At 33.2% G+C, this 144,179-nt stretch overlaps 1 protein-coding gene across 4 annotated transcripts; it reads left to right on the top strand.

The window, feature by feature from the left end:
• Window positions 1-13,662: 13,662 nt before the first annotated feature.
• Window positions 13,663-17,966, top strand: LOC112282959 (IRK-interacting protein). Of its 4 annotated transcripts, none has more exons than XM_024521201.3 (4): window positions 14,512-14,902; window positions 15,087-15,179; window positions 15,663-16,257; window positions 16,416-17,966. In XM_024521201.3, the coding sequence occupies exons 1-4, from the start codon at window positions 14,663-14,665 to the stop codon at window positions 17,573-17,575; spliced, it is 2,088 nt and encodes a 695-aa protein (XP_024376969.1). In that variant the 5' UTR covers window positions 14,512-14,662; the 3' UTR covers window positions 17,576-17,966. The 4 variants fall into 4 exon arrangements, with proteins under 4 accessions (XP_024376970.1, XP_024376971.1, XP_024376969.1 ...); XM_024521204.3 differs by having other exon boundaries at window positions 14,826-14,902; window positions 15,087-15,501; XM_024521202.3 differs by lacking the exon at window positions 15,087-15,179 and having other exon boundaries at window positions 13,663-14,902; window positions 15,660-16,257.
• Window positions 17,967-144,179: the final 126,213 nt, after the last annotated feature.

Below are 144,179 nucleotides of genomic sequence, written 5' to 3'. Positions count from 1 at the left end.
AAAAAAATTAAATTTTAATTTTAAAGCATAATTGAAATCTCACATGTACCAAATATGGAAATTTTAAATATAATATCATATCTTTTAAACTCAAAAATGTATTAATTATTTTTTAACATCTAATAAATGATTTTTTAAAAAAAAATAGATAATTTTGTTATTTTTTATTTTGATAACATTTCAATATAGTCTAAAAATATAAAAGAGTATGAAATTCATGTTTGTTGTATGTTATAAAAACTTTAAAATGCAAGACTATATGTTAAGATAGAAGAGTGTATATCGAATACAATTCAAGTTGATCTATTAAGATACATCATTTGAAATAATAACTTAATGATAAATCTTGAAAAAATTCAAACTATCATAGATTGAAAGATTCTAAAAATAATAAGATATATTCAATGATTTTTTAAATATTCAAAGTACTATTAAATTTTTATTAAGAATTTTTTTTCTAATTGCAACTTTTTTCATATATTTAATATATAAAAATAAAATTTAGTGGAATAAAAAAGGTGAAAGAGTATTTGAAACTTTATAGATAATATTATTTATGCTCTAATTTTATATTTTATTGGTTTTTTGAAGCATTTTTTATGAAAAAAATTCATAAATTTTTTCTTAATGTGTAGTTTATGTCATAAATGGGAGCACATGACAAAATTTGTCTAATAGCTTTTCATTCAATAATAATTATCAATAGTAAAGATCAATTATAAAATCTACAATAAAGAATTTTTTGCAATTTTCAATTCATTTTAAGAATAGCATCATTACTTGGAAGGTACTTCTAGTTTAATGATTTTATATAAAAATCACAAGAACCTTAGATATTTCATATAAAGATGTATTTTAAATTTTCACCAAGTCCATTAAAACATGTCTTTATGAAGATTTTATTTTAAGATTATATATTAATCATGATAAAAACTAAGTTTAACAAATGCCTTTTTAGATGTTCTTATCTTGTACCAAAAGAAGACAATGTAGCTTTTGATCAACAACAAATAATTTATATTTTGTCAAAATAATTGCATCTTCAAGCAATGAAGTCAACATTGAGAATAGATTTAACCTTTCTTAATCAAACTCAATCAAGGATGTTCTCCAATCCTTTTATTTATGATATTAAGAATAATTTATTTGAATCTTATGATATTTCTAACTTTAAATTTTAATAAAATCTATTTTATTTTAAAAAATTCTCTTATATTCTAAAAAATAAAATTCAATTACATGCTCTTCAATCTTGTCACAACTTTCTAGTTGCATAATAATTTAGATACTATAAGTCATTGAAATTAAACTCAAAAGATTTTTTGTGGTCTCAAATGTGGAAGTCACTTAAAAACTTTGTACAATGATGTAATATTTGTTTAAGATCAAAAATCTTTAATGTCAATCTTACAAATTTCTCTAACTATTATCCATAGCAAAATAATCATGGTCTTCTATTTCTATGGATTTTATTATGAATCTTTCAATCTAAAATTCTTGTGACTCTATATTTGTAATAGTAAATTACGTCACTAAGATGATAGATTTTTTACTATGTATAAAATCTCCCATATATAAAAAAAACAACTAATTTTTTTTAATAATATTTATTATTATTATAGATTATTTAAAAATTATATTAGATAAAAGGATAAAATTTGTATTATGGTTTTAAAAAATCCTTTTCAAAATATTGAAGGTCATCAAAAAATTATCTTTGAATTTTTATCCTCAAATTTATAAACAAATAAAAAATGTAAATAAAATTTTGGAATAGTACTTAAAATGTACCAATAACTACCATCAAGATGATAGGATAATTATTTTTCATTGAAAAGATATTTTCATAATTATATAATATATTTTTTTATTCATTTTTTTTTATTATTATTAATTATGGTTATCATCTATAACTTGATATTTTTAAATTTTCAAAAGTTGATAGTTGTAAAATAGAAGATTTGACAAATTGTTTATCAAAGCTACATATAACAATGAAGACATAATTAAAAGAAGCTCAAGAATGACAAAAAAATCAACTCAAATATCTAGTGCAAAGAACAACAATTTTACAGTAGCAACAAGATATAATTACTTCATTGTAATATTAAGACTAATTGCTCTTGTGATAAGTTGGATTTTGATGGATTTAAAGTATCTTCTATTAGTCAATAAATCAATTTAATTGCTTATTGATATTACCTATTAGAGTCTATCAAGATCCATCATATATTATAGTAACATGCATATCATAGTTTTTATCTTTTTTTAAACATCAATTCAAAAAAAATAAATTTAATAAGTGAGATGTTTTTTTAAAAAATATTAAAAAAATAAAATAAATAATTTTATATTTTATAAAATATTAATAGAATGGATTTTTCTAAAAGATAAGAAAATAAGAAATCCTTGAATCTTTCCTAGAAATTTTAAAAAAGAATTAATAAAAGTGGAAAAGGCCTCACTTATGCCTCTATTTATTATTAAATTAGGAGTTATATGTCAATACTTTATAGAATTTCCAACATGTGTCTAATTTATAAGACATATTTCTAATTTATAAATTAAGCTTTCTATATATGCACTATCCATTCAACTTGTACTATAAGTAGGCAACATATATAATATGTGGCTTACTTATTGACATAATTTTTTTCCTATCAATCACCTTTAAATATGCATAAAGATTAATTTTCATCTATAAAGCTTATAAAAAGCTTGCAAGAAGCTATTTTATAAGATGTTTTTAAATTTATTCAATTTTATTTACTTCTATTTACTCATATTATTTAGGTAATTATTAGAATAAATATATATGTTCAAGATATTGATACTAATATAGCCTACTAAAAAATCTATTCATATATTTTTATGTACTTTTAGTCAAATAGAAAGAACCCATTTATTTCTTCTTCACTTCTACCACTCGACCAAGTCACTGAATGATTTGATTACCTGTAAGCAAGTACATTAACTCAAGTTGCCTTTTTGCTTTGTGAAGATTCAATAAGTAGCTATAATTGCATAAAATTGGTACAATAAATCATGAGATCTTTATATTAAGCTAACACATTTTTTTAAAAAATTGAACAATCTTATTTTTGTTGTCCATCTCCAAATCATTGATTGTTGCATCCTTCTACTTAAATAATTTTGGCTCAAATTATACTACATTTATTTTTAACAATTTCAAAGATAATGCTACAACACAAGTATCTACATAAAATATCTTTTTATTTTTTATGCTTATTTATACTCCACGCATTTTTCAAATGATCTTTATAATTCTATACTACAAAACATGGACTTTTAAGACATTTCTTCAATCACCAATTGTGTTTGGTGACCATCTCCTACATTGTTCTAAACACCAACTAGAGTTATTTTCTTATAAGACAACTTCATATTCCAACTGTAAGCCTTCAATGATATAATTTAGAAGCCTTGTCAATCACATTATAATCCTTTCAATTTAATCATAGTTTTTTTTAATATATAAATATTTATTTTTAATAGAAATTTATTACTAATAATATTTAAATTTATTTGTGATAATTTAAATTCTATCATCTTATATCATATGATCTACTTCTAATGACTTAACCAAGTGAATAACTAAATGGAATCAACAAAGTATCAAATTTTTTCTAATTTTTTTATAACTAAAATATATGCAAAGTATTTAAATAAAAAATACTATAAACAATAGTGATAAAGTATATTATTTTTTGCTAAAGGAAATTACTTGCAAAGAAAATATATGGCAAAAAAAATGGTAATCTCACTTAGAAGAAATTCCATTTTAGATTAAGTTTTTCTAAAACAAATATTCATAATTATATTTTGCCTTCAATTTACTTATTCAAGATGGAGGACAAGAATTGGAATATAATAAAAGGATTAGAATATGGAATAATGGACTAAAGAGGGAGTTTTGAATGGAAGACAAATGATAGTGTTGTGTTGTGAAACATCTAAATGGTGAAAAAAAAATATGGATTCTATTATAAAAGAACTTAATTAAAAGATATAATAAAAAATATGAATAAATGTCAAGGACAAGAACTCGATGAAAGCTAAAGAGTAAGTGAGACTTTTCTCAAAAAGAAATAGGACAAAATAGAAATATGTATATTAAGAAAGAAACTGGAATGGCTATTGCCAAAATACAAGAAAACTAGAGACCCTTGAAACTAGACTAGAAGCAAGAAAGGAGTTGACAAGAGTGAAGAGGGCTTCACTCTTGCCTCTATATATACTATCTAACTAGAAGCCACGTGGCGATGTTCTATAAGACCTCCAATATATGTTGACTTTCTAGGCCACATGCCTTTGCTTGCAAGGCAAGTTTTCTATGGATGGACCACGTAGTTAGCTTGTTCTTTAAGCTTCCAACATGCGTGGCACATGGCTAACTTGTTGACCAAGTTTCTAACCTAAAAGTCAACTATAGACTCCTATAAAGTCAAAGCAGCGTCTATGAAGCTTCTAAGAAGCTTCTCTAGAAGATATTACACAATTAACCTACTTTTACATACTTTTATCTATTCATATAGGTAATTATATGTATGTCCGTGACATTACCCCCCCCTTCTAGGAACGAGTTCCACGAGGAGCGGTGATTATATATTGAGAAAATCTAATATGCGGCGAATTGTATTTGCTACATACTCTGATCTTTGTTCTCTTCGAAGATAGTTGATGGGTCCTCTTAGCCATCGATAGTGTCCCATTCCAGGGCGAGAAGACCACCCTGTTATTTGATCACTGTTGAGGCCTTCATAACTTCCTTCAAATAATACATTTGAAACACCATCAGGAGTCGTTCCTATCTCCAATAATATCACCAAACATCGAGAATCTCTTCCAAGGTCGTGATACCAAACGCGTTGTATCTCACCATCTATTCGAGGAAGAACATGTCGTTCTTGAGGGTCTTCATCTCGGTTGCGTCGTCTTGAAGGTTGTGACAATCGCAATGTCTCATCCGGTAAGTCAGCAAACGAAGGTTCTTGAGTTGAATCCGCTGGTTGTTGGCTCTCCATCTAATTAGCGTCACAAAATGCAAAGAAGTTACAAACAAGGATAGGAAATTGAATGTTATCTTGCCTCAATCTTGTCTCTTTTATAAGAGAGATTTTCATCTTGGTTTTGATGGATGTCGTTGATGAAAAACTTTGACTTTAACTGATGCATTTGCTAGATTCCTGGATGGCTCCCATGTGCGCTCACTAATATCATATCCGCACCAATGAACAAGATATTCCAGCTTATTTCGGCGCCGCCTTGAGTCTAATATCTCTTCCGCCTCAAATTCTTCATTATTATCTACTTCTATAGGAGGCGGTGGCATTTGTCTTCTTCCTTGTATATCCACTGTCTTATATGGTTCAAGAAGAGACACGTGGAATACAGGATGGATCTTCATTGACTCCGGTAGATGTAACCGATATGCAACTGGGTTGATCTGTTCAGAAACAGAAAAGGGGCCAAGCCTACGATAGTCCAATTTGTCACAAGGTCGAGTGGTCTTGATATTGCGACGAAGTAGCCATACCTTATCACCCACGTTGAGTTGTGGTTGCTCTTTACGATATACATCTGCATTTATCTTTTGTCGTTCTTGAGCTTTCTTCAACTGCGCCTTCATTATTGCATGTAACTCTGACAACCGATTTGCCATATCTTCTGCTGCAGGATTATCAACTTTTGAAAAATCAAAAGTATCAAGTCGTGGATGATAGCCATAATTGGCAAAGAAAGGTGTTTGTTGCGTGGAGGAATGTACCGTATTATTATAAGCAAACTCTGCCAATGGCAGAAGGTTTGTCCAATCATCTTGTTGGTAGTTGATGGTACACCTTAAATACTGTTCCAAGACTTGGTTTACGCGCTCTGTTTGTCCATCAGTTTGAGGATGGAAAGCTGAAGATAGCTTTATGTCCACTTTTAAAATCTTGAAAAGAGTCCTCCAAAATCTCGACACAAATTGAGTTCCCCTATCCGATATGATATCTTAAGGCAATCCATGATAGCGATAGATATTATCAATGAAAAGCTTAGCTGTTTCTTCACCTGTGATAGATTTTGTACATGGCATAAAATGTGCCATCTTGGTGAAACGATCTACTATCACAAATATAGAATCATAAGATCTTGAGTTTGGAAGATCTGTGATGAAATCCATAGAAACAGAAGACCATGGTTGTTCTGGTATAGGTAATGGCTGAAGAAGTCCGTAAGGTCGATGTCGAGGAATTTTTGATCTTGAACAAATATCACATGATTGTACAAAGTCTTTGACTGACTTCCACATTTGTGGCCACCAAAAATCTCTTGATATGAGTTCCAGAGTCTTATTATATCCAAAGTGCCCTACTGCTGGAAAGTCATGACGTGCTTGAAGAACACGCAAACGTGCTTTTCCTTCTGGAACATATAGGCGTCCTTCAAAATATAATAGATTATTCTTGAACTCGAACTTAGAAGAATCGTGAGACTTGGAAGAATTATTCTCGATATCATGAACAAGAGGGTCTGAGGACATACTGGACTGGATTTGCTTGAGAAAAGTTGAATCAACAGTCAATGTTGATTTCACTGCTCGGAGATGAAATTGCTCCGGTTTCAAGAGGACCGTTCTTTGTTGCTCAAAAGCTACATCTCCTTCTTTTGGTGCAAAATAAGAATGTCTAGACAGGGCATCGGACAAACCTTGTTGTTTTCCTGGCCGATAAGTGATAATGAAGTCGAATCTTTACAAAGACATACTCCAACGAGCTTGACGACGATTCAACACGCGTGCTGACATGAAATACTCGAGGTTCTTGTGATCTGTATACACAATGACTGGACTAGAAGCACCTTCTAGATAATGACGCCATTCTTGAAAAGAATCCACGATTGCAAGAAGTTCTTTATCGTGGATCTCATAATTGATCTCGGCTGCTGAGAATTTTCTTGAATGAAAAGCTATCGGATGAAGTTTGTCATCTGTTCCCATTTGTGATAAAACTGCACCCAAGGCAAAATCCGATGCGTCTGTTTCCATAAAAAATGCCTTGAAAAAGTCAACACGATATAAGACTGGTGCAGAGACAAACGATGTCTTCAAGGCTTCAAATGCTGCTTCCGCTTCTTGATTCCATTGGAATTTATCTTTACTAGTCAAGCGTGTAAGTGGAGCTGCAACTCGTGAGAAGTCTTTGATGAAGATCCGATAGTAATTGGCAAATCCCAAGAAACATTGGACATCTCTTACAGTCTTTGGAATCTTCCAATCCATGATTGTTTGGACTTTCTTAGAATCCATCATAAGACCATCATTTGAAATGATGTATCTTAAAAAGTCAACTTGAGTAGTGTGAAATACACACTTTTCCATCTTGGCGTACAATCCTGCATCTCTGAGTTTTTGTAATACTTGACGAACATGTATTTCATGTTCTTCAACATTCTTAGAATAAATCAGGATATCGTCTAGGTAGCAGACGACAAAATTGTCTAAGAATTCACGAAATACATCATTCATGAGATGTTGAAAAGCAGCTGGTGCATTCGTGAGTCCAAAAGGCATGACATTATATTCAAAATGCCCGTACTTGGTTCGAAACGCAGTCTTCCATTCATCTCCTTCTTTGATCCGTACTAGATTATATGCTCCTCTTAGATCTATTTTTGTATAGATCTTAGCTTGGTTTAAGTGGTCAAGGAGTCCTGATATCAAAGGTAATGGATACCTGTTCTTGATTGTGATCTTGTTGAGTCCTCGATAGTCAACACACATTCGTAAAGATCCATCTTTTTTCTTTACGAATAGAATTGGAGCTCCTGCTGGAGATTTTGAATGGCGTATGAAATTCTTCGCTAAATTCTCGTCAATATATGTCTTGAGTTCAGCCAACTCATCTTGCGATAAACTGTAAATTGGTCCAAATGGTGGTTGAGTTCCTTCCTTGAGATCGATTGAACAATCGTATGGGCGATGCTCAGGAAGAATATCTGCATTCTTTTTCTCAAAAACGTCTTGATAATCCTGATATTGACTTGGAATTCCACTTGAAGTCTTTACACTTTCAGAAATAGGTGCAGCATAAATAACAAAAGTTGATCCTTCTTTTGCTGCGTGTATAAATGCTTTTGCACCTATAGGTGCGAGTTTTACTATACTAGAGTCATGGTTTTTTTACTTGGTTAATAGAACTGTTACTAATGCTCTGAGGAAAATCAAGTTTACGAGAAATCCAATCTATTCGAGGATTATACTTTTCTAACCATGATAAGCCTAAAATTACTGGATTAGAGGGAGATCTAATTATATTAAAAATTACGCAACTACTATGACCATTTATTACTACATCTACAGGAAGTGTTTCGTGAGTTACATCTCCAGAAGACAACGGACGACCATCTATGACTTCTACGTGTACAGGTTTAGTTTTTTGTATTAATGATATTCTATGACATCTAGCAAATTCTTCATCTAAAAAACAAGATGAGGCTCCTGAATCTACCAAGGCAGAGGCTTTGTAATTATTAGGTCCTAAACGCACATCTATTATAAAACAAGGAGATGGTTCTGAGGAGAGGATAGGACCTTTATTAGAAGTTGTACAAGATTCCAGCCGCACGGTCCCTATTGTAGCTGGACGTACTCGTTTTCCGACATACTGTCTTCTTTGACGGCCGTACTCCTCATTTTGTAGTTACGTCGCTTCACATCAATTTGCATATCCTCTACTTCTGAAGGTATGTGTTGAGGAGACGTCAGTGTTGCCATTGAATTGTAGTAACGTTGAGGCCCACTTGTGCGACTCTCGGATCGAAATTCAAAAAGTCGATTGTCGCACTTCACAGCAAAGTCAATTGCTTGACTCAATGTTTGAGGATCAGGTAAATTGAGCATCAATTTCTTTACCTCATATTATAATCGGTAGAGAAATTGACTCACAAGTGCGGCATCATCCCACTTGATATCAGTTGCAAGTTGTCGAAATTGCGAAGCATATAATGTTACTGATCGATTGCCTTGTCGCAAAATACGGATCTTGTTGGTTGCAACACGAATTGCATCATGTTCTCCAAACATGGATCGAAACTCCGCCAAAAAAGCCTCCAGATTATCCAATATTGGATCTCGTCGTTCAAGAAAAGATGAAAACCATGACAATGCTGAACCTGAAAGAAGTGTACCAATGAATCTTACTTGTGACCCTGGAGTTGGATAGCTCTGGGGTTGAAGTTCAATCACTAGTTGGACCTGATTGATGAATCCTCGAAACTTGGATCTGGTACCATCAAACTTCTCGGGCAAGGCAACTCTCGGTTCTCTAACACTCGAAGGGTGTTCCATTCTGGGAGAAGGGACATGATTTGGTGCAGATGTTGAAGCAGCCCCAATCATCTCTATATCTTCACTTCCTACCATTCTTGTTGCTCCTTGTGGTGGTAAATTGAGTTGATGCATCGTAAGCATTAACTCCCTCAATTGTTCTTGCATCTGTGCCATTGCACTCTTCATTTCAACAAGCTCTGCCATAGTAGCACTTAGAAAAGAGAAGATGTCTAATAACGCTCAAAACAAATAGAAGAGAGGAATTGACAACAAAGAAAATACTAAGAACAATATCAGTTTAAAAGAGGGTAATCCGCAACTTCTAATGCGCTTATGTCTTATCAAGAAAAAGGGATAATCCACTCTTAATCAAGAAAAGACAAAGCTCTGATATTGTAAGTGTACTCTTGTCAATCTGTCAAGGACAAGAACTCGATGAAAGCTAAAGAGTAAGTGAGACTTTTCTCAAAAAGAAATAGGACAAAATAGAAATATGTATATTAAGAAAGAAACTGGAATGGCTATTGCCAAAATACAAGAAAACTAGAGACCCTTGAAACTAGACTAGAAGCAAGAAAGGAGTTGACAAGAGTGAAGAGGGCTTCACTCTTGCCTCTATATATACTATCTAACTAGAAGCCACGTGGCGATGTTCTATAAGACCTCCAATATATGTTGACTTTCTAGGCCACATGCCTTTGCTTGCAAGGCAAGTTTTCTATGGATGGACCACGTAGTTAGCTTGTTCTTTAAGCTTCCAACATGCGTGGCACATGGCTAACTTGTTGACCAAGTTTCTAACCTAAAAGTCAACTATAGACTCCTATAAAGTCAAAGCAGCGTCTATGAAGCTTCTAAGAAGCTTCTCTAGAAGATATTACACAATTAACCTACTTTTACATACTTTTATCTATTCATATAGGTAATTATATGTATGTCCGTGACAATAAAAGATTTAGAATTAGTAAAATAATTAAAAATAATGTTATTTTTTATATAAAATGATTTTTTATTTTATATTATCATGTATAAGATAAAAAATAGATATAAAATTAAATAAAATAAAATTTTTTAATAGAGATTTAAGAGTAGTTTGTAACAAAAATTAACTTAAGAAACTAAGAATTGATATCTAGAGAAGATCGGTTGTAATATAAAACTATGCAAATACAACATTTTGAAATCAAACCTTGAAATACAAAACTATGCACATACAACATTTTTGAGATTCTTTTGTTGATTAAAGAGTAAAATTAGGGTGAAAACTTTAAGAAAGTTTTTTTTAACATTAACTTCAAATTATTTGAATAGATAATGAATTTTTAAGAGATTTTAAAAAAATATTTTTTTAGTAATTTTAGATTTAAAAAAAAAAAAAAAAACTTATACATTTGAGGAATTTGTAAATATTATAGCAGGTGTATAAATCAAATCTTGTGGTTTTTTTAATGTACTTGTTTTAAATATGTTTTAAATTTTTGAGGTCAATCAAATAGATAGATTGAAGAATATACAAATTTGATTGAATTAAAATCTTAAAATTTTGAATTTTAGAATTAGTCAGATTTTTTTGTGATCTTGAACTAAAATTAGTTTGATTGAAGCAAACATATGTAAGAGTATAGTAGGCTTACATATCTATACTTTAATCAATTAAAAAAACTATTGCATAGTTAATCAAGGAATAATTGTTGCTAGAAGATTAATATTTAGATTAGAGAAAGAAGATGGCTAACACTAAAGAATATTAGGAGTTTTTTTTCTTTATTGGTAATTTTGATTTTTTTTTCAAAATTTTTATGCTTGTTATTTTCTTAAAGATTGAATTGTGAAAAATAATAATAAATAAATAAATAAAATCAAAAATTCATTTAATAATTATTTTGGTTTTAAAATAATTATAAAAATTTGGTATAAATCTACTTAAAATTTTATTAGAATTTACTTAGGATATATATAGAATTTATTTAGGATATATATAGAATTTAATTAATATTTTTTATGGATTATTTAGGGATTTAGTAAGATTCATTTAAGGTTTTATTAGGACTTCTTTTATATATTTTTTAAAATAAATTAATATTTAATTAGGATTTATTTAAGATTTTATTAAGATTTCATGAGGATTTTATTAAGATTTTACTCAAAACTTGTTTAGGATTTCATTAAGAGTTTTTTAAGATTTGTTTAGAATTTGCTTAGGATTTTCTTAGAACTACATTAGTATTTGGTTAGGATTTACTTAGGATTTCATTAGGATTTTTTTAGGATTATTTTATGGCTTTCTTTGAAATTTTTTAGGATTTTATTATAGTTTAGTTAGAATTTTTTTAGAACTTATTTAGAATATGTTTAGGACTTAATTAGAATTTTATCAGAATTTACTTAGAATTGAATTATGATTTCTATTTTTAGTAATTTAAAAATATTTTTTATTATTTCTTTAATTTTTTATTTTTAATATTTTTAAAAATATTTATTTATAATCTCTTTTTGCTTTTTTAAAACTTTCTTTAAGATTCTTAAAGAATTTGATTATAATTTAATTAGGATTTTTAAGTTTAATTAGAATTTATTTAAGACTCTATTAGAGATAATAACATCTTTGTTATTGCAATTTCTAATTTACCCTCTATAAGCAAGTATCAATTCATTCTCAAATAAGACAACATGTTATACAACAAGAGGAGATGGAGAAAATGGGCAATGAGAATGGAAGATGGGAGATAGGAAATGAATAATGGAAACATAGACCAAAGGTTAGAATAGGAACTAGGAACGAGGTTGGAGAAGATGAGACAAGAGACAAGCATTAAGAATGGAGGATATGGAGATGTAATGATGGTTTTGATAGGTGAGTTAATTTGGTAAAATTTAATTTAGTATATGATATTTCGATATTTTGGTTTTTTTTATTTTTTTATTTAAATGCTTATATTTTATAAAATTTTAATATAATTTCTATACAATTTTACTTTAAAAGAAAAAAATTATTGATAAAAAACTATAATTCGAAACTAAAGAAATATATATATATATATATATATATTTTTGTTAAATTTTAGTTTATTTAATTGAGATAATATGAATTGTTAGTCACAATGTATTATATTTTAAAGAAACTCCAAAATACAAATATGTGTATTTTGTAATAAAAAAAATTGACTCTTTTGTTACCAACATTTTCAGGCATAATACTAGCATCACAAGCATAGCTTAAGATTAGTGGTAGTAGACACTCACAGACACATAAATTTGGATGTTTTTAGATTTTTAAAATTCAAATTATTGAATTACATAGAAACATCTTTTTTACAATAATAAGAATATTTATTACAATAACATGGATCACAATGTTTTTTTTACTTTAAAAATATATTTATATTAAATTAAACTTCTAAACTTTCTACATATTATAAATAAAAAAATTATTTATTATCTTGGTTGTGTTGTATTTATTATTATTATTATTATTATGCAATAAATGGTATTTGAATCCTTTTCATTATTATTGTCACTGTTTGAATGAAACAATGCAGGTTATATTTTTTTAATATGGAATTGGAAAGTAAACACGTTTAAAGTGCAAGAAACTCAGGTATATGTGATCAAGCTTCTTTGCATTGAATGTACAATTATTGGTTTCTAAAAGTATCCCTCTTAAAAAAACATTTTTTGATAGAAGAAAATGGCATAGAATAAGAAATTATGAAAATATACAATTAAGATGCAACAAATATAAATTTTATTGGTGGCTTTAAGTATTCATTATAAATTGATGTGATATAATGAACACTAAAGAACTCCGCAATCATATCAAGACTTTTGCATAGAAATTTATCAGAAAATGAAATGTCCTCATCATACAAAGAGAGTGCATCACCTCCTCCGTTTTCAGGATACAACCCACTCAGACTGTGGGAACTGGGTAACTCATTTTGTTTACCTCTATGCTATAAATTTGATAACAAAAAATGTGAAAAAAGAAGGAGATGAAACTGGCATTTTAGCCTGCAAGCAACTAACCACAACCCCAGTGCAAGTGTTTTCAAAGCCTCTAAATCTATTTCACCACCTTCAAATTTTCTGGTATGGGTAAGCTGTCATGAGTATACCAACATATCATTGGTCCACATTATTCTGCCAGCAAAACCATCCTGCAGTACATGAACATCCTTTGATGCAGCCCCGCATTAAATAGATGTGACTAGTTCTATTAAAGGCTAAAGATAAAAGGAGTGAGTGGGACCAAAGAGGTAACACTGCCTCCTCACTACCACCTCACTATGTTCCTTTATTGTGTTGCGTGCAGGGCACAAGGGCAGCGTCGCACAAAGTGGCGATGAGGGAGGCGGGGATAGACAAAGTAGCAGCCCCAACAGGGGCATCGAACCCCAGGGAGTTGACTTGCACAACGCCGAGCTAGCGATACCCATGTCTGACATTGTGCAGTAATGCCTCTCATGGGGTTCATGATCGGAAGATCCATGCATTAAATTCTCTCCGACAGTCTTGCATCTTCAAACGCGCTGCTGCTGCTCAACGTGAAAATTCCCTCAACACTTCTTCTTTTGATGTCGCCATGTCCCACCAGAGCGATGGCGTAAATTCCCAGTGCAGTGCCGTATGATTAGTTTTTTTTCAAGGTTTATTTTGTCGGGCTACCGGATCGGTGTCTGGATGTCCGGTGTCAAGCAGGGTTAAGTTTCTCAACAGACAGCCCCACAAATTGGTCGTGGCAGGATCAGAGATATCTTGCAAGCCAGCAGCTCCACGACTGAGTTTCACCCGCATTTGTTGCTCCTGGGAACGATACGGGGTGCTTTTGTGTGCCTAGCTCTCATGGCGTAGGCCATGATCATGATTCCTACGATTATTGTTCTCCTACGAGAGTCCTTTTTTGGACGACAACGTGCAGGGCTCCCACATCCGGAGCTTTTTTTAGCAATATAGGTGGAGGATGATAATTGCCCGCTGAGTCTTGAATGAAGCATTAGCTGGGAGGTAGGCTTAGGCAATGAATAACGTAGCTGAATTTGGAGCGGGAGGAACAGAGGACGGGGCAGCAGTGTGTTTCTCAAGGTAGGATGCCGATGATGGTGGACTGGCAAACTCTTGAGGGTATCATGCTTGCAGGATGTTGCAGGTAGGAGAATGCGCTGCAAGGGGGAACAGAAGTGGTGGAAGTGGGTTTGTTGGAGAATCGAGGTTTTGGGCGTTGTTTTGGCGAGAGGAAGATGGGCTAGGATCCTGGGTTGAGAGGTTTGAGAATGAGTCGAGGATTCTAGGTTTGATTACCGATTTTGGGGGTAAGATGTGGAGGGGTCTATGTCGCAAGACGCTGGTGTGATGGGTGAAGTGATGAGGGACAATATGGACGCTGGGGGGGTTGTGGACTGGGCTAACGAACCACCCGCAAAGCCCACATGGGAGCAAATCGTTGCAATGCAGAAGGAGAGCGCGGCGTTGCGGGCGCAAGCTGCAGCTGTGCTGCCCTCACTGACTGTGGGCGCCACTCCTCGAGCTCGCCGGGCGCCTTCTCGGACCGAGTACCCGCTTTTTGTTCCGGTGAGATCCTGAATCATGCCTCGTTCGCGCTCTTGAGATAGGAGCAACAAAAGTAGGATATGGTAAATAATTTTTTTGTAAGAAGCCTGCACCCTGACCTTTCCCGATAGTTGTCTCCCGTCCAGCTTTGTGCATTAGAGTCCTTCATAAACGCTCAATTCTTGTCGTACTGCCGATGCACCAGGTTTATGATCGGTCGTGGCGCGTGCTTCCTGTTCTTGGGTATTTTTTTTGGTCGAGCGGTGTGTCAACGACCCCCGCTGACGTGCGCTGCAAGGTTTTAATTCTGTTTGTAGACTTCTTCCAAGGACGAACTTTGCTACTTAGCTACTTACGCAATTCTCCAGACTTGTACCTCCTCCCCTGATGAACGTCAGATACAGCCTAATCTGTATTCTTAAAGTGATATTTTACAGCACACATCCCCGCGTAGCTTGAGTTGCAGTCACCGGTAGTTTGTTGGGGCCCACTGTTTTGGGTTTGAGTGGTCGTATACACGATCATATATTCAGTGGTCTGCGGAAGTGTGGCGCATTATTGCTCATGGTTCATACAACCTTGATCGAATATTTTCATGGCAATTCCTCCTTCAGGATAATGTAATTCACTTCGACAGAATAGCGTTCTCTAGTGTACACTTCTACTTACGTCTTTTCTTAATTTCAACTTGTTTTGGAACTTCTGACAACTGCTAGAACCAAGCTTTTATTGATTCTTACAATGCTGATTATTTGTTTATCGCATGGACATTTGATAGCAGAGTTATATGGACGCGCCACTGCATTCTGGAAACCTTCAGGATCAGATTCAGGATCACCCGACCGAAGTAGACACTTTTAGAAGAAGGACTTTAGAGCATCGTCGTTATGGAAGCGGCTCTGAACAAGAGATTGCGCCTGTTGCGGAATCTGGTTATTCAGCGAATCAGCCACAATCTTCCGCAGCCGCTCAACGTCACGCTTACCACAGCAACAGAAGAAGCCACAGTCTCAGCTTTGGATTAAGTCCAGAAATTTCTCAATTGACTGGAGTCACCCCAAAGTCTGCCATGTCGGGGAAGAGTGATGGCACCAACCTGCCAGTCACCCCTGGTGCACTACCTAGAGGTGTATTCATGCAGGATAACCATTTACCGAAGAAGAAGACCTCCAATATTGCAGACTCAAGTAGCAAACTGGAGCTCCGTGCCACTGCGCAGGCGCGAGACATTGGGAATGGAGGAAGAGCGCACCTTGTAGATATAGCAAGAGGAAATCACATGGATACTACAGCTCCTTTACAAGGCTCCTCTTGGAAAGGATGCTCCGAAACGTTATCTACGATAGCTCCATTTGCCGATAACGTGTCTGCCGCAGGTGTTTTCTCCAGTTCAATTACAAAACGCTTGTGCTGGATCTTGGCTTCGATTGATCCTTGGTTGTGGTACCAGTAATTTACTATGAAAAGGGTTTGGGTAATACTGTACTATTCATTGTACATCGTAATTCTGAATGATTTTTTGGTTGTATTGTAGGCTCCGGCTTGGATGCGCAGTCACCCCAGGTGTGTAGCATGCCGGATGTAGAACAATCCGCGGAGAAACCAAGAGTACAACAGTCAGGGCTGTTTGGCTTTCTATTCTGGGGCAGAAAAGCGTCCAACGCGTGGTCTGATAGGAAGAAGACTGTTTGGGAGAAAGACTCCAACAAAGACTTGGAGAGGTTGATAAAGAGTCTTCAGAGTCAACTGGAGCAGAGTGAGAAGCTAAGAGTATGTGAAGTCAGACAACTAGAAGCGGCGTTGAAAATTACGAAAGAAAAGTTTGAGCACTTACAAGTGCACTGTAGAGATTTGGAGCTACAGTTGAGGGAGCAGGCTAAAAACGCGCGACCAAGTGGGTATGATTTTGATATTGGCGAAGATGATAGTAGCAGCTTGGGGAGTGGCTATGGCAGGCCGTCTAGACAATGGACTGCTCCTCACCCTAGTCTCACACCTGAACTCTTTGATAGAATTTACGACGATGCTGTCGGGAGCATGCGAAAACTAAGCAGATCTATCTGTCATTACATACGCGAATTGGGTGAATCAGCGTCACAAGTGATTACAGCAGTTCTGGAGAATCATTCAATAGCCAAAGGTCGCTTGCGGAAAACTCAGAAGATTCTTTATTTTGAATCTTTCTTGAACCAAATCATGTTCGAAAATTTTGAGAATGTGAACTTCGAGTCCAGTGGAGGTGCTCCTGTTCTGGATCCTAAAGCTCTTCAGCACTTGAGCTTTCGGGCTTTCCAAGAGCTTCAAACGGTAACTTGGGTAGACATAGAGCAGACGTTGGATGAACAAGGGGTTGTTGTAAACCACAGCTTCCACCAGTTTTTTGTGGTGAGGATGGAGGTTGTGCTGCATCAACTAGGAGATTTCGGTGAGTCAAATGTGCCCGGGTTTGTCATATCTGCTTTCTTTGATGCAATTAAAGCTGTATGGCTTTTGCATCACCTGGCCTTTTCCTTTCGGCCCGCTGCAACTATTCTTCGCGTCTGCCAGGGGGCAAAATTTGAGCCAGAGTACATGGAGCAGGTTCATGACTCTGACAGGGAAACAAGGGCGAAGTCCGTGTTTCTAATGATCAACCCGGGCTTTATTATTGATGATTGGGTGGTGAAGTGCAGAGTTTACTGTAGTAGTAAATGATGTACTTGGATTATCAGTGTGCAATAAGCTTCACACAATTGAGTGGTGAGTAGATTGGTGAGTAGATTCATGTGCCACTTATTGATTATTTAAAGTGTAAATTGAAGGCCATTTTAGAGTGCCTTTCCATTTGTAACATGATCAGGAGGGTTTAGTCTGCACATCGTGTTCCGTGTAAATACGTACACATACGGGCCCGTTCTCGAGGGTTATCTGCCTGCTAGTACCACAATTGTTTCACTTTTGTGGTGGCTAGTGGAATTAGTAGACTTGCCGTCCAGGTTTGAACACGTTGATTATAGGCGCTGTGTATTTTGGACTGTTTATTCCTCCTATAATAATGCAGAAACAGATGACAGGTGTTACTTAGGAGGCATTTCTTATGAACTTACTCTTCTGATGAATTAATTTACAGCTGTGTTTTTTGATATCTACATACAGTGTTCAAAGCTATTTTCATAAAAAAAAAAATAGCAATGATTTTACACGATGCTTTATACATAGCTTAGCTATATGATGAAGTGCCAATTTTGAGACTTGATTCGTGGAAGGGGTGGATGCCGTGGGTTTATGGTGCAATAGCCAAGGAGGCCCCAAGGCAGTCTCTAGCCATTAGGTGGGGTGGCTGGCAAAAGCCACGCCTAATGCCACTTGCCCACCCCCCATACTAGCTCCTCAAGGACCCCACCCCCCCCCACCCCCCCCCTTCCACGAAGCCACCTTCTCTTTTCTTCTTTCCATGGTTGGATAGAATAGTTTCCACAATAAGTTGCCAAAGAAATACTCTATTTTTTCAAGGCCAAGAAATAGGTGGGGGTAGAACTCGTTTTGAGGCTGAGACAGCCTGGCCAATTGTAGGCACTACCATAGGTGACAACAATGGCAATGTCCTAAGTAAGCTTCTACCAGTTTAAATAAGATAAACTGGTCATGAAAAAAGAAAGTGCATGCGAAATAGTAAAACACTCTAACTTGCAATCCACTTCTTTATATCATTGTTCTGTCCATTGTTACAAAGCTACAACAAAACCAAAGGACTAGATAGAAGAGCTTGTACACAAGAGATAGCTTGATTCTTTGGAGCTTTAATCATTGATGTTATGTCCAATTTGTGCTGAATGTAACTTTCACCACCTTTTTTAAGGTCATTAATTTTAGCATTTGTTTTTTTTTACTTCTAATCAAATGTTATACAAATCATTTTTTTTTTTTTTTTTTTTTTTTTAAATACTTATTAACATGCACTTTATACTTAAAATTCCACATCAAAAAATTGTCTTTCAAAACTTTTATTGAGCTTTCTTGATTGGTGAAGAAAAGTGTTATTTTTTTAAAACCTTGTCCTTTGGATATAGTATAAAGTGAAAAGAAGACATGAAATGAATCACTTTTATTTTATTTTTATTTTTTTCTTTTAAATTATTATAAGTCTAAGTATGTTACATCCTATCTAAATTCAAACAAATATAAGAAGTATTAAAAAAATATAATTTTATTTTAGATATATTTTAAGTATTTTTTTTTAAATATATTTTTATTTTTTTTAAAAACCACCTCTCGTAGATGGATCCAAAAGAAATTTCAAAAGACAATATTATTTATGTAATGTAGAAAAATAATGCATTCTATATCATTTTTTCTCTTTAGGCCTTTGGACTTATTTTCAAAGTATGAAGCTAATTCAAGGAAGTATTTGCCACAAACATACATATTTTTTTAGATTAAAAGAATTAAATAGAAGTAAGTAGAATTAAATAGATTTAATAATTTCTTATAAAAAAGCTTCTTAGAAGCTAGATAGAAGTGGATTTGATTTTATACATGTTTATAGGTGATTGATAGGTTGAAAATTTGACTAACAAGTTAGCCACATATCGCACATATTTGTGACTTATGGTATAAATTAGCCATGTGCACATGTAGATAACTTATTTTGCAAGTTAGATATGTATCTTACAAGTTGGACATGTACTAGAGGTTCTATAGAATGTTGCAAAATAGCTTCTAATTAGATAGTACATATAGAAGTAGGAAGAAAGCCTTTTTACTCTTGTCAACGCCTTTCTTATTGTTAATTTTATTTCAAGAGTCTTTAGTTTTCTTGTCTTTGGAAATAGCCATTCTAATTTAATATTATACCATATTTTAGTGATTATCTACTCATTTCTAGTGACAAAATTTTGTATTGATCATTTGGTTCTTTATGATCTATATACTTTATTATTTGATAAGACTGCTAATTCATCATTTCTTGTTTTATTTCAAAAGTACCTAGATTACTTCACTTCTTTTGTTGTGCTTTAAAGATTACAAATTGCCCACTTCTAAATTAATGATTTATGTTTTTTATGATTGATTGTTTTATTAAAAAGAATAGATCATCATTCTTTTTGGAAATTTTTATTTAATATTAGAAGTTTCAAATGATCTTCTTGTAATTTGACTTGTAGGTTCTTGAAGTTGTTTGTTCTAGAGATGGAAGAAAAAAACATGGATGCTATAATTGATGTAAGTAAGAATAAATTTGTAAATTTTATAGATCTTCACAAGCTTATTTATATTTTTAGAATAAAATTCTCACTTATTACTAATAATTATCATTGAAGTTCTATTCCTATGTCTTTCAAAAAAATCAATAATAAAGATAAATGTCTATATGAAGAAGTTGTCTAGTTGATAGAAGCAAGTATAGCAAGCTCAAAAATTGAATTTCAAAAGTCTTGAAACTATAAGTATGAAAAATATAAGGATTTGTTTGCTAAAGAAATTTGATGGAATAAGATCAAATTTCAAGAATTCTACAATAGGTCAAGCTCTATTTAAGATTGCATCTTTTCCAATATCTTGATGGATTTATTAAAGTTAGATTTATACATACACTTCTATTTAAAAATATTCTCTTTTGGTATAGAATTTTGATAAAAAATAATGTTCAATTATTATATGATCTAAATTTATTCTTATAATTATTTACAACTACATTTAAAAAAAATGATTAAGAAAAGATAATAGAGACCAAATCCTATTTTTATGATAAAGACCACATTTAGCTATCATATATATGACTGAATTCTAAAACCTTATTTGGAATATGACTTAGAAAGGCAAAGCCTTTATCAATTAATTTTGGCATAGATTACAAAATAAAGTCAAAGATTTATTATTAACAATATTAAAAGCAAATTCATTAAAATAAATTGTTGCTTAAGTTTAAATAGGCAACATTAATATTTTAAAAGATACTAATAATAAATTTTGATTGAAGTAGAATAAATCAAGTCATGGCAATAGTTCCTAATTTTTCTCAAACTTATTCATTAAGGCCAAAATCTCCCTAAATTGATTCAATATATTTCAAATCCCTCACTAAACAAAAAAAGACTTAATATTATTTTGTTTTAATATGACTATTATATATATATATATATATATATATAAAATTATAAATAAGTTTAATAGAAAAAATAATAAGAATTACTTCAAAAAAATATGAATAAGAAATAAGGTCATAACAACATTTAGTATTATGGTTGCTTTTTAGCAAAATGGACTTTTATTTATTTTTTAGGACCTTAAATATAGTATAAAAAAATATAATAGCAAAATTAATATCATAGATATCTTAAGATAGAAGTAAAAAAAAGTTTTTAGTAAGAATTATTTAAAAAATTAGATGTTGATACATGGAGATGATCACTTATGAACTTAATTCAAATTTAAACCTTGAGGCACAAAACTACGTCTTTTAGGTAAATCTAAGGTTCTTTTATTGATTAAAAAAAGTGATGTAAGAAAAAATAAGAAAAAAGTACTTTAGGCATTGATTTTGAGTAATTTGAGTTTGTAATATCAAAGTTATTTTGAGGTGGCTCTAATTTTTGAGAAATAAAAAAGATTTATATTTTAAAGCATTTTTTGAGATTTGTAGTGACTTTAGAAGTGAAAAATTTTGAATTTATTATCTTAATTATGTTAAATGTGTATTATAACTTTGAACTTAATTTTAAGGTTTTTAAAACATAAGTAATTTGGGGTTTTAAAAATTGGAGTTTAGAAATTCAATGAGAGTTTCTAAAATATGAAAAAATTTGTTAGTTTAATTCAAATAAAATTCAGCTCATTAATAGAAAATATTATTTTAACAATTGTGTAAAATTTGAATGTGTTTGAATAGTTTAATTGGAAGATTAGCATCAAGGTTGGAGAAAGAGGTCAGCCAACATTTAAGTAGATTGTAGAATTTATCTCTTATTTGATAAATTCAATCTTCTTTAAGTTTATTGTACTTGTTTTTAACTAAAAGATTAAAAATTAAAAAATTTAAATCAAAATCAAAAACTAAATTATTAATTATGAAGATTTAATTTATTATAGGATTTGATGAAGGTTTGATTAAGATTCATTAGGATTTGATTAAAACATTTTTAGGATTTAATTAAAATTTGATTAGAATTTATAATTTAGAATTTTATTAAAATATAATTAGAATTTAATTAGAATTTTATAAATATTTTTATTAATATTTGAGATTTAAAATTTAATTAATATTTGATTAAAATTTAGAAATTAAGATTTAATTAAGATTTGATTAGGATTTAGAATTTATTATTTGATTAGTATTTGATTAAGATTTGATTAGGATTTAGAATTTATTATTTAATTAGAATTTGATAAGATTTAATTAAGTTAATCAAAATTTATTAAATATTATTTATGATTTATTTGAAATGGATGAAAGTATGATAAGATATATTTAGGATTTTTTAGGTTGATAGGATGTACTTAGTATAATTAGAAGCTTATTTGGATTGTTCAAGGTTTCCAAAAGATGTTTGTTAAACATTTTATGCATTATTTTGAGTTGTAAATTAAACTTCAAGATAAATTTAAATCCTTCTATAGCTAGTTGTTATGGACATATATATTTATTTAGATAAGAAGTACTAGGTATAATATAAATATAAATAGTTTTGATATTATCTTGTAGCAAAGATTCTTATAAGCTTTATAGATGCATATTTGACTTTATACATGTTTATACTTGATTAGTAGGTTAAAAATTTGGCCAGCAAGTTAGCCATGTATTGCATATATAGATAGCTTGTGATACAAGCTAATAATGTGGCGCACATATAAAAAACTTGCCTTGCAAGTTAAGACACATGTCTTACAAATTGGACTTATATCAAAGATTCTATAAGATGCCATTATATATCTCCTAGTTAAATAGTATATATGGAGGTAAGATTGAAGCCTTCTTTATTCTTGTTAATACCTTTTTGGCCTTAGTCTTATTTTAAAGCTTTTTAATCTTCTTGTCTTTGACAATAGCCATTTTAATTTAATATTATGCCATCTTTGAATGAATTTTTAGTCTTTTTGAGTAATATAAGAGTACACTAAACTTTTAGTACTTTAAAACTCATGTCTTTGAAAATTTGATAAAAGTGCTAACTTATTATTCTTGTTTTGATTTAGAAGTGAGTAGATCACCTCATTTCTATTATCATATATTGAAGGTTGGAAATTATCTACTTTTAAACTAACATTCTAATTTCTAATAGTAATTTTTACTTTAAAGAGAGTAGATTATCTCTCTTTGTAGAAATTTTCATTTGATATTAGAGATTGAAGATTGCTATCTTTTAATTTGATTTTTAAATTTATTTAAAATATCTATAAAAGACAAAAATTATAGATGCTATTCTTAGCAGATCAAAAATATATTTGTAATTATTGCCAATCTTCACAAACTTGTCAATAGTATTATTGTAGAAATATCTCATATTTCCAACATGATTTATTGAAGTACTATTCTTACATGAATGAAAGAATTCAATATTAAAGTTTAAATTCTATGCCAAAAAATTGTGCAATTGAAAAAAATAAGTAGTTTGAATTCACAATTGAATCCAAAAAGCCTTACTATTATAAGTGTGAAGAATGCAAGAATAAATATGTCAAAGAATTTTGATGGAACAAGATCAAAATTTTGAAGTTTTCTACAACAAGTAAAGTTCTATTAAAGATTGCATAATTTTCAATTCCTAGATAGATTTATTCAAGTCAGAATCATAATTATACTTCTATCTAAAAAAATTCTTTTTTAGTTTGTACTTTTGATAGAAAAAGATTCAAAATTACTTAGTATTTGTATTCATTCTACAAAGTATTTATGGCTTTATTTAGAAAAAGTAATCAAGGAAGAGTAGAAGAGATCAAACTTGTATCTTTATGACAAGGATCACGTTTAGCCACCATATATATTGCTGAATTCTAAAACCTTGCTTGCAATGTGGATTAGAATGATAAAGCCTTCATTAATCAATTTTGATATGAATTGAAAGATAATTTCAAAGATTTGTTGTTGACAAAATCGAGAGTAAATTTATTAAAGTAGTTTATTGCTTAAGCTATTACAAAAGTGAGTGTAAAATTCAATCCTCAATCCAAATTATAAGATGGCCTCAATCAAGAGTTTCTTGTAATTGGTGGTATTAAGTGGAAGTAGCAAAAATAAGAAAAATAGAAGTACAATACAAAAACAAGTGAAACAAGTGCAATCAAGCAACTATATTCTATAAAACTAGTCAGAGTCTATTCACTGATTTTTCATCCAATAAAGAGTAAAAAGTAAAAATTAAAAATATATTTAAAGATAGAAAATCTTTTTATCTTTTCAATGGTATAAGATTCATATAAATACGAATTACTATGAGTAAGTTATGAAGGTTTAAAAATAATAAGTAAATAAATAAAAAATTAAATAAATATTTTTTACATAAAGAATAACTTACTTAAGAGATCAAGAGTTTGAGCCTCAATAGTTCACAAGTAGTGTCTATAGATGTCTAAGAGAGGCCATAAGGCCTTAGTCTTATCCTCTTAAGTATCTTCAAGGTGCTACAATCCATATGGGACTTATGCACCTCCTTTATTATAAGAATTATACTAACTATTGGTCCTCCTATTTTCTACTAGTAAAACCAATATTTTTACATTTTTGACTTTTTCATGGTGTTTAAAAACACCGAATTAGTCTAGGTGCCTAGTATGGCCTTCAAATCTTACTCTATTTCTTCATAATGGCTCCCCAAGTCGTAAAATTCATTTTTACTAGTCTTAGAAATTATTCTAAAAAATCCTAAAAAAATCTAAATAAATTCTAAAAATTCCTATAATTATTTTATAATAATAATATCAATTTAAAGCTATATTTTCTATCTTAATTATTTTTTAGTAATAAAATTAATTTAAATTTATTATAAATCTTATTTTTTATATAAATAACTAAAAAGACATGAGATACTTTTTCATACTTTTTTTTAGCTACTAACTAAAATTTATGATTTTTTATAAGTAATAAATATAGATAGAAGGCCAATATAAATATTGACCTTAATAAATAACCCTTAATGCTCAATAATAAGTAAAATATACTAAATCAACTAAGATAATTTCTTCTAAGTCTTATTAAGACTCTATTTCTACAATTAACATTCTAATTTTTTATTTTTCTAAAGGTTTTTATATTAGTCACCATATATTGTAATCTTAAGTACTCTAAATACATCTTTTTATCCTAAAATAACTAGTGAATTAATTTGATGACTCACACATACAACAATTGATTCTTTAAAAGGTGCCAAGCATAAAGATTTGGTTGGAGAAGTACAAGTCAAGGCATAGCAACATCTTATGAGCTTTCAAAAGCATATTTATATAGGCTAAAGCTTGTATAAATTAATATGATATGTTTCAAATATCTTATTAAGCAAACAAAGGCTTGACATTATTAAGAAGGTTTATGCTTATATTATAGAGAATCCAAGTGTATTGCTTAATATTTTCCAAAAGAAATGTAATTATAAAATAACTAGTATAGTTGGCTAAGATGACAATATATTGGAAAATAAGTTTTTCCAACTACAATCGAAATTATGCAGCTAAAATCCTATTGTCGTATTGTAATATAGCTATATGATGAAAATATAATCAAAAATAAAATTTTAATTATTATCTAATTATCTTGATTGAATAATAATTCAAGATGTTTAAACAGGGCTTTTATAAAAGCCTCTTAATTTTTATTTTCTTGTCTTATTAGTTAATAGGTTAAAGGTTGGTTAATAATTTTACCTTCTAGGCTATAGTGACTCTTTTATTGCCTTAGAAAGACCATAAATTAGTAAAATCAGATTAAAAGAGGTAAATAATTAGCATGATTGATACTAAGATTAAGTTGAAGGTAGGATTGGACTAAAAAATTCCTAAGATAGGTTAGATTGATACTCGGAGGTCGACCATTTGTGAAATAGGGTCGAAATCAGACCTCTAGCCACTAAAATGACGACCTAGGGTAAAATAGAGACAAATTTAAAGATCAACGATTAGGATTGGAAAGCTAGGTTAGAGCTTGTTCTAAAGACTTAAGACTTGTTTTCATGGATTTTGAAAAAGCTTTGCAATTATTATTCAAAGACAGGGTTTATATTAGTGATTTGAAGTTTATACAATACAAATAGGGCTAGTGCTCTTGGCTAGTTTGTGCAATTGGTTTCACATCTATAATTCAAAATTTGGTAGTATTTGATTCATTAAGTGTCCTAATTTTGTATAAAATTTTGTGTTAATCTAATAATGTAATTAAGAGATATTTGGATTTTGGTACAAGAAGGTATTAAAAAGTTATAATTTGGGATTGAATAGGATTTCTATGATATCTAAAGATCTACTAATTGAATCAAAGCAAAATTTAGCATAGTATAAAAAGACTTAAAGATCAAGCTCTCCACCAATTTTGAGTTCAAGTTAATAATTGAAAAAGAAAAAACCACTATTGGAACACTTACATCAACTTTCAATGTGGTTTTTGGGCGTTTTTTCACGATTTGTAAGTTGGATTGGGATGAATTATTTTTGAACACATAAAAGATCTATAGTGGCATTTGTATGCAAAAATTTGCTTCAAATAGACAATTAAATTTGGAGCTACAACTTATTAGAACTTGTTGATTAGGGTTAAGGCTTGCAAAGAATGGTTACTTTCTTTGCAAGGATGCTCAGTACAATCTTAAATGCTACAAAAGAATGGTCACCTTTTATTATATATACCACATTTATTTATAATGGTGAAAAGACTACAAGCAACATTCTAAATCTATACTAAGATTATCAAGATATTTTTGAGAAGAAGAATACAGATATCTTTTTAGAGCATCATTTCTATGATTGTTTGATCAATCTTTAAGAAAGAACATATGAACTAAAATACACTCTTACTAATTGAAAGTCTAATCTAGTCCACAAAATCTAAGATTATCAACTTTTGAAAAGCCATATATGGTAATTAAAATTGAAAAAAAAGGTATTTTTTGAATAGAAGAATGTACTATATTATCACAAGTAAACCTTGCCAATGACAAAAGAATTGTCTAATTGTCTTATTAGTAATTAATAGTATACTTCAAATATTATTTTAGAACTTGATTCACTTACTTTATTTATCTATCAATTCAAGGATAAAATACCAAAAATAATTATATATCTACCTTTAAAATTTAGAAAATAATTCTCCAAAATCTTGATACAAATTGTGTTTCTTTATCCAATATAATATCCTTTTATAATCTATAATAGCAATAAATATTATGAAGAAAAAGCTTAATTATTTCTTTACTTATAATAGATTTTATACATAATATAAAATATGCCATCAAGGTGAATTGATCTACTATCATGAATAAAGAGTCAATTTGTTTTGAGATTAGATCTATAATAAAGTCTATAGAAACAAAAGACCATGATTCTTCTAAAATATATAATAGATGAAAAAATCCATAAGGTTGATGATAAGGAGTTTTTAATCTTCAACAAATATTTTGTGATTTTATAAAAAATTTAACTACCTTCCACATTTGAAGCCACCAAAATCTTTAGATATTAGCTTCTAAGTTTTTTTGAATCCAAAATATCCAATTGAAAAAAAATAATGAAAAACTTAAAGAATACATAATTATGCTTTGTCTTTTGAAATATATAATTATTTTTTAAAATAAAATAAGTTATTCTTAAACTTGAACTTAGAAGTATCATGAAACTTAAAAGAATTATTTTTAATATCATGAATAAGAAGATTAATGGACATACTTGATTGAACTTACTAAAGAAAGGTTGAATTAATAATAAATATTGATTTTATTACTCAAAGATAAAAATACTCTAACTTCAAGGGAATAATTTTTTATTTATGAAAAGGTATCTTTTCTTCTATTGGTGCTAAATAAGAATATTTAGAAAGGACGTCTAATAAACCTTATTATTTTTTGGGACAATAAGTGATATTGAAATCAAATCTTGATAAAAACATGCTCCAATAGACTTGACAATGATTCAAAATACATACTAACATGAAGTATTGGAGATTCTTGTGATTCATATATATGGTGATTAGATTAAAAGTGCCTTCTAAATGAAGATGCTATTCTTGAAATGAGTTCACAATTACAAGAAGATCTTTTTTATAAATCTTATACTTAATCTTTGCTATTGAAATGTTTTTAGAATAAAAAGATATCAGGTGGAGCTTGTCACTTCCTCTCATTTGTAACAAATTTGCATCCATTGTAAAGTCTAATCCATTTTTTTTCATAAAAAATACCTTAAAAAAATTGATATAATATAAGATTGGTATAAAAATAAATGATGTCTTTGAAGCTTCAAAAGATGCTTTAGTTTTTTTGATATGCTCTTTATAGATCTATTTTGATATAAATCTTTGCTTGATTCGATGGATAAAAAAGTCTTGAAATCAAACAAAGAGGATACCTATTTTTGCTTGTGATCTTGTTGAATCTTTAATAGTCCATACAAAGATGTATCTTTTTTTTCACAAATAAGATAAAAGCCCCTATTAGAAATTTACAATAGTATGTGAAGTTTTTACCAAATTCTTGTCACTGTATTCCTTGAGTGTAGCCAACTCGTTTTGTAATAGGCTATAGATTGGTCCAAATGGTGGTTGAGCTCTTTCTTGAAGATAATGGAACAATCATAAGAATGATATTTTAGAAGAATATTTATATTTTTTTTCTCAAAAACGTCTTAATAATCTTGTTAATGGCTTGGAATGCCACTTGAGATCTTTTTTCTATCAAAACTAAGTGTGACTTATAGAACATAAGTTGATCCTTCTTTTACAACATGCATGAAAGGACTTGCACCTATCAATAAGAATTTAGGAGTATTAAGCTTATAGGTTTTTATTTGACTAAGAAAATTTTAAGCTAAAATTAAAAAAAAATCAAGGTTAAAAAAATTTAATCAATTTAAAGGTTGTATTTTTCTAGCTACAATAATCTTATAATAATTAAATTAAAAAGAAATTTAATTTTATTAAATATTACTATGGTATTATAACCACTAATTGCTATATCTAAAAAAATGTTTCATAGATGAAATCTTTAAAAGACAAAAAAAAACCATCATTTATTTCTACATGCAAAAATTATATTTTTTTAAATTAAAGATATTTCTAATTTTTGACAAAGTCTTTATTTATAAAATATGCTAAGGCTTTTGAATCTAAAAAGGTTAAGACTTTGTTATTTTTTGATTTTAAAAAATTTCTATTATAAAAAAAAGTGAGGGATTTGAAAAGAAGATAGGACCTTCATTAAGTATTGCACAAGATTTTAGCTACAAAATTCCTATTATAGTTGGAAAAACTAATTTTTCAACACATTGTCTTCTTTAGAAACCATGCTTCTCATTTTGTGGTTATGTTGTTTCTATGAGTAATATTAAGTAGTATGCTTAGGTTCTCTATAATATAAGTACAATCCTTCTTGACGACATCAAGTCATTTCTTACTCAGTAAGAAAGTTGAAACATACCATGTTAATTTGTATAGGTTTTGGTTTTGATGAATAAGCTTTTGTGAACTCAAAAATTATTCCCATGACTTAACTTATACCTCTCCAATCAAATCTTTATTCTTGACATCTTTTAAAGGATTTATTATTACATGCAATGGCTTAAACAATAAAATTCTTCAAAGAGTCTACTCTTAGCATTGTCACAAATAGATCTTTGACATTATCTTTTAATCCATATCAAAATTGATTAATAAGAGCCTTGTCATTTTAATTCATATTGCAAGTATGGTTTTAGAATTCAATAGTATTTATGGTGGCTAAATACTATTGTGATACACTTAATTTAAAAGCATCAAAGTTATTTAGAGGATAATTGATTTGACTAATAAAAGAGGAAGAACATAATGCTAATATATTTATAAATTTGAATGAGATTTAGAATAAGAGATTGTTGGCTTAAAAAGATTATTTGAACTTAAGGATATTTTCTTTTAGGATAGATACCCAATTATATAGTGGTTGAAGGCAGGTATTGAGAGAAGGTTAGAACAGGGGTTTTGAAATCAAGTAGTTTTTTTTTTGATTAGTATGTTTAGGTTTTTTATAATATTTTACTTAAAAAAATAAATATTTATAAAATATTTTCTTAAAAATTTATATATGTTTATAAAAACTAATATAATATCTACTTTAGAATATATTATTCAATGCAAGACAAAATTATTTAAAATCTCAAGTATGATATATATGGTAATAAAATTATTGCATGAAAATAGTCAAGCTACATGAAAAAATTTCAAAAAAATATTATCAAAATACGTGATTTGTTCATAATAAATTACTTGTCATATATATATATATATATATATATCTATTTTTTTATCTAATTTAAAATTTTATTTCATAAAAATTATGTCAATAATTAAATTATAAAAATAGTTTAAAAATAATTAAGTAATTTATTTATTTCTTAGTTTGTATTTGTAAGAATTTTTTTTGGTTTTAGTAGTAAGAAAAAATTATTCAAATATTTATTTGATATTTTTATATAGTATATAAAATTAAATAATTATTGTACATGAATTATTTTGGATTAAATTTGGTTGTTTGTTATACAAAATATGGTTATATAATAAATTATATATTTTGATATCTATATTAAGTAGTATGCTTAGGTTCTCTATAATATTTATAGGAGAGGAGTTTCAATGCTAGTTTGGATTTTTCTATGCCATTTTTATATTTTTATTTTTTCATATTAATATTTAGAAAGAAGCTACATCTGATTATGAGTTTTTCAATAAGTCATAGCATGCAAAGAAACAAATTGTGAAGAAAGAGATCCAAGCAAATTTGTAAGAAGAAAATAGCTAGAGTTTTCAAGACAAGAGATTCAATACTAGTTTGGATTTTTTTACGCTAATTCTTATATTTTTATCTTATTATATTGATATTTAAAGAGAAGTTAAATCTGATTGTGAGCTTTCTAATAAGTCATAGCATATATGAAATGGAGTTGTGAAGATGGAGATCCAAGCAAATTTATAGGAAGGGATTGATGGAATTTTTGAAAAGTGAATTTTACGATTGATTTGGAATTTTTTATATGATTTATTAGATTTCTATTTTTTTTTTAATTTTTTTATTATTTCCAATGAATTAAAATTTATCTAAATTAAATTAATAATAATTAAATTATAGATATTTGTGATTTCTTATTTTACTTATTCCAAATTAATCTAATGGGAATAAACTCGTATAAGGGGATTCGAACATGGGGAATGATTAGTTGCTTAAGCGTTCACATTAGGGTCACACAATCAATTACCTCCTAAATGTATCGTCTCTATTTCCAATATCTGAACACACAAGGAAACTATAATTTCCTCCTTCATCTTATCGGTCTCTTCCTTACAGCAATTCAATCATACCAATAATTGCTATTTCCACCAATATATTGACCCTCATAATCTCCAACTATAATACTGCACCCTCACAGCTTTCAGCACACAATTACCCTCATTCCAATCACTAGAATTCTTCACACAAAACTGCCATTCACATTACGGTGTTTCACACAAACATAGACTCATTCTCTCTGCTGAACTACAATCAGATTTCAGCATTCAATCTTTCTTCTTCTCAAATAATACCAATCACATTTCCATTCCATAATTCACTTCACAATATTCAGAAACTCTCAATCTTCTTATTCAAAGAAAATAACAAACAAAAGAAAAGAGGTAGCACCAAGCTTACCCCGGCTCACACTATCACAGCGATGGCCCTCGGCTCACGACTCTCATAGTCTGGCACCTTAATTAACTTCTACAACTCCTATATACTTTTCCTTGATTCTCTAGATTTCAATCGTAATTTTATAATTAACTACTTTTAATAACTAAATCACTCATCCATCTTCCTGAATTTTCTATTATATGGACTATTAATATATTTTACCAATATCTTTCAAAAACAAATTAATATCTATTCTACATAGCCCCACTCCTATCTGTTCAGCGTCCTTACAAACACTCAATTGATACCTATCTAAAAATTATCTAACAAAATTCTACAAAAATTGCGATCCCTTTGGCCTATCTAATTAATCAATTGTCACAGTATCTATTATTGGTTCCACCGATTCTAGTTCCAACTACAAATCTTTGTCCTCCTTTAATCCTTCCATCGGCTCTTGCCTCAACTGATTTGATAGATTTTCATTATATTCACCCAATACACGGACTTGAGCATCCAATTTCAAGATCTGGACATCCTGAAGTTCCAATTGTTGTTGTTGCTGACTCATCTATTCTGGAATATCTTCAATCGATACTTGTGACTGGCTCCTCACTTTTAATTCTTAACTGGAACTACTTCTCTCAAAAATACAAGAAATACAAGAAAATGGCACTCTAATCAACCCAAAACAACACCACAGAATGACTTTAATTGGTGCCCCACTCCTATTTTTTTTACTATCTGATGATAATGACAACAAGTTATCCATACTGTCTATGAAAGGTAATGAGAAGTAATCTTTCTTGGTGGCCGCATTAAGTTTCCGGAAATCCTGACAAATTCAGATTTTTCCATTATTTTTTGGCACCATCACAATTGAAGAAACTCAGTCACTATTTGATACTGGGTAAATAAAATCCACGTCGAGAAGTTTATCCAATTCCTCTTTCACTAAAAGAGAATATTTTGGGTTAAGCCGATGTTGTCTTTGACGAATTGGCATAACACCCTCTTCTAAAATAATCTGGTGCTCATACACGTCAATTAGAATCTCTTTCAAATCCGCATACGACCACGCAAAGGCAGATTTGTGATGGACGAAAAATTATTTTCAAGCATCCAATTCTATACCTATAATAGTGACATATATTTTAATTAGCTGTGGCATTTCGTTGGTACCCAGGTTAAAAGATTGACACACAAGGTCTTCAACAACCTCTGATTTAATTATCTTCTCCTAATCTGAATATCTTGTATTATCTGACATATGGGAACCACCCAAATTTGGTTCCAATGTACTGACTCTATTGACTGTGGAATTATTCATTCATTCGACAATAACATGATCCGAGTTAGTTACATCCTCCTGATACAGTAAATATTTGTCAGGACTTTCACATTGGTAGACTCCTGCCTTTACTGTTGAAGTGTTTTGTCCTACTCCAAATTACGGTGAACCTATAGCATCTGCATCTTCCTCAATCGATTGACTCTTGATTATCTAAGTAAATATATATATTTATGACAATAGAATATATAATTCTTAGTTAAATATTATTTATGGAAGTAAGAGTGAAGCCTTCTTCACTCTTGTCAATTTTTTTCTAATTTTTAGATTTTTTGAAGACTTTTTATATTTTTTTAATAATAGATATTTTATTTTAATATTATATTATTTTTGAGTTAATTATTAATCTTTTTGAGTGACATAAGAATATATTCCTCTTTTAATTTTCTAAGATTCATGTCCTTGACATTAGATGCCTAAAGCATTCTTAATCTAGTTTTTATAATATGATAATGTTATTAAGAATGATTATGCTTATCTTATAAAGAATCTAGGCATACTATTCAACATTATCTAAATAAGTATTATAAAAAAAATAAAGAATATAATTACCAAAAAAGACTATATATCAAAAAAAAATTATCCAACTATAATAAGAATTATATCTAATTAGAATAGGAACTTAAATCTTCTACAACATCTAACAAAAGTTCTATTTGCTTCTTAGATCACTTACCTTGGTTTACAATAGATGTATATTTAATTTTTCACTAAATCTAAGAGCCTAAGCTTATTTGATAAGCAAAAAAAATAAAATAAAAAATACTTATAGTCAAGAAAATTAAGCATATGCTTATAAAAGTCATAAATGTTTTTTTTTTTTTTTTTTTTTTTTTTTTTTTTTTTTTATCTTTTAGAGATATTAATCATAAAACTATTTCTTTAGATATAGTAATTAATAGATATAATAGCTTAAAAATATTTAATATTATTCTTTTAATTTAATTATATTAGGTTCATTATAAATAGAGAAGTATAATCCTCATATAAACTAGATTTTTTATAACCTTGATTTTTTTCATAACATAATTTAGACTTCTATAATCTAAGTAGAAGGTCATAAATTTCAATTCTTATTTGTACATACAAGTACCTTCATGCATGTTGAAAAAAAGAAAAAAATCATCTTTTGTTATTTATGCCACATCTATTTTTGATGGTGGAAGACTTCAAATGATATTTTAAGCTATATAAAGATTATTAAGATATTTTTGAAAAGAAGAATGTAAATATACTTCTAAAGCATCATCCTTAAGATTTTTCAATTAATCTTCAAGAAAGAACTTAACTACCATTTGGAACAATCTATAGTTTTTGAAAAAAAAAAATAGTTATATTTGTGAAATCTCAATTATATTCCAAACTTTAAATTTTTATTATTTCTTTATTTTATAATAATTGAACATGTTAGATTAAGATTTATATAAGTCAAATTTAGTCTTATAGAATTTTTAGGATTGTAATCTTTGATGGTATAAGTTATAGCTTAATTCCTTGAATTAAATTAATTAGGATCAAAGTAATAAGAGTTAGAAAAATTAAAGTAGTAATTTAGTTAATTTTAATAACTTAGAGGTTGTTAATCATTACTATGACGGTTGATTAAGAGCCTATGAGTTTACTTACAATTATCTCATATGATTTAGAGTGAATTAGAATTATAATTTTCTAAAAGATCTAGTAAAAATTTAACAATGAGGGTTTTAAAGATTTTTTTCAAATTCAACAAATCTAAGTCATGAAGTGGTTCTTTTAATTAATAGAAGCCTTTCAAATACAATAGCAACATCAGATTCACCTTGTAGAGTGAAGAAAATAAGATCAACACCCTCTCTTTCAAAATACAAGTGGAGCAATGAAATTCTCATTTTTGAAGAATTTTATAAGAATTGCCAAAATCCTTATAAGTAAAAACCTTCATAAAAATTGCAAATGAATATGGATTGAGGCATGCGAGTAATTGATCTTAGCATAGAACGGTGTTTTGAACATAATGATGAAATTAGATTTATCAAAAAGTGCTTTTTTGACCATTTACAAGAGCCATCAGCCTTGATAACGAAATTAACTCTTAAATGAATGAAGGTAATAGATCTATATTAGGGATCTTAGAGATTAAGGGTGGAGATCTTAGAGATCAAGGGTGGAGATGTGGCTGCCCCCCCCCAAGCAATCAATCAATTGTATAAGAGTGGCTTGGTTTCCTAAGCCCTCTTTCTCTCTCTCTTCTTTCGTGAAGGCCAAAGCTATGCCAAATTTTTTCCTTAAACCTTAATCTTAATCTCATTTTGGATTTTAAACCTCATTGAGGACTTTGTAGGTATATGTGCATGGATTTTGAATGGAAATGATGGTCATTGGGGTTTTAAATATACTTCATTATGGTGGATAGCTCCCTCGGCCTCCCAAATACTCCAAAGATTTCAAGAGTCTCGGATTTCCTTCAATTAGTCATTCGATTTTTTGAATTTCAATGTGAAATTTTTTGTTATAGTATTTTTTGGTGTTAGCTTTTAAAAAAGGTGAAAATCGCTTGATTTGGAGTGAAAAAAAATTTTTGGTGAAAATTTGAGAGCAAGGGAGTTGGCTGCCTTGGTAGTTTAGATCATCCATCTTTAAAAAGGCATTTCTCAGTGCCTCCTAACTTGATTATTTTAAATTTATGTAAAAAGTGAATCTTTAATCTGAGCTTCTAATGGCATAAATTTTACTAAATTTGAAGACAAAATAATTTTTTAGCAAATTTTCAAGTTAGGGAGGTTGCTTGTCATGGCAATCTTGGTCACTCAACTTTGAAGGAGCATTTCTTATGGCTTAGATATTGGATTGAATTGAAATTCATTGAATCAAAAGCACCTTTAAGTTAATTTTTCAAAAAATAAAAACAATTAAATTTATAAATAATTATAATTATTAGAAAATTTTGGAGTAGAAGGAGGTTATTACCTTTAGTTCTTGGCATTATTAAGGTACCTTAGCTTTTATCTCTCTTTAATTCTATTTTTACTTTTATTTTTACAGTAATTCATAACTTTCATATTTCAACTTTGGATTTTTAATTTTTAACTTTTAATCTTTAATATTTTCTTTTTTACTTTTAACTTTTATTTTTAACATAAACTTTAAGATTTTACTTTTATTATAGATCAATGGTAAAAACTTAATTAATTACTTTACTATTAGTTATTTAAGAAGTAATAATTTATAAATTTAATTAATTATTTAATTAATTATTTTAATTAATTGTAATTTTGTAATCACACAAAATTGAATAGAGACCATATGAATGGCCTTAAACACTTTGTGAATGATCAAGTAGAAACCATATGATTGGTTTGAATAATCTAATGGCATTTGAATAGATATCATGTGAATGGTATTGAAAGAAAAATTGTAGTCAAGTAGAGGTCATGAAAATAATATTGAATTATATAAATTGAATCCTAAAATAACCAACTTCCCTCTAATTAATTTTTTTCCATCCTCATTATTTGTCTCTTTTATTTTTTTCTTATTGAAAGGTATTTTGAAGCTCTCATAAGTTTTATTTATCTTTGTCTTCATTTTTTTTAATAATAACTTAAATTATAAGTCTAACAAACAAGAGATTTAAGTATAGATCATGTAAATGGTCTTGAAAGAACCTATGGCATTTATATAAAGATCATGAAAATAGTCTTGAAAGACCATAGTGAATTTCATTAAATCTTTTTATTTAATATTAATAACTATTGCTTGGAAGGCATTAAATTAATTGAATTACAACCACCAAAATTTAAATGAACTTAGGAATTACACAATTAAAAGTTCATCCATTCTACCTATTAAACTTATTGTGTAGTATCAATTTTATTAAGTAGTGAAATTTGGGCTTTCTAGCATTCAAAGAATACATTAACATAGCTTAGAACTTTATATATTATTTGAAATCTCCGATAGGAGTTTTTTTTTTTTTTTTTTTTTTTTTTTTTTTTTTAAATTTGTGAAGAAAAAAAATGAATTAGTGTAGATATGTATGGACTATCAAAGTCTTAATAAAATCACCATTAAAAATATATATTTTCTATTTTTAATATTAATTTTTTGATCAATTAAATGAAGTAAAGATTTATACAAAAATAGATTTTTAAAGAGCATATAACATAATATGGATCAAAGAAGGAAATAAATATAAGACCACATTTCAAACCAACTATAGATATTTCAAATATAATATCATGTCTTTTAATATACAAATATATCAACTACTTTTCAATACCTAATGAATAATTTGTTTTTTTAGAGTTCTTATATAATTTTATTGTCTTTGATCTGAATGGAATTTTAATGTACTCTAAAAATATAAAAAAATATAAATATTTTATTTGTTATGTATAACAAAAATTAGAGATGTGAGACTATGTATTAAGACAAAAAAATATGTATTTTATACAATTCAAGTTAACATCTTAAGATTCATTATTTCAATTAATGGTCTTGTGATGGATCTTAAAAAAATTTAAACCATCATATATTAAAAGATTCCAAAAATAAAAAGAGACATCCAATGTTTTTTAGATATGCTAATTATTTTTGAATTTTTATTAAGAGTTTTTTATAAGTTCAAGCTCCAATTACATATTTTACTTGTAAAAAAAATTTGAGTAGAATAAAGAAGCAAAATCATTATTTAAAGGTTTAAAGATAATTTTTAATTTCATACAAATTTTTTATTTTTTCAACTTCTTTAAGATATTTTTTATGGAAATAAATGCTTTAAATCTTGTTTCAAGTAAAATATTGTCATAAACAGAAATACATGATAAATTTTATTCAATAGTTTTTTATTTAAAAAATAATTTAATAGCCAAAATCAACTACAAGATCTATGACAAATAATTTCTTGCAATTGTAGATTCATTTTTAAAATGGCACTATTATCTAGAATGAACTTCTAGGCTAGTAATGTCTATAAATATTAAAAGAACCTCAAGTATTTTATATTAGCACATGTTCCAAATTCTTACTTAGAGTGTTGGAGCATGTCTTTATTTAAATATAAAATTCTATAAGAATTAAAAAAAATAAGGTTTTTCAAATGACTTTTTTAGGAACTTTTAATTTTTATCAAAAGAAAAAAATGGCTTTTAATCAATAATTAACTATTCTTTTGAAGCTAGAATAATTTCATTTTTGAATAATAAAATCAATATTAATAGTTTATTCAAACTTTTTAAAGTAGGTTCAATTAAATATGTTCTTAGATTCTCTTATTCATGATGTTCAGATTAATTTTTTAAAATCTCTTGATACCTATAAGTTTAAAGTTAAAAAAAATCTATTTTATTTTTAAAAATGCTTATATTTTCTAAAAGGTGAAACACTATTCCATATTTTTTAAGTTTGTCTTAATTTTTGAGCTAAAAGATATTCTGAATAAAATAAGAATTTAAGATTAATATCCAAAATATTTTAGTGGCTTCAAATGTGGAAGGCAATTAAAACATTTGTACAATCATAAGATGTTTGTTCCAAATCAAAAATTCCTTGACATCAAACTTAAAAAATTCTTTAATCATTAATTATATCAAAAAAATCATTTTTATTTTTATTTTTATTTTTTATTTTTTTTTCTATAGATTTTATTAGAAATATTTCAACTTCAAGTTCTTATGACTCTATATTTATAATAGTAGATAATTTCATTAAAATAGAATATTTTATATAATATAAAAAAACTATTATAGGCAAAGAAATAATCAAAATTTTTATTAATAATATTTATTATTATCATAGATTTTAAAGAAATATTATATTAAATATACGAATTAAATTTATATATAAAATTTAAAAAATAGTTTTTAGGATATTGAAGATGGATGTAAAATTATCTTTGGCTTTTTATTTTTAAATTGATGAACAAGCAAAATAGATAAATCAAGTTTTAGAACAACTTTTGAAATGTATTATCAACTGCTATTAAGAGGATTAGACAAATCTTTTGTCATTAGTAGAATTTGTCTATAAGAAGATAATATATTTTTTTATTCAATAAATATTTTTTTACTAATCATGGTTATCATCTATAACTTGATATTTATAACTTTATAAAAATTAATAATCCTACTATAAAAGATTTGATAAATTATTTACTAAAGTTATATGTAATAATGAAGGTATAATTAAAGAAAGCTTACAAATGATAAAAGATCAATACAAATATCCAATAAAAGGAACAATCTCAAATCCACATTTATAACAAAATATAATTACTTTATTGTAATATCAAAACTCTTTGTCTTTGTAACAAGTTAAATAACCATATACTTTGACCATTTTTTATTTATGAAGAAATCAATCTAATTGCTGATTATTTACACCTTTTAATGTCTATAAAGATTCATTTTGTATTCTATGTGTTTTTTTTTTAAGCTATATCAGATAATGGATATATTGAAATAAAGACAAATACTACCTCATCTTTTTGAAGTGGACAATATGTCATGGATATATACATTTATTCCAATATTTACTTATATGATTAGATAGAAGTAGATAAATATAGATTAATTTCATAAAGTCTTTTAGAAAAGCTTCCTAGAAGCTTTATAGATGTGGTTTTGACTTTAGATATATTTGTAGGTTAGAAACTTGGCCAACAAGTTAACCACATATTGGTAGCTTGCGGAACAAACTAACTATGTGGGGCATATATAAGTAACTTACCTTGTAAGTTAAGACATGTGGTTAGCAAAGTCAACACATGTTGGAGGTCCTATAGAATATCGCTATATACCTCTTAGTTAAAGAATATATATAGAGCCAAGAGTGAAGTTTTCTTCACTCTTGTCAGTACCTTTCTAGTCCTAGCCTTGTTTCAAGACTTTCTAGTCTTGTTAGCAATAGTCATTTTAGTTTAATATTACATCACCTTTTGAGTGACTTTCTAGTTCTCATCAGTGGCACATAAGTTTATTGAAGATTTTTTTCTTTTAAGATTCATGTCTTTGATGGTTTGATAAGAATGCTAATATACTATTTTTATCTTATTTTAGAAGTGAGTGATTTAGGCTACTTTTATTACTATGTTTTGAAGGTTGCAAACTATCTATTTTTAAATATATATATATTTTTTTATTTATTTTCTAACATTGATCTTTTTTTTAAAGAAAGTAGATTATTGTCAACGACATATATATGTAAATCAATAATAACCTACATGATTTAGATAATAATAGATAAAAATAGGTTAATTCCATAATATCTTCTATAGAAGCTTTTTATAAGCTTTGTAGATATTTTTTAGACTTTATAGGTATCTTTAATTGACTTTTTAGATTAGAAACGTGGTCAACAAGTTGGCTTTGTGCCACACATGTTGGTAGTTTAAAGAATAAGCTAATTATGTGGTCTACATATAGAAAACTTGCCTTATAAGTTAAGGCATGTATCATGCAAAGTCAACACATATTAGAGGTCCTATAGAATATTATCATGTAGCTTCTAGTTAGATAGTATACAAAGAGGCAAGAATAAAGCCCTCTTCACTCTTGTCAACTCTTTTCTTGCTTCCAATCTAGATTTAAGAGTCCCTTGTTTCCTTGTCTTTTGGCAATAGCCATTCTAGTTTCTTTTTAATATACATACTACTTTATTATTATTTTATCACTTTTCTTTTAATAATTTTTTTTCAAATTTATATATCTTTTTTTAATTCATGTCCTTGATAGATTGAGAAGAATATACTTACAATATTAGAGCTTTGTCTTTTCTTCATTAAGAGTGGATTATCCTTTTTTTTTTTTAATAAGATATAAGCATATTAGAAGTTGTAGATTACCCTCTTCTAAACTAATATTGTTCTTAGTATCTTCTATTTTTTCAGGTCCTTTATTTTGCTTATCTTGAGCAATATTAGATATTTAATTTTTAAGTATTATCATGGCAAAGCTTATTGGAATAAAGAGTGCAATAGCACAAATACAAGAGCAATTGAAGGAGTTAATACTTGCAATGCATCAACTCAATTTTCCACTATAAGAAACAACAAGAATGGTAGGAAGTAATGATATAGATATGATTGAAGCTACTTCAACATCTGCACCTAATCATCTCTCTTCTCCTATAATGGAACATCCTTCCAATATTAAAAAACCAAGAGTTACTTTATTTGAGAAGTTTGATAGTAGAAGATTCTAGTTTTAAGGATTTATCAATTAAGTACAACTTGTGATTGAACTTCAACTCCAAAGCTATCCAACTCTAGGATCAAAAGTTAGATTTATAGATACACTTCTTTCAAGTTCAGTAATATCATGGTTTTTATCTTTTCTTAAACGACAAGATCAAATATTAGATAATTTGGAGATTTTTTTAGCAGAGTTTGGATCCATGTATAGAGAACATGATGCAACTTGTATTTTAATCAACAAGATCCATATTTTACAATAAGGCAATCGATCCATAACATTATATACTTCACAATTTTGACAACTTACAACTAATATCAAGTGAGATGATGCTGCACTTATTAACCAATTTTTCTATAGATTACAATATGAAGTAAAGAAATTAATGCTCAAATTACATAATCCTCAAATATTCAGTCATGCAATTGACTTTGCTGTGAAGTGTTACAATCAACTTTTTAAATTTCAATGTGAGAGTCAGATAAGTAGGCCTTAATATTGTCGTGATATAATATGATTATATAGTGAAATTATAATCAAAATTGAATTTATAATTAATATTTAATTATCTTGTTTCAATAATAATTTAAGGTATCTAAATATGGCTTTTATAAGAGCATCTTAGGTTATTTTCTTATGTTAATAGTTAATAGGTTGAAGGTTAATTAGTAATTTTATCTTCTAGCTATAGAGACTCTTTTATTACTTTAGAAAAATTATAAACTAATAAAATTAAGTTAGAAGAGATAAATAATTAGTATAGTTAACACTAAGATTAAGTTGAGGATAAGGTTTGGCTAAAAAATCCTTAAGATAGGTTAGGTTGATATTTGGGGATCGATCGTTTATGAGACACAGCCAAAATCAGACCTTTGGCTACTAAAATGACTGCCTAGGGCAAAATTAGGAAGACATTCAAATATTGGAAGCTAGAATTGGTAGATTCAGGTTTTTGATTAGGATTTGGTGAAAATTTTGAGTCATTTGTAGTTCTTATGAAGGAAATATAGGTGCTCAAAGTGGAGGTATTGATTGGATACCTGCTGTCACTCTTTTGGATATAATACAAGTGCACAAAAAACGACATAAGATCAGCAATTTGGGTTGGAGAGAACACTTTTTTGGCTAAACTTTATATATATTACTTGATGAATTCTAAGTTAGAACAAAGGATATATTGGAAGTTGAAGTGAGCACTTAGAATCTAAAGAGTAGTAAGTGACTCAAATTGCTAGTGATTGTGTTTTGAGCTATATCTTGTGCAATTTGACAAGATTTTGGCTAAAATTTTCCAAAAATGTGTATTTTCATGTTATTAAGCTTTATACATGAAGTTTGTGGCATTTAAGTTTTGAATTAGCAAGATATTGTGAAATCAGTACATGGATGTCTATAAAGGTGATATATACCAAATTTGCTACTAAACAGACAATATTTAGAGTTTGGTAATAAGTTTATAGTTGACTTCTTTTGTGTGGTAGAAATTAAGAGTATTATCTTGCTTTTTAAAAATTTTGAAAAAAAAGCCGAGTGTTGAAGTTCTATAATTTTGAAAGAAGTATTGTTATTGGATATTAGTTACTATTACTATTATTCATTATTATTATTGGTTATTGGCTACTATTACTACTATTCATTATTGTTATTAGTTATTGGCTACTATTACTACTATTGACTATTGTTATTAATTATTGATAATTGTTACTACTATCAATTACTATTATTGTTACTAATTATTGTTATCTAAGCCAATTACCATCACTAGTTATTGATTATTGTTATCACTATTGGATATTATCAATGGCTATTGACTATTGTTACTACAATTAGTTATTGATATTAGTTATTGATAACTATTATTACTATCGATTACTATTACTGCTATTGGTTATTATTATCAAAGCTAATTACCATCACTCGTTATTAGTTATTGTTACTACTATTAGATATTGTTATGGGTTATTAGTTACTGTTACTACTATTGGGTATTGTTACTACTTATTGGTTACTATTACTACTATTGGCTATTGTTACTAGTTATTGCTTACTGTTATTACTATTGACTATTGTTATTGGTTATTAATAATTATTACTGCTATTGATTATTGTTACTAAAGCCAATTACTATCACTAGTTATTTAAATTGATTATTGTTACTGCTATTGATTATTATTACTACTATTCGATACTATCACTAGTTATTGATTACTGTTACTACTATTGATTACTGCTACTAGTTATTATTGCTAAAGCTAATTATTATTATTGATTATTGATTATTGTTACTGGTGTTGGTTACTGTTATTATTACAGTTATTGTATTTATGAAGTTTTGGTAATTTCTAACTATTGTAGATAAATTGGTTATTGAATAAGAAGCCATTAAATCACAAATAAGTTCTCCACAGCCAGATACATAGTATATTCTCAAATAAAAAAATATGTACTATGACAACGTTACTATAATTCAATGGCAATATCAATACCTCGTCAACACATATACTCAAAAGTAGATGATATGTAAATTAATGCAATACATTTCAAACTTCTTATTTAATAAGAAAAGACTCATCGTCGTTAGAAAGGATTGTGCTTATATTATAGAAAACCTTAATATATTACTCAACATTGTCTTAAGAAGTGATGCAATTATAAAATGAGAAGTATGAATGTCAAAGAAGATAATATATTGGAAAATAAATCTTTCCAGCTAGAATAAAGATCGTGTAGCTAGAGCCTTATACAATACCTAATAAAGGTCCTATTCTCTCCTCAAAATCTTCTCCTTGTTTTATATTAAATATTATTTTATGATCTAAATATTACAAAGCCTTTGTCTTATTAGATTCAAGAGCCTCAGTGTGTTTTTTAGATGAAGAATTTTCTAAAAGACTTAACATATCTTTAATAGGGAAAACTAAACTTGTTCACATAGAAGTCATAGATGGTTGCCCATTATCTTTCAAAGATGTTACTCACAAAATTCTTCCTATAGAAGTAATAATTAATGGTCATAATAGTTTTGTAGTATTTAATATCATTAGATCTCTCTCTAATCTAATTATTTTAGGTTTATCATAATTAGAAAAATATAATCCTTGAATAGATTGGATTTCTAGTACTCTTGAATTTTTTAAAAGTATAACTAAGAGTGTAATTAATTAAGTAGAAAATTACAAGTCTAGTACCATTAAACCTATGTTTGTAGTTGCAAAACTTTTTTTACATGCTGCAAAAGAAGGATCACCTTGTGTCATTTATGCCACATCTATTTCTAATGGTGCAAAGACTTCAAGTGGTATTTCAAGCTAATATTAGGATTTTTAAGATATATTTGAAAAAAAGAATGCATATACACTTTCAAAATAGCATTCCTTTGACTATTCAATTGACCTTCAAGAAGAAGCACAACCGCCATTTGGACCAATCTATAATTTATCACAAAATGAATTGGCCGAACTCAAGAAGTATATTGAAGCAAATCTAGCCAAGAACTTCATATGCCATTCCAAATCTCTAGCAAGAGCCTTAATTTTATTTGTGAAAAAAAAAAAAAAAAATATGAATCATTGCGGATGTGTGTTGATTATTGAAGACTCAATAAGATGACCATCAAAAATAAGTATCCATTGCCTTTAATATCTTGACTTCTTGATCAATTGAATCAAGCTAATATCTATACAAAAATAGATATTTAAGGAGTATATAATCTGGTATGCATCAAAGAAAGAGATGAAAGAAAGATTGCATTTTGAACTTGATATGGAGATTTTGAATATAATGTTATGCCTTTTGGACTTACAATTGCATCAATAGCTTTTCAACATCTTATGAATGATTTTTTTGAGAGTTTTTGGACAATTTTGTTATTTATTATCTAGACAATATCTTCATCTATTTTAAGAATATAAAAGAATATGAACTTTATGTTTGTCGTGTATTACAAAAATTAAGAGATGTGAGATTCTATGCCAAGATAAAAAATAAAAAAAAATATGTATTCCATACTACTCAAGTTGATTTCTTAAGTTATATCATTTTAAATGCTAGACATATGATGGATGCTAAGAAAATTCAAACTACTATAGATTGGAAGATTCCAAAAATAATCTGTAATATCCAATATTTTTTGGGATTTATCAACTACTATTGGATCTTTATCAAAGACTTCTTTCAAATTGTAGCTCCACTTATACGTTTGATTTGTAAAAACAAACTTTAATGGAATCAAGAAGTACAAGCAATATTTACAGCTTTAAAGATAGGCTTTGTTTGTACACCAATCTTATATTGTGTTGAATTTTCTAAGGAATTCCTTATGAAAACAAATATATTGGATTTTACTTTGAATGTTGTTTTATCACAAATAAAAATAGATGATAAACTTCATCTAATAACTTTACATTCTAAGAAATTTTCAACAACCAAGATTAACTATGAGATCCACAAAAAATAGCTTCTTGCAATTATAGATTCTTTTTAAGAATGGCATCATTATCTAAAAGACACTTTTGGTCTACTTATTATATATACAGTTTACAAGAACCTTGAGTATTTCATGTCAGCTCGTGTTTTGAATTGTCGCTAGGCTCATTGAAGCATGTCTTTATTAAGATTTGAGTTTAATATTACTTATTGGATAGAAAAACAACAAGGTTTGTTTGATACTATTTTCAGATATTCTTATCTTGCATCTAAAGAAGGACATGCAACTTTTAATCAAGAAAAGATAATTTTATTGAAACTAGAAGAATTTCATCTTCAAATAGTGAAATCAACATTGACTATTGATTTGATTTTTTTCAAACAAATTCAATCAAGTATGTCTTTTGATCCTCTTGTTCATGATATCAAAATTATTTCTTATAAGTCTAAATTTGAGTTCAAGAATAAACTAATTTATTTCAAATGATGCCTATATGTGCTAAAAAAAAAAGCACATTTATATGTTCTTGAAGCACGTCACAACTTTCTAGTAGCAGGAAATTTTGGATACAACAAGACTTTGGAACTAATATCTAGAGATTTTTGGTGGCTGCAAATTTAAAAAGTTGTAAAAGACTTTGTTCAATCTTGTGATATTTTTTCAAGGTCAAAAACTCTTTAACATTGACCTTAAAAACTTCTTCAACCATTACTTATTCTAGAACAACCATAGTCTTCTATTTCTATGTATTTTATTATGGATCTTTCAGTCTCAAGATCATATGATTTTATATTTTTGATAGTAGATTGTTTTAGTAAAATGACACATTTTATACAATGTACAAAATCTATCTTAGGTGAAGAAATTACCAAGCTTTTCCTTAACAATATCTATCAATATCATGGATTTTTGAAAGATATTATATCAAATAGGAAGACTTAATTTGTATCAAGATTTTAGTGAATTATTTTTAAGATTCTAAAGGTGAACATAAAGCTTTTTTTGGCCTTTCATCTTCAAATTGATGGATAGACAGAGTATGTAAACAAAGTTTTGAAGCAATACTTAAGGTGTACTATCAATTATCAACAAGAAAATTAAAAAATCTTCTTGCTATTGGCAAATTTTGCTTATAATAATATGATGCATTCTTCTATATAATATATATATATATATATATATATATTTTTAATCAATTATGGTTATCATCTATAATTTGATACTTTTGACCTTTCAAAAGTTGATAATCATGTAGCAAAAAGTTTGGCAAATCATTTGTTAGAACTACATATAACAATGAAGGTGTAATTAAAAGAAGTTCAAAAATAACAAAAGATCAACATGTATGCCTATTGAAAAGAACAACTACAATTCAATGTATGTGATAAGGTATGATTTTTTTGTCATAATATCAAGATTACTCGTCTTTGTAATAAATTGGACTACCATAGGCTTGGATCTTTTCTTATTTGTTGATAAATCAATCTAGTTGCTTATCAATTAAATCTATTAGAGGCAATGAAGATCCATCTTATTTTCTACATGTCTCTTCTTAAATCATACAAGACTATGAACATACCAAGAAAAAGACAAGCTCCACCTCTTTCTATAGAAGTGGATAGTAATAAAAATTTTGAAGTAGAAAAAGTTTTAAACTCAAGATAGTACCAAAATAGATTGAAATATCTTATTTATTGGTGCAGATATGATATTAGTGAATATTCATAGAAGCCAATAAAAAGCCTTACAAATGCAACAAAGATAATAGAAGCTTTTCATTGACAACATCTATCTAAATTAATATAAAGAATAGTAAGTCTTTGCTATAAAAGAAACAAGGTCCAAAAAAAATTACATTCTACCTTCTATCTTTGTGAGGCAAAAGAAATAGAAAGTCAACAATTAAAAGATTCAACTCAAGAACTTTCATTTGTGGACTTATTAGATGAGATATTATGATTGTTACAACCTTCAAGATGATGAAATCAAGATGAAGATCTTTAAGAACATGTCCTTCCTCGAATAGATAACAAGATACAATATACTTGGTATTACAACCTTGGAAGAGACTTTGAATGTTTGATGATTTAATTAGAGGTAAGAACAATTTCTGACGGTGTTTCAAATATTTTATTTGAAAGAAGTTATAAAGGCTTCAACAATTATCAAATAACAAGGTGGTCTTCTTGCCCTGGTATGGGACATTATCAACGATTGAGAGGGCCTATCAATTATCTTTGAAGAGAATATAGATTAGAATATGTAGCAAATACAATTTGCCACATCTTGAATTTCTTCAATATATGAAGATTGCTTCTCATAAAACTCATTTTTAGAAGATGAGATAATGTCACAAACATACACATGTAAATCAATAATTACCTATATGATTTAGATAATAGTAGGTAAAAGTAGGATAATTCTATAATATCTTTATAAAGCTTCTTAAAAGCTTCATAGATACTGCTTTGACTTTATAAGTGCCTTTAATTGATATTTTAGGTTAGAAACGTGGTCAACAAGTTGGCCGTATACAACAAATATTGGTAGCATGAAGAATAAGCTAACTATGTAGCCCAGACGTAAAAAAATTATCTTGTAAGATAAGGCATGTATCCTACAAAGTCAACACATATTAGAGGTCCTATAGAACATTGCCATGTACTTTCTAATTAGATAGTATATGTAGAGGCAAGAATAAAACCTTCTTCACTCTTGTCAACTCATTTCTTCTTTTTACTTTAGATTTAAGAGTTTCTAGTTTCTTTTTAATATAGATACTACTTTATTGTTATTTTATTATTTTTCTTTTAATATAAATTTTTTAGATTTATATATCTTCTTCTGATTCATGTCGTTGATAATTATCCTTCTTCATAGAAATTTTTATTAGAGGTTGTAGATTACACTCCTCTAATATAACTTTTGGATTTGTTTGAGTTGTTTGTAGAAGGAAAGATTATAGATGCTATTCCTAGCAGAAGTAAAAATAAATTTGTAAATATTGTGGATCTTCATAAGCTTGTCAATACTCTTAGGATTGAAATTTCATGCATCACCAATAGCATCTATAGGAGCACTATTTCTATACCTATAGAAGAAATCTAAAATCTGCAATAAGAAATTGTATAGTTCAAGGAAACAAGTTGATGAATCTTACAATCAAATTTAAAAGAACTTGCTTCTACAAGCTCAAGAGAGGCAAGAATTAATATGCTTGAGAAGTTTGATGGAACAAGATCAAAATTTTGACAATTTTTACAATAATTGAAGCTCTATTTAAGATTATAGCCTTTTTAATACGCGGATGGATTTACTCAAGTCAGCTTCATAGGCACACTTCTATCTAGAAGTGCTCTTTTTTGGTTTACACCTTTGATAGAAAATGATTCATGACTTTTTTATAATTTAAATTTATTTTTAGAAGTAATTACAAGCATATTTGGAGAAAGTGATCATAAAGGAGAAGTTGAGACCAAACTCTTATCTTTATAGTAAAGATCATGATCAACCACCACATATGCTACTGAATTCCAAAACCTCGCTTGTGATGTAGATTAGAATGATAAAGCACTTATCAATCAATTTTGATATGGGTTGAAGGATAGTATCAAAGATTTATTATTAACAATGCCAAAAGCAAAATCTTTGGAACAATTTATTGCTCAAGCCATTGCATGCAACAATCAATTATTTGAAAGATGTGAAGAACAAAGACTTGATTGGAGAAGAATAACTCAAGTAATAGAAGGAGCTCTCAACTTTTTTGAAACATATTCATCAAGACTGGTGTCATATTACGTGTTGTCTTACTTAGAAATGCACCGAGCACCCAACTGTAGAAGGTGAGGTTATATTTCACAAGTATCCAAAAATCCCTAATAGGTTTCATCCATATGAAAAGAATATAATCCAAATTTTAATTCAAAAGTATTAAAAAATACTCTCTTTAGTAGCCTTAATCATATATAAATCTCAATTATCTTGTTAATTTCATATTTAAGTAATTTAGATTTTCCTTATAACCTCCAATCCTTATCAAAGAGCTTTAACAAGCAGTAACTTCTAATTAGACAGTTCTCTTGATGTAAAATTTTGCATGTAATTGTCAAGGTAAGTCTTCTAAATGCTCAAGAATTTTCAGCCCAATCTAACTTACAGATTGTGAGAAAATCTCCAAAAATTGCACTAATATCACTTAGCTGCCAACTTAAAAAGTGAAGCAAAAATCCCAACAGTGATTTCTCCTTCTCCAACTATTAACTTTGACTCAAAATTGGTATGCAACTTGATCTTCAAGTCCTTCAGCACCATGCCAAATTTCATCTTGATCTAATAGATAGATCTTTAAATATCACAAAAACCCTACCCAAATCTAAACTGCCAACTTTCAAAACCCTCTTGAGCTAAAAACCAAATATCTCTAAACTAAATTGTTAAATTATCACAATTTTTTTTATACACTTAGCATATGTAATAATCCAAAAAATATCAAATTTTGAACTATGGATGTAATACCAATTGCATGAACTAATCAAAATTGCTAGCCCTAATTATATTATATAAAATCCAAATCACCAATATAAATCCTAACTATGAACAATAATTGCCAAATCTTCAAAAATCCTACAAAAACTATCTTTATGCTTTTAGAGAGAGCTTCAAGCTAACTCTCAAAATGTTGTCTTTGATCTTCAAATGAATCCCTATTTTGCCCTAGGCAGTCATTTTAGTGACCAAAGGTCTAATTTCGATCCTACCTCATAAATGGTCAACCCCTAAGTATCAATCTAATCTATGATAAGGATTTTTTAGCCCAATCCTACCTTCAACTTGATCCTAGTATCAACCATATCAACTATTTACATCTTCTATCATGATTTTATCAATTTAAAGCCTTTCTAAGGTAGTAAAAAAAGTTTCAATATCTGAGAAGGTAATAATACTAGCTAATTTTCATCTACTTGCTATTAAGACAAGAAAATAGGCTAAGAAGCTTTCATAAAAGCCTTATTAAAATATTTTGAATTTTTGTTGAACTTATATAATAGAATATTAATTAAAAAATTATTCTTAATCATATTTTTATCATATAATCGTGTCACAATACATTCATCTTCAAATCGAGTCTTATTTCTTAACCTTATCTTTTGTAACCTTTCTAATAATAATTTGACATCTTCTGATCTTTGTTCAAGTTACAGAATTCTAATAGCTAATAATTCCTCCCTTAATAATCCATCTTTCTATAGTAGCATATTCCAAGTTGGTACATGTTTTTCAATTGGTATAATTGGTTTTTGACTTTTCATAAGTTCCACTAGCATATATCTTATTTAAACTATGTATTGTTCAATCAACTTATAATGTATAAAGTAGAAATCAAGGCCATTCTCTGTGTCATATATTTGAATACATCTGATAAGTTACACAAGATTCTACAAACAAAGTTATATCTCGATACATATTCTTCCACCAATATCATTCCTTCAATTGAGCAAAAGTAGCCCAAATTCTTCTATGTCTCGCCTATAGACTTTCATGAAACTCTTTGAGTAGTCTTTCTTGACCTTCTTTGGTACCTACTACTTGTCTTGGCATTCGAATTCCTTTCATTGGTCTCTTCTATAAGAACCCTTCTTAAAGTAAAAATCCATAAGCCTTTTTTCTTATTTGATTAAATTTTTTTGTTGACTAAGTTTCTTGTTTAGTCAAGGTATTCAAATAAAGACCAATTTCTAATAATTCTCTTATATAAAGCTCTTTAAAAAAAATCTTATCTTTTTTATTAAGATTTGATAGTCAATAGAATTTTGTTCCAATATCATCAATATACTACACGAGATAACATATCTACTACTAGATTGTCTTTTCTAACAATATGCCTAAATTTCGGATTTAGTGATTTGATGTAAGCAATCTATCTCAACATCACAATATTTGGTACTGTACAATTGGTAATCATTCCAAGTAAAGGCAAACAATCCGTTTCAATTACTATTATAGTCCTAATCAAATAATCCTTTTCAACTTTCATAGCTGAAACAACTTTCCATAGTTCTCTTTTCACTTGTGAATATGTATGTTAGTGAGTACTTAAAACCTTAGCTCCAAATCATACTACAAATTTGTATCCATTCAAATCATCTTGACCTACAGCCTATTCAATGGCAATCAGACTAGTATCCACTATAAGAATCACTAGTCTATTGTACTTATAATCAACTTTTCTCAACATTGGAGGCGATGTCAATAATTTCTTCAATCTTTGCACTCCTTTAACATACTTTTTTTTTTCATTTAAATCAATAGCCTTTACGTAATAGTTCATACAATGGATCAGCTATATGAGTATAATGAGGAATCCAAATATGATAAAATATACATATACCTAAAAACCTGCGAACCTCTGTTAAAGAACTATAATCTTCTTTCATTCTTCCAATTGCATCAATCTTAGTTGGATCTAGTTTTCTTCCATAAAATCCACATGAATATCCAACAATCACAACCTCTTGTATTCCAAATATAGATTTTACACTCGATAATGTAAGATAAATTTCTCTAAGTCAAGTCAATATTTTTTTATAATCTTATATATGATCAACAAGATACTTGCAACACCCCTTCTTATCTAAAGTTTCATCTTTGTTTTCTTCTTTTTACTCCTTTATAGAAATATCATCTAGAAAAGGCATAGTCTTTTCAAAAATAAAGTCTCTCAATATCTTATTCATCCTGTTGTCGTGTTGCAACATGACTATATGATAAAAATATAAATAGAAAAGATTTATTAATATTTAGTCATCTTAGATGTTAGAAGAAGTGGCCTATTCTAGTGCCAATATTTAACGGCCAATTAATATCACCCCATTACAAGCTGTACCATCGAACGTGATAACAACGTATGCTCCATCGTCATCATCGAACCAAGTACCCTCCGTACCAACGAGACAACCATGATCATTTTCTGACCCTACATGGAACAAACCTAGTAGGTATATATCGGTGGAGACACCCAATATTCTTGATGGAGATATAAGAAGACCACTTTGTTGTTTCCATTGTAGACAGATTAATCATTATGCTAGTAAATGTCCAAATTTCAGAGCTACTGATAATTATGCGCCAGTGTGTGGGAATAGCAAAAAGTTGGGGCATACTTATCCACAATGTAATGCTCCATTCAATTTCAATAATCGGGATCAACAGATCCAAAGTCAAGGAAAAATTGAGGAGATAAATCAAAGTCCTCAAGATTCTCCAGTAAATCGGATTGGATGAGTCCGAGCCATTCTTACCAGGAGTCGGCAAAAAGAAAAAAGATCAATTCAATATTTGAGTGAGTCTGATGTGAAGGGCCAATTTGACCCAATTACGAAGACATCCAATTCAAGTCCTGGTATGGGCCTCTTACTCGTTATGACACTTGACTCGGTTGGGCAATCCAATGAGGTACCAAATATGGAGGCTTCAGTTTCATTTCAAGCTGTTCCATTCTCTATGCCGTTTTGGAGAAACGTCCTTTCCATGGAAAGATTCTCTTAGAGGTGGAAATTCTATAGAAATAGATCTGTAATTCCAATTCGATGTCCAGGGCAAAAAAATAGGAGACTTCACAGAGTTAAAGGAAAGGAGAAAAAAAGGAAGAAGGCATTTAGAGATCGAGATTTTTGGGGTCGAAGAGCTAGCTTCAAGTTCCTTCGAAAGGTATAGAATTGGGTTTTCATAAGATTTGGGGAGGACTTTTGCAATCATTGCTGAAAGTCGGTATTCGTATTGGTGATTTGGATTTTTCTTTGCAATAAAGTTAAGGCTAGTACTCTTGATTGTTTTGTGAAATTGAAGAATTTTTGTGGTTGAAATTTAGAAGTATCTAGAGGGTTGAGTATGCCGAATGCATGCAAAAGTTTGTGTTAATCTAATGAAATAGGTAGAGAATATTTGACCATTAGTGTAAAGAAGTATCAGAAGTTAGGAGATTGGAGTCGTTTAGGGTTTCTATAATATCTGGAGATCTATCAGCTGGAATAAGGTGACTTTTGGCATGGTAAGTCGAGGACTTCTAGGCGGCGATCAAGATACATTAGGGTGGATTTGCGGCATTTTCTTGCAATCTGTAAGTTAGATTGGATTAAAACTTCTTGAGCATTTAAAAGGCTTGCAAAGACACTAGTGGTAGAAGTTTACAACAATTGGATGGTGAAATTGAGAATTACAGCTTGCCAAAGCTCACTATCTAAGGTTAAGGTTTATATATATATATATATATATATAAATCAAAATAAATAATAAATAATAAATAATAGATAAAATAAAATAAAACTAACAAATAATAAAAGACTTTGTACTTATAATATCTTGAAGTTATTAAACATAGTGTTTCTAATCACTTTATATTGGAATTAAGCTTTTACATTGAAATCCAAAATAATTTGTATTTAGATAGTTGAAACCCAATAGCCTTCTTGGATACTTGCAAAACATTGTTTTATCTTCCATAACCAAACGCCCGGTACATTTTCAAGCAAGATAGCACGTCATATGACATAAGTGGTAAACCCGACATAAAAGATTGAAGTGAAAGGTATTAGATTTCGTTTATTTTGATTTTAGTTTATGGAGAATGAGATTAAAAATTTTGAAGGAACTTTGGGAGGAGCTTCAAGTGGAGCTTCTCATAGAGTTTCTTATAAAGGACAGGGTATGTACATGGATCCATCCATTGCTAGTATGTTTCAAGCCTTATCATTATCTATGTACCAAGAACAAAGTAATGATCGCAAAGAAGCTTTAGTAACCAAAGCTTTACAAGCAGTGGTCAATAAAATTGACCAGTTTGATGGAAGGGATATTTCAAAGTATTTAAGATGTTATGTTCAGGAAATGGAATTAAATCGAATTTCTGAAAAGAAGATGGTTGAATTATTTAGACTAGCCTCAATACCAGAGATAAGAGAACATATTACCTCAATTATTGAACATTATGGAAATTCATGGGAGATTTTTTCACATGCATTAGAAGATAAATATTTCTTAGAAGATACTAATCGTATTATTAAGATACTATTTTTAGAATGGATTGAGTAGTCTAATAAGAATTTACAAGCAACAGAGTTACTAAGAGAATTTAAGAGGCAATATTCTCAATTATCAAAGGTAGAAAAATTGACATTAGAGGCGAATAAGGTTGAATTATTTTTTCAAGCTATTGATGGAAAATTACAAGAAAAATTGGAATTGCTTATTGAAGACAAAGAAGAAGATGAAGGATTGATAACAAAGTGGAAAAATATTGAAAATATAGTGGGTTTGCTTGTAAAAAGAGAAAGGAGGAATGATAGGAGTAATATTCTAAAATTAGTATAAGTACCTAAAATTCCTATACATACAATACGATTGACAATACCTACTGTTAAACCTTTGACAACTTTATCAAAGAAAAGAGACATGGAGATAGAAGAAATTATATGTGGAATGCAAGATCTTGAAATCAAATTGACAAGACTTGAAGAAAATACTTCTACAAACAAATTAAAGAATGTTTGAAAATAAGGATATGTACAAAGATGTATTTGGTGTGATGATACTTTGCATACTATGAAGGATTGTAAAAATTTAATTATATGGTATAGCAAGGAATTATTTACTGGAAAGTTAGAAAGATTGCATTAAAAGATATAGAGGATCTTCTTCAAATCAATTTTGGCAAGGGAGGTATGAAAGCATTGCTTCAAGATTGTTTAACAGAATATGGAGTAGCATCACGAGAGAGTACAAGTTATGGTGCTAGAGTAGATGATGACTTTTGTGGAAGTATAGAAACTAGTGAATTTTAGGCTTCTGCCATTTCTACAATGCAAAAGGAGAAAATGCCTCGGAAAGCATTATTGAGGACTGCAGCTATAATACGAGGTGCAACAGGTTAAAGAGATCTTGTTGAGTCTCTTTCAGTTCATGCATATATTGTTAAGAGCCAACATGAAGCTTTGATGGAAGAAAAGAGACGACAAAATTTTTATGAAACAAAAGAAGGAAACTCTTTTAAGAGGCAAACTCGAGGAGACAAGGCTCGCGAGGCGGCTTCACAAGAATTGCCTATAAAGGATACTTCAGCATCATTGAAAGAAAAAACAAAAGAGACAAAAGATTAGGATAAATCAATTGCTTATAAGCTACTTTCTGATATCAAAGTGGCAACAAATTTAAAATAGGTGTTGAAAGAACGTATATTAAATGCTAAGGTAGATTTCACATTGAAAGAAATTTTGGAAATTGCAAAAAAGGAGTTTTATGATGTTATCATTCATAGCATGAAGCAAAAGTGGCAATTAATGGGTGAAGTTGGAATAAGTCATGCTATTGATGTAAGATTATATAAAGATGAAGAAGAGGTTGATAATGGTTACAAGCAATCAATATATGAAAAGAATGGATATAATCAACGAGTACGTTTCAAAGATTATAGTGATAAGAAAATAGAAGCTTCAAGCCATTATACTCGAAAATATTGGACAACGGCAACTACTAAAGTATGGATGAAAGTAGAAGATATAGAAGAACCAATTGTTATTTTAGTTGACCATGGTTCTAAAATAAATTTTAAGTCTAAGGATCTTTAGAAGAAGCAGAAATGGCCAATTGATATGGAACATGGATGGGCAATACGAGCAGCTAATAACATGCGAGAAGAATTATATGGAGCTTGTCTAGATGTCAAAATTTGGATTGGAGATGTTACAATAGAACAACATTTTTTTGTTCAAGATACAGCGTCTTATCCATTGATTTTAGGAAAACCTTATATTACAGCAACATGGATGGAAACAAAAGTACTAGATGATGGTTTTGCTTATGCAATGGTACATAATGGAGATGGAAGGAAAGTTGTATAGTTTCTAACAATATCTCCTAATCATAAGTAGAATCGAGATAGGTTGAGTGAGAAACCATTGCCAAGGATTGTTGAAGGATTTAAGGATTTTGGAGAAGTACTACTATAAAGCGAGATTATGGAGGTACAAAAGAAGAGGTAGTCTCGCAAGATGAAGATGCCTTTGATGTGAATTTTATTGGTATTTTTGAGAATGGAAATATTATGTATAAGAAAGTTGATGATTTTGAAAGAAAAGAAAGAAAAAGATTATATAGTATTGAAAGGGAATTATGTAAGTTATGGACATTAGAAGATGATGAGAAGATTTTAGGTATTTATGAAAAAAATGGATTGGAGGATTCTTTAGAATTAATTACATCTATTGGATTAGAAGATAATGATAAGATTAAGGAAATTCATTCGAGGGAGGTTTATTCTATACTTGAATCTTTTCAAGCACCAGAAGTTATTGTAGAGACAAAATATAAAAAAAGTAGATAAAAAGGTAAAATCTGTTGCCGAACCTTTACTAGAAGATTCTAAGGAACAAATAGAAGAAGCATCAAAAGAAGAGAGTTTAAGAGATCCAAAGAAGATTGGACATCAGTTTAGAAAAGAGACTTTTGAAGAATTAAAGATTAGATGTGATGGTTCTTTATTTTCAACAGAAATTGAATGTTTTAAAAAAAAATGCTTGCGAAACGAGGTAAATTATTTGCCTTTAGGTCTCATGAAATAGGATGTGTAGATCCTAATGTTATTGCTCATATGATTATCTTAACAGTACCTCATGTGCCTTGTAACTTAAGGCCAATTCTCATACCGAGGGCACATTTATCTAAATTAGTGGAATTATTGAAAGAAAAGATGCAAATAAAAATTTTGGAGCCTTCTTTTGCTCTATATTGTAGTCGTTGGTTTATGATGCCTAAGAAAAATGGATCATTATGTTTGATTCAAGATATGCAGCCAATGAATGTAGTAACTATAAGAAATGCAAGTATAGGACCTTTAGTAGACGAGTTTGTAGAAGCGTTTGCGAGAAGGGCAATTTATTCAATGCCTAATTTATATTTGGAATATGATCAATTTCAACTTGCGCATGAGAGTAGAGATCTAATAACAATGAAAATGCTACTTGGATTGCTTAAAATATATACTCTCCAACAAGGTGCTATTAACTCAATTGCACATATGATGAATGGGATGAATAAGGTATTAAGAGACTTCATTCCTGAAAAAACTATGCCTTTTTTAGATGATGTTCTTATCAAAGGATGTAAAGAAGGAGAAAAAGATGAAACTTTAGATGAGAAGGGATGTTACAAATATCTTGTTGATTATATACAAGATTATAAAAAGATTTTAACTTGACTTGAAGAGGTTCATCTTACACTTTCAGGAACAAAATCTATGTTTGGAGTGCATGAAGTTCTTATTGTTGGACATTTGTGTGGATTTTATGGGAGAAAGCCAGATCCAAGCAAAGTTGATGCAATTGAAAGGATGAAGGATTCTTGTGACTCTTTAACAGAAGTACGCAGGTTTTTAGGAGTTTGTGTATTTTATCATATATGGATTCTTCATTATGTTCATGTAGCGGATCTATTGTATGAATTATTACGTAAGGATTATCGATTTAAATGGAAAAAAAAGCATACTGAAGCAATGTTGAAGCTAAAGGTGTTATTGGTGATACCTCCGATTTTAAGAAAAATTGATTATGACTTTAATAGACAAGTAATTTTTATTGTGGATACTAGTCCTATTGCTATTGGATGGGCTGTGGGTCAAGATAATTCAAGTGGAAATAGATTTGTAGTTCGATTTGGAGCTAAAGTCTTAAGTACTCGTTAACGTACATATTTGCAAGTCAAAAGAGAACTTTAAAAAGTTATTTCGTCTATGAAAGTTGAAAGAGATTATTTGATTGGTACAGCAGTAGTAATTGAAACAGATTGCTTGCCATTACTTGGAATGATTACTAATTGTTCAATGTCGGATATTACAATGTTAAGATGGATTATATTAAGTCATTAAATCTGGAATTTAAGCATGTTGCTGAAAAAGACAATTTAGTAGCAAATATGCTATTTAAAGTAAGATATGAAAGAGAAGACAAAATGGTTGAAGACATTGATGATGTTGGATCAAAATTCTATTCAGTATCAAATCTTAACAAAGAAGACAAGCTATTTCTTGAAGAAATTTATGAAGGAGAATTATTGGATATTGGTTATTACTTGAATACCTTGATTAAGCAAAAAAATTGGTCTACAAAAAAATTTAAAAAAATAAAAAAAAAGGCATATGGATTTTTGCTTCAAGAAGGATTCTTATGGAAGAGACCAAAGAAAGGAATTGGAATGCCACAAAGAGTCATAGGCAATAAAGAAGAGAAACAAAAATTATTAAAAGAGTTTCATGATAGTTTATGGACAGGACATAGAGGAATTTGGGCTACTTTTGCTATGTTTAAGGGTCAATATTGGTGGAAAAATATGTATCGAGATGTGCTCTTATTTGTAGGATTATGTGAAATTTGTCAAACATATTTTAATATACGACATCGAGATGGTTTTCATCCTACATATCCTCCAAGTATTTATTTTAAATGGGTTATTGATTTGGTTATTATGCCAATCGGGTTATGGCAAATGAGATATTTAGTCTTAGCTCGTTAAGATTTATCAAATCAAGTAGAAGGAAGAGCATTGAGAACAAAATCTACTGAAGGAATTTGTAGATTTTTGCTTGAAGAGATTATTTACTGCTACGGATGTATAGAAAAAATCACTGCAAATCGTAGAGAATTAAATACACAAGAAGCTCATAAATTCTTTGAAAGATGTGGAATTAAACTATCACTAACTATTACTTATAATCCTGAAGGAAATGCAAAAAGTGAGCGTAGTCACCCACCGATTGTGAAAGCATTAGTTAAAGCTTATAATGGAAAGGTTAGAGAATGGCCACGACTTTTATCATTTTTATTATGGATTGACCAAACAATTGATAGCTCACTAATGGGATATATGCCTATTGAGCTTATGATAGGTCAAAAATTAATTATACCAATTGAAGAAAAAATACCTACTTGGAGTATGCTACTGTGGGAAGATGGATTAACAAGAGAAGAACTTCTAGCTATTAAAATTCAACAATTAGAACAAAGATCGGAAGATATGCAAATAGCATTAAAAAGGTTAAAAAGATCAAGGTTACAAAACAAGTCACGATTTTATAAGCAACATCGATTGAGGCCTAAAACAATTGAAGAAGGTGATTGGATTTTGGTCTATCATAGTAGCTTGGACAATCAACATAGTACTTTAAGGAAGTTTTCTAAGCGGTGGTTTGGACCATATGTGGTAACAACTATTTATGATAATACAAGAAGACCACTTCATTGTTTTCGTTGCAGACAGATTGGTCATTATGTTAGTAAATGTCCCAATCTTAGAGCTAGTGACAATTAAGTACCAATGTGTGGGAATAACAAGCAGACGGGGCATACTTATCCATAATATAATGCTCCATTCAATTTCAATAATCGAGATCAATTGATCCAAAGCCAAGAAAAAATTGAGGAGATATATCAAGATCCTCAAGATTCTCCAATAAATCAGGTGGAATGAGTCCGAGCCATTCTTACCAGGAGTCGACAAAAAGAAAAATGACCAATTCAATATTTGAGTGAGTCTAATGTGAAGGGCCAATTTGACCCAATTACGGAGACATCCAATCTAGGTCCTGGTATGGGCCTCTTACCCAGTATGAGACCTGATTCGGTTGGGCAATCTAATGAGGTACCAAATATGGAGGCTTCAATTTCATTTCAAGCTGTTCCATTCTCTATGCCATTTTGGAGAAACGTTCTTTCCGTTGTCGTGTTGTAACACGAGTATACAGTGAAAATAAAAAAAAGAAGGGGAATTTTATTAATATTCAGTTACCTCGAATATTGGGAGCATCGACCAACTCCAGTACAAATACTGAGTGGTTAGGTTCAGTCACCCCGTTACAATCAGCTGGGGCATACTGAAATGCTCCGTTCGATTCTAATAACAGGAGTTAGTAGGATGTGAAGGACCAATTCACACGACGGGTTTGAAGAGCCAATTGGATCCAATTTCGAGAATCCAATGCGGGTCCTCTTACCTAATATGAGACCTGTATTGGTGGGGCAACCCAATGCAGTCTAGTTACGGGAAAATCCAGGTCTTACTACGGGCCTCAGCCAGTCTGACGCGAAGATCAAATTGACCTAATTACGTGAGCATCCAGGTTACTACGGACATCTCACCCAATATGGGACCTGAATTGGTCGGGCGACTCAATGTGGTCCCGATTACGGGATTTCGATTCTGTTTCGGGCTGTCCTGTTCTCTGTGCCGTTTCAAGGAACGTTGCTTACGGTAAATGGATCTCTTAAAGGTAAAAACGGAGGAGAAGGCCTTGACGACGTGAGCCAATTTTGGATCTAAGCTCTGACGGCAGGAGCCAATTCCGGATCTAAGATGGAAGATTGAAGAAATTCAGAGGATAAGGTTAGGGGAATCGGGGGGGAGCGGGGGTTTTCAAGCTTTTGCAAGGTTACCAGTTCGGTTTTCATTGGAGGGTTTTGAAGATCAAGGGAATTAGAGAGAGGAGCTTCATGCTTCGGGTCGGGGAAGGAAAGACATAGAATTTGGATTTTTCTTCTTCGTAGAGTTTTGGGAAGACTGAGGCAATCGTTGCTGAAGTCAGTGTTGTAATGGTGAATCGGGATTTTTAAATGAAGTGGGTTTGAATACTCTTGACTGTTTTGTGAAATCGAGTTACGTCTGTGATTGAAGGATTAAAAGGGTGTCTATAGGATTGAGTATGCGGAGTGAATGAAATTTATTGGATTAATCTAACAAGACAGTCAGTGGATACAAGATCGTAAGTACAAAGCAATATTGAAGGTTAACAGTTTGGGTTGTACGGGGTTCTCTGTAACGTCTAGAGACCTACCGGCTGGGGCAAAAAGGACTTCCACAAGCAGTCGAAGAGCATCCGTATAGATTTACGGTACATTGTTGCAGTCGTTTATATTTCAGTAGTCAAAAACTGATAGACTGCTTGACTATCGCCGAATCTCCATACTACCTTCTACAGCCAGACGCCCGGCGCGTTCTCGAGTAGGAAAGCACGTAATACGACATAAGTGGTGAACCCGACGTGAAAGCTTGAGGTAGAAGGTATTGGATTTTGGTTGATTTTATCTTTATTTTTATGGAAAACGAAAATAAAAATTTTGAAGGATTTTTGGGAGAAGTTTCTGGTGGGGAGTCTTCTAAAGGACAAGGTATGCACATGGATCCATCTATTGCTAGTATGTTTCAAGCCTTCTCATTGTCAATGCAGCAACAGCAAAGCAATGATCGAAAGGAAGCTTTGGCAACCAAAGCATTGCAAGCAGTGGTCAATAAAATTGATCAATTTGATGGGAGGAATATTTCAAGGTATTTAAGATGTTATGTTCGTGAAATGGAATTAAATCGGGTTTCTGAGAAGAAAAAGGTTGCACTATTTGGACTTTCCACGATACCGGAGATAAGGGACCACATTACATCGATTACGGATCATTGTGGGAATTCATGGGAGGATTTTTCACATGCATTGAAAGACGAATATTTCTTGGAAGATGTTGATCGCGTTACTAAGAAGCTGTTTCTGGGATGGATTGAACGGCCCAATAAGAATTTGCAAGCAACAGAGCTACTAAGGGAATTTGAGAGGCAGTACTCTCAATTATCGAAGGTAGAAAAATTGACATTGGAGCCGAACAAAGTTGATCTATTTCTTCAAGCTGCTGATGGAGAATTGCAAGAGAAATTAGAAGTCCTTCTTGAAGACAAAGAAGAAGATGAAGGATTGACAACGAAGTGGAAGAACGTTGAAGATGCAGTGGGGTTGCTTACTAAAAAAGAAAGGAGGAAGGATAGGAGCAATATTCCGAAAACAATACAAGCACCCAAAGCTCCAATACGTACAACACCACCGACAATGCCTACAGTTCAACCTTCGACATCCTTGTCAAAGAAAGCAGATATGGATATGGAAGAAATTATACGAGGAATGCGAGATCTTTAAATCAAATTAGCAAGACTTGAAGAGAATACTTCTATAAACAATTCGAAGAATGTTTCAAAACAAGGATATGTACAAAGATGCATTTGGTGTGATGATGCTTCACACACTAGAAAAGATTGCAATGAATTTAATAATATGATACGGCAGGGAATTATTTGCTGGAAAGATGGGAAGATAGCATTGAAAGATAGAGAGGATCTTCTTCAAACCAATTTTGGCAAGGGAGGAATGAGAGCATTGGTTCAAGATTACTTAAAAGAGCATGAAACAGTAGTACGAGAAAGTGCAAGTTATGGTGCTAGAGTAGATGATGAAATTGGTGGAAGTACGGAAACTAGTGAGTTTTGGGCTTCTGCCGTTTCTACAATGCAAGAAGGGAAATTACCTCGAGAAGCGTTATTGAGAACTGCAGCTACAATATGAGGAAGAACAGGTTGGGAGGATCCTGTTGAGTCTCTTTCAGTTCATGCATATATTGCTAAGAGCCAACATGAAGCTTTGATGGAAGAAAAAAGACGAGGAAATTTTGATGATACTAGAGAAGGAAATTCTTTTAAGAGGCAAACTCGAGGAGACAAGGCTCGGGAGGCAGCTTCACAAGAATTGCCTGTAAAGGATACCTCAGCATCATTGAGAGAAAAAACAACGGAGACAAAAGATAAGGGCAAATCAATTGCTTATAAGCTACTTTCTGACATTGAAGCGGCAACAAATTTGAAAGGGGTGTTGGAAGAACGTATATTAAACGCTAAGGTGGAATTCACATTGAAAGAAGTCTTGGAAATTGCAAAGAAGGAGTTTCATGATGTTATCATTGACAGCATTAAGCGAAAGAGGCAATTAATGAGTGAAACTGGAATGAGTCATGCTATTGATGCAAGAATATGTAGAGATGAAGAAGAGGTTGATATTGGTTACAAGCAACCAACAAATGAAAAAAATGGGTATAATCAGCGAGTACATTTCGAAGATTCTAGTGACAAGGAAATGGAAACTTTGAGCCATTATACTCGAAAGCATTGGGCAAGGGCAACTACTGAGGTATTGGTGAAAGTAAGAGATATAGAAGAACCAATAGTTGCTTTCGTGGACCATGGTTCTGAAATAAATCTCATATCTAAAGATCTTTATAAGAAGCAAAAATGGCCAATTGATATGGAACATGGATGGGCAATACGAACAGCTACTAACACACGAGGCGAATTATATGGAGCTTGTCCAGATGTCAAAATTCGGATTGGGGATGTTGCGACGGAGCAACATTTCTTCATTCAAGATACAACGTCTTATCCGTTGATTTTAGGACAACCTTATATCACGGCAACACGGATGGAAACAAAGGTACTTGACGATGGTTCTGCTTATGCAAGGGTACGGAGCGAAGATGGGAGGAAAGCTGTACAATTTCTAAGAGTACCTCCTAACCATGAACGGAATCGAGATAGGTTGAGGGAGAAACTATTGCCAAAGATTGTTGAAGGATTTAAGGAATTTGGAGAGGTACCACTTTAAAGCGAGATTATGGAGGTACAAAAGAGGAGGTACTCTTGCGAGATGAAGGTGCCTTTGATGCGAGTTTTATTGATATATTGGACAATGGAAATATTATGTATAAGAAAGTTGATGATTTTAAAAGAAAAGAAAGAAAAAGATTATATGATATTGAAGGACAATTACGCAAGATAGGTACATTGCAAGATGATGAGAAGATTTTAAGTGTTTATGAAGAAAATGGACTGGACGATTCATTGGAATTGATTACATCTATTGGATTAAGGGATAATGATAAGATTGTTGAGATTCAATCAAGAGAGGTTTATACCATACTTGAATCTTTTCAAGCACCAGAAGTCACTATAGAGACGAGATATAAAACGGCAGATAAGAAGGTAAAGCCTGTTGCCGGACCATTACCAAAAGATTCTAAAGAACAAATGGGAGAAGCATCAAAAGAAGCAAGTTTAAGAGATCCAATGAATATTGGACATCAGTTTATTAAAGAGACTTTTGAAGAATTGAAGATTGGTTCTGATGGTTCTTTATTGCCGGAGAAAATTACTTGCTTTAAAAAGATGTTGGCTAAACAAGGTAGATCGTTTGCTTTCGAATCTCATGAAATTGGGTGTGTGGATCCAAATATTATAACACCTATGGTTATCTTCACTGTACCGCATGTACCTTGGAATCTAAGACCGATTCCAATATCGAGGGCACATTTACCTAAATTAGTGGAACTATTAAAAGAAAAGATAAAGATGAAAATATTTGAACCCTCGTTTGTGCCGTATTCTAGTCAATGGTTTACGGTACCTAAGAAGAATGGGTCACTACGGTTTATTCAAGATATGCAGCCGGTGAATGTTGTAACTGTCAGGAATGCAGGAATTGGACCTATTGTGGATGAATTTGCTGAGGCGTTTGCTGGAAGGGCGATCTATTCAATGGGTGATTTGTATTCAGGTTATGATCAATTTTAACTTGCCGAAGGAAGTAGAGATATGACAACGATGAGGACACCGCTTGGATTGGTTAGAATGTGTACTCTTCTTCAAGGCGCGACCAACTCGGTTGCGCATATGATGAATGAGATGAATAAGGTATTGAGAGATTTTATTCCGAAAAAGACTATGCCTTTTCTGGATGATGTTCCTATAAAAGGGTGCAGAGAAGGAGACAAGGATGAAATTTTAGATACGAGGGGATGTTGCAGATATGTTGTTGATCATATACAAGATTGTGAAAAGATTTTAACTCGGCTTGGAGAAGTTCATCTTACATTATCGGGTATGAAGTCCATATTTGGAGTGCGAGAGGTTGTAATTGTTGGACATTTATGCGGATCTTACGAAAGAAAACCAGATCCGACTAAAGTTGATGCAATTGGAAGGATGAAAGAGGATTGTGGTTCTTTAACAGAAGTTCGCAGGTTTTTGGGTGCATGTGTATTTTATCGAATCTAGATCCCTCATTTTGCTCACATAGCGGATCCATTATATGAACTGTTACGCAAGGATTGTCAATTTGAATGGAAAGAAAGGCATATTCAGGCAATGCAAAGATTGAAGAAATTATTGATGTCACCTCCAATATTGAGGAAGGTTGATTATAAGTGCAATAGACCAGTGATTCTTACTGTAGACGCTAGTCCAATTGCCGTTGGATGGGCAGTGGGTCAAGATGATTCGAATGGGAGTAGATTTGCAGTTCGATTTGGGGCTAAAGTTTTAAGTATTCGTCAGCGTGCATATTCGCAAGTCAAAAGAGAACTTTGGGGAGTCGTTTCGGCTATGAAAGCTGAAAAGGACTATTTGATTGGGGCAGTAGTAGTAATTGAAACAGATTTCTTGCCATTGCTTGGAATGATTATTAATTGTTCAACGCCAGATATTGTAATGTTGAGATGGATTGCTTATATTAAGTCACTAAATCTAGAATTTAAGCATATCACTGAAAAGGATAATTTAGTAGCAGACATGCTATCTCGGACAAGATACGAGAGGGAGGACGAAATAGTTGAAGACATTGATGATGTCGGATTGAAATTCTATTCAATATCAAATCTCAACAAAGAATACAAGCTATTTCTTGAAGAATCTTATGAAGGAGAATTATTGGATATTGGTCATTATTTGAATACCTTGTCTAAGCAGGGGAATTGGTCTACAGAAAAATTCAAACAAATAAGAAAAAAAGCATATGGATTTTTACTTTGAGGTGGATTCTTATAGAAGAGACCGAAGAAAGGAATTGGGATGCCACAACGAGTGATAGGCAAAAGGGAAGAAAAACTAAAATTATTATAGGAGTTTCATGATAGTTTATAGGCAGGGCATAGAGGAATCTGGGCTACTTTTGCTAAACTCAAGGAACGATATTGGTGGAAAAATATGTATCGAGATGTGCTCTCATTTGTAGAGTCATGTAAAATCTGTCAATCGTATTCTAATATCCGACATCGAGATGGTCTTCATCCTACGTATCCTTTGGCTATTCATTTTAAATGGGTTGTTGATTTGGTTATTATGCCAATTGAGTTATGGCAAATGAGATATTTGGTTTTAGCTCGTGAAGATTTATCAAATCAAGTAGAAGGAAGAGCATTGAGGACAAAATCTACAGAGGGGATTTGTAGGTTTTTGCTTGAAGATGTCATTTGTCATTACGGGTGCGTAGGAAAAATCACTGCAGATTGTGGAGAATTAAATGCACAAGAAGCTCGTAAGTTCTTTGAAAAATGTGGAGTTAAACTATCACTGACTACTGCTTATAATCCGGAAGGGAATGCAAAAAGCGAACGCGATCACCCGTCGATTGTGAAAGCATTGGTTAAAGCTTGTAATGGGAAAGTTAAACAGTGGCCACGGCTTTTGTCATTTGCATTATGGGCTGATCGAACAACACATAGTTCGGTGACAGGATATATGCCAGTAGAACTTATGATAGGTCAAAAACCAATTATACCGATTGAAGAAAAGGTACTTACTTGGAGTATGCTACCATGGAAGATGGATTGACAAGAGAAGAACTTCTGGCTATTAGGATTCGACAATTGGAGCAAAGAACAGAAGATGTCCAGATAGCATTGGAAAGATTAAAAAGAGCAAGGTTACAAAACAAGGCGCGATTCGATAAGCAACATCGATTGAGACCAAAAGCAATCGAGAAAGGTGACTGGGTACTTGTTTATGACAATAGTCTGGATAATCAACATAGTACTTTGCGGAAATTTTCAAAATATTGGTTTGGACCATATGTTGTAACAACTGTTCATGATAATGCGACTTACTCATTACGGGAGTTAAATGGTACAAAATTAAAAATACCAATTGCAGGGAAGCGAGTAAAAATATTTAAACAAAGACACGCATAGATGAATATGGAAGACCTTAATGAAGGTATAGAGATTCCGCAGCAAGAAGATGAAAGTGATTTGGATAATGAAGGTGACAAAGACGTAGGGGATATATTCTGAATCAAACAGCAATTAGATAAATTGGTGCATACTGGAGGATGCACAGGTTCAGAGGGGGTGGATGTCGTGTTGTAACACGAGTATACAGTGAAAATAAAAAAAAGAAGGGGAATTTTATTAATATTCAGTTACCTCGAATATTGGGAGCATCGACCAACTCTAGCGCAAATACTGAGTGGTCAGGTTCAGTCACCCCGTTACAGTCAGTCGGGGCATACTGAAATGCTCCGTTCGATTCTAATAACGGGAGTTAGCAGGATGAGAAGGACCAATTCACACGACGGGTTTGAAGAGCCAATTGGATCCAATTTCGAGAATCCAATCCGGGTCCTCTTACCCAATATGAGACCTGTATTGGTGGGGCAACCCAATGCAGTCTAGTTACAAAAAAATCCAGGTCTTACTACGGGCCTCAGCCAGTCTGACGCGAAGACCAATTTGACCCAATTACGCGAGCATCCAGGTTACTACGGGCATCTTACTCAATATGAGATCTGTATTGGTGGGGCAACCCAATGCAGTCTAGTTACGAGAAAATCCAGGTCTTACTACAGGTCTCAGCCAGCCTGACGCGAAGACCAAATTGACCCAATTACGCGAGCATCCAGGTTACTACGGGCATCTTACCCAATATGGGACCTGTATTGGTGGGGCAACCCAATGCAGTCTAGTTACGGGAAAATCCAGGTCTTACTACGGGCCTCAGCCAGTCTGACGCGAAGACCAAATTGACCCAATTACGTGAGCATCTAGGTTACTATGGGCATCTTACCCCATATGGGACCTGAATTGGTCGGGCGACTCAATGTGGTCCCGATTACGGGGTTTCGATTCTGTTTCGGGCTGTCCTGTTCTCTGTGTCGTTTCAAGGAACGTTGCTTATGGTAAATGGATCTCTTAAAGATAAAAACGGAGGAGAAGGCCTTGACGACGTGAGCCAATTTTGGATCTAAGCTCTGACGGCGGGAGCCAATTCCGGATCTAAGATGGAAGATTGAAGAAATTCAAAGGATAAGGTTAGGGGAATCGGGGGAGAGCGGGGGTTTTCAAGCTTTTGCAAGGTTACCAGTTCGGTTTTCATTGGAGTGTTTTGAAGATCAAGGGAATTAGAGAGAGGAGCTTCATGCTTCGGGTCGGGGAAGGAAAGACATAGAATTTGGATTTTTCTTCTTCGTAGAGTTTTGGGAAGACTGAGGCAATCGCTGCTGAAGTCAGTGTTGTAATGGTGAATCGGGATTTTTAAATGAAGTGGGTTTGAATACTCTTGACTGTTTTATAAAATTGAGTTACATCTGTGATTGAAGGATTAAAAGGGTGTCTATAGGATTGAGTATGCGGAGTGAATGAAATTTATGAGGTTAATCTAACAGGACAGTCAGTGGATACAAGATCGTAAGTACAAAGGGGTATTGAAGATTAACAGTTTGGGTTGTTCGGGGTTCTCTGTAACGTCTAGAGACCTACCGGCTGGGGCAAAAAAAAAAGACTTCGACAAGCAGTCGAAGAGCATCCGTATAGATTTACGGTACATTGTTGCAGTCGTTTATATTCCAGCACTCAAAAACTGATAGACTGCTTGACTATCGGCGAATCTCCATACTACCTTCTACAGCCAGACGCCCGGCGCGTTCTCGAGCAGGAAAGCACGTAATACGACACCGTGGAAAGATCCTCTTAGAAGCGGGAATTCCATAGAAACGGGGCTGCTATTCTAATTTGGAGTCCAGGGTAAAAAAATAAGGGACCTCACAGAGTTAAAAGAAAGGAGAGAAAAAAGAAGAAGGCATTTAGAGATCGAGATTTTTGGGGTCGAAGAGCTAGCTTCAAGCTCCTTTGAAAGGTATAGAATTGGATTTTCATAGGATTTGGGGAGGACTTTTGCAATCATTGCTGAAAGTTAGTATTTGTATTGGTGATTTGGATTTTTCTTTGTAATAAAGTTAAGGTTGGTAGTCTTGATTGTTTTGTAAAATTGAAGAACTTTTACAGTTGAAATTTAGAGGTGTCTAGAGGGTTGAGTATGCCGAATGTATGCAAAAATTTGTGTTAATCTAATGGAAGAAGTAGAGGATATTTGACCATTAGTATAAAGAAGTATCGGAAGTTAGGAGATTGGAGTTGTTTAGGGTTTCTGTAATATCTAGAGATCTATCAGCTGGAATAAGGTGACTTTTGGCGTGGTAAGTTGAGGACTTCTAGGCGGCGATCAAGATACATCAGTGTGGATTTGTGGCATTTTCTTGCAATCTGTAAGTTAGATTGGATTAAAACTTCTTGAGCATTTAAAAGGCTTGCAAAGACACTAGTGGTAGAAGTTTACAACAATTGGACGGTGAGATTGAGAATTACAGCTTGCCAAAGCTCACTATCTAAGGTTAAGGTTTATATATATATATATATATATATATATATATATAAATCAAAATAAATAATAAATAATAAATAATAGATAAAATAAAATAAAACTAACAAATAATAAAAGACTTTGTACTTATAATAACTTGAAGTTATTAAACATAGTATTTCTAATCACTTTGTATTGGAATTAAGCTTTTATATTGAAATCCGAAATAATTTGTATTTAGATGGTTGAAACCTAATAGCCTTCTTGGATACTTGCAAAACATTGTTTTATCTTCTACAGCCAAATGCCTGGTGTATTCTCAAGGAAGATAGCACATAATATGACATCGTTCATCATATGCACAATTGATTTGGCTGCACCTTGAGGAAGAATGCACATTCTAACAAACCCAAGTATTTTTCTCATCGTTGTCATATCTCTACTTCCTTCTAAAAGTAGAAATTACTCATAGCACGAATACAAATCATCCACTTAATAGATTGTTCTTCCTACAAATGTCTCCGTAAATTCATCTATTATAGGCCTAATTTCTATATTTCTAATAATTACCGTATTTACGGGTTGCATATCTTAAATAAAACATTGTCATATTGTGATACGATTATATAATAAAAATATGATTAAAAATAATTTTTTAATTAATATTCTATTATATAAGTTCAACAAGAATTCAAAATATTTTAATAAGGCTTTTATGAAAGCTTCTTAGCCTATTTTCTTGTCTTGATAGCAAGTAGATGAAAATTAGCTAGTATTATTACCTTCTCAGATATTGAAACTTTTTTTACTACCTTAGAAAGGCTATAAATTGATAAAATCATGATAGAAGATGTAAATAGTTGATATGGTTGATACTAGGATCAAGTTGAAGGTAGGATTGGGCTAAAAAATCCTTATGATAGATTAGATTGATACATGGGGGTTGATCATTTGTGAGGTAGAATCGAAATTAGACCTTTGGTCACTAAAATGACTGCTTAGGATAAATTAGAGATTCATTTGAAGATCAAAGATGACATTTTGAGAGTTAGCTTGAAGCTCTTTTTAAAGGCATAAAGATAGTTTTTGTAGGATTTTTGAAGTTTTGGAAATTATTATTCATAGTTAGGATTTGTATTGGTGATTTGGATTTTATATAATATAATTAGGACTAGCAATTTTAACAAGTTCATGTAATTGGTATTACATCCATAGTTCAAAATTTGATATTTTTTGGATTATTAGATATGCTAAGTGCATATAAAATTTTGTGATAATTTAATAATGTAGTTAAGAGATATCTGGTTTTTAGCACAAGAGGGTTTTGAAAGTTGGTAGTTTGGAGTTGGATAGGGTTTTTGTGATATTTAAAGATCTATCTATTAGATCAAGATGAAATTTGGCATAGTGCTGAAGGACTTGAAGATCAAGTTGCATACCAATTTTGAATCAAAGTTAATAGTTGTAGAAGGAGAAATCACTACTGGGATTTTTGCTTCACTTTTTAAGTTGGCAGTTGAGTGATATCAGTGCAATTTTTGGAGGTTTTCTTACAATCTGTAAGTTAGATTAGGCTGAAAATTCTTGAGCATATAGAAGACTTACCTTGACAATTACATGCAAAATTTTACATCAAGAAGACTGTCTAATTAGAAGTTACCACTTATTAAATCTCTTTGATAAAGATTGGAGCTTATAAGAAAAATCTAAATTACTTAAATATGAAATTAACAAGATAATTGAGGTTTATTTATAATTAAGGCTACTAAAGAGAGTGTTTTTTAGTACTTTTGAATTGAAATTTGGATTATATTCTTCTCATATGGATGAAACCTATTAGGGATTTTTGAATACTTGTGAAATATAACCTCACCTTCTATAGTTGGGTGTTCAGTGCATTTCTAAGTAAGACAACACATAATATGACAATGTATTGATCCATTTTTTTTAGGCACTATAAACCATCGACTAGAATATGGTATAAAAGAGGGCTTAGAAATCTTCATCTTCATCTCCTCTTTTAATAATTCCACCAAGCTTAATAAATATATCCTTGGTATTGAAATTGGCCTTAAATTCCAAAGTATATGTGATATAGTGAAAATAACCATAGGCGTTACAATATTTGGATCCACACACCTAATTTTATAAGATTCAAAGACAAATGATCTACCTTGTTTTGTCAATATCTCTTTAAAGCAAATAATTTCCTCCAATAATAAAGAACCATGAGAACCAATCTTCAATTCATCAAAAGTCTCTTTAGTAAAATTGTGATCAATATTCCTTAGATCTCTCAAGCTCTTTTCTCTCGATGCTTCTCCCATTTGTTCTTTAGAATCTTCTGACAAAGGTCCAATAACCAATTTAACCTTCTTATCTACTGTCTTATATTTTATTTCAACTATAACCTCTGGTGCTTGAAAAGATTCAATCATATCATAAAATTCTCTTGAATGAATTAATATAATTTTATCATTGTTGTCTAATCCAATAGATGCAATCAATTTCAAAAGTTCTTCTAGTCCATTTTTTTCATAAATAGCAATAATCTTTTCATTATCTTCTAATATTTCTAATCTATACAATTCTTTTTTAATAGTACTTAATTCCTTTCTTTCTTTTCTTTTTAAGTCATCAATCTTCTTATATATAATACTCCTATTTTCAAAAATGCTAATAAATTCTCCATTAAAGGTACTTATATCTTACAAGAGTACCTCTCCTTCTATACCTCTATAATGTCACTTTATAGTGGTACTTCCAAAAAATCCTAGAATTCTTCAACAATCCTTGGCAATGGATTTTCTCTCAATTTGTCTTGGTTTTGTTCATGATTTGGAGGCACAGTCAACAACTGTACTGCCCTCCTACCATCTTCACTATAAATTCATACATAAGTTGAACCATCATCAAGTACCTTTGTTTATATCTGAGTTGCAATAATATAAGGTTGCTTCAAAATAAGAGGATAAGATGTTGCATCTTAAATAAAAAAATTCTACTCTATTGTAATATTACCAATTAAAATTTTTAAATTTGAGCAAGCACCATATAACTCACCTTGTATATTAATGGCTGTCTCTATTATCCATCCATACTCCATATCAATTGGCCACCTTTGCTTCATATAAAGATCCTTAGATATAAGATTTATCTCTGAACCATAGTCAACGAAAGCAACAACTAGCTCATCCATACTTCCAACCTTCACTAATGCCTTTGTAGTTGATCTAGTCCAATGCTTCCAAATATAATGACTAAAAACCTTTCTATCTTTATTACCTTGATCATCAAAATGTACTCTTTGATTATGACTCCTTCCTTCACTTATTGATTGTTTGTAAAAATTATCAAATATATCTTCTTTACTTTCATATATGTATGCATCAATGGCATGATTCAATCTAGCTTCTTCCATTAATTGCCTCTTTCGTTTAATACTGTCAATAATGACATCATGGAATTTTTTTTGATAATTCTTGAATTTTTTTTCAATGTAAACTCAACTTTAGCATTGAGCATATATTCTTCAAGCACTTTCTTTAAATATGTTATCACTTCAATATCAAAGAATAATTTATAAGTTTTCAATTTACTTTTATCTTTCATCTACTTTATTTTTTCTTCCAATATTGTTGAAGTATCATTTGTGGGCGATTTTGTTGCACGAGTCTTATTTCCTCAAGTTTGCTTCTTAAAAGAATTTTCTTCTTATATATCATCAAAATTTCTTTTCCTCTATTCTTCTATTAAAGCTTTATGTTGGCTTTTAGCAATATATGCATGTATTGACAAAGCTTCTATAGGATCCTCCCAACCCATAGCACCATAAATTGTTGCAGCAGTTCTCAATAAAGCTTACGATGGCATCTTCTCTTTTTGTATTGTAGAAATGGTAGAAGACCAAAGTCCACTTAGTTGAACATTTCTAACAAAATTCTATCTGCCATCATTATCCATCTTAGTTCCATAACTTATAGCTTCCATTGTTACAATTCTATGTCTTGCCAAATAATCTTTAATCAATACTTTTATGCCTCCTTTACCAAAGTTGATTTGGAAAAGATCACCAGTATCTTTCAATGCAATCTTTCCATCTTTTCAGTAAATAATGCCTTGTTGTACTATCTCATTGAATTCACTATAATCTTTTTAAGAATGAGAATCATCATCACACCAAATACATCTTTGTACATATCTTTATTTAAAAGTAGCCTTTGAATTTATTATAGAAGTCTTTTCTTCAAGCCTTACAAGTTTAATTTGAAGATCTTGCATCCCTTGTATAATTTCATCAAGTTTCATATCTTCTTTCTTTGGTGTAGCCAATGAAGGTTGGACAATAGGCATAATCAATCGTATAATAGGCATTAGAGTCTTTGATACTTGGACCACTCTTCGAGTACTAATCCTATCCTTTCTCCTTTCTCTTTTGGCAAGTAATCCAATAACATCTTAAATAGCTCTGTACTTTGTTGTCAATCCTTCATCTTCTTTTTTGTCATTAAGAAAAACCTCTAACTTCTCTTGTAATTTTCCATCAATAGCTTGAAGAAACAATTCAACCTTATTTGAATCGAATGTTAACTTTTCTATTTTTGATAATCGAAAAAATTGCCTTTCAAATTTTTCTAATAATTTTGTACCTTACAAATTTTTGTTAGGTCATTCAATCCTTTCCAAGAATAATTTCTTTGTAATTCAATCAATATCTTTTAAAAAAATTTCATCCTTCAACGTATGTGAAAATACCTCTCATAAACTTCCAAATTGCTCCATAATAAACTTCATATACTTTCTTATCTCTCATATCGTAGCAAGCTCAAATAATTAAATCATCTCCTTTTCAGAAAAGTAATTCAATTCTATTTTGTGTAAATAACATCTTAAATATTTGGAAATATTCCTTCCATCAAATTAGTCAACTTCGTTAACCACAATGCTTTGGTTGCCAAAGCCTCTTTGCGATCATTGCCTTGTTCCTATTGCATAAATAATGTAAATGCTTGAAATATTTTTGCAGTGTTTAGATCAAAGTACATACCTTAGTCACTAGTAAAAATCCCACTTGAAGCTCCATCCAAAGCTCCATAAAAAAGTCCAAATTCAACCTTCTTTCCTTCTTGTGCCATCAATTTCAAATAATTACAAATATAATCCAATACCTTCCATCTCAAACTTTTACGTCAGGTTCACCACTAATGTTATATTATGTGTTGTCTTGCTTGGGAATGTACTAGTATTGTATTGCATGGATTTCTATCTGGGAATATAATAGGTACCTAATTGTAGAGAGTTTAGTTTTAACTTATTGGCCAAGTTCTAATAAGTTATTTAATCTTAAAAATAAAAGATGAATAAATACTAAAATATCAAAATAATATTATAAAAATAAATCCTTTTATATTTAAGGTTTTTACATAAGGCTTTCTAAAATATCTAAAAAAATTCTAACATTCTTGGTTATATCAAATCATAGCTAATCATTTGCTAGTAGATTAGGTTTTTAATAATTTCAAAAGAAATCTACAATCTCCTCTCAAAAATTCATCTTTATACAAGAATTCGACCTTAACTCCATATATCCATCTTCAACATATATATATATATATATATATAGTCTTACCTCCCAAAATACTCCTTTACTTTGTATAAAATGCTCAAGTTATAATAAAATCCCTTCAAAATATAATATTTCCACAAAGGATTATTTCTTTCCAAACTTTAGAAATTCATATCTTTTGATCCAACTGTTCAAATTTTTCTAAATTCACGGATATTATAGAATTCATCTTTAATTTTTATCTTATAAAAAATTAAACCATTAATTCACTATGAATTGTTTGGCATCTTAAAAATTCTAGCAGGTGCTCTAAAATCCTAATTCACAAGCACCTAAGTACTATTTTCTTCATATCTCACAAATCCAAAATCCAAATATTATAAAAAATTATGTATAAAATTTAGAAACATAAAAATACACATTTTAGAAATTCTTAGCTAAAATCTTATCAAATTGCACAGGATATAGCTTAAAACACAACTATTAGCAATTTGGATTACTTACAATTCTTTAGATTCCAAATTTTGATTTCAACTTCTAATAATTCCTTCATCTTAGCTCAAAATTGATAAAAAAATATACATAAAATATAGCCAAAAAAGTGCTCTCTCCAACCCTAATTTCTAATTTTTTGTTGCTTTTTATACACATACATTATATCCAAAAGAGTGATAATAGATACAAAATCAATACCCTAACTTTGAGCATCTATATTTCTTTCATATAAACTCCAAATGATTCAAAATTTGTACTAAAATCATAGCCAAATACCTAAAATTATTGATCCTAGCCTCCAAAGCTCGAATGCCTCTAAAAACCTAACCCTAATCTCTAATATGGCGTCAGGCAGCCTCCTTGAAGCCAATTGGTTATGATTTTTGATCAATAGGAATGGAGATTTTTATCATCCATCTCCATTCATCTATATGGATGCCACAAAATCTTTTTTTGCTACCAAAATCCTTCTACAACTCTTTTCTTTACAAGATTTATTCAATATATGTCGTAAACACCATATTAAAGAAACAGAATAAGACTTTAAGGCTCACAAATATCTAACAAAGGTGACTCTAAATATTTAAAACTTACTCCTAATAAGATCAACTTCAAAGTCACTATCAAAACAAAATAAAGTTATATAAATTCTAATAGAAACCTTTTTAAACTATCTCTTTTTGAAGTTGTAATCTATCTACATCCTACAACCAACAAAAATCTACTAATATGGCTTTTACTATGTTTTCTAATATATTATATATTAAATGTATAAATACATTATTTTTACATGGTAGCCGAATCATAATACAATACCAGGCACCTAGTTGTGGTAGGTGAGGTTGTGATTTATAAACATCCAAAAAATTCTAATAGGTTTCATCGATATGAGAAGAATATAATTCAAATTCTTTTTCAAAAGTACTAAAAATACTCTTCTTAATAGCCTCAATCACACATAACCTCAATTACTTTGTTACTTTTAGATTTAAGTAAGTATTTTAAATATATTCAAACCTTTATTTTATGCATGCTACAAAAGAAGGATGATCTTTTATTATATATGCTACTCCCATTTCTAATGGTGGACAAACATCAAGTGGTATTTCTAGCCAATATCAAAAATTCCAAGACGTTTTTGAAAAGAAGAATGCAGATATTCTTCTAGAGCATCAACTTTATGATTTTTCTATTGATCTGCAAGAAAGAGCTCAACCATCATTTGGACCAATTTATAGCTTATCGCAAAATGAATTAGCTAAATTAAAGGTATTTATTGATGAGAATTTGACAAAAAACTTCATATGCCTTTCTAAATCTCCAACCGAGGCTCCTATCTTATTTGTGAAGAAGGACAATGGAACTTTGTGAATATGTGTGAATTTTCAAGGACTCAATAAGATCATCATCAAAAATTGGTATCTTTTGCCTTTGATTTCAAGACTTTTTGACCAATTGTCAAGGATATGAATTAAAAGATGATGTATAAACCTATGAAATCCATGTCAAAAAAAGAGTGAAAAAATAGAAATAAAGAAGTACATATATTAAAAAGAAACTGGAATGGCTTATTGCCAAAAGACAAGAAAACTTAAGACTCTTGAAACTAGACTAGAAGCAAGAAAAGAATTGACCAGAGTGAAGAGGACTTCACTCTTATCTCTATATATACTATCTAAAAAAGGACTATGTGGCCATGTTCTATAGGACCTTCAATATGTGTTGACTTTGTAGGACACATGCTTTGACTTATAAGGTAAACTTTTTTATGTGGTAGCAATATAGTTAGCTTGGTCTTTAAGCTAACAACATATGTGGCACATGGCTAACTTGTTGATCACGTTTCTAATCCAAAAAGTTAATTAAAGACATCTATAAAGTCAAAGTAATATCTATAAAGCTTCTAGAAAGCTTCCATTGAAGATATTATAGAATTAACTTACTTTTATCTACTTCTACTTACTTCTATTTATTTATACATATAATTATTAACTTACATATGTATATCCATGACATTACCTTCCCTTCTAAGGATGAGTTCTATGAGGAGCGGTCATCCTATGTTGAAAAAATCTATAATACGATAAATTATATTTGCCACATACTCAAATCTTTGTTCTCTTTGAAGATGTTTGATAGGACCTCTCAACCATTGATAGTATTCCATACTAGGGTGGGAAGACCACCTTGTTATTTGAACATGGTTGAGGCCTTCATAACTTCCTTCAAATAAAATATTTGGAACATCGTCAAGAGTTGTTCCTACCTCTAATAAAATTATCAAACATCAAGAGTCTCTTTTAAGGTTGTGATACCAAGCGCATTGTATCTTATCATCTATTTAAGAAAAAACATGTCATTCTTAAAGTTTCTCATCTCAATTACGTTGTCATAATATGTGAAGTCTTGCTTGAGAATGCTCCGAGCATCTGGCTGTAGAAGATAGAATGGAAATTACAACAACAAAATCCTAATTCTAATAGAATACTAACAATTCTAAATAAGCTTTAATCAAATTCAAAGAAATCTCAAAGAAATTTTAAAGAAACAATAAAAAAACTTAAAAAAATATTAGAATTATTACAAATATATCTCAAATACATCTCAATTCAATCTTAATTTCATCCTAGTTAAAATCCTATTGGACTTCATTCAATCTTTAAGCCAAAACTAACTAAATCTTAAATCTTAACAAACTCTAATAAAATCCTAAATCCTAAACTAAACCCTAAACAAATCCTAAACCAAATTCCAACCAAATCCTAAATCAAATCCTAATCAAACCTTAAATCCTAAATCAAATCCTAAACCTAAACCAAATCCCAACCAAATCCTAAACCAAATCCTAAATCCTAAATCCTAAATCAAACTCTAAACAAATCCTATATCAAATCCTAAACCAAATCCTAAAAACTAAATCAAATCTTAACCAAATCTTAATCCTAAATCAAATCCTAAACCTAAACCAAACTCTAATCAAACCCTAAATCCTAAATCAAATCCTAATCAAACTCTAAACCTTAAACCAAATCTTAACCAAATTCTAAATCCTAAATCAAACCTAATCCAAATCCTAAACCCTAAATCAAATCCTAACTAAATTCTAAATCCTAAACCAAATCCTAATCAAATACTAAACTCTAAACCAAATCCTAACCAAATCTTAGTAATTTCTTCAACAGATTTAAACCTCAATAACTATTAAATATATCATTGATCTTAACTCAAATTTTTCATACTTTTTAAAAACTAAGTTGAAAACAATCACAAAAGTTTTAAAAAGGATCAAAATTACCAAATAGATGATAACCTCAAAAACGTGCTCGAGTATTAGTCAGCCTCCTTCTCCAACCTTGATGTCAATCTTCCAAAGCCAATATCTCTCTTTTTCACCATTCGATTGATCTCAAAATTCTTATACATATAGAAAAACAAGTCTAATATTCTTTCATACAAATTTCACTCCAATCCAACTTGTAGATTGCAAGAAATCTTAAAAATACTCATTGAACCTATAATTCTACTTTTTGAGACTTTAACTCACTTAAACCTCAATAATCCCCAATTCAACTGTTAGATCAAGCTCAAATTAATAATACATATTGAACACAACTATAACAATTAAACCACAAAATTTCACTTATAGATCTATTACAAAACTCTTGAAATCACCCAAAACGTAAACCCTATTTTATTTCACAAAACCCAAGTCATCCAAACAAACCTTGACTTTGCAAAGCTCTTACAAAGTCAATACAGATCCAAATCACCCAAAACCAATGCTTATAGAAACCTTATTCAATCTTCTATCAAACTTCATTCTTCAATCTACCAAAGAGTCCCGAAATCATCATCAAGACTCGGTTTTGTGCCTCACGGTCTGATTTTGACCTTGGTTCATAACCAGCCCTCTCTGGGTATCAATATCTAGTTTTTCTCAGTAAATTTTGCTAGAATTTACTCTTAACTTCTTTCTAAAGATGCCTATATCATTTATTTTTCCAATCTACTTTTTTTGCCTTATTTATGGTCCTACAAAGTAAGTAGAAGTCACTTTTCTAAAAGGCAGCATTGGTACCTTTTAATTTTACTATTCCTTTGACTATTAACTATATTTCTAAGATAATTTTTTCTAATACTTTGAACTAAGATCTCCTAAATTATAATAATTTTCATACTCTTTCACCCATTAGTCGTATTATATCATGACAGCATCATCTTAAAAGTTTTGACAATCATAATATTTCATCTAGCAGGTCAGCAAACGAAGGCTCTTTAGTCAAATGCGCTGGTTGTTGGTTCTCTATCTCATTAGAATCACAACTACAAAGAAGCTACAAACAATTACTGAAAGTAAAATTTTATCTTGTTTAGATCTTGTTTCTTTTCTAAGAAGGGCTTCATCTTGTTTTTGATAGATGTTGTCGATGAAAAGCCTCCACTGCCTTTGCTGCATTTGCAAGATTCTTCATTGGCTACCATATGGATTCATTAATATCATATCTATGCCAATAGATAAGATATTTCAATTATTTTGGTATTGCTTGAATCTAGGACTTCTTCCACTACAAACTCTTCATTATTATCCACTTCTATATGAAAAGATGGAACTTATCTTCTTCTTGGTATATGCACTGTCTTGTATGGTTTAAGAAGAGACACGTGAAATATTGGATGGATTTTCATTGACTCCAGTAGGTATAAACGATATGCAACTAGATTAATTGGTACAGAACTAGGAAATGGTCTAAGCCTACGATAGTCCAATTTATCACAAAGATGAGTAGTCTTAATATTGCGACAAAGTAACCATATCTTGTTACTCATGTAGAATGGTGGTTATTCCTTTTGATAGACATCTACATAGATCTTTTATTGTTCTTAAGCTTCTTTTAATTGTACCTTCATTGTTGTATGTAACTCTAATAAATAATTTGCCACATCTTTTGCCATAGGATCATGAGCTTTTGAAAAGTCAAAAGTATCAAGTCATGGATGATAATTATAATTGACAAAAAAAAGTGTTTGTTTTATAGAAGAATGTACGATGTTATTATAAGCAAACTCTACTAATGGCAAAAGAGTTGTCTAATCATCTTGTTGGTAGTTGATGGTACATCTTAAATACTGCTCCAAAACTTGATTAACACTCTTCGTTTATCCATCAGTTTGAGGATAAAATACCAAAGATAGTTTTATATCTATTTTTAGAATCTTAAAAAGATTTTGATAAAATTTTAATATAAATTGAATTCTCCTATCTAATATAATATCCTTGGATAATCCATGATAGCAATAAATGTTATCAAGAAAGAGCTTAATTGTTTCTTCACCTTTGATAAATTTTGTACATAGTACAAAATATATCATCTTGATAAAATAATCTACTATCACGAATTTTGAGTCATAAGAACCTGAGATTGAAAGATCCATGATAAAATCCATAAAAACAGAAGACCATGGTTGTTCTAGAATAGGTAATGGTTGAAGAAGTCTGTAAGGTCAATGTTGGGGAGTTTTTGATCTTGAACAAACATCACATGACTGAACAAAGTCTTTTACATCCTTTCGCATTTGTGGCCACCAAAAATCTCAGGATATAAGCTTCAAAGTCTTGTTGTATTCAAAATATTGTGCTGCTAGAAAGTCGTGACATGCTTGAAGAACACATAATTGTGCTTCTCTTTTTGAAATATATAATCAACCTTCAAAATAGAATAGGTTATTTTTGAACTCAAACTTAGAAGTATCTTGAGACTTAGAAGAAGGATTTTTGATATTGTAAACAAAAAGATCAAAAGACATACTTGATTGGATTTGTTTCACAAGGGTTTAATCAATAATCAATGTTGATTTTATTACTCGAAGATAAAAATACTTTGGCTTCAAGAAAATTATTCTTTGTTGATCAAAAGATTCATCTTCTTCTTTTGGTATAAGATAAGAACGTCTAGAAAGGGCGTGTGATAAAACTTGTTATTTTTTCGATCGATATGTGATCTTAAAATCAAATCTTCATAAAGAATGCTCTAATGAGCTTAGCAACGATTTAAAATACATGCTGACATATAGTACTCAAGATTCTTATGATCCGTATATAAGATGACTGAATTAAAAGTACCTTCTAGATGATGACACTATTCTTGAAATTAATCCATGATTGCAAAAAGTTCTTTGTTGTGGATTTCGTAGTTTATCTTGTCTGCTGAAAATTTTGTGGAATAAAAAGCTATTGGATGAAGTGTATCATGTGTTTCCATTTGTGATAATATATCACCTAAAGCAAAGTTTGATGTACCTATTTCCATAAAAAATACCTTAGAAAAGTTGATGCAATACAAGATTGGTGTAAAAATAAAGGTTGACTTCAAAGTTTTAAAAGATGCTTCAACTTCTTTGCTCCACTCAAGTTTGTCTTTGCAAGTCAAATATGTAAGTAAAGTTACAACTCGAGAGAAGTCTTTGATGAAGATCCGATAATAATTGGCAAAGCCCAAAAAGCATTAGACATCTCTTACCATTTTTGAAATCTTCCAATTCATAATTGTTTGAATTTTTTATGATCCATCATAAATCCATCATTTAAAATGATATATCCTAAAAAATCGACTTAAGTAGTATGGAATACATATTTTTCTATCTTAGCATAGAATCTCCCATCTCTTAATTTTTGTAATACACAATGAACATGAAGTTCATATTCATTTGTGTTCTTAGAGTAGATTAAGATGTTGTCCAGATAATAGACAAGAAAATCGTCTAAAAATTCTTAAAAAACATCATTCATTAAATATTGAAAAGGTGTCACTGCATTTGTAAGTCCAAAAAGTATGACATTGTATTCAAAATGTCCATACTTAGTTCAAAATGTAGTCTCTCATTCATCTCCTTCTTTAATACGTACTAGATTGTATACTCTCTGTAGATTTATTTTTGTGTAGATCTTAGCTTGATTCAATTGATTGAGAAGTTTGGATGTCAAAGGTAGTGGTAATCTATTCTTAATGGTGATCTTGTTGAGTCCTTGATAATCAATACACATCTATAATGATCTATCTTTTTTCTTCACAAATAAGATTGGAGCTCCTACTGGTGATTTGGAATGGCAAATGAAATTCCAAATTTTCTTCAATATATTCCTTGAATTTAGCCAATTCATTTTGTGATAAACTATAGATTGGTCCAAATGGTGGTTGTACTCCTTCTTGAAGGTCGATTGAGTAGTCATTAGAGAGAAATCTAATTATATTAAAGATTATACAATGACTATAATTATTTATTACTACATCTATATGAAGTATTTTATGAGTAACATCTCTAGAAGATAATAGACGACCATCTATGTTTTCTACATGAACAGGTTTCATTTTTTGTACTAACGGTATTTTATGACTTTTAACAAATTTTACGTCTAAAAAACAAGTTGAGGCTCTTGAATCTATCAAGGCAGAGGCTTTATAATTATTAGGTCCTAAATTCACATCTATTATAAAATAAAGAGAGGGGTTTGAAGAGAGGATAGGACCTTTATTAAAAAATTTACAAGATTCTAATCACACAGTCCCTATTGTAGCTGAATAAATTCGTTTTCTGTCATATTGTCTACTTTGACAAATGTGCTCCTCATTGTGTGATTTTGTCACTTCTTTGGATAATGTTGAGAAGTGTATTTAGGTTCTCCATAATATAAGCACAATCCTTCTGCCAATGGGTTGTCCTTTTTTGTCAATAAAGGTTGTCTAGTTCTTCCATCACTAACAAATATATTTAAAGAAATATTTGATGAAATAAGAAGCTTCAATATACCTCTTCATGGTGATCTTACTAAGTAGTGCAAGTAAGGTGTACTGCTTCTAAACTCAGCATTAACAACTAAGAATGGATCAAGTAAGAGTCATGATGCTCTATGGCAATAATTCACAAAGACGTGTATAAGATCAAAGACGTGTATACTTGATCTTAATTACCAGATTACTGCTACTACTCATTATTTGAATGAGCATAAGTATAAGATCTCTTGAAGTACATATGTTAGTAGCATCAAGATAAATACAAGACACCATAATACAGTCGTGCAATGTTGATCGTCTTAGTATCTTATTTACCTTATGCATCATAAACGCTTATGCAACTATATCTTGTATTGCATATATAGTAGGCATCGAATTCTGAGGTGACAACACGTACTTATCAACAGCAAGAAGTACATCACACTTTGCTTTAGATGGGTATGACGATGCACAAAATATGTTCATCTCATCTCCATCAAAGTCTGCATTGAATGCTGGATACACAAATGGATTGATTCTTATAGTACAAGAATCAGGCATCATCCTTGCTCTAAATGCCATAAGAGACATTCTTTGAACAGACGATTGTCTATTAAGTAATACGTAATCTCCATCTTTCTATACTTTAAGATTACCACAGAAAGACAAATGAATACCTACTTCATCAACACCTATATTAGGATCAGGAGTTATTACAACTCTTGCACAATGCTTGTTTCTCTTACCAAGAATGTATCTTCTAAATGTACCTTGCTTTTCAGATATTCTATTTATTAGAGATCCTTCATTATTTTTGAACGAGTCCTTTCCTATTATTGTACAGTATTCTTTGTATACAACAGGAGCATTACCATTGTTTCTTAGTATTGAACCGTACAGTCTAGCAAGGCTGTCCTCAAGTCCTGAAGAGAGTCACATGCAATTGGGAACAACAGGTATATGATTCATTATGAAATCTTTAGGACTTGATAGGTCATAGCCCATAAATCTTATTTGATCATTTGATAGAGCACTAAACATATTCTTCAGAAGAGAAGCTAGTATAGTATAGCTTGGTTCTTTCTTATCAACAAGACACATCCTCTTCGGATCAAACGTATACACTCTTGCATAATCGTTACAACTAGAACATACTTTCTTTCTCTTAATCTTCCCTATAGAATCAAATGATCTACACCTAGGACATATCATTTCTGCGACTTTTATTATTTCTTTTAAATATAGTGAATTGAATATTGATTCTTTGAGTTGCATAAATCCTATATGTCCTGGACAACGTTTTGGATCAGGACATACAAAACAATACACCAAAGCTCCTGCTCTTAGAGCAAGGGAACCTATATCACCCTTATTACTAATCTATAACAAAGATATTTGACTAACCTCCTTTATAGAATAGAACGAGAAGGATATAGTCTTGAGCTGACTAGCCATTGTGATGTTGGTAAATACTTACTAGCATGCATTGTATAAAAAATCAAAAAAGAAGTTGTATATATATAACTGAAGATAGTTACATGGGATACTCGCGCTTATAGTTATGTTCACACCTGGAACATATAAGAGACAAGAAATGGACCTCTCAAGATTTATAGAAAGCATTGAAATGGATAGCGGCATCGTTAAGCTATATGAAATTATGATGCTTTACACTATAGATCTAATCAAGAATATAACAGTTAATAATAGCAAGATCTTTGACAACGTTGTCGTATTACGTGCTTTCTTGCTCGAGAACGCGTCGGACATTTGGCTGTAGAAGGTAGTATGGAGATTCACCAATAGTCAAGCAGTCTATCAGTTTTTGACTGTTGGAATATAAACGACTGCAAGAATACACCGTAAATCTATACGGATGCCCTTCAATTGCTCACCAAAGACCTTTTTGTCTCAGCCGATAGGTCTGTAGACATTACAGAGAACCCCGAACAATCCAAACTGCTAATCTTCGATACCACTTTATACTCACGATCTTGTATCCACTGACTGTCTCGTTAGATTAACCCAATAAATTTCATTCACTCCGCATACTCAATTCTATAGACACCCCTTTTAATTCTTCATCACAGACGTAACTCGATTTCACAAAACAGTCAAGAGTAATCAAACCCACTTCATTAAAAATCCTGGTTCACCATTACAACACTGACTTCAGCAACGATTGCCTCAATCTTCCCAAAACCCTATGAAGAAAAAAAAAATCCAATTCTCTGTCTTTTTTCTCCGCTCGAAGCATGAAGCTAGCTCTCTCGATCCTTCAAAATCTCTCCAAAAAACTTCTTATTCTCTCCTCTCTCATTTCTTAACCTTCATTCTAAATTTCTTCAATCCTCTGTCTTGGATCCAGAATTGGCTCCCACCATCAGAGCTTGGATCCGAAATTGGCTCTCGCCATCAAGGCTTAGATCTTTAATTGGTTCTCGTTGTCAGAGCTTTCTCCTCCGTTTTTACCTTTAAGAGATCCATTTATCGAAAACAACGTTCCTTGAAACGGCACAGAGAACAGGACAGCCTGAAACAGAATTGAAACCCCGTAATCGGGACCACATTGAGTCGCTCGACCAATTCAGGTCTCATATTGGCTAAGAGTCCAGTAGTAAGACACGGATGTCCCAGTAATTGGATCAAATTGATCCTTCACATCAGATTGGCTGATGCCCGTAGTAAGACCTAGATTTTCCCATAATTAGACTGCATTGGGTTGACCGGCCAATTCAGGTCTCATATTGGGTAAGAGGACCCGGATTGGATTCTTGAAATTAGATCCAATTGGCTCTTCGAACCATGCTCACCCGTCGTGTGAATTGGTCCTTTCCCTTCCTGTTGACTCCCGTTATTGGAATCGAATGGAGCATTTCAGTATGCCCCGGCTGACTGTAATGGGGAGACTAAACCTGACCACTCAGTTTTTGCACTGGAGTTGGTCGTTGCTCCCAATATTCGAGGTAACTAAACATTAATAAAAGTCCCCTTTCTTTATATTTTCACGATATACTCGTGTTACAACACGACATCCACCCCCTCTGAACTTGTGCATTCTCCGGTATGTACCAATTTATCCAATTGCTGTTTGATTTAGAATATATCCTCTACGTCTTTGTCCAGTTCGTCTTTGTCACCTTCATTATCCAAATCACTTTCAATCTCTTACTGCGGAATCTCTATACCTTCATTAAGGTCTTCCATATTCATCTCCGCGTTTCTTCAATTAAATATTTTTACTCGCTTCCCTGCAATTGGTATTTTCAATTTTGTACCATCTAACTCCTGTAATAAGTAAGTCGCATTATCATGAACAGTTGTTACTACATATGGTCCAAACCAACGTTTTGAAAATTTTCGCAAAGTACTATGTTGATTATCCAGACTATTATCATAAACAAGTACCCAGTCACCTTCCTCGATTGCTTTAGGTCTCAATTAATGTTGCTTATCGAATCGCGCCTTGTTTTGTAACCTTGTTCTTTTTAACCTTTCTAGTGCTATCTGCACATCTTCCGATCTTTGTTCCAATTGTCGAATCCTAATAGCCAGAAGTTCTTCTCTTATCAATCAATCTTTCCACGGTAGCATACTCCAAGTAAGTACCTTTTCTTCAATCGGCATAATTGGTTTTTGACCTGTCATAAGTTCTACTGGCATATATCCTGTCACCGAACTATGTGTTGTTCGATCAGCCCATAATGCAAATGACAAAAGCCGTGGCCACTCTTTAACTTTCCCATTACAAGCTTTAACCAATGCTTTCACAATCGGTGGATGACCGCGTTCGCTTTTTGCATTCCCTTCCAGATTATAAGCAATAGTTAGTGATAGTTTAACTCCACATCTTTCAAAGAACTTACGAGCTTCTTGTACATTTAATTCTCCACGATCTGCAGTGATTTTTCCTACGCATTCGTAGCGGCAAATGACATCTTCAAGCAAAAACTTACAAATTCCCTCTGTAGATTTTGTCCTCAATGCTCTTCCTTCTACTTGATTTGATAAATCTTCACAAGCTTAAACCAAATATCTCATCTGCCATGACCCAACTGGCATAATAACCAAATCAACAACCCATTTAAAATGAATAGCCAGAGGATACGTAGGATGAAGACCATCTCGATGTCTGATATTAGAATACGATTGACAGATTTCACATGACTCTACAAATGAGAGCACATCTCAATACATATTTTTCTACCAATATCGTTCCTTGAGTTTAGCAAAAGTAGCCCAGATTCCTCTATGCCCTGCCCATAAACTATCATGAAACTCTTTTAATAATTTTAGTTTTTCTTCCTTTTTGCCTATCACTCGTCGTGGCATCCCAATTCCTTTCTTCGGTCTCTTCCATAAGAATCCATCTCGAAGTAAAAATCAATATGCTTTTTTTCTTATTTATTTGAATTTTTCTGTAGACCAATTTCCCTGCTTAGTCAAGGTATTCAAGTAATGACCAATATCCAATAATTCTCCTTCATAAGATTCTTCAAGAAATAGCTTGTCTTCTTTGTTGAGATTTGATATTGAATACAATTCCAATCCGACGTCATCAATGTCTTCAACCATTTCGTCTTTCCTCTCGTATCTTGCTCGAGATAGCATGTCTGCTAGTAAATTGTCCTTCCCAGTAACATGCTTAAATTCTGGATTAAGTGACTTAATATAAGCAATCCATCTCAACATTGCAATATCTGGCGTTGAACAGTTAATAATCATTCCAAGTAATGACAAGCAATCTGTTTCAATTACTACTACTGCCCCAATCAAATAGTCCTTTTCAGCTTTCATAGCCGAAACGACTCTCCAAAGTTCTCTTTTGACTTACGAATATGCACGCTGACGAATACTTAAAACTTTAGCCCCAAATCGAACTGCAAATCTATTCCCATTTGAATCATCTTGAGCCACAACCCATCCAATGGCAATTGGACTAGCGTCCACAGTAAGAATCACTGGTCTATTGCACTTATAATCAACCTTCCTCAATATTGGAGGTGACATCAATAATTTCTTCAATCTTTGCATTGCTTGAATATGCCTTTCTTCCCATTTAAATCGGTAACCCTTGCGTAACAGTTCATATAATGGATCCGCTATGTGAGCATAATGAGGGATCCAGATTCGATAAAATACACATACACCTGAAAACCTACGAACCTCTGTTAAAGAATCACAATCTTCTTTCATCCTTCTAATTGCATCAACTTTAGTCGGATCTGGTTTTCTTCCGTAAGATCCACATAAATGTCCAACAATCACAACCTCTCGTACTCCAAATACGGACTTCATACCCGATAATGTAAGATGAACTTCTCCAAGCCGAGTTAAAATCTTTTCACAATCTTGTATATGATCAACAACATATCTGCGACACCCCCTCGTATCTAAAGTTTCATCCTTGTCTCCTTCTCTGCACCCTTTTATAGGAACATCATCCAGAAAAGGCATAGTCTTTTTCGGAATAAAATCTCTCAATACCTTATTCATCCCATTCATCATATGCGCAACTGAGTTGGTCGTGCCTTGAGGAAGAGTGCACATTCTAACCAATCCAAGCGGTGTCCTCATCGTTGTCATATCTCTACTTCCTTCGGCAAGTTAAAATTGATCATAACCTGAATACAAATCACCCATTGAATAGATCGCCCTTCCAGCAAACGCCTCAGCAAATTCATCCACAATAGGTCCAATTCCTGCATTCCTGACAGTTACAACATTCACGGGTTGCATATCTTGAATAAATCTTAGTGACCCATTCTTCTTAGGTACCGTAAACCATTGACTAGAATACGGCACAAACGAGGGTTCAAATATTTTCATCTTTATCTTTTCTTTTAATAGTTCCACTAATTTAGGTAAATGTGCCCTCGATACTGGAATCGGTCTTAGATTCCAAGGTACATGCGGTACAGTGAAGATAACCATAGGTGTTATAATATTTGGATCCACACACCCAATTTCATGAGATTCGAAAGCAAACGATCTACCTTGTTTAGCCAACATCTTTTTAAAGCAAGTAATTTTCTCCGGCAATAAAGAACCATCAGAACCAATCTTCAATTCTTCAAAAGTCTCTTTAATAAACTGATGTCCAATATTCATTGGATCTCTTAAACTTGCTTCTTTTGATGCTTCTCCCATTTGTTCTTTAGAATCTTTTGGTAATGGTCCGGCAACAGGCTTTACCTTCTTATCTGCCGTTTTATATCTCGTCTCTATAGTGACTTCTGGTGCTTGAAAAGATTCAAGTATGGTATAAACCTCTCTTGATTGAATCTCAACAATCTTATCATTATCCCTTAATCCAATAGATGTAATCAATTCCAATGAATCGTCCAGTCCATTTTCTTCATAAACACTTAAAATCTTCTCATCATCTTGCAATGTACCTATCTTGCATAATTGTCCTTCAATATCATATAATCTTTTTCTTTCTTTTCTTTTAAAATCATCAACTTTCTTATACATAATATTTCCATTGTCCAATATATCAATAAAACTCGCATCAAAGGCACCTTCATCTCGCAAGAGTACCTCCTCTTTTGTACCTCCATAATCTCGCTTTAAAGTGGTACCTCCTCAATATCCTTAAATCCTTCAATAATCTTTGGCAATGGTTTCTCCCTCAACCTATCTCGATTCCGTTCATGGTTAGGAGGTACTGTTAGAAATTGTACAGCTTTCCTCCCATCCTCGCTACGTATCCTTGCATAAGTAGAACCATCGTCAAGTACTTTTGTTTCCATCCGTGTTGCCATAATATAAGGTTGTCCTAAACTCAATGGATAAGACATTGTATCTTGAACAAAGAAATGTTGCTCCTTCGCAACATCTCCAATTCAAATTTTGACATCTGGATAAGCTCCATATAATTCGCCCCGTGTGTTATTAGCTGCTCGTATTGTCCATCCATGTTCCATATCAATTGACTATTTTTGCTTCTTATAAAGATCTTTAGACATGAGATTTATTTCAGAACCATGGTCGACTAAAGTAACAATTGGTTCTTCTATATCTCCTACTTTCACCAATACCTCAGTAGTTGCCCTTGCCCAATGCTTTTGAGTATAATGGCTCAAAGTTTCCATTTCCTTATCACTATAATCTCCGAAACGTACTCATTGATTATATCCATTCTTTTTATTTGTTAGTTGCTTGTAACCAATATCAACCTCTTCTTCTTCTTTATATATTCTTGCATCAATAGCATGACTCATTCCAGTTTCACCCATTAATTACCTCTTTTGCTTAATGCTGTCAATGTTAACATCATGAAATTCCTTCTTTGCAATTCTCAAGACTTCTTTCAATGTGGATTCCACCTTAGCATTTAATATACGTTCCTCCAACACCCCTTTCAAATTTGTTGCCGCTTCAATGTCAGAAAGTAGCTTATAAGCAATTGATTTGCCCTTATCTTTTGTCTCGTTTGTTTTTTCTCCCAATGATACTGAGGTATCCTTTACAGATAATTCTTGTGAAGCTGCCTCCCAAGCCTTGTCTCCTCGAGTTTGCCTCTTAGAAGAATTTCCTTCTCTCGTATCATCAAAATTTCCTCGTTTCTTTTCTTCCATCAAAGCTTCATGTTGGCTCTTAGCAATATATGCATGAACTGAAAGAGACTCAACAGGATCCTTCCAACCTGTTCTACCTCATATTGTAGCTGCAGTCCTCAATAACGCTTCTCGAGGTAATTTCCCTTCTTGCATTGTAGAAACGGCAGAAGCCCAAAACTCACTAGTTTCCGTACTTCCACCAATTTCATCATCTACTCTAGCACCATAACTTGCACTTTCTCGTGCTACTGTTTCATGCTCTTTTAGGTAATCTTGAACCAATGCTCTCATTCCTCCCTTGCCAAAATTGGTTTGAAGAAGATCCTCCCTATCTTTTAATGCTATCTTTTCATCTTTCCAGCAAATAATTCCCTGCCGTATCATATTATTAAATTCATTGCAATCTTTTCTAGTGTGTGAAGCATCATCACACCAAATGCATCTTTGTACATATCCTTGTTTTGAAACATTCTTCAAATTTTTTGTAGAAGTATTCTCTTCGAGTCTTGCCAATTTGATTTAAAGATCTCGCATTCCTCCTATAATTTCTTCCATCTCCATATCTGCTTTTTTTTATAAGGATGTTGAAGGTTGAACTGTAGGCATTGTTGGTGGTATTGTACGTAATGGAGCTTTGGGTGCTTGTACTGTTTTTGGAATATTACTCCTATCCTTCCTCCTTTCTCTTTATGTAAGCAACCCCACCGTATTTTCATTGTTCTTCCACTTTGTTGTCAATCCTTCATCTTCTTCTTTGTCTTCAAGAAGGACTTCTAATTTTCATTGCAATTCTCCATCAGCAGCTTGAAGAAATAGATCAAATTTGTTTGGCTCCAATGTCAATTTTTCTACCTTCGATAATTGAGAGTACTACCTTTCAAATTCCCATAGTAGCTCTATTGCTTGCAAATTCTTATTAGACTGTTCAATCCATTCCAGAAACAACTTCTTAGTAACGCGATCAGCATCTTCCAAGAAATATTCGTCTTTCAATACATGTGAAAAAACCTCCCATGAATTCCCATAACGATCCGTAATCGATGTAATATGGTCTCTTATCTCCGATATCATGGCAAGTCCAAATAATTCAACCATTTTCTTCTCAAAAATCCGATTTAATTCCATTTCACGAACATAACATCTTAAATACCTTGAAATATTTCTTCCATCAAATTGATCAATTTTATTGACCACTGCTTACAAAGCTTTGGTTGCCAAAGCTTCCTTTAGATCATTGCTTTATTATTGCTGTATTGATAATGAAAAGGCTTGAAACATACTAGCAATAGACAGATCCATGTACATACCTTGTCCTTTAGAAGAACCTCCACCAGAAACTCCTCCCAAAGATCCTTCAAAATTTTTATTTTCGTTTTCCATAAAAAAAAAATAAAACCAAACAAAATCCAATACCTTCCACCTCAAGCTTTCACGTCAGGTTCACCACTTTTATCATATTACGTGCTTTCCTGCTTGAGAACGCGCTGGACATTTGGTTATAGAAGGTAGTATGGAGATTCGCCAATAGTCAAGTAGTCTATCAGTTTTTGATTGCTGGAATATAAACGACTGCAAGAATACACCGTAAATCTATACGGATGCCCTTCGACTGCTCGTCGAAGACCTTTTTGTCCCAGCTGGTAGGTCTCTAGACGTTACAGATAACCCCGAACAACCCAAACTGCTAATCTTCGATACCGCTTTATACTCACGATCTTGTATCCACTGACTGTCTCGTTAGATTAACCCAATAAATTTCATTCACTCCGCATACTCAATCCTATAGACACCCCTTTTAATTCTTCATCACAGACATAACTCGATTTCACAAAACATTCAAGAGTACTCAAATCCACTTCATTAAAAATCCCGATTCACCATTACAACACTGACTTCAGCAACGATTGCCTCAATCTTCCCAAAACCCTATGAAGAAAAAAAAAATCCAATTCTCTGTCTTTTTTCTCCGCTCGAAGCATGAAGCTAGCTCTCTCGATCCTTCAAAATCTCTCCAAAAAACTTCTTATTCTCTCCCCTCTCATTTCTTAACCTTCATTCTGAATTTCTTCAATCCTCCGTCTTGGATCCAGAATTGGCTCCCACCATCAGAGCTTGGATCCAAAATTGGCTCTCGCCATCAAGGCTTAGATCCGAAATTGGTTCTCGTTGTCAGAGCTTTCTCCTCCGTTTTTACCTTTAAGAGATCCATTTACCGAAAACAACGTTCCTTGAAACGGCACAGAGAACAGGACAGCCTGAAACAGAATTGAAACCCCGTAATCGGGACCACATTGAGTCGCTCGACCAATTCAGGTCTCATATTGGCTAAGAGTCCAGTAGTAAGACACGGATGTCCTCGTAATTGGATCAAATTGATCCTTCACATCAGATTGGCTGAGGCCCGTAGTAAGACTTGGATTTTCCCATAATTAGACTGCATTGGGTTGACCGACCAATTCAGGTCTCATATTGGGTAAGAGGACCCGGATTGAATTCTTGAAATTGGATCCAATTGGCTCTTCGAACCAGGCTCACCCGTCGTGTGAATTGGTCCTTTCTCTTCTTGCTGACTCTCGTTATTGGAATCGAATGGAGCATTTCAGTATGCCCCGGCTGACTATAACGGGGTGACTAAACCTAACCACTCAGTATTTGTACTGGAGTTGGTCGTTGCTTCCAATATTCGAGGTAACTGAACATTAATAAAAGTCCCCTTTCTTTATATTTTCACAGTATACTCGTGTTACAACACGACAACGTATATGTCTCTTCCAATTAGAAGAGGTATCAAGAGTGTATCAATACTCTAAGTACGTATGAATGTAGCATCATAGCAGATGAAAAAGTAGTACTTACCATCCCTGTTCCTATTGGTTGTTGCTATAAACATCCAGAGAAAGCATCAGCTATAAGAAGATCGTTTGTTATAGAAGGAAGAAAAAATGTCCTTATGTGTCAAGAAAGAAACTACACCTTCAAGTACCTAGCACAAAAAGAAAAGTGTGAGCTACAGCTATCAAAATGTCATTGCGAAATTTATATGGTCAACGGAGTGCTAAAGGTTTCTCTATCACATAACAACCTTGTGAACATCTTTGTCATGATGAAAGACCTTCGAAAGACCATTGCTAGTGTAAAGTGAGAGATATTATCATGGACTGATCATCCAAAGGAAGTATCAGGAATTCTTTTAAAATCACAATTGGATGCTACTACGCTTGACAGTAGCATCATACATTCAACAGAAAAAATCTTAGCAACTCTTGATGATGACAAGAAGGTAAAGATGTTGTCATTCATGATATGCAGATTTGTAGAGACTATACTGTCACTCAGACAAGAAGACGTTAGTGACTGCTTGAGCTTCAAATATGTGCATATTCCAGCAGACGTTGTACGGAGGTGCACAGGGAAGAGAATTAACAAGCTGAATCAACAAAAGATAAGAAGCAACAGTAAGTAGAAAGCAATGATAGTAAGTGCAGTAAATCGAATATTAAAGGATATCCAAAGTAACTTTAAGACAAGCGTATGGGAAGGCTACACCTAAGATGACAACAAAAAAATTATATCTCAAGTGTTGTCATCAAAGTCAACTCTTGATTCATTGTTTCATGTTAGGAGAGTTGAGATTAGTTCCAAAGAAAGAACAAGTTCTATAATGAGACAAATACATCCAACTTAGCTTAGATACATATATCCGTGTGAAACACCACAGGGTCTTGATATAGGTGCTGTTAAGTACTTGTCATCAACATGTATAATAATACCTTACGTTGATTCAGATGATGTCTTAAACCACCTCGGCGTATTGCCTCAAGGGAACGATGCTTTATTCATCAATGAACTGTTGTTAGGGACATAGTCCTTAGACCTTTCTAGAGACAAGTTTCTAGAACCTTCTAGAAAGAAGTCTCTAGAAACTTCCAGAAGATTCCTTAAATATTCTCTTAGAATATTCTTTAAAGATTCCCTAAAGATTCTTTGAAGATTCTCTAAAGATTCCTTTAGAAGGCTTTAGAAGATTCTTAGAATATTCTAGTAGATTCTAGGAAGTTACTTAAGAAGCTTCCTAGCTCTTGGGTAGTTGCTCGAGAAGCTTCATAGTTCTTGGGAAGCTTCTTGATGCGCTTCCTTAGAACCATAGGCCAGTAGTATATATAGGAGTCGAGGCTGAAGAGTTCTTCAGTCTCGACAACACATCTCTTGAAGCTCTAGCTCAATTCTCTTGGCATTGTTCTTGTACTCATCTTATAATCTAGTTCTTGTCATTTCTTCTTGAACTTCTTGTTTAGATTTCTTGTTTGTATTTTTTGGTCCATGACAGTTTGTCGAGACTACCTTTATCTTAATATTAGAGCTGAATCCTTCTTGTTTGAGAGCGGATTACCCTTCTTCTTGAAGGTATTCTAGTGCTTTAGGGGTTGCGGATTACCTTCCTCTAAACTGATATTTTCTCAATCACAATATCAGAGCTTAGTTCTTTGAGGCAGAGAGTGGACTACCCCTTTTCTTGGAGATACTTGAGCGTTCTAAGGGTTGCGGATCACCCTCTCTTGGACTGATATTAATTCCTTCTTTTTGTTTAGCATAGCTAGTAGAAAAGATTCTTAACATCGATTTCAGAGCTTTGCCTTCTTGATAGAGTGCGGATTATCCCTCTTCTCGAAAGCATTGAGGCATTTTTAGAGGTTGCGGATTACCCTCCTCTAAAACTGAAATCGTTTAGTGTTTTTTTTTCCCTTTTCTCCGAGTAGGTTTTAGTGACAGGTAGTGCTACAATTTTCTCCAAGAGACTTAGCAATTTCTTCTTCTCTCAAAATTTTAATCCATCTATTCTCTAAATATGGAAGTAGACCAGGTCATAGACAATGCATCTCCACAAGTAGACAATAGAGTGGCAACTCTTGCAGATCTTTAAGCTCTTCTGAATAGTGTACGAAAGGAGATTGCATTTCTTCGCAATCCAAGTAAAGAACCTCAAATTGATCTAGTGACCGAAGAAGCTAGACACGAAATTCATAGCCTACAACAAGAGATTATTCGACTGAGAGAAGCAAGACATGTGTCACATACGACCCCTATAGATACTTCAAGGATTAGTACGAAAGAACCAAAAGCGAGTATGCCAGACAAGTTTGACGGAACAAGAGCCAACTTTCGAGGTTTTGTGCAACAAGTACGGCTTTACCTACGCCTATACCCTTCTCGTTATCCGAATGGATTTACCCAGGTTACTTTCATAGGTACTCTTCTATCAGGAAATGCTCGCTCTTGGTTTGCTCCACTATTAGAAAAGGATTCTCCAATATTGTACGACCTAGAGGCTTTCATAGAGAGATTTACTGCTGCGTTTGGAGATAGCGATCGAGAAAGAGTGGCTGAAAGAAAGATACAAAATCTGCGACAAAGATCACGTTCTGCTGCAATCTATGTTGCAGAATTTCAACAGCTTACATGTGATCTTGATTGGAATGATAAGGCATTCATGACACGATTTTGATATGGACTGAGAGATGACGTCAAGAACTTATTGATCACCATGCCTAAGGCGGATACTTTAGAAGAACTTATATCTCAGGCAATTATTTGTGACAACCGCCTCTTTGAATTACGACAAGAAAGACGATCAGGCTGGAGAAATGATGGAGCATTTGCTACATTTTCAAAAGGTCCAGAGAATCACTCCATAGATCCTGAACCCATGCAAATTGATGCGGTACGTTTCAAACCCCTCACAGCTGAGGAAAGGAAGCGACGGTTTGAACAAAACTTGTGTTTATATTGCAGAGAAGCGGGCCATAAAGCTGTAGATTGTCGGAAGAAACAGAAGCCTCAAACAACAAGACTCAGGAGTACAAGCATGCAGGAAAACAAGGACGCCCAGCCACAATAGGGACCGTGCGGCTGAACATCTCAACATCCAAAATTAATCAAGGTCCCTTTCTCTCAGCTCAACCTTCAGATTGTTTTATGGTACCTTTACATCTGGGTATTCAAGAACTACAAGTCGATGCTTTATTAGACTCGGGTGCATCCGCTTGCTTTATAGATGAAGAGTTTGCCAAGCTTCACAATATTTCTCTTGTAAAGAAACTTAAGCCTGTCCATGTAGAAGTCATAGACGGACGACCATTGTCTTCGGGCAATGTTATCCATGAAACTAAACCATTAAAAGTACGTCTTGAAAACCATGAGAGCAATATTGTGTTTAATGTTATCAAGACTCCTTCATGTCCTATCATTTTGGGACTATCTTGGCTTGATAGATATAATCCATTGATAGATTAGAAGTTGCGGAAAGTGACATTTCCAATAAACTCCTTGAAGGTAGAATCTGCCAAGACAATGTCTAGAAACAAATCCTTGTTTATAGGTGCAAGGGCTTTCATGAAGGAAGCCAAGCAAAATACACCTCTTGTCATCTTCGCAACTCCGACTCGAGAAGATGCAACTCCGACTTTGGTTATTCCAAAGCAGTATGAAGAATTCAAAGATGTCTTTGAAAAGAAGAATGCTGATATGCTGCCAGAGCATCGACCCTATGACTATACCATTGAATTGCAAGAAGGAGCACAACCACCTTTTGGACCAATCTACAATTTGTCGCAGACGGAGTCGATTGAGTTGCGGAAGTACATTGACGAGAATCTAGCCAAGAACTTCATCCGTCATTCGAAGTCGCCAGCTGGGGCACCAATCTTATTTGTGAAGAAGAAAGATGGCTCACTATAGATGTGCGTGGACTATCGAGGTCTCAACAAGGTGACAAAAAAGAATCGCTACCCACTGCCTTTGATCTCTGGTCTTCTAGAACAACTTGGGCGTGCAAGGAACTTTACAAAGATTGACCTAAGGAGAGCTTACAACCTTGTGCAAATCAAGGAAGGAGATGAATGGAAGACAGCTTTCCGAACAAGGTATGGCCATTAGGAATACAATGTCATGCCATTTGGTCTTACTAATGCTCCAGCGGTCTTTCAACACATGATGAATGACATCTTTCGAGAGCATCTAGACGATTTTGTTGTCATCTATCTAGATGATATTTTGATATTTTCTAAGAACGAGGAAGAACATGAGAAGCACGTTCGTATGGTACTCAAAAAACTACAGGAGCGAGGACTCTATGCCAAATTGGAGAAGTGCTTATTTCACCAAACTGAGATGGAGTTTTTGGGAGTCATCGCGACTACGGAAGGCTTGAAGATGGATCCAAAGAAGGTGGAAGTAATCATGTCTTGGGAAGTTCCGAAGACGGTTAGGGACGTACAATGTTTTCTTGGATTTGCTAACTACTATCGGATCTTCATCAAGAATTATTCTCAAGTTGCTGCCCCCTTCACTCGGTTAACGTGCAAGGACAAGCTTGAATGGGGACCTATCGCAGAAAAAGCATTTCAAGATTTGAAGATGGTATTTACTACAGCTCCAATCTTGGTACATCCGGACTTTACAAAGGCCTTTTATTTGGAGACAGATGCTTCGGATTTTGCTTTGGGAGCTGTACTTTCACATATGGGCGTAGATGAAAAGCTCCATCCAGTTGCGTTCTATTCTCGAAAATTCTCTGCTGCTGAGATCAACTATGAGATCCACGATAAGGAACTCCTTGCTATAGTAGATTCTTTCCAAGAGTGGCGCCACTTTCTCGAAGGAACTGCACATCCAGTGATCGTATATACGGATCACAAGAATTTGGAGTATTTTATGTCGGCTCGAGTTTTGAATCGGCGTCAAGCTCGGTGGAGTATGTCGCTATCCAGGTTTGACTTTGTTATTACTTATCGGCCTGGGAAGCAACAAGGGTTGTCCGATGCATTATCAAAGAGATCATATCTCGCACCAAAGGCTGGAGATGCAGCATTTGATCAACAGTGCACGACATTGTTGAAGCCAGAGAAATTTCGGCTCAACGCAGTTATTGTACCAATTGATGCTGACTTCCTCGACCAGGTACGGGCCGCAACCATTGAAGATTCTCTAGCCCTTGATATCAAGCAACATGCTAGTGATGATAAATTCAAGATGGAAGGAGATCTAGTATATTTCGAAGAGCGATTGTATATCCCAAAAGGGCCAACACGACTCCAAGTTCTTCAATCTCGTCATGACTTTCCAGCTGCGGGACATTTTGGATTCAATAAGACCTTGGAACTTATTTCTCGCGATTTCTGGTGGCCTCAAATGTGGAAGGATGTGAAAGATTTTGTTGTATCTTGTGACATTTGTTCAAGATCCAAAAACCCTCAACATCGGCCTTATGGACTTCTACAGCCATTGCCTATTCCGCGCCGACCATGGTCTTCGGTTTCCATGGACTTTATTACGGATCTACCATCATCGAATTCATTTGACAGCATTTTTGTTGTCGTAGACCGGCTTACAAAGATGGCGCATTTTGTCCCTTGCAAGAAGACATCGTCAAGCGAAGACACAACAAGACTCTTTCTTGATAATGTGTATCGATATCATGGTCTACCAGATGATATCGTATCGGATCGAGGAACCCAATTTGTGTCGAAGTTTTGGAAATCTCTTTTTGAGATATTCAAGGTGGATATCAAGCTTTCTTCGGCATTTCATCCTCAAACGGACGGCCAAACAGAACGGGTGAATCAAGTTTTAGAGCAATATTTACGTTGTACCATCAATTATCAACAAGATGATTGGGCCGCATATCTACCGCTAGCCGAGTTTGCATATAACAACACCCTTCATGCGTCAACTCAACAAACGCCATTCTTTTCCAATTATGGATACCATCCGAAGCTTGACTTATGGAGTTTGTCAACGATTAACAATCCGACAGCTGAAGGATTGGTGAAAGAGCTTTCGCAGCTTCAAACTACATTGAAGCTTCAATTGCAAACTGCCCAAGAATCTTACAAGGCGTCCGCGGATAAATTTCGGAATCAGGCACCTAAATTCACGATTGGAGACAAAGTTTGGCTGCTTCGACGAAATATTAAGACCAAGCGGCCATGTGACAAATTGGACTATCGGAAATTGGGACCATTTGTTATCTAAAAGCAGATCAATCTTGTAGCGTATCGTCTGGAGTTACCAGCTACTATGAAGGTACATCGTGTCTTTCATGTTTCTTTGTTGGAGCCTTATCGAGAATCGTCTTTTCCTGGAAGAGTACAATGTCCACCACCTAGCATAGAAATAGAGAACCACGAAGAATACGAGGTGGAAAAGGTCCTGGATTCACGGCAAAGATGGGGTAAATTAGAATACTTTGTGCATTGGAGCGATTACGATATTAATGAACGAACATAGGAGCCGGCCAAAAATCTCGCAAATGCGTCGCAAAAGGTACAGGAGTTTCATCGACGATATCCTGAGAAACCCAAGCCGGTTCGACGATAGCTTCTTACTGAAGCTTGCTCATCCAGAAAACAGAAAAGAGAAGAGAGCACCACCAAAATCCATAGTTGATATAGTCATTCTCTCGAAGATAGCGTAGAGCTTTGTTAGTAGCTTAAGTTTGTTCTTATTATTTTAGCCTTTGAATATGGATAGCCAAGATACTACACTTGTCATGTCATCTCAAGCAACTAGCTCACGAAGACGACCGCGAGATGAAGAACCGCCTGCACCACGACGCCGTCGAAGGATTCCGAGCAACAGATCGCTGGTGATTGTATTTGAGGTCGAGCCTGCCTACAATGGTCAGCCAGAAGGAGTGTTTGCAGGACAATTTCACAATGAAGACACGGAGGTTCATGCTTGGTCAGAAGTTGAAGGCGTGGGCCACTACCGTTGGCTTCAAGGACCATTGAATCACTTGCCTCGTGAACAACAATTGGAGTTCATAGCAGAGCTTATGCGACAGATCTTCATTTTCTTGCATTGGTAATGACTGACGATAACATTGCTTCTCGGAGACCTCGAAGCTAAAGGAGGAGGTGATGTTAGGGACATAGTCCTTAGACCTTTCTAGAAACAAGTTTCTAGAACCTTCTAGAAAGAAGTCTCTAGAAACTTCCAAAAGATTCCTTGAATATTCTCTTAGAATATTCTTCAAAGATTCCCTAAAGATTCTTTGAAGATTCCCTAAAGATTCCCTTAGAAGGCTCTAGAAGATTCTTAGAATATTCTAGTAGATTCTAGGAAGTTACTTGAGAAGCTTCCTAGCTCTTCGGTAGTTGCTCGAGAAGCTTCATAGTTCTTGGGAAGCTTCTTGATGCGCTTCCTTAGAACCATAGGCTAGTAGTATATATAGGAGTCGAGACTGAAGAGTTCTTCAGTCTCGACAACACATCTCTTGAAGCTCTAGCTCAATTCTCTTGGCGTTGCTCTTGTACTCATCTGATAATCTAGTTCTTGTCATTTCTTCTTGAACTTCTTGTTTAGATTTCTTGTTTGTATTTTTTGGTCCGTGACAACTGTTTGTTGCAAAGACATCAAAAGACAGTATACTTAGAAGCATAAAGGTATACAAGAGAAAGGGAGAAGCATTCATGTTTGTATCCGTATATTACTCATCAGATAAAGAAATATATATTCAGACAATTAGAGGTAGATACAGTAGACTTCTGTTGATATGTACTAATAAGAGTGCACCAGTCTGTAGCAACACCACAGTTGATGATATGTGCAAAGCTGGCATGTTGGAGATGATAGATGCAACAGAATAGATGCAATGCTTTATTGCTACAATACATGATAGTATCTAAAATTAACATACTGTCACGGACACAAAATACAGACTTGAAATCTAACAAGAAGTTCAAGAAGAAGTGGCAGAACTAGATTAAACAGATGAGTACAAGAACAACACCAGAAAGGTGAGCTAGAACTCCAAGAGATGTGTTGTCGAGACTGAAGAACCCTTCAGCCTCGACTCCTATATATACTACTGAATAGGAAGCTTCTCGAGCTACTTCCGCTAACTAGGACGCTTCTCCAATAACTTCTATTAATTAGGAAACTTCTCGAGCAACTTCCTAGAATCTATCAGAATATTCTAGAACCTTCTAAGAATATTCTAGATCCTTCAAAGAGAATCTTTAGGGAATATTCTAAGAATCTTCTAGAACCTTCTAAAGGAATCTTTAGAGAATCTTTAGAGAATATTCAAAGAATCTTCTAATGTATGTCCATGACATCACCTCCTCTTCTAACTTCGAGGTCTCCGAGAAGCAATGTTGTTATCAGTCAATACCAACGCAAGAAAATGAAAATCTGTCGCATCACATCCGCTATGAATTCCAATTGTTGTTCGCGAGGCAAATGATTCATCGGCCCTTGGAGCCAACGGTAGTGACCAACACCTTCAACCTCTGACCAAGCGTGGACTTCTGTGTCTTCATTGTGAAACTGTCCTCCAAACACACCTTCTGGCTGACCGTCGTAGGCAGGCTCGACCTCAAATACAATTACTAGCGATCTGTTGCTCGGTATCCTCCGACGTCGTCGTGGTACAGGCGGTTCTTCATCTCGCGGTTGTCTTCGTGAGCTAGTTGCTTAAGATGACATAACAAGTGTAGTATCTTGACTATCCATGTCCAAAGGCTAAAATGATGAGAGCAAACTATAGTTGCTAACAAAGTTCTACACTATCGAACTATGGGTTTTGGAAGTGCCCTCCCCCCTTTTTATGCTACTTGATGAGCAAGCTTCAGCAAGAAGCTATCGTTGAATCGGCTTAGGTTTATGAGGATATCGTTGATGAAATTCTTGTACCTTTTTTGGTGCATTGGCAAGATTTTTGGCACGCTCCCACGTTCGCTCATTGATGTCGTATCCACTCCAATGCACTAAATACTCCAATTTTCTCCTATTACGCCGTGAATCTAGTACCTTTTCCACCTCGTATTCCTCATGGTTTTCAATTTCGATACTTGGTGGCGGACTTTGTACTCTTTGGGGAAAAGCTGACTCTCGATAAGGTTCCAACAAAGACACATGAAAGACTGGATGTACCTTCATAGTAGCTGATAACTCCAGACGATATGCCATCGGATTGATCTGCTTCCCGATAACAAATGGCCCTAATCTCCGATAGTCCAATTTGTCACATGGCCGCTTGGTCTTGATATTCCGTCGAAGAAGCCATACTTTACTTCCAACTTTAAAAGTAGGCGCCTCATTTCGATATTTATCTGCAGATGCCTTGTAACTCTCTTGGGCAGATTGCAATTGAAGCTTCAACGTCGCTTGAAGCTCCGATAGTTGCTTCACAAATCCTTCAGCTGCTGGGTTGTTATTTGCTGAAGAACTCAATAAATCGAGCTTGGGGTGGTATCCGTAGTTGGAGAAGAATGGTGTTTGTTGAGTTGACGCATGAAGAGTGTTGTTGTATGCGAACTCAGCAAGCGGTAGATATGCAGTCCAATCATCTTGTTGATAGTTGATGCTGCATCGTAAATATTGCTCCAAAACTTGATTCACCCGCTCCGTTTGACCGTCAGTTTGAGGATGAAAAGCCGAAGAGAGCTTAATATCTACCTTCAATATCTCAAAGAGGGACCTCCAAAACTTGGATACAAACTGAGTACCTCGATCCGACACGATATCATATGGTAGGCCATGATAACGATATATGTTATCAAGAAAGAGTCTTGCGGTGTCTTCACTTGACGATGTTTTCTTGCAAGGCACGAAATGCGCCATCTTTGTAAATCGATCCACCACAACAAAGATGCTGTCAAATGAATTCAATGGCGGTAGGTCCGTAATGAAGTCCATAGAAATTGAAGACCATGGTCGGTGCGGAATAGGCAATGGCTGGAGAAGTCCATACGGACGATGTCGAGGGATCTTGGATCTTGAACAAACATCACAAGAAAGGACAAATTCCTTCACATCCTTCCACATTTGGGGCCACCAAAAATCTCGTGAAATGAGCTCCAAAGTCTTGTTGAATCCAAAATGTCCCGCAGCTGGAAAGTCGTGGCGAGATTGAAGTACTCGGAGTCGAGTTGGTCCTTTCGGGATATACAACCGCTCCTCAAAATACAGAAGATCTCCCTCCACCTTAAACTTGTCATTATCGACACGTTGTTTGATGTCAAGAGCTATAGAATCCTCAATGGTCGCAGTACGTACCTCGCTGAGGAAGCCGTCATCGATAGTTGCAACAGTAGCAAAAATCTTGAATTTTTCTGGTTTCAACAATGTTGTACATTGTTGATCAAACGCTGCTTCTCCAGCCTTTGGCGCAAGATACGATCTCCTCGATAATGCGTCAGATAATCCTTGCTGTTTTCCAGGGCGGTAGGTGATAATAAAGTCAAATCGTGATAGAGACATATTCCATCGAGCTTGACGACGATTCAAAATTCGAGCTGTCATGAAGTACTCCAAATTCTTGTGGTCCGTATAAACAGTCACTAGATGTGCAGCTCCTTCGAGGAAGTGACGCCACTCTTGGAAGGCATCCACTATAGCAAGCAGCTCTTTGTCGTGGATCTCGTAGTTGATCTCAACAGCAGAGAACTTTCGTGAATAGAACGCAACTGGGTGAAGCTTCTTGTCTATGCCCATCTGTGAAAGCACAACTCCCAAAGCAAAATCTGAAGCATCGGTCTCTAAATAGAAAGCCTTTGCAAAGTTAGGGTGTACCAAGATTGGAGCCGTAGTGAATGCCGTCTTGAGATCTTGAAATGCTTTTGCTGCTTGTGATCCCCATTCGAGCTTGTCTTTGCTTGTTAGATGCGTGAGTGGTGCAGCAACTTGAGAATAATTCTTAATGAAGATCCGATAGAAGTTAGCAAATCCAAGAAAACACTGAACATCTCTAACCGTCTTCGGAACTTCCCAAGATATAATTGCTTCTACCTTTTTTGGATCCATCTTCAAGCCCTCTGTAGTCGCAATAAAGCCCAAAAATTCCATCTCATTCTGGTGAAATTGACACTTCTCTAACTTGGCGTAGAGTCCTCGTTCGCATAGTTTTTCAAGAACCAAATAAACGTGCTTCTCATGTTCTTCTTCATTCTTGGAAAATATCAAAATATCATCTAGATAGATGACAACAAAGTCATCGAGGTACTCCCGAAAGATGTCGTTCATCATATGCTGAAAGACCGCTGGAGCATTGGTAAGACCAAAAGGCATGACATTGTACTCAAAATGGCCATACCTTGTACGAAAGGCTGTCTTCCATTCATCTCCTTCTTTGATTCGCACAAGGTTGTAGGCTCCTCTTAAATCAATCTTTGTAAAAATCCTTGCACGTCCAAGTTGATCTAAGAGGCCGGAGATCAAAGGTAAGGGATAGCGATTTTTCTTGGTCACTGTGATTGTCGTTTTACTTACTCTAACTTATCTAATCAGAGTAAACCTGTATAGGGGAATTCGAACACAGGGAAAGAATACCGCATGAGCTTACACGTTAGGGTCACACAATTAACTGTATTCCGCATTACTTAAAACATCCAGGAAACACTACAATGCTTTCCACTTCCTAATAATACTCCACCATCACTGATAACAAACAAGATGTAATCCCGCACTATCTTAAATGACAGGACATAATCATACTATAATCCAAATTCTGGAGTTCTTCACCATTAACTGCCTTCACATTACAGTGTTTCACACAAACACAGACTCATTCTCTCTGCTGAACTACATTCAGATTTCAGCATTCAATCTCTCTTCTTCTCATTCAATAACATATAATTCCATTCACACTTTCATTCCATGATTCACTTCACAATATTCAGAAACTCTCAATACTCTTATTTCAAAGAACATAACAACAAAAGAAAAGAGGTAGCACCAAGCTTATCCCGGCTCACACTATCACAGTAATGGCCCCTACTTCCTCTCTCCCATCCTCCTTATGCTACCACGAGATACCAACTGCTACATCTCTAATGAAAACTGCTTTTTCTAACTATTCATCCATTTTACCTACTGAACTACCTTTTCAACAGTCATCTATCCCTGTTTACACTATGAACTAAGTATCTACAATTCAACAAATAACTACTTATTCTACATAGCCCCACTCCCATCTGTGCAGCGTCCTCGCAAACATAGAACCGATACATAACTAAAGAAAAACTTCTCCAAAATTTCTATTTATTTGATATATCCAATTGATCAATTACTACATTATCCATTATTGGTTCCACCGATTCTGGCTGTAGTGGTACGTCTTCATCCTCTTCCAATATTTCAAGCGACTCCTTTCTCAACTGGGCTGAAAGATCTTCATTGTATTCTCCCAATTCACGGATCTGAGCTTCCAGTTTCAGGATCTGGGCATCGCGAAGTTCCAACTGATGTTGCTGCGAACTCATCCCTTCTGGGACATCTTTAATCGACACTTGAGATTGGCTCCTCACAGTTAACTCTTCCGTCAGTTTTGACACCTCATTTTGTAAAACTTCAATTTCAGACCTCATTTTCCCCGTTTCACATCTCAATTGGTCACACAATAACGCTTTCTCTGTCGCCAATAACTCTGTCTTGTCCACTTTCGCTTGCAACTGGCATTTGAACTTCTCCCGTTCCAAATCCCATGACTTCCTATTCTGAATCAATTCGTCCCGTTGTCCTTCCACAATCCGTGAAATCTGTTCTTTTTCCTTTGTCCAAGCCTCATATTGGAGAACCAATTTCCGCTCCAGGACCAACTTGACTTCTTCAATTTCTTGAATCCTCAGTTCTTGTTCCCTGATTTTTTTATTTTGATCCGATATCCTTTTTTTACTGTCCTCCCAATCCCGTTTACTTCTGTCTTCGACATCCAATGCTCGTACCATACAATGTATTTGCGAAATGTGCTTCAATACGGCATTTTTAAGAGATACTCCTTCAGGGAATCGACCCTCTGGAAACGCCAACTGGTTGATATCTATCAATAATGGGACTTGATTCTCCTCTTCCACCGCAAGACCACTTGGAACCCGTCTCGCTTCGATAACCGGAGCTACCCCTTGAACCACTGTACGACTTGATTCTCCAATTTCGTGTATTACATCCGCTACATTGTGATTCTGTGCCAACAAATTTCGTTCTCTCTGCAAAGGTGCTGACACTGGTATAGGGTTTTCCTCTTCTGACGGTGGTTGACGCAATGTGTGCGCGATGACAGCATACACATAATTTGAACAAAGCAAGGATGTGAACTTCCCCAATTTGAACTTGGCTCCTATCTCCGCATGAATACGAGTAGCTACGTAAGCCGCCCAGTTGAACACCATCCCCTCAAACGCCCCTACTGCTGCATACAATAATCGTTTTGACACATATGTGGGGTGTCGATACAATCCTAACCGCCTCAGCACGAACCGCAACCATTCCACATATTCTGGTGTAATCGCCTCCTGAGTCCGCCATCCTTGGCTCCTTTCAAAGGATGACATTCCTCCCTTGAAATATCTACCTGGGCTGAAATCGCCTGACTCATCAGTCCCAACTGCCATCTCTCCAATGGGAAGAAACAACACCTTTTCCAGGATTGTTTCATCAATCCCAATAATTCGCCCTTGAACGACACTCGATCCATCCTCGGGGTCGTAATTCTAAATGTATTCCTCCACTAATGACATATTGATTGATGGTAAACGCTCTGAATGGTGCAAAAACTGGAACAGCTTCGCAGTCCGAAAATCCCTTATTTTTCTCTGCGTCCAACAGATTTCTAACTTCATCGGCTCCATATTGGTAACGATTATCACAGCCGGTGGTTTTGCTGTGCGTTTAGCTCTCACATTCCGGCCACTTTCATCTCTGTCTACAGCTCTCTTGGTACTTTCAATCGCCATGACTCAAACGCTTACAGGTCCTAACCGTCAATGCCACTCTCCAGTCTGCCCGAAACACTAAAATGAGACACAAATAAGCAACAACATAATATAATACCACAGAATAACCCTTAGTAGGAGCCCCACTCCTATTCTATTACCTAGTGATGAGAGCGACAACATGGTACCCATACTGTCCATTTCTCACTTCCTTCGCATCTGACACAATAGTGATTACTACATATCCTTGCAGCCGCCTCTACGTCTTATACCATAATTAGGTCCCTCCTGAGTCCATTCGAAGTCCCCTCCCCTCAAATGAAATAAAACCCGTCCCGGGTTTTAGGTATTATATAACCGTAAACGATTTCCATTAATGCGGGTACTGAAACGATGGCCCGTGAAATCCTCCAATTGAACAGACCCATTAGAAAATCCTTCAATTACGCGATATGGCCCATGCCAGCGAACTTGAAATTTTCCCGGAAAATGGTTGAATCGGCTGTCATACAGCAATACCAAATCATTGGGCATAAAACACTTCGGCCGCAGTTTACTATCATAGTAACTCTTCCTCCGTTTTTGAGTGGCTTCCATGTGGAATAGAGCGACAGCCCGTATTTCATCCAATTCCTCCAATTTCATCAACCGAGAGTGTAATGACTCAGTGTCACTGAGGCGTTCGTCTAAGGCAATTCGTAAACTGGGAACCTCCAATTCGATAGGTAAAATTGCCTCTTGACCGTAAACTAATTGGAACGGAGTAGAGTGGGTAGTTACCTTATAGGCGGTACGATAAGCCCACAAAGCTGCAAAGAGTTTGGTCTCCCAATCAGTACCGGCCCCTGAAATTGTCTTAGTCAAGACTTTGCACAAAATGCCATTGGTCTTTTCCGTTTACCCATTGGCACGAGGATGGTAGGGAGTGGTCTTACGATGCTTGATCTCATATGTGGTCGTCAAGGCGGCGATGGTAGCATTGATGAAATGGGTGCCTCGATCGCTGACCAATTCCTTGGGACACCCAAAGCGAGTGATAATATTCTCATACAGAAAAGTTGCCACCGTACTGGCATTATCGGTGCGGGTAGCAATCGCCTCTGCCCATTTGGTGACATAATCGGTGGCGACTAAGATATACCGCTTTTGACCAGGTTTTGACGCTGGTGCAATGGGACCAACAAAATCAATACTCCATTTTTCAAACGGAACCTGGGCCAAGATTGGGACTAACGGCATGGCGGAAGTACCCGTAGGTCGACCAATTCGTTGACAAGGATCACAACGGCGAACGAACTAGTGGGCATCAGAAAACATTGTGGGCCACCAATATCCGGCCATTAAAGCCTTGCGGGCAGTGCTGTCTCCCGCGAAATGACCACCACAACTATCCAAATGACAACCTGTAAGTATCGACTGTACTTCACTGGGAAAGATACAGCGCCGTAAAAGACCATCGCGTCCTTGTTTATACAAAGCATCACGAATCATCGTGTATGGGGCACTCTTCAGAATAAGGCGCTTCTTAAGCTTGTCCGTGAAAGTCGGCGGAAAAGTATGGAAGGTCAGAAACTGAATAATTTTGCTATACTCGGGGGATATCACATCCACCACAAATAATGCGGCGTCGGGAAGATCATCGGGAACAGGCTCGTTGCCGAGAATATTAGACAACCGGGATAAATGATCTGCGTTCGCATGTTGCTTCCCAGGTCTGACAACCACTGTAAAATTGAACTCCTGGAGGAGTAAGACCCAGCGAGCAATGCGCCCACTCAATTGAGGCTTATTAATCAGATATTTGAGGGCATCATGATCCACATAAAATACAAACGGATACCCAAGTAAATAGTGCCGAAATTTTTTAACCGAGTATATCATACCCAACGCCTCTCGTTCAGTAGTAGTATAGTTGCGTTCGGCAGCCACCAATTGTCGACTGGCATAATATATTGGATGATCGAATCCCTTATCATCCTTCTGGCTTAACACCGAGCCAATAGCAGCATTGGATGCATCAACATACACATGAAATGGCTTTGTCCAACAAGGAGCCACCAATATTGGTGCAGAGACCAATTTTGACTTTAAGACCTCGAAGGCTATGGTACACTCCTTGGTCCAGAGGGGACTAGTACCATCGGACGGAGGTTTCTTCAGTAAGTTCGTTAAAGGTTGACAAATAACCGCAAACGAACTTATAAATCGTCGATAATAACTGACATGACCAACGAACCCTCGAACACCGGAGACTGTCTCCGGTCTGGGCAAGTTCATGATATGCTGCACTTTGTCAGGATCTGTAGCAATACCACGACTGGAAACAATATGGCCCAATAATTTTCCAGACGGAACACCAAATTGGCACTTCTCCGAATTCAACGATATTCCAAATTTGGCACACTGAGCCAAACATTTGCCTAAACAATGAAGATGATCTTGTTTGGTACTGAATGTACAAAAGTCATCTAAAAAGATCTCCATAAACAGTCGGAGATAATCTTGAAAAGCCTGAGTCATCACGCGTTGGAACGTGGCTGGGGCGTTACATAACCCGAAAGGCATCACGCGATAAGCAAATGTGCCCCAATCCGTAGTAAAGGTTGTCTTGAGCTGGTCTTCTTTTGTAATTTGAACTTGATTATACCCGGAGAAACCATCGAGAAACGAATAGCATTCGTGACCGGCGACGGCGTCCAATATACTATCCGTGAATGGTAACGGAAAGTAATCTTTCTTGGTGGCTGCATTAAGTTTTCGGAAATCTTGACAAATTCGGATTTTTCCGTTCTTTTTCGGCACCATCACAATTGGAGAAACCCACTCACTATTCGGTACCGGGTAAATGAAACCCACCGCAAGAAGCTTGTCCAATTCTTCCTTCACCATAAGGGAATATTTAGGATTAAGGCGATGTTGCCTCTGGCGTACCGGTTTAGCGTTTTCTTCCAATATGATACGATGTTCACAGACATCAGCGGGGATACCTTGTAGATCATTATAAGTCCAAGCAAAAGCGGATTTATGATGTAAGAAAAAGTCTGTCCAACAGGTCAACTCTTGTTCCTTAATACCTTCGTAGACCTTAATTAGCCGAGGTTCGGCCGTGGTCGCTAAGTTAATAGTTTGACATACAGGGTCAGCAACAATACTCTGTTTCAATTCCCGCAGTGATTTAAAGTTACTCGGTATGTCCGACATATGCGAAGTAACGAATCCCGTCTCGAGGGCACTAACATGGTGCACATCGTACCCAGGTTTCCAGTCAATACTTACATAAGCAGAGTTTTCCGAATCCTTCGGGTATATCAAGTACTCCCCCGGACCTCCACATTGGTACACCACCTCAGGGTGCTGTGCTGCCTCCACATTGGCCTCCGTACTCGGTACTTCTGTGTCATCATCGGAGCTAAGCCCTTCGTCCGACGTCAATTCAGATACTTGCAACTGAGACTCCCCGTGATAGCGTACTGGGTACATTTGTAACACCATTTTATCTACGCCCTTACCAATTGTCAAAGTACCTCGACCCCAATCGTTCTTGGCCTTCGCTTGATACAGCCAGGGTCGTCCCAATAAAATAGGGTACGATAAAGTCGAACGTTGTAAGCGAAAGACAATGTAGTCAATTTCATAGGCAATACCTGCAATTATAGTTTGAACACTCCGTAAAATACCCATTGGCTTAACTCGGCTATGATCTGCCATCCGTAATACCAATGTCGTGGGGACTAATTGTTCCAGACCTAAAGCATCCATTGTATCAGCGTTCATTAAATTGACGCTGGAACCTCCATCTACCTGGACGCCAGAGATCCGAACACCATCAATCGAAACATCAATGGTTGGTGCACCTGGATCAGGGTTCAAACTAACTTCACAAACTTCCATATTACGATGCCGATGTCTTGTTAGGGATGAATTCAAGGTGGAACGACACTCTGGTGCGACTGCTAGAAGTTGCTTCATAGAGATTGAAGGCCGAATAGCGTCCAAATCCTTTAAAATGTCATAGGGTTCCATATTTAGGGTAATTCCCAATGCCCTCTTCCGTTTCATGGGTTTGAGCTTAACTCCGTGAGGTAATTTATTCTGCCGCCCTGGACTTGGAATTGGAACAGCAGATTGAGCTTCCTTGGGACTTCCTTTCCCAAGGGGATCTTTCAACGGGTTTGATGCTTCTTGGAACTGCGGTGGGAACAGACCGGTTCGAGACGGAACTGAAGACTCCGTAATTGGGACCTCATTGGGCTTCGCAACCAAATCAGGGCTCAAGACTTTCCCAGTTTCCGGGCCTGAATGGGATTGGTCCGTAATTGGGTGTGATTGGCCCTTCGCTTTAGGATCTTCCAAATGTTTAATTGGGCCTTTCTCTTTTTGCTGGCTCCTAGTAAGAACGGTATGGACACATTCCACCCGATTTACTGGAGAGTCTTGAGGTCCTCGATTTATTCCCTCCATTTTTCCTGGACTCTGGATCTGCTGATCCCGATTATTGAAATTGAATGGAGCATTACATTGCTGATACGTATGCCCTGACTGCTTGCAATTCCCACAAACTGGGGCATAATCGTCACTGGCTCTTGGATTGGGACATTCATTGGCATAATGACCAATCTGTCTACAACGAAAACAACGCAATGGCCTTTTTGCACCCCCATCAGGCATATTGGGTGTCTCCACCGGTATATACCTACTAGGTTTGTTCCATGTAGGTTGAGAAAACGATCCTGGTTGTCCCGGTTGTACTTGGTTCAATGGCATCGATGGAGCATATGGCTGATACCCATGCTGCTCCTTACCATAGTTTCGAGGATTTGATACAAACCCCTCACTATAAGTGGAATTCTGAAAATGATTGACTGCTCGATTTTGTCGGTTAGATCGATTTCCATGCCATCCAAACGTATTTCCTGTTTGAACTTGATTGACATCCCATGGAGTTGGTGGAATCATGGTCGGATTACTGAATTGTTGTTGTCTTTGCAAATTCCAACAATTAGCGGTTAAGTGCTTGCCTCTACAAAATTTACATTTACCCAACACTTGTGAAGGTGACGGGCATTCCGTTACCAAATGACCGTGGCCCTGACAATTACTGCACCATACATTGGTCCTAGTATTGGTTGGCTTTTGCCTCTTCTCCTTATCTTTGGCCATATTAACGGCCATTTCCTCCATTTTCTTCGTCAAGTTCAATAACAAGGCTTCATTGGAATCTTTTGAAGCTGATATTATTTGTTTTTCCGCCAAAGTTGACTCGTGTGTTTGATATGGAAAATATGGGGTATACGCTGTTGTTACTTGCGGTGGTAAAGCTTGCAATGGGGTAACATTAACTGGCCCCTGAGTATTGGCACTTGACTGGGCAACTGTTTCGATCATCTGTGGATAACTACCCACTGATCCGTTCAAAGCCGGATATTGATAATTGCTTTGAACTGGTATCATCATGGCACACGCAGTTAAAAACTGATCATAATGGCATTCCTCCCAAACCTTGGCTCTATCAAGGGATGCAGATATCGTAACTGGTTGAGCTTCTTTTACAAACATTTTTAGCTCTGGTGGGTGCAAACCATTTATTAATATAGATAATATAAATACCTCCGGCATTTGGTGGTTCGGCCACTTACTAAGTATATCAGCCACTCGGCCATAGAACGATTCCACCGCCTCTCCTAGGATCATTTTGCTGTTCATTAACCTTCCTCGAAGACGGTCTTCAAAACCAATTGGTCGAAAACAGGTCAAAAATGCATTCTTCAATGCTTCCCAGTTCGAAAATTGACCAACTGGTTGACGGTTATACCATTCAAACGCCGTATCCTTTAAGGTTGCTGGCAACCATCGTAACCAAATATCCTCGGTTCTCCCATTATTGGCGACACATGCTGTCAAAAACTGCGACAAATGTTGATCTGGATCCGCACCCGGAAAATCCCTAAAGGTAGGTAATGGAGCCACGCTAGTTGTGCGATCACTCACAGTACCCATTTGTACTGCTATGGGAACCGCTGGACCTCCCGTCGTCATTGAATTTGACAATGTGACACTTAATCGTTTGTTAATATAGTCTGCGTCTCTCCTAAATATATTTTCCGAACTTTCTACCCTGCTCAATTTGCTATTATTATCCTTGAACAAGTTTATTGGTTGAATAGGAGGTGAGAATGACGGATTTTGAAACACACTGAATTGGCCCTTATTGACCAATAATTTATGCCACTCTATGGAACCAGTTTTGACGGAATCGGCAGTTTCCGCTATTGGAAACGTACCCAATGGAGTACCCAACTCTTCTGTGATTCCCCCACTCTCAGTTAACGGTCTCAGAAGAAACCCTGGCCTATTGATCAAATTTTCAGCAAGTGCTCTTGGCAATTTCTCTAACGGTATATACTTCTGAAATATTAGATGTCGATTAGCTTCTGGGTATGCTCGAATATGACGACAGGCATGCAACCATGGCTTAATCCAGCTTTGTCTATGATTCCTTTTTAACTTTCTTTGTTGATCGTTTCGCAACAAATTTCTTGCTTGCGATCTCTCTATTCTTTCTCTTGACTGCCGTATTTTCTTTACTGTTAAGTTCTCATTCTTAATAACCATACTCTTTCATTATATTCTTCTGCGACTGCTACCTATTTCCCATCTACTTCAACCGGCAGTTAAAACCTAACACTCCATGCTATTATCAATTTCCCCGGCAGCGGCGCCAAAATGTGATTGTCGTTTTACTTACTCTAACTTATCTAATCAGAGTAAACCTGTATAGGGGAATTCAAACACAGGGAAAGAATACCGCATGAGCTTACACGTTAGGGTCACACAATTAACTGTATTCCGCACTACTTAAAACATCCAGGAAACACTACAATGCTTTCCACTTCCTAATAATACTCCACCATCACTGATAACAAACAACATGTAATCCCGCACTATCCTAAATGACAGGACATAATCATACTATAATCCAAATTCTGGAGTTCTTCACCATTAACTGCCTTCACATTACAGTGTTTCACACAAACACAGACTCATTCTCTCTACTGAACTACATTCAGATTTCAGCATTCAATCTCTCTTCTTCTCATTCAATAACATATAATTCCATTCACACTTTCATTCCATGATTCACTTCACAATATTCAGAAACTCTCAATACTCTTATTTCAAAGAACATAACAACAAAAGAAAAGAGGTAGCACCAAGCTTATCCCGGCTCACACTATCACAGTAATGGCCCCTACTTCCTCTCTCCCATCCTCCTTATGCTACCACGAGATACCAACTGCTACATCTCTAATGAAAACTGCTTTTTCTAACTATTCATCCATTTTACCTACTGAACTACCTTTTCAACAGTCATCTATCCCTGTTTACACTATGAACTAAGTATCTACAATTCAACAAATAACTACTTATTCTACAATCACCTTGTTGAGTCCTCGGTAGTCCACGCACATCCGCAGTGAGCCATCCTTTTTCTTCACGAATAAGATTGGTGCTCCAGCTGGTGACTTTGAATGTCGAATAAAATTCTTGGCTAGATTCTCATCGATGTACTTCCGCAATTCTGCCAACTCCGTCTGCGATAGGTTGTATATTGGACCAAAAGGTGGTTGCGCTCCTTCCTCTAAGTCTATGGCGCAATCATATGGTCGATGTTCCGGCAGTATATCGGCGTTCTTCTTCTGAAACACGTCTTCAAAATCCCTATATTGCTTTGGTATATTCGATGTTGAGATATTCTCGCCGCTAGTTGGAGCTGTATAAACGACAAATGGTGCACCTTCCTTGGACGATCTTAGGAACGCTCTCGCTCCAATAAACATGGATTTCTTCATGTAGGTTCTACCAACAGGTTTATTATTATTTTTTTCAGGAAATGTTATCCTTCGTAGCCTCCAATCAATGGACGGATTATGATCTTCTAACCAAGAAAGACCAAGGATAACAGGGCTTGATGGGGTTCTAATAATATTAAAAATAACGTGACTACTATGGTCCTTAAACACCACTTCTATAGGTTCTGATTCGTGGGTAACGTTGCCTGACAATAAAGGTCGTCCATCTATCACCTCTACGTGAACAGGTTTGGACTTCTGTACTAAACGGATCTTGTGGCGTTTAGCAAACTCTTCATCTAAAAAACAAGTAGATGCCCCCGAATCCAATAAAGCTAAAGTTTTTTGTTTTTGAGGGCCTAAAAACAAAAGAATTGTAAAACAACGGGCAAGTTGGACAGAGAAGGAGGAACCTGATTGTTGTCGTGATATTAGATTTTCCAGCCGCACGGTTCCTACTGTGGCTGGGCATCGTCGTTTTCCGGAATCATCGCACTTCTAGTCTTGACAGGGTGCCAATTTTGCTTCTTTGGGCAATTTCCAACCTTGTGACTTTCTTCTCCACAGTACAAACATAACCCTTCCTCCATACGCCGTTTCTTCTCTGTTGGAGTAAGAGATCGGACACGCGCCGTATCGATTTGCATGTCTGTTGCCTCCGAATGTGAGTTTAAGCTATTTACAGACATAGTCACGTCGTAACGAGTCATTTGGTGTCTTGGACGTTGGTCTTGGCGACGCTGGAATAGGCGGTTGTCACACTTTACAGCTTGGCTAATAGCTTCGTTGAGCGTTTGAGGATCAGGAAGAGATAACAGCAAGTCCTTCACATCATCCTTCAAGCCCCAATAAAACTGACTCACCAACGCCTCTTCACCCCAATTAATGTCACTTGCCAATTGTCTGAAATCCGAGGCATAGACTGATGCAGAGCGTGTTCCTTGTCGTAGCGATCGGATCTTTGTTGTAGCCCATCGAACTTTATCATGCTCGCCAAATGCTTCTGCAAACGCCTCTAAGAACGTTTTAAAGTTGCTCAGGATTAGCGATCGCTTCTCGAACAAGGGAGTAAACCAAGACAGAGCTTGTGCTGTAAGCAAGGTTCCAACAAGCCCAACACGCGCTTCCTCCGTCGGATAACGTTCGGGCTGTAAAATTGTTATCAACCTGATTTGGTTGACAAAACCTCGAAACTTGGAACGAGTTCTATCAAACTTATCCGGAAGACTAACTCGAGGCTCCTTTCGTTGTAGGACTACTCGATCTTGTTGAAATGGAGGTAGAACTGCTTCTTCTGGCGCAGAAGTTTGAGGCTGATATGCTTTAGATGGCGCTATCCCAGATGCTCCATTGTTATGGAGTCCTACCATGACTCCTTCGATCTCTGTTGTCCTATGTGACAACGAGGCAAGAGCATTTATGATGGCGTCTAGTTTGGATTCCAAACTTTCAGCCATTTTAACGTCTTAACCTTCGGCTAACCTTTAGAAAGAAGAAAAAAGAGTTTTGAAAAGAGGACAATATTGGTTCAGAGGAGAGTACTCCGCAACCTCTAAAACGCCTTAAGACTCCAAGATGAGGGGTAATCCACTCTCTCCAAGAAGAATAAGGCTCCAATATTGAGAAAGAAGAGATATCAGTTTAGAGGAGGGTAATCCGCAACCTCTAAAACACTAGCACACCTTCAAGAAGAGGGGTAATCCACTCTCTAACAAGAAGGAACTAGCTCTGATACCAGTGAAAATGTAGTCTCGACAAACTGTCACGGACACAAAATACAGACTTGAAATCTAACAAGAAGTTCAAGAAAAAGTGGCAGAACTAGATTAAACAGATGAGTACAAGAACAACACCAGAAAGGTGAGCTAGAACTCCAAGAGATGTGTTGTCGAGACTGAAGAACCCTTCAGCCTCGACTCCTATATATACTACTGAATAAGAAGCTTCTCGAGCTACTTCCGCTAACTAGGACGCTTCTCCAATAACTTCTACTAATTAGGAAACTTCTCGAGCAACTTCCTAGAATCTATCAGAATATTCTAGAACCTTTTAAGAATATTCTAGAACCTTCTAAGAGAATCTTTAGGGAATATTCTAAGAATCTTCTAGAACCTTCTAAAGGAATCTTTAGAGAATCTTTAGAGAATATTCGAAGAATCTTCCAATGTATGTCCATGACACATACGCATGTTGAGATACATCCATCGTTTATGTTTGAACTATCTACATCTATGACTCTCTATGCTAATTTCGACCAATCATTAAGAATAGTATTCCAATTAGCTATGAGCAAGCAAGCAATGCCTCTTGCTCTCCATATAATGGCAAGCATGGTATCGGACTCAAAGATATTAAAATATGCTCAAAAGCCTATATATACAACAACTATATCAAACATAATAAAGGAATACAATAGAATAAATATTATAATTGCTATATTGTCATACTCTAGATATGATCAAGAGGACTCTTTGTTGTTTAACAAGTCATCAATAGACAGAGAACTATTTTCAAGTATTAAATATGAAATTGTTGAGATTGTGGAAAAGAAGTTTATGAACGAAATCCTCGTATATATTCTAGATGGAGATATCTTACATGACAACAATGGCATTGTATTAGTTGGTCAACAAGTAAAAGATGGTGACACTATTGCTGCTAAACTTGTAATAACAGAAAAAAAACAAAGCATAGAGAAGATAGTACTAAAGAGCTTTGTTTCAGGACGGGTTGATAAAGTAACTAAGCACACAAGTGTCGAAGGAAACAATATAGTTAGAGTAAGAATATTACTATACAGATTTTCTATTGTAGGAGACAAGTTCACATTTTGACATTCACAAAAAGGCGTAATAGGAGCTATCCTATTACAAGAAGATTTATCATTTATCAAAGATGGGATAGCACCTGACCTTATAATCAACCCTCATGTAATACCTAGTAGGATGACTATGGGTCACCTACTAGAAATGGTAATGTATAAGATCTACGTACTAGACTCAAACAATACTAGAGATCCAATGCTTCCTTCAAAGTCGAAGTCTAGAGAGAGTAGCTGTATAGATGCAATAGCATTCAACAAAGCTCATAGAAGCTTTGAAGCTGATATAGCTAAACTCTCTAAAGAGAAGATGTACTCTGGTACTATAAGATTGCCTGTAGAAGCAAAAGTTGTAATTGGTATATATTACTATCATGCTCTTAGACATCAAGCTAGAGACAAAGCCCACTCTATATCAAAAGATGTCATACAAAGTCTTACAAAGCAACCAATTGAAGGACGATCAAGAAAAAGAGGACTACGATTTAGAGAGATGGAGAAGAATTGTCTTATAGCACATGGAGCAGCATAAATACTCCTTGAGAAGTTAAAGAACACTTCTGACTTGTGTGAGATATGGATATGTCATGATTGTAGTACGATATGCTCTAGTAATCTATGTATTAATTATAACGGAAGGAACACAAAAGAATATTATTTATCTTATAGCTTTAAGTTGCTAGCTCAAGAATTATCTATAGCTAACATAAGAGTGGGTCTAAAGTACACTTAACATTCATATCTTGTAACAAAAAAAAAAAATTATAACACTACTAAGTGTTATGAAATATATCAACAATACATGTTCCTACTTTTGATCTACTCCCTATTATTATATTATCAGATATACTTTATACTGGTTTTGCTACTCCCTTGCATGCAGCTCTAGCTAACTCTACTATTGTCCTTTCATTAGACGCTCTAGTGAAGTAGCTGTGACCTCTTTCGACAATTTCAGATATATTAACAAGTACCATCTTACCTTTATTTGTCATGAAGTTTGTAAGCAGATTAATATACTTATCATTAAAGCATACATCACCTTTGAGTACCTTTGATAATTCTCTTACTAATACATTTCTTGCAGCTTCTATCTCTAGACACTTGAGAACGTCTACAGCTGAGTCAGAGATGGTAAGCTTAGAGTCTACGAAGTCAAGTCCTAATGTACTCATTAGATTAGAACCTTTTGTCTTCACTTCATTGTTATTGATGAGTATATGTTCTATACCTTTGACGCCACAAATTTGTATAGGGAATATTATAGACTTAACTAGACCATATACGTACATTTCTACATCACTACTTTTTGCTGCATGTTGTACTGCTTTGTCTATAGTATGTTCGAACTCTGGAGAGATAAGTACACGTATGATATTATTTCCATACATTGGCTCAACGATTCTATCTCTTATCAGCTTCAAGCTTACTTTATAAGCTTTCATCTTCTTACTATCAACAATCATTCTAAATACAACACCTTTGTTGTAACTAGTAGGAGTTGTATAGAAGTCGTGCTTTTCTACTATTGCATACCACCAAGAGTCTAAATCACTTTTTATATAATACGATGACATTATATCAGGTATAGTAAGGTATACAAAATATGAAGGACTTGTATTTCTTGTGGTATGTATAGTCGATATTGATTGCTTGAATGAACAGTTCAAAATAGATTCTAATCTAGGTATTCCCTCAAGTACCTCTATAGCTGTAGTACTAGCACTGTGAAATGAACTGAGAGCTATCTGAGTAGTTGGTTGTCCAATAGATTGTGATGCTATGACACCTACATCCTCTCCAAGATACACTTGAGCTTGAGAGTACCTTGAAATGAATGCTTGTCTTTCATTCTCATTGAGCTTCTGTAACTGACAATGAGATTGTCTTATGTATGCCACTTTAACATAAGACAGTTTAGTCACTTCTTTGGACAATGTTGAGCAGTGTATTTAGGTTCTCCATAATATAAGCACAATTCTTTTAGACGGTGATGAGTCTTTTTTTGTTTGGTAAGAGGTTAAAAACATACCACATCAATTTGCATATCTTCTACTTTTGAATGTATGTATTGAAGAGATCTTCATGTTACCATCAAATTGTAGTAATATTGAGGCCCATTTGTCAGACTTTCAAATCAAAATTTAAAAAGTAAATTGTTGTATTTCACAGCAAAGTCAATTGTTTGACTCAATGTTTGAGAATCAAGTAACTTGAACATCAATTTCTTTACTTCATATTATAATCCATAGAAAAATTGGCTAATAACTGCAGCATCATCCCAATTAATATTAGTTGTAAGTTGTCTAAATTATGAAGCATATAACATTGTCGTGTTGTGGTTTGGCTACTATATGAAAATAATGTAATTATGTACTTAATATATAATTTACTAAATAATATGGTGAGAGCCATATTAATAGATTTTAGTTGGTTTTAGAATATAATTTGATTGTTACCTTGAAAAGAGGTTATTTAAAAATATTACTATAGAATTTGTATAACTTTAATTTCTTTTGATAATGGTTTTTAGGATCGGTTTTGATTGATAGTAACTTCTAAATACTTAGAGTCACCTTTGTTAGACATTGGTGATCTTTGAAAACTTACTATCAAGGATAAGAATTCGATGAAAAAGTAATTCAGATAAGTGAGGCTTTACTCAAAAAAAGGTAACAAAATATAAATAAACAAGTATGTATATTGAAAGAAAAATTGGAATGGCTATTGCCAAAAGACAAGAAAACTAGAGACCCTTGAAATTAGACTGGAAGCAAGAAAGGAATTGACAAGACTGAAGAAGGCTTCACTCTTGTTTCTATATATACTATCTAACTAGGGGCTATGTGGTGACATTCTATAGGACCTCCAATAAGTGTTGACTTTGTACGACACATGCCTTGACTTACAAGGCAAGTTTTTTTACATGTGAGCAATATAGTTAGCTTGATCTTCAAGCTAACAACATGTGTGGCACATGGCCAACTTATTGACCACCTTTCTAATCCAAAAAATCAATTAAAGACACCTATATAATCAAAGCAATGTCTATGAAGCTTCTAAGAAGCTTTCATAGCAAATACTATAGAATTAACTTATTTTTATCTATTTTTACTTACTTCTACCTATTTATATATGTAATTACTGGCTTACATGAGTATGTCCGTGACATTATCCCCCCTTCCAAGGACGAGTTCTACGAGGAGCGGTCATCATATATTGAAAAAATCTATGATGCAATAAATTATATTCACTACATACTTTGATCATTGTTCTCTTTGAAGATGATTGATAGGGCCTCTCAACCATCGATAGTGTCCCATACCAGGGCGAGAAGATCACCCAGTTATTTGATCATTGTTGAGGCCTTCATAACTTCCTTCGAATAGAACATTTGGAATACCATCAGAAGTTGTTCCTACCTCTAGTAAAATCACCAAACATCAGGAGTCCTTTTCCAAGTCGTGATATCAAACGCATTGTATCTCGCCATCTATTTGAGGAAGAACATGTCATTCTTAAAGATCTTCATCTCAATTGCATCATCTTGAAGGTTGTGACAATCGTAATGTCTCATCCGACACGTCAACAAATAAAAGCTCTTGAATCGAACCCATTGGTTGTTGGTTCTCTATCTCTTGAGCGTCACAACTATAAAGAAGCTACAAGTAGAATGTTATCTTACTTAGATGTTGTTTCTTTTAAAAAGAAGGTTTTTATCTTGATTTTGATAGATATTGTCGATGAAAAGCTTCCACCGCCTTTGCTGCATTTGTAAGATTCTTTACTAGCTCCCATGTGCATTCATTAATACCATATCCATGCCAATGGATAAGATATTCTAATTTATTTTGGCATCGCCTTGAATCTAAGACTTCTTCAACTTCAAACTCTTCATTATTATCCATTTCTATAGGAGGAAGTGGAGCTTGTCGTCTTCTTGGTATGTCCACTATCTTGTATGATTCAAGAAGAGATACGTGGAATACAGGATGGATTTTCATTAACTCCGGTAGATGTAAACGATATGTAACTGGATTGATTTGTGTAGAAATAGAAAATGGTCCCAGCCTTTAATAGTCCAACTTGTCACAAGGACGAGTGATCTTGATATTATGACAAAGTAGCCATACCTTATCATCCAAGTAGAATGGTGGTTGTTCCTTTCGATAGACATCCACATTGACCTTTTGTTGTTCTTGAGCTTCTTTTAACTGCACCTTCATCATTACATGTAGCTCTGATAAATGAATTGCCAAATCTTTCGCAACAGGATTATCAGCTTTTAAAAAGTCAAAAGTATCAAGTCATGGATGATAACCATAATTAGTAAAAAAAAGTATTTATTTTATAGAAGAATATACTGTGTTATTGTAAGCAAACTCTGCCAATGGCAAAAAAGTTGTCCAATCATCTCATTGGTAGTTAATGGTACATCTTAAATACTGCTCCAAAACTTGATTAACATGCTCCATTTGTCCATCAGTTTGAAGATGGAATACTGAAGATAGTTTTATATCTATTTTTAGAATCTTAAAAAAAATCTGCCAAAATCTTGATACAAATTGAGTTTCCCTATCTGATATAATATCCTTGGGTAATCCATGATAGCGATAGATATTGTCAAGAAAGAGCTTAGCTGTTTCTTCACCTGTGATAGATTTTGTACATGGTACAAAATGTACCATCTTGGTAAAATGATCTATCACGAATATAGAGTCATAAAAACCTGAGATTCGAAGATCTGAGATGAAGTCCATAGAAATAAAAGACCATGGTTGTTCTGGAATGGATAATGGCTGAAGAAGTCCAAAAGGTCGATGGCGAGGAGTTTTTGATCTTGAGCAAACATCACATGATTGTACAAAATCTTTGACTGCCTTCCACATTTGAGGCCACCAAAAATCCTTAGATATCAGCTCCAAAGTCTTATTGTATCCAAAATGTCCTGCTGCTGGAAAGTCGTGACAAGCTTGAGGAACACGTAAATGTGCTTCTCCTTTTGGAATACATAGGCATCCTTCGAAATAGAGTAGATTGTTCTTGAACTCGAATTTAGAAGGATCATGAGATTTAGAAGAACTATTCTTGATATCATGAACAAGAGGGTTTGAAGACATATTTAATTGGACTTGCTTGAGAAAAGTTAAATCAACAATCAATATTGATTTTATTGCTCGAAGATGAAATTGCTCCGGCTTCAAGAAAATCATTTTTTGTTGCTCAAAAGCTGCATCGTCTTCTTTTGATGCAAGATAAGAACGTCTAAACAAGGCATTAGACAAACCTTGTTGTTTTCTTGGCCGATAAGTTATGATGAACTTGAATCTTGATAAAGACATGCTCCAACGAGCTTGACGATGATTTAATACGCGTGCTGACATAAAATATTCAAGGTTCTTGTGATCTATATATACGGTGATTGGACTAGAAGCGCCTTCTAGATAATGACGCCATTCTTGAAAAGAATCCACAATTGTAAGAAGTTCTTTGTCATGGATCTCATAATTGATTTCTGCTACTCAGAATTTTCTTAAATGAAAGGCTACTGGATGAAGTTTGTCATCTATTTCCATTTGTGACAAAACTGCACCCAGAGCAAAGTCTGATGCATCTATTTCCATAAAGAATGCTTTAGAAAAATCAACACAATACAAGATTAATGCAAAAATAAATGCTGTCTTCAAAGATTCAAAAGCAACTTCCGTTTCTTGATTCCAATGGAGTTTGTTTTGATAAGTCAAACGTGTAAGTGGAACTGCAACTAGAGAAAATTCTTTGATGAAGATTCAATAGTAGTTGACAAATTCCAAAAAGTATTAGACATCTCTTACCATTTTAGGAATCTTTCAATCATAGTTTGAACTTTCTTAGGATCCATCATAAGTCCATCATTTGAAATGATGTAACTTAAGAAATTGACTTGAGTAGTGTAGAATACATACTTTTTTATCTTGGCATAGAGTCTTGCATCTCTTAATTTTTGTAACACACAACGAATATGAAGTTTATGTTTTTCTAGATTCTTAGAATAGATCAAGATGTCGTCTAGATAACAGACCACAAAATCATCCAAAAACTCTCGAAAAACATCATTCATTAGATGTTGAAAAGCTGTTGGTGCATTTGTAAGTCCAAAAGGGATGATGTTGTATTCAAAATATTCATACCTAATTCAAAATGCAGTCTTCCATCCATCTCTTTCTTTGATGCATACTAGATTGTATGCTCTTTGGAGATCTATTTTTATATAGATCTTAGCTTGATTCAACTGATCAAGAAGTCCTGATATTAAAGGTAGTAGATACCTATTTTTGATAGTAATCTTGTTGAGTCCTCGATAATCAACACACATCCGCAATGATCCATTTTTTTTCTTCACAAATAGAATTAGAGCTCTTGCCAAAGATTTAAAATGGCGTATAAAATTCTTAGCTAGATTTTCTTCAATATACTCCTTGAGTTCAATCAACTCATTTTGTAATAAACTGTAGATTGGTCCGAATGGCAGTTGTGCTCCTTCTTGAAGGTCAATTGAGCAATCATAGGGACGATGTTTCGAGAGTATATCCATATTTTTTTTTCAAATACATCTTAAAATTCTTGATATTGGCTTAGAATGCCACTTTAAGTCTTTCCACCAGTAGAAACAGGTGTGGCATAAATAATATATGGTGATTCTTTCATAGCAGCATGCAAGAAAGCTTTTGTACCTATAAACACAAGTTTAATTGAATTGGACTTATGACTCTCTACTTGATTAACTACACTGTTAATTATACTTTTAGAGAAAGTAAGAGTTTCGAAAATCCAATCTATTTAAGGGTTGTATTTTTCTAACCACGATAAACCTAAAATGATAGGATTAGAAGGAGATCTAATAATATTAAATATGACAAAGCTATTATGACCATTGATTATTACTTCTATAGGAAGGATTTTGTGAATAATATCTCCAGAAGACAATGGACAACCATCTATGACTTCTATATGAAGAAGTTTAGTTTTCTTTACTAAAGATATGCTATGTCTTTTAGTAAATTCTTCATCTAAGAAACACGCTGAGGCTCCTGAATCTAACAAGGCAGAGGCTTTGTAATGTTTAGGTGCTAAAATAACATTTAATGTAAAACAAGGAGAGGGCTCTGAGGAGAGAATAGGACCTTTACTAGATGTTGTGTAAGGTTCCAGCCACACGGTCCCTATTGTAGCTAGACAAACTTGTTTTTCGACATATTATCTTCTTTGACAGCCATACTCCTCATTTTGTAGTTGCATCGTTTCTTTGGATTATGTTGAGCAGTGAGTTTTGGTTCTCCATAATATAAACATAATCCTTCTTGACGACGATGAGTCTTTTCTTGCTCAATAAGAAGTTTGAAACGTATTACATCAATTTATATATCTTCTACTTTCAAATGTATGTATTGAAGAAGTATTGGTATTGTCATTGAATTATAGTAACGTTGAAGTTCACTTGTACGGTTCTTAGATCAAAATTCGAAAAGGTAATTGTCGCACCTTACCGCAAAGTCAATTGCTTGACTCAATGTTTGATGATCAGATAAGTTGAGCATTAATTTTTTTATCTCATATTGTAATCTATAGAGAAATTGGCTAATGAGTGCAACATCATCCTACATGATGTTGATATGTAGGTTGATATCAGTTGTAAGTTGTTGAAATTGTGAAGCATACAACATTACTAATCGATTGCCTTGTTGTAAAATACAGATCTTATTGGTTGCAACACAAATTGCATTATGTTCTCCAAACATGGATTGAAACTCCACTAGAAAAGCCTCTAAATTATCCAATATTAGATCTCGTCGTTCAAAAAAAGATGAAAACCACGATAGTGCTGAACCTGAAAGAAGCACACCAATGAATCTAACTTGAGATCCTGGAGTTGGATAGCTTTGGGATTGAAGTTCAATCACAAGTTGCACTTGATTGATAAATCCTCAAAACTTAGATCTGGTGCCATCAAACTTCTTAGATAGGACAATTCTTGATTTTCTAACATTAAAAGGACGTTCTACTATAAAAAAAAATGACATGATTTGGTGCAGATGTTGAAGCAGCTCCAACCATTTCTATATCTTCACTTCCTGCCAATCTTGTTGCTCCTTGTGGTGGTAAATTGAGTTGATGCATTGCAAGGATTAACTCCCTCAGTTGCTCTTGCATTTGTGCTATTACACTCTTCATTTCAGCAAGTTCTGCCATGATAACACTTAGAAAACAAAAGATGTCTAATATTGCTCAAGACAAATAGAACAGAGGACTTGAGAACAAAGAAAATACTAAAGACAATATCAGTTTAGAAGAGGGTAAATGGCAACTTCTAATATGCTTATATCTTATCAAGAAAAAGAGGTAATCCACTCTTAATCAAGATTAGACAAAGCTTTGATATTGTAGGTGTACTCTTGTTAATCTGTCAAGGATAAGAACTCGATGAAAAAGTAATTCAGACAAGTGAGCCTTCACTCAAAGAAAGATAACAAAATAAAAATAAATAAGTATGTATATTTAAAATAAAATTGGAATGGCTATTGCCAAAAGACAAGAAAACTAGAGATCCTTGAAATTAGACTGGAAGCAAGAAAGGAGTTGACAAGAGTGAAGAAGACTTCACTCTTGTCTCTATATACACTATCTAACTAGGGGCTATATGGCAACATTCTATAGGACCTCCAATAAGTATTGACTTTGTACGACACATGCCTTGACTTACAAGGCAAGTTTTTCTATATGTGGGCCACATAGTTAGCTTGGTCTTCAAGCTAACAACATGTGTGGCACATGGCCAACTTGTTGACTACATTTCTAATCCATAAAAATCAATTAAAGATACCTATAAAGCCAAAGTAGCATCTATGAAGCTTCTAAGAAGCTACCATATCAAATACTATAGAATTAACTTACTTTTATCTATTTTTACTTACTTCTACTTATTTCTATATGTAATTACTAGCTTACATGAGTATGTCCGTGACACTTATTTTGGTTGTCTTATTTGATATTTAGAGTGTAAATTATGTAAATCTTTAAAGAAAAGGATTGAAGAAGGGTTTTAGTAGCAAAGAGAGTTTAGGGCATCTATATAGATGAATAGAGATGGATGATGAAAATCTCCATTCTTATTGGTCAAAAATCATGACCAATAGGCTTTGAGGAGGCTGCCCGAGGCCATATTAGAGATTAGGATTAGTTTTCCGGCCCCATTCGAGCTTAGAAGGCTATGGTCTGTAAGTTTAGGGTTTTGGCTATGGTTTTGGTGCAAATTTTGTATGATTTGGAGTTTATATAAAGGAGATATAGGCATTCAAAGTTAAGGTACTGATTTAGTAGCTACTGTCACTCTTTTTGGTATAACGCACACGTAAAGATAGCAATTGAGGATTGGCAACTGCTACTAGAGAGAGCATTTTTGTCACTACACTTTTTACATACTTCTTACTAGATTCTAAGTTGAAGTAAAGGAGTTATTGGATTTCCAAGTCAGTATATGCAATTTAAGGGTAGAAAGTGAACCGATTTACTAGTGGTTGTGTCTTGAGCTATATCTTGAGCAATTTGACAAGGTTTTGGCTCAAAATATCAGAAAATATATAATTTCATGTTAATAAACTTTATACAAAGGTTTGATGACTTTTGAGTATTGGAGTCTTGAGATATTAAGAAAATAGTACTCAGGTGCTTGGAAATTAGGATTTAGAGCATCTACAAGGGTTTTTTAGATGTCAAAAGATTGGAAGTTAATTTGTACTTGGTTTTTTTGTAATTAAAGTTAAGGGTTAATTTTACCTATCCTATAAATTTGAGACAAATTGAATAGCTAGATCAAGAGTTATAAATTGCTAAAGTTTGAGATGAAAGAACCTTTTGCGGAAAAAATATGTTTTGAAGGGATTTTGTTATATTTTGAGTTTTATACAAATTAAAGGAGTTTTGGAAGCTTAGAAAAGATTCATATAAAGGTTTAAGCTAAAATTTCTATAGTTAGATATTCAGTATATTTTCAAATAATAAATCACACTATACGACAAACATAGTGAACCCGACATGAAAATTTCTAGGATAGAGAATTTTGAAGAAATATTTTTAATTTTCTATCATAAAAGGAGGGCAAGGAAGTGGTAGTAGGAATTGCATTGGGATATCTCCATTGCAACTTGATCCTGCTATAACTCAAATGTTTCAAGTATTTATACTTTTTATGCAATAACAACAAGTAGTGGAATGCAAGGAAGCAATGACTACTAAAGCCTTGCAATCTATTGTTGGTTTATTAGATCAATTTGATGGAAGAAATATTTCTAAGTATCTTAAGTATTATTCTCTAAAGATGGAGTTTAATAAAGTGCTGGAAAAAGATATGATCCTAAAATTTGAGCTTATAGTTGTACTAGAGCTTTATAAGCATATAATGGAGATTATTCAAAATCATGAAGAAAAATGGGAGGATTTTAACCTTCAACTAAAAGAAAAGTATTCTTTGGAAGATGAAAAAAGGAGGACAAGAAAATTATTTATAGAATGGATCAATAAATCCAACAAGAAGTTGATTACAACAAAGTTATTTTAAAAATTTGAAAGACAATTTCTTCAATTGTCTCGAGTGGAAAAGCTTATACTTGAAAATGATAAGGTCAAGTTATTTCTTCAATAAACTAGCAATGATTTACAAAGGAAGTTGAAATTACTATTGAAAGATAATACAGAGGATAATGGACTTATTACTAATTAGAAGAAAGTCTCTCAAGCTGTGGACATACTTACTAAAAGAGAGTACCGGAGGAGTAAGGTGGTAGTAAGGTAAGAAACTAGACCTCCACTAACTACAATATCTCATAGGCAACTATCAGAACCTACTATACTAGTAAGTACTATTTTAATTCCTATGTCTGTAGTTGCACTACAAAAAGATGCAATTGATGAGTTGATAAAAAGAATAAAAGTCTTACAAATCAAATTGACAAAGCTAGAGAAGAAAGAAGGATTATCTGAGATCAAACCAGCATCAAAACAAGGATATATACAAAGATGTATTTAGTGTGATAGTATTGAGCATCCTCTCAAGAAATGTGGAGATTTTACTAATATTCTACAACAAGAAATAATTTTATGAAAAGATGAAAAATTTGCATTGCGAGATACACATGAGTTTTCCAAAACCAATTTTGAAAAGGAAGGGATAAAGAAGGTTTTGGAAGAGCATTTATGTCAATAGGCTATGGCATCAAGGGAGGCTACTATTTATGGCATTGAGGCTATAAGAAAGAAAGATGATGTTTTTGACAAGCATGTAGACACATAGGATTTGTGGAGATATGCTATGATTCATATGGATAAATGAAAAAAAATAAGAGAAGAATTGTTCAAGATAGCCATAGTGATTAAGAATGCCACAACATGGGATGACATTGTAGATATTATGTGTATACATGCTTATTTGGCAAAATTCCAATATGAAGCTTTAATTGAAGTAAAAAAGAGAAGAAATGAAATAGAAGAAAATTTTGAAGAGTCAATCAATAAGAAAAGATCTCAAAGGCATGCAGAAGCAACACAAAATAAAGAAGTATCTACACCACAGGCTAATAGATCATCTTAGGCTAGGCCATCGATACGGCACCTTAGAAATATACCATTGCCAAAAGAAAAATGGAAAGAAAAGATGGAAGTTGAAAAAGACAAAAGAAAGAGTAAGCATGTTACTTATAAGCTACAATTAGATATAGAAGCAGCCACAGATTTGAAAAGAGTGTTGGAAGAAAGAGTATTAAATGCCAAAATTGAATTTACTTTATAAGAAATTTTGGACATTGCAAAGAGAGAGTTTCATGATGTCATCATCGACACCATTAAACAAAAGAGGTAGTTGATAAGAGAATCTATTGTATCTAATGCTTTAGATATAATCTTGATTAAAGAAGAGGAACATGAATTGGCAGAATGTTGTACCAATAAAAAGTTATAATTTGATTTGAATGAATACAAGGATGATGAAAAAGGCCCTAGATACTATACTAGGAGACATTGGGCTAGAGCCATCAAAGAAACTTTAGTAAAAATGGAAGACTTGATAGAACTAGTAATTATTCTTATTGACCATAGATTTGAAATTAATATTATGTCAAAAGAAGTCTAAAAATATGGAAGGTGGTCCATTGATATTAACCATGGTTGGGTGATTTGGATAGTAAATAATACACGAGGAGATCTTTATGGTGTTTGCCCAAATGTGAAGGTAATAAATGGAGATGTGATCACAGAACAAAATTTTTTTGTTCAAGATACCACTTCATATCTAGTGATTCTTGGTCAACCATATATTACAATTGTGAGGATGGAGACCAAGGTTTTGAATGATGGATTATCATATGCTTGTATTAGAAGTCAAGATGAAAAAAAGACAGTGCAATTTCTAACAGTACTTACAGACCATGAGCGCAATCGGGATTATTTACGAAGTGATTTATTACCAAGGGTTAGTGAAAAATTTACGGATTTTTGTAGGATACTACTATAGAGTGGGAATGCAATGGTACATCAAAGAAAGTACTTTTGTAAAAAAAAAAATACCTTTTGTATAGAAGTTGTAAAATTATCTAAGAATGGATTTGTTATCTATACACATCTTAATGATCTACCAAAGTGGGAGAAAAAAGTTGTGCAAAGAACAAAGCAAGACCTAAAAAGAGTGGGTGTGTTTGATAGACATGATAAGATAGTAGGTGTATATATACACACTCATTTAGAAGATTTTATGAAAGAACTTTTAAAAGTTGAACAAGGAAATGAAGATGAAGTGGTACAAGTATATTCAAGAGAGTTCTACTCACCTATACAAGCATTTCAAGATTATGAAGTCAAAATTGAAACTAGGTACAAAACCGTGGAAAGAAAAATAAAACTTGTAGCTATACCATTGCCTAGTAATTCCAATTATCAAGTTCAATAAGCTTTAAAAGAAAAGGGCTTTCGGGATCCTAAACAAAATAGCCACAAGATTACCAAGATCACACTTGATGAGTTGAAAGTAGGATCTACAAATTTTCTATTATCTATTGAAGAAATGGAATTTAGAAATATGTTAAGTACATATGGAAAGGCTTTTGCTTTTGAATCTTTAGAAATTGGATGTGTCGATCCAAGTATTGTGGCACCAATATTTACATTTATAATTTTGCATGTTTCTTAGGATTTAAGACCAATTTCAATGCCTAAAGCACATCTACTTAAACTTTTGGGCTTTTGAAAGAAAAGATACAAATGAAGATCTTAGAACCATCATTTGCACCATATTCCAGTCGTTGGTTTATAATACCAAAAAAAAATAGAATACTATGATTCATTAAAGATATTCAACCAGTAAATCAAGTGACTATTAGAAATATTGAAGTTGGACCAATTGTTAGAGAATTTGTTGAGGCATTTGTCAATAGAGCTATGTGCTCTATTGGAGATCTCTATTTTGGATATGATCAAATTCAACTAGCTAAAAGAGGCAAAGATATCACTACTATGAGGACATCTTTAGGGTTGATTAAGATGTGTACATTGCTACAAGGAGCAACAAACTTGGTAGCTCACATGATCAATGGGATAAATAAGGTTCTTAGTGATTTCATTCTAGAAAAAACTATGCCCTTCTTGGATGATATTCCAATAAAAGGGTATATAGAAGAAGTAAAAAATGAAATAATGGATCAAAATGGGTGCCATAAATTTGTATCTAATCATATTTCAGACTGTGATAAAATTTTATCTCGATTTGAGGAGATTCACTTGACACTATCAAGAGCTAAATCTACCTTTGGAGTTTAAAAAGTTGTTATTGTGGGGCATTTGTGCAGATGGTTTAGTTGCCAACCTGATCCAAATGAAGTAGATGCCATACAATGGATGAAGGATATTTGTAGCTCACAAACAGAGGTATGGAGGATTTTAGGAGCTTGTATATTTTATTGTGTATGGATTCTTCATTATGTATATGTAGCTGATTCTCTTTATAGTTTGCTATGAAAAAAAAAGAGATTTAAATGGGAGAAGAAGCACACAGAAACAATTCAAAAGCTAAAGCAGTTATTATCTTTCACACTTGTATTACAAAGGATAAGTTATGAGGATGGCAAATCAATGATACTTACAATTGATACTAGTCCAATAGCTATTGGTTGGACTTTAGGATAAAATGATGAAGAAGGTGACAAGTTTGCTATTAGATTTGGAACTAAAGTATTAAGTGAACAACAAAGAAACTATCCACATGTAAAATGGGAGCTATGGAAAATAGTTACAGCTATGAAAAATAAAAGAGATTATTTAATTGTGGCACCAGTGATAGCGGAAATAGATTTTTTGTCACTATTGGAAATGATTACCAATTATAATACCCCTGATATTGCTATGCTAAGATAGATTGTATATATTAAATCTTTGAATCTTGAATTTAGATATATATCAAGCAAAGATAATCTTATAGTAGATATGCTATCTCAAGCTAGATATAAACAAGAAGAAGATTTGATTGAAGATACTGAAGATATAGGTACTATCTTCTATTCTAGGACACAACAAAGAGAGGATGAATATCCAAGACCATTTATAGAAGAATTATATGAAGAAAAATGGATTGACATTGGACACTATTTAAGCACATTATCAAGACAATCAGGATGGAGTGATATTCATTTCAAAAAAATTAGATAGAAAGCTTATAACTACCTCTTACAAGGTGGTTACCTATAGAAGCAATGCAAATAAAATAGTAAAATACTACAAAGAGTAGTTTACAAGAAAGAAATGCAAGAACAATTAATCCATGAATTCCATGATAGTTTGTGGGCTGAACATAGAAGTATTTATACCACCTTTAACAAGCTCAAAGAAAAGTATTGGTAGCATAATATGTATAGAGATGTAGTGAAGTTTACAGAATCATGCCAGATTTGTCAGATATACTCAAAGATTCAACATAGAGATAGTTTACATCCTACATATCCACTTGTAATACATTATAAATGAGTTGTAGACCTAATTACTATGTCTATAGGGATATGGCAAATGTAATACTTGGCTCTGGCATAAAAAGATTTATCTAACCAAATAGAAAGAAGAGCTCTACAAATAAAATCCACTTAAGGAGTTTGTAGATTTTTACTAGAAGATGTGATTTGTAGATATGGATGTATTGGAAAAATTACTAATGGTCATGGAGAATTGGATGCACATGAGGCTAGATAATTCTTTGAAAGATGTGGAGTCAAGCTGCACTTACTATAGCTTATAATCTACAAGGCAATGCTAAGAGTGAGTGAGGTCATTCTCTTATTGTAAGGGCCATTGTTAAAGCTTTCAAAGGAAGAGCAAGAGAATGGCTAAGGCTATTACCATTTACTCTTTAGGCTGATCGTACTACTCACAATTCAATAACAGGATATATGTCGACAGAGTTAATGGAAGGATAGAAGCCCATTATGCCAATTGAAGATCAAATACCTACTTGGAGTATCTTGCCTTGGCAAGAAAATATATCTAAAGAAGAACTTCTTGTACTTTGAATTTTTTAACTAGAAAGAAGACCTGAAGATGTGAAAAAAGTAATTATAAGGCTGAGGGAGTTATGATTGAAGAATAGAGATAGATTTGATAAGCGATACAGATTGAGGCCAAAAGATATTCAAGAAGGTGATTGAGATTTGGTATATGACAACAGCTTGGATAACCAACATAATACTCTTAAAACGTTTTCTAAGCATTGTCAAGGTAGAGAGAGTTTGTCTTAAGAAAACGCTGGGCTTCTAGCTATCACTAACTATTCAATCAAGCTTGAAAATAGGGGAAGTCTTAAGTTTATATATAATTATTCCCTTTTTGAGTAATTACACCAAATATACAATCCTCAAGTAATCCACAACTTCCAAAATATGATAAAATCTTCTAAAACCTTGTTTATTCTTATGTGGAGATTTTTCTAAACTTCAACACCTCATATCTCTTAATCCGACCGTCCAAAAAAACTCAAATTTTACATGAAATACTGATGTATTCTTATTAACTTTTACAACAATTTTCAACCGCAAATTCACTGCGGATCTTGAGATATCTTGAAAACCCTATCAGTCGTTTCAAACCCTTATCTTTATATACCCGCATACAATTTTCTTCATATCTCACAAAATATTAGCTCAAATGCCACGAAATTTGTATATATAGCTTTTTAACACAAAATTTTACATTCTCCAAAAAGTTTGAGCCAAAAATTCGTCCGAAAACTCAAGTTATGGCTCCAACCATTACTACAAACAAACCCGCTTACTTATTGGTTTTGATTTAGAAGCGTCGCCTTCAACTCCTTACAACTCCTTCATATGAACTCTAAAAGCAATAATTCTTTCATGAAAAATGTAGGCCTTGAAATCGCCGTTTTAGTTGCACCTTTTGATCTTCAAAAGCTACTGTAAGACTCCTCGTACTCTCAAAAGAGTAACAGTATGTCTTAAATAAACACCTTAACTTCAAACGGTTATAACTTTTTTACTCTAATTCCAAATCCTCTAAATTTTGTACACAAATTGTTCTCAAAATCCTAAACTTTACAATCCTAGCTTTTGATCTCCGAATGCCCCCTTTGAAGTTGCCGAAACCCTTCTTAAGGTCGCAGGCAGCCTCCTCAAAGCCCATTGGGCATGGTATTCGACCAATAGGGATGAAGTTCCCCATTCCTTGCCTTCATCCGACTATGCCTTGCTTTCATCCCTTCCAATTAGCTTCCTACTAGTTTAGATTTTCATCCTTAGGTTTCCACCTTTTTCCAAGGTTTTATACTAAACATTTAGGTCCTATATATATATATATATATATATATATATGTATATATATTTTAATGTCAAAATCAAAAGAAATAAAGAAACAAAGTAAAGTTTTTTATATCAATTCCTTTTAATTTAATCTACTAGCCACTCTAAAATACATCTAGATTTATCAACATATAATATGTTTTAACTAATTTTTACATACTGTAAGCATTTACAGTACGACATCCACTCCCTCCAAACTTGCACATTCTCCGGCATGTGCCAATTTGACCATCTTTGTTTGCTTCATTATTCCTATTTCTTTTCCATCTTCCACTTCATCTAAAGCCAATGTTTTAAACTTTGGACGGTCACTTGAAATAAATCTGCCATGTTTTCTCTTAAATGCCTTAATCCACTTTCCAACTATATGTATCTTCAACATTGTATCATCTAACTTTCAAAATATATATGTTTCATTGTGTTGCATTATTGCAACTATATATGAATCAAACTGTCTTTATGCAAATTTCTTCTATATATTATATTGGTATTTTAAAATACCATTAAAAACCTCTATTTATATATCTTTCATATTATTTGAAACTCTCAATATCTATTTTTGGTTGATATCGATAGACCATTTTCTCCTATCAAAAAGTCTCTTAGACATGATTTTTCTCTCAGAGTCATGAATAATCAAAGCTAAAACCATATCTTTAAGCTCTTCAAGCTTTACTTTTGTCCAAAATAAATGAGAATAATCCACCTTTTCTTCTTGACCACACTCAAAGTTGTAGTTAAGAGTATAAATAAGTACCTTTGTATCCTTGTGAACCATCTTTTCATTTGATATTTCTTCAACTATGAATTCTTGAATTTGGATGGTTTGGGGTCCTTTTGCTAAGCCTTGCGCTCCTCCATATTCAAATTCACCTTGATTTTGGATACATATTGTATCCATAACAACTCCCAAATTACTCATATTTATTCTAATAAATATTTATAAAACCTCATTTTTCATTTCTCCATTGAAAAACTCTTCTATTTCTTCAACTTCTTCTTCTTAAGCCTCACTAGAGCCAATTTTTTGCTCTTCTTTGTAGCCATCATTAATCACAGGATCACACATGAGAGTGAATACTTGGCCAATTTCTTCTTCTTTTTCTTCTTCTTCTTTTTTTTCTTCTTCCATTGTGTGAGTATCCAATACTTCTACTATAATAGCTTCATCTTTGGATTTCCATGTATCATCTTTCTCCTTCTCTTTGTCTTTCTCCCACCATTCTTTTGATAATGATATATCTCTAGGATAAGTAGAAGAAAGCACCTTCACTAGCTTTTGCCCTTCATAAGCTTCTTTATTATTTAGAGACCTCTTCTTGCTTCCAAGTTCAACATCCTCCTCATGAATAGCTCTATCTTTTTTTTTCTCAACCATGGCATTATACAGATCATCATCATATTTTTTTCTACATAAATATACTTTAATATTAATAGCAACAACTGGATCATTCTACCTAGTCATTTTTTTGATAGCTTTAGCTCCCTTAATCATGACTTCTATAATTGGTAGGAAAATAGCCTTAAGTACTTTTTATTCAATTGTAACAGAGTAAGACTCAGCTCTTTCTCCTTGTATGGCATTATTTCTTGATATTTGCTCTTCTACCAATTTTTTCATGCCACCCTTCTCAAAATTAGTCTTTAAAGGCTCATTTGATCCTGTGAGTCTTATCTTGCCCTCTTTGAAGTATACAATACCATCCTTGATTGTACCTTTGTAGCTATCACATTCACCATGCTTGTGGTTTGGATTGTCATACCACATACATCTCTCTACAAATCCCTTTGAGCCTTCAATTATCTTTGATGAATTTGCTATTTGGGGATTTCTTCAACTCAGTCATTTCCACCTTCAAATCTTGTATATCCTTGATCAATTCTTTCAGAGTACCATCATGAATAGTCTTGATCATCCTTTGAGGTGGTCCTTGATTCTGAGATATAGGCATTGGTTCCAATCTCGATATTAAACCACGAGTCTTAATCTTCTATTGTTTAGCCAAAATTCCTACAGTCTCTTTTATTAGCTTCCAACTATTTGTAAAACCACTCTCAGATGTCTTATCTGCTAGATAAAAGAGAAGCTTGTCTTCCAAATATTCATCAGCTACTTATAAAAATAATCCAGTTTTTCTTGTTTCCAAGAGTTGCCTCTCTTGCTGAGGTAATTGTCCAAACTTGGTCTCAAATTCCCTGATTAATTCATTTGGAGCCAATTGATTCCCTGGCCTTTCCTCAATCCACTCCAAAAAAGTCTGTCTTGTCATTTTTTCTGAATCTTCTTCAAAAAATTCATCTTTCAAGAGTTCTTCAAATTTCTTCTATGATATAGTCTCAGAATGTAACTCTTGCACTCTTTCTCTGATTTCTGGTACCACTGCCAAATCAAAGGTGGTAATCATCTTCATCTCTGAAACTTGATGCACCTCCATTTTACATGTGTAAATCCTTAAGAACTTGGTGATATTCCTTCTATCAAACCTCCCAACTTTGTCCACTACTACTTGTAAGGCCTTAGTAGTGTTTCTATCCTCTCCATGCACATGTTGCCTTTCTTCCATAAATTGAACAAATGCCTTGAATAAATCATCGGCACCCACTCCTCCTGATAATCCAAACCCTGGATTTTGATCCCCCATTTCAACTTGTTGAAAAATCAGTGCCTTAAGGTTCTCTCAGTGGAAGCATCAATATGTCGAGGTAGAGAGAGTTTGCCTTAAGAAAACGCTAGACTTCTGGCTGTCACTAATTATTCAATCAAGCTTGAAAATAAGGGAAGTCCTAAGTTTATATATATTTTTTTTCTTTTTGAGTAATTGCACCAAATACAAAATCCTCAAGTAACCCACAACTTCCAAAATATGATAAAATCTTCTAAATCCTTGTTTATTCCTATGTAAAGATTTTTCCAAACTTCAACACCTCATATCTCTTAATCCGACCATCCAAACAAACTCAAATTTTACATGAGGTACTGATGTATTCTTATTAATTTCTACAACAATTTTCAAGAGCAAATTCATTGCAAATCTTGAGATATCTTGAAATCCCTATCAGTCGCTTCAAACCCTTATCTTTATATACCCGCATGCAATTTTCTTCATATCTCACAAAATATTAGCTCAAATGCTACGAAATTTGTATGTATAGCTTTTTAACACAGAATTTTACATTCTCTAAAAAGTTTGAGCCAAAAATTCGTCCGAAAACTTAAGTTATGGCTCCAACCATTACTACAAATAAATCCGCTTACTTATTGGTTTTGATTTAGAAGCGTCGCCTTTAACTCCTTACAACTCCTTCATATGAACTCTAAAAGCAATAATTCTCTCATGAAAGATGTAGGCCTTGAAATCGCCGTCTTAGTCGCACCTTCCGATCTTCAAAAGCTATTGTAAAACTCCTCGTACTCTCAAAAGAGTAACAGTATGTCTTAAATAAACACCTTAACTTCAAACGGTTATAACTTTTTTACTCTAAGTCCAAATCCTCTAATTTTTGTACACAAGTTGTACCCCAAATCCTAAAATTTACAATCCTAGCTTGTAATCTCCAAATTCCTTCGAAAGAGGAACCCTAATCCCTAATAAGGCCTCGGGCAGCCTCCTCAAAGCCCATTGGGCATGGTATTCGACCAATAGGGATGAAGTTCTCCATTCCTTGCCTTCATCCGACCATGCCTTGCTTTCATCCCTTCCAATTAGCTTCCTACTAGTTTAGATTTTCATCCTTAGGTTTCCACCTTTTTCCAAGGTTTTATACTAAACATTTAGGTCCTATATATATATATATATATATATATATATATATTAATGTCAAAATCAAAAGAAATAAAGAAAAAAAGTAAAGTTTCTTATACCAACTCCTTTTAATTTAATCTACTAGCCACTCTAACAGACATCTAGATTTATCAACATATAATATATTTTAACTAATTTTTACATACTGTAAGCATTTACAGTACAACAGCGTTGGTTTAGAACTTACGTGGTAGTATATATTTTGGAGAATGTTATATGTGCATTAAGGAAATTAGATGCAACAAGATTTAGAATTTGAATTGCAAGAAAACGTATAAAACTTTTCAAACAATGGCATCAAGAGCTAGTCCTTGAAGATGTTGAAGAAGAGTTTGATCTATCTATGTATGAGGAAGAAGAATTGGATTTTGAAAAAGATATTATTGAAGAAGTAATATGATGCCGACCACAACTTTGATTCTTTTTGATGCATATCAGGAGATGCATAGGTTTAGAAGGGATAGATGTCGTATTGTAATTTGGCTCCTATATGAAATTAATATAATTATGTATTTAATATATAATTTACTAAATAATATGGTGAAAGCCATATTAATAGATTTTAGTTGATTTTAGAATATAATTTTATTATTACCATAAAAAGAGGTTGTTTAAAAATATTACTATAGAATTTGAATAACTTTAATTTCTTTTGATAGTGGTTTTTAAGATCGTTTTTGATTGATAGTAACTTCTAAATATTTAGAGTCGCCTTTATTAGACATTGGTGATCTTTGAAAACTTATTTTGATTCTCTTATTTGATATTTGGAGCATAAATTATGTAAATTCTATAAGAAAAAGGATTGAAGAAGGGTTTTAGTAGCAAAGAGAATTTAGGACATCCATATAGATGAATGGAGATGGATGATGAAAATCTCCATTCTTATTGGTCAAAAATCATGACCAATGGGCTTTGAAGAGGCTGCCCAAGGCAATATTAGAGATTAGGGTTAGTTTTTCGGCCCCATTTGAGCTTAGAAGGCTACAGTCAGTAAGTTTAGGATTTTGGCTATGGTTTTGGTACAAATTTTGTATAATTTGGAGTTTATGTAAAGGAGATATAGGCATTCAAAGTTAAGGTACTGATTTAGGAGCTACTATCACTCTTTTTGGTATAACGCACACGTAAGGATAGCAATTGAGGATCGGTGATTGCGACTAGAGAGAGCACTTTTGCGGCTACACTTTTTATATACTACTTATTGGATTCCAAGTTGAAATAAAGGAGTTATTAGATTTTGAAGTCAATGCATGCAATCTAAGGATAGAAAGTGACCCGATTTACTAGTGGTTGTGTCTTGAGCTATATCTTGAGCAATTTGACAAGGTTTTGGCTCAAAATATCAAAAAATGTGTAATTTCGTATTAATAAACTTTATACAAAAGTTTGATGATATTTGAGTATTGGATTCTTGAGATATTAAGAAAATAGTACTTGCATGCTTGTAAATTAGGGTTTAGAGCATCTACTAGGGTTTCTTAGATGCCAAAAGATTGGAAGTTAATTTGTACTTGGTTTTTTTTGTAATTAAAATCAAGGGTGAATTTTACCTATCCTATAAATTTGAGATAAATTAAATGGCTAGATCAAGAGTTATGAATTTCTAAAGTTTGAGATGAGAAAATGTTTTGTACGAAAAATATGTTTTGAAGGGATTTTGTTATATTTTGAGTTTTATGTAAATTAAAGGAGTTTTGGAAGCTTAGATAAGATTCATATAAAGGTTTAAGCTAAACCTTTTACAGCTAGATACCTAGTGTATTTCCAAATAGCAAATCATGCTATAAGACAATGTTACAAATTGATTACCTTATTGCAAAATACGGATCTTATTACTTGCAACATAAGTTGTATCATATTTTTCATAAATAGGCAAGAATTCTGCCAAAAAGACCTCCAAATTATCCAATATTGGATCTCGTTGTTCAAAAAAAGATGAAACCACAATAATACTAAACTTCAAAGAAGTGTAATAATGAATCCAACTTTTTATCTTAGAGTTGGATAGCTTTGACGTTGAAGTTCAATCACAAGTTATACTTAATTAATAAATCCTCAAAATTTAGATCTTATACCATCAAACTTCTTGAGCAAAGTAACTCTTAATTTTCTAATACTTGAAGGATGTTGTACTATGGGTAGAAGGACATGATTTGGTACAGATGTTGAAACAGCTCTAATCATCTCTATATCTTCACTTCCTGCTATTATTATTGATCTTTGTGGTAGTAAACTAAGTTGATGCATCACAAGCATCAACTCCCTCAATTACTCTTGCATTTGTGCCATTGTACTCTTCATTTCAACAAGCTAAACCATAATAAAACTCAAAAAAATATCTAATATCACTCAAGACAAGTAGAAAAAAGGACTTAAAGATGAAGAAAATACTAAGAAAAATATTGATTTAGAAGAGGATAATCTACAACTTCAAATATTCTTATATCTTATCATGACAAAGGGGTAATCTATTGTTAATCAAGACAAGATAAAACTCTGATATTATAAGTGTACTCTTCTCAATCTTTCAAGAAGATGAACTAAAAGATGATGTATAAACCAATGAAATCCGTGTCAAAGAAAGAGTGACAAAATAGAAATAAGGAAGTACGTATATTAAAAAAAAATTGGAATGGCTTATTGCCAAAAGACAAGAAAACTTGAGACTCTTGAAACTAAACTAAAAGCAAAAAAGGAATTGACAAGAGTGAAGAGGGCTTCTCTCTTATCTCTATATATACTATTTAAATAGGAGCTACATTATCGGGGTAGAGAGAGTTTGCTTCAAGAAAGCGTTGGGCTTCTAGCTGCCACTAAATGCTCAATCAAGTTTAAGATATAAAAGTACTAAGTTTATATAAATAATGTTTTTTTTGTTAGAGCAATTACATCAATACATAAGCCAAGTACCAAAAAAACACCCATATGTATGATAAAGTATCTTAAAACCTTATATATCCTTATGAGAAATATTTTTTAAAATTCAACAGCTTATATCTCACGATCGGATTGTCTAAAAAATCTAAAATTTGACATAAAGTACTGATATACTTTCAAAAACTACCACAAAAAAATTCAACTATAAATTCGTTTCAGATCTTGAGATATCACCAAAACCCTAATAGTAGCTTTAAACCCTAGATTACATACATTTGCATGCTATTTTCTTCATATCTCACAAAATAAGTACTCAAATACCATGAAACTTTGATTTATAGCTTTTTAACCTAATAATTCACACTTATGGAAATTTTTAGGCAAAAATTCATCTACAAACTCAAGATATGGCTCCAACCATTACTATCAATAAAATGACTCACTTACTGCATTTGAATTACATGTGTTGTCTTCAATGTCCTATAACTCCTTCATTTAGACTTAGAATTTGTCAAATAGTATATGTAAAATATAGTCAAGAAATTTTTCTCTCCAACTCTAGTAGCCGATCTTTCATTGCTATCCGTATGCATAGGTTATGCTTCAAAGAGTGATAGTAGGTACAAATTTGACACCTTAACTTTGAACACTTATATCTCCTTCACAAAAATTCCAAATCACACAAACTCTTCACCCAAATTATACCTAAAATCCTGAACTTGCTAATCCTAGCCTTCAAAGATCAAATGACTTCGAAAGAAAAATCCTAATCCCTAATACGGCCTCGGGCAGCCTCCTTGAAGACCATTGGGCATGGCCTTCGACCAATAGGAATGAAGATCTCCATTCCTTGCCTTCCTTTCATCCCTCCCAATAAGCCTCCAACTAATAAAAAATTTATTCTTTAGGCTCTAATCTCCTCTTAAGGCTTTACACTAACATTTAGGTTCTATAATTTTTTTGAAATGCTATAATTGAAAAGATAAAATTCAAATTAAAGTTTCTTAAATCCACTCTCTTTAAATTAATCTATTAACCATTCTAACATACACTAAGACTTATGAACATATTATATGTTCTAACTAACTTTTACATACTATAAGCATTTGTAATATGACAACATGGCCATATTCTATAAGACCTCTAATATATATTGACTTTGTAGGAAACATGCTTTGACTTATAAGGCAAGTTTTTCTATGTGTGGGCCACATACTTAGCTTGGTCTTCAAGCTAATAACATGTATGGCACATGTTCAACTTGTTGACTACTTTTCTAATCCAAAAAGTCAATTATAGACACCTATAAAGTCAAAGTAGTGTCTATCAAGCTTTTAGAAAGCTTCTATGGAAGATATTATAGAATTAACTTACTTTTATTTACTTCTACTTATTTTTATCTATTTATATAGGTAATTATTGGCTTACATGTATACGTCTATGACACTAATTCAATCAAACAAAGATCTATACTAAAATACATCTATGAAGAGTATACAACTTAGTTTGTATCAACAAAAAAGATGAATGGAAGATTGATTTTTGAATTAGGTATGGACATTTTGAATATAATGTCATGCCTTTTCAACTCATGAATGCACCAATGGCTTTTCAACATCTTATGAATGATATATTTTGTGAATTTTTGGAAGATTTTATCATTTTCTATTTAAATAATATTCTAATCTATTCTAAGAACATAGAAGAACATGAACTTCATATTTGTTATGTGTTACAGAAACTTAGAGATGAAGGATTATATGTCAAGTTAGAAAAGTATATATTCCACACTACTTAAGTTTATCTTTTAGGATACATCATTATCAACGAAGGCCTCATGATCGATTCCAAGAAGGTTCAAATTATTATAGATTGGAAGATTCTAAAAATAATACAAG

The sequence above is a fragment of the Physcomitrium patens genome, chromosome 5 (genome assembly GCF_059467195.1).
Source record: "Physcomitrium patens ecotype Gransden chromosome 5, ASM5946719v1, whole genome shotgun sequence".
Taxonomy (NCBI): domain Eukaryota; kingdom Viridiplantae; phylum Streptophyta; class Bryopsida; order Funariales; family Funariaceae; genus Physcomitrium; species Physcomitrium patens.
The sequence above is the reverse complement of the archived record's forward strand: the minus strand, read 5'-3'. Positions and strand labels throughout refer to the sequence as shown.

What these genes read in the sequence shown, in the direction of transcription:
- LOC112282959 (XM_024521201.3), top strand. Translation starts at nt 14,663, where the DNA reads ATGTCGCAAGACGCTGGTGTGATGGGTGAAGTGATGAGGGACAATATG. An exon ending in AGTACCCGCTTTTTGTTCCG is followed by an intron (nt 14,903 to 15,086) that starts GTGAGATCCTGA and finishes CCGATGCACCAG; the next exon opens with GTTTATGATCGGTCGTGGCG. An exon ending in CCGCTGACGTGCGCTGCAAG is followed by an intron (nt 15,180 to 15,662) that starts GTTTTAATTCTG and finishes ATTTGATAGCAG; the next exon opens with AGTTATATGGACGCGCCACT.